This window comes from Amblyomma mixtum, chromosome 10 (genome assembly GCF_055824585.1).
Source record: "Amblyomma mixtum isolate Tamu chromosome 10, ASM5582458v1, whole genome shotgun sequence".
NCBI lineage: Eukaryota > Metazoa > Arthropoda > Arachnida > Ixodida > Ixodidae > Amblyomma > Amblyomma mixtum.
Window position 1 is genome coordinate 79,498,825 of NC_143021.1, and position 117,410 is coordinate 79,616,234.

Here is a 117,410-nt window from a genome sequence, read left to right on the forward strand (position 1 = left end):
CCATGTTCTGCTTCGGCTGGGGGTTACAGCAAAATTGCAACTACAAAAAGATCATTGCAGTAGAAGATTCACTCGCAGCGTCTTGACGACCAAATATTCTTGCCTGTAAATACAGATCGCCCGAGAGAAGAGGTAAATTATCTCGAATGCTGCCTCCGTCCAAAAAACCTACTACTTGTTATTCTGTAGAAGTTGCGATTCTTCTCTTTAAAGCTTCCTGAGCCAGGGAGCCTCGGTCAGTCCCAGTTCACGTTCATGGAAACGGCAAGGAGGAAAAAAGTTCTGATGCCAACTTTTACGCACAGGTTTTTGCAAATTTACAGTCGTTAAAAAAACAAGCTACATCTGGCTAAGAAAAAAGGACAACTTCTCTTAACGCCCTGGCCTTGAGTACCGGACCAAGCACTCTGGCTAGGCTTTAAAGGCCCAAATGTTCGACCTAAAATCTAGAATCCAAGTCACAGTAAACTTCAAAATTATTTGTTTACACACTTGGACGTCTAATTCTTCAACTTGGACAGGACTTATAATTCCCTCCCCAAGAAAGCAACATCTTAAAGGGAGCCCCTAATTTTCGGCAGAAAAAGGAGGATTATGCATCCTAATTTCCGCCTGCCAAACCTCGGATTCAATAAGCTGTCGCAATAAAATAATTCCATATCGAAATGCAACCACCACCAGGCGTCTTGCCTCTGAATTACGTGCCCTGTCCAAACACGTTTCTTCCTCTTGATATCGACCAGGATATCATTAACCCGCGTTTTTTCCTTTACCCACTCTGCCCGCTTCCGGTCTCTTAATGTTACACCTATCATTTTTGTTTCCGTAGCTCGTTTCGTTCTCCTTAAGTTAAGTTGAACGATTTTCGTTAGTCTGTACATTTCTGCCTCATAGGTAAGTACCGGTAAGATACATCTCTTTTATACTTTTCTCTTGAGGTACGTTGGTAAACTGCCAATCATAATCTCAGAGAGCCTGCCACATGCACTCCACCCCATTCTTATTCTTCTGAAAATCCAATGAACTTTCTGGTTGTGAACATTGTTTAATTTCTCCTTCAATTCCAAACATCAATTGACAGCGACTTCACTTGCACTCTCACTTCTCTTCGTCATCAGGATTACCTTTTTTCGTATTCACAGTCCTCAACGCTGAGAAACTTACGCCGCGGGGCTGATATCTCCATCCCTCGGGGTGTGCTATTTGATATGTACCACTACCGACTGTTCATTACCGGTGCAGGTACCACGTGAAACAGCTGTAACATCTTTGGGTTATAATATATGGACGAGCTTACAGGAATCACTGTCTTCTTACGGCTCTTGTTGTCCACATCAAGGCGACGAGGCTAAGAAAAGATTCAAGGAGGGCTAGAGAGAGAGAAAGAGGAAAGGAAGGGATACTGCGTTGCTCCAATTTAGCTAATCGATCCGTGCAGGGCGGGTGAGTTAAGTAATTCCGCGTCCATATCACCACACCGAGTTCGGTAGGACACCACTTAAGTTAGATAAAAATAAAGTAAAATAAAAGCAAACACCACAGAAAATGCCCTTATTTCAAGAAAACGCTCCTACTTGTAGATTGGACTTCACTAAAAGTAACTCGGAAGGTGACTGCTTATGATGCTGAAAGTAGAACTGTATAAGTGTTGCATATACTCATCCGCAAAAAGCATGTAAGCAACCAATGCACCTTTCGTTACTGCTTCAGTCAAACGTGGAACCGTCTTCATCTTAAAAGTACTTCCGTTTTGCCTATAGAGCACAGTCCACGAGACGATTTGGCTTAATGAGGTAGAGTTAGTCTGCCCATGTATTTTACTGCGACAGCAGTAGTAGTGGCACAGTCTGGAAATCTTGGCGATGTCATTGTGAAGCCTCCATGTGTGAAGCCCCAACCTTCAGAAGCAGCACCCACCAGACACTTCCCCATCACATCCCTCGCTAGGCGGCTCACGCCCACCCAACGCCACCCATGATTCATCTCCTGATCCCCCATCCACCCACCTTCAACTTCTAGAAGCAAAAACCAGCTATACTCACCCAACTCTATCCTCCAGATGCGCCACCGGCCACCAAACCACCTACCTATACCCTCCACAAGGCCTCCACCCAATAGAAGACCACGCAGGAGCGGAACGAAAAAGCGACGGCGAAATCGAATTCAAGCAGGTAGCCGGAAGGCCAAATACCTTCCTGTCCTGAAGCTTTACCGATATGCGGCCACCCCACCGCTCTCAGCACCACCCTCGACCCACTTCCTCAATCGACCTTCACCCATCCCCACCCTCCAGAAGCGGCATACAAAGCGCATCCGGCTCTGGCCAACTTCACCCCCCCCCCCCCCCCCCAGAAAAATGCTGTCCAGTGTGGGCAGCCTCGGCTAAGAGTAAAGATAAATCAACAGTCGAGGTTAAATCCAGTTGCTAGTGCACCTTTCTCGCATCAGGTTTTGTGACTGCCCTGTAAATTTTTGCATTAATGTTATTTGTTCATTTGGCATTCTAAGGCACAAACAGACGCAGGAAATGCGAGAAGGAATTACTTCGTGACATCTAACGTGTCAGAGTTCTTTTTAGCAAACATAAAGGAAGAGGCAGAGGGGACGAGACACTTAATGGCTCCCTCGTCGTTAACTGTGAGGTCTTTGTGTGCGCTAAAAAAACTCTGAGAATGGACCCAGTAGCCCCGCAACGCATATTATAGAAAGATAATTACTTTGAGGCACAACGCCATTTTCCAGAATAAAGGATGTAGGAGGCGCATGGATGTCTTTGTGAAACAATCCTCTTACTACCACGTGCCTGCCACTTCTGAATGAACCCCAAGTAACAAAGATGCACAAAAAGGCAGGCCAACTTGTAATATGCTGCAGCAGTTAATATCACCCGGCAGCGGAATTGAACAACTCCAACTTGAGCTCTGTTTTCGGTTTCTGTCATTGTGTATCAGTCCTTTTCTCATAGCGCGGTCCTTTTCCCACACCAGTACGCGGAGAACTTCAACGCGGCTAAATAATCAGAAGATCACGATGTCAGGCCTGTAAGCAAAAAACCCGAAGATAGCGGCGATGAGCACGCTATAGAGAATTCTCACGATAATTATCTAGGATTTTGTGGTTAGTTCTACTTGCAACATACTGTTTCAATCAGTAGGTGAATACGTGTGTGCAAGAAAACGTGAAGTCGTCGAAAGCATTTCCAATTTCAGTATGTCAATTTCAAAACTCATTCCGAATCGCGAAATGCCTTCACCGCATTCACACAGCCGACGACACGAGTCCAAGGTTTGCTACGGTATATTCAGGCAAACAAAGACATCTGGCCTTCCGCCGTCGTCGGTGGTACATTAACTGTCCTGCAATGGCCGTCGGCGTTCGACATTCCGGACATTGTGGCGCCAGGAAATGACGCCTTGGTCGTCCACTCGACTACACAGATAGTCGCACTTCAGTGCTAAAAATTCGAAGGTAGCAGCAATAAGCATGCTATAGAGAAGCCCCGCGAGGAATCTTCTCGATTTCGGAGTGAGCTTGACTACTGATATACTGTTCTTTTAAGTGAGTTACTGTATGTGCGAAAGAAAACGTGAAGTCGTCGATAGCGTATCGCATTTCACTATGTAAATTTCTAAATTCATTGCAAATCGCGAAATGATTTCGACAAATTCACTCACTTGACGACGCAAGTTCTAGATTGCTGCAGTATACTATGGAAGAGCAAGACATCCGGCCAATGCTTCTTCTGCCGTTGTATGTGGTAAGATAACTTCCTTGCACTTTCCGACGGCGTTCGACGTGCCGGAAATTTAGGGACGACGATGTATTGTCTTCTTCTTCGACTCGGCGCCGCAAATATTCGCACTTCAGAGCTGAAAATGCGAAGAAGGCAGCGATGATCGTGCTCAGTAGAAGCCCTGCGACAAATCTCGATTTCGCGGCTTGATCCACTGCAATCATACTGTTTTATTTGGTATGTAGCTATATGTGCGCAAGAAAACGTGGCGTCTTCGAATGCATTTCGGGCTTCAAAATGTGTATTTCGAAATTAATTCTGAACCTCGAAATGCTTTCAACGCATTCCGTCCCTCGGCGACGCAAGGCCAAGATTGCTGCAGCATACTACACGAGAGAAAGATGTCAAGCTAACGCTTCTTCAACCACCGTCTATGGTGCCATAAATGTCCTGCACTTTCCCTCGGGGTTCGACATGCCGGAAATTGTAGGCCGATAACCTGGTGCCTTGGTCGTCCACTCAACGACGGAGATAGTCGCACTTACAGAACTAAAAACGTGAACATGGCAGCGATGAGCGTGCTATGGAGAAACTCTGTGACAATTCTCGATTTCGTGGTTAGTTTCCCTTCAATCGTACTGTATTCAGTGCATGAGTATATGTGTGCAAGAAAACATGCAGTCGTCGAATGCGTTCCTGGTTTCAGAATGTCAATTTCAAAATTCATTCTGAACCGCGAAACGTTTTCAACCATCGATCTACACTAGGTGGCTGGATGCCGCATTCCCGCTTTCCGAGACGAGCGCGAGTGAACCCACCGGAAGTTTGACGGCTTGTCCTGAATGTCGGGTGTCTGCTGTGTATTTCCATGCAAAAGTCCCGCTTTTCGCCTTTTCGCTCTCAGTTCTTTGCATACTCGTATAATGTCTGCTGTTGTATGAAAGTAGCAAGCGAGCTGAACGCGAGAAATGTGAGCATTGTGTGCAGAGACATGTGATTTCTGAGAAACCGAAGAAAACGGGCGCACAGGACTCACCCTGCCACGGCAAATGAGTACGTGCATTTAAACACTTTGTTCTTGTTGGGTTCTTGTCTTCTGAGCATAAATAGGAAGTACTGGAATGGCAACGAGGCTAGGTCATCTGAAAACCGAATTTTCATGTACCACAGAAAAGGCAAAGGATGGCGAGGAAATCCTTACTCTCGAAAAGCCACTCGTGCTGAAGCTGGTGCAGTTTCAGTTTAGAGTCTGTGGCGGACGACGACTCTTTTCATCGATGGCAGATGATGTTTATAACTTCAGGGTGTCATGTACCTCCCAGACGTACTTTTAACCTAACTCCTAACCACAGCCACGTTTCAGCTGCCAGTGCGAGAGAAACCACTGACAAGAAAAACGAATGCTGCAGCGCCCGTGTGAAGCGCTGTTAAAAGTTAACTGCGCCAGGTATCACGGATAAAATCCCATTCAGACTTAACTTGCTACAGTAGGAAACAGTACACGACACGCTCCGTTAAAATGCAGTACCATACCATTTGGAGGCGCTGTTGTGAGCCAACCGAAAACCATAGACACTGATAAAATAGTAGCCTTGCCCTCGCTCCGGTTCGATGTAAATATAATTCGGTAAAATGGTCGCTGCAAACTCAGCTTCCTGGTGAACGTTTCCACCTATACTGTCAAAAATTTATGCCCCATTGAAAGCATAACTTGGGCTTGAGCGCGGGAACAAGCATCGCAGTAAATAGCAGAGTTGCCGACGGTAGTGCAACGGGACGATACAGAGCAGAGAAGACGAGGCGTCATACTAGCTCGGTGTAGCGACGTCCTGTCGTCTGCTAGAGTCGTCCCACTGTGATACAATGGACCCTTATTTTTGAACCGTCCTTCCCGAAACTTTGCTTGTCTCCTTGTGCAGTTGACGGCGCAACACCTAGGCACTGTAGTGGAAAAAGACGAGAACGGCGAAAAGACGAAACGCTAAGTCAAAAACGAAAACTGAAACTGAAAAACCGTGGTGAGGTCCGAATTCATGCACCGCGAAAGACTGACTTCCAGGACAAGGCCGCTTACGTCCGGTGGCTTCACTTTCGGGCGCTCGATGCACCATTCAGCCTCCTAGAGGAGATTAGAGGTTTCAACGCATTTATTCACTCGACGACGCAACTCCAAGATTGCCACAGTATATTAAGGCTGAGAAAGACATCCGTCCAATGCTCCTGCTGCCGTCTGTTTTGTTGCGATAACTGTTTTTCGCTTTCCGTCGGCGTTCGACATGCCAAATATTATGGGTCGAAGACGTGGCGCTTTCATCGCCTACTCAACGACGCAGATAGTCGCACTTAAGAGCTGAAAACTCGAAGCAGGCAGCAATGATCGTGCTACGGAGCAGCCCCGTGCTTAGTCTTCCCAATTTCGGGGTTAGGTCTACTTCGACTATACTATTTTATTCAATGAGTGACTACATCGCAAGAAAACGTGAAGTCATAGAAAGCGAATCAGATTTCAGGTTGTAAACTTGAAAAGTAATGTTGAATCGCGAAAAACTTTCAATGGATTCATTCACTCGACGACTCAAGCCCAGGATTGCTGCAGTATAGTAGGGCAGACAAAGACATCCGGCCAATGCTTCTTCAACCGTCGTCGTTTGGGCTGCGGTAACTGCCCTGAACTTTATGTGGGCGTACGACATGTCGGACACAGTGGGCCTACGTTGTGGTGCTTTGGTCTTCCACTCGACGACACACATAGACGCAGCAGAGCAAAAAACGCGAAAGTGGCAGCAATGAGCAGGGTAGGTAGAAGCCCTGCGACAGTTCTCTAATTCGTGGTTAGATCCACTTCAGTCATGCCGTTTTACTTAGTTGGTGACTATATGTGAGCAACAAAACGTGAAGTCGTCGAAAGCTTTTCGGATTTCGCTGTGTCAGGTTAAAAATTCATGGCCATCTGCGAAATGCTTTCGACGCATTGGCTCATTCGACGACACAAGTTCAATACTGCTATATTTAATTAAGGCAGAGAAATACATCCGGCAAATGCTTTTTCTGGCGTTGTATGTGGTCCGATAACTTCCCTGCACTTTCTGCCGACGTTTCCGTCGGCGTTCGAGCTGCGCAAATTCAGGGACGAGAATTTACTGCCTTGGCCTTTCACTCGACGTAACAGATAATCGCACTTCAGAGCTAAAGACGCGAAGGTGGCAGCGATGATCGTGTTACGGAGATGCCCCTTGACAAATCTTCTCGATTTGGTGGTTAGTTCTCCTTCAATTGTACTGTTTTATTCAGTGGGTAAGTGTAGGTGCGCAAGAAAACGTGGAATCGTCGAACGCGTTTCAGGTTTCAGAATGTCAGTTTTAAAATTCATTCTGAACCGCGAAACGCTTCCAACGCATTCACTCACTCGACGACGAAAGTCCAAGTTTGCTACAGTATAATAAGGGTGAGAAAGGCATCCGGCCAATGCTTCTTCTGCCCTTTTTTTTTGTTGCGATAACTGTCCTGCACAATCCGCCGGCGTACGACATGCCGGACATTGTGGGCGCAGGATGTTGTGCTTTTGTATTCCACTCGACGACGCACATAGTCTCGCTAGCGCTAAAAACGAGAAAGTGGCAGCAATGAGCGTGTAAAGTTGAAGCCCCGCGACAAATCTCGATTTCGTGGTTAGTTCCACTTCGATCATACTGCTTGATTGAATGGGTGACTATGTGTGCGCAAGAAAACCTAAAGTCCTCGAAAGCGTTTCGGATTTCAGTACGTCAATTTCAAAATCAATTCCGAATCGCGAAATGCCTTCAGTGCTTTAACTCACTCGACGACACAAACCCAATAATGCTGCAGTACACTTCGGCAGCGAAATGCATCTGGTCAATGCTTCTGCTGCCGTCGTTTGTGGAGCCCTCACAATCCTGCACTTTCCGTCGGTGTTCGAAATGCCAGACATCGTGGGCGAGGATGTGGTGCCCTGGATGTCCACTCGGCGACACAGATAGCAACTGTACAAGATAAAAACGCGAAGATGAGAGTTATGAGCATATTATAGAGAATCCCTGCAATAATTCTCGATTTCATGGTTAGTTCCACTTAAATAATACCGTTCTACTCAATGGGTGATTATATGCGCCCTAGAAAATGTGAGGTCGTGGAAAGCGTATCGGATTTCAGTATGTCAATTTCGAAACTCTTTGTGAATCGCGAAATGCTTTTAACGCTTTCCCTGAGTCGACGAAGCAAGTCCAAGAGTGCTGAAGCATGCTACGGCAGCGAAATGCATCCGGTGAATGCACGTTGGCCGTCGTTCTTGGAGCGATAACTGTCCTGCACTTTCCGCCAGCTATCGACCTGCCGGACGTTGTGGGACGACGATGTGGTGCATTGGTCGTCCACTCGACGTGACTGATAATCGCACTTCAGAGCTAAAAACGCGAAGGTGGCAGCGATCATTGTGCTAGGGTGACACCCCGACACATTTCTTCTCAAATTGTTGGCTAGTTCCTCTTTAATCATGCTGTTTTATTCATGAGTGACTATATCTGCGCAAGAAAACGTGGAGCCGTCGAAAGCGCTTTGGATTTCAGTATGTCAAGTAAAAAATTCAGTCTAGATCGCGAAATGCTTTACACGCATTCGTTCATTCGAAGACGCCAGTACAAAATTTTACACTACAATACAGACGAGAAATATATCTGACGAACTTTTCTGGTGCCGTCGTTTGTGCGGCCTTAACAGTCCAGCACTTTCCGTCGGCGTTCGACCTACAGGACATTGTGGGACGAGGATATGGCGCCTCGGTCATCCACTCGACGACGAAGATATTCGCCCTTTAGAGCTAAAAACGTGAAGAAGGAAGCGATGAGCGTACTGTGGAGAGGACCCGCGACAATTCTCTATTTCTTGGATAGTTCCTCTTAAATAATACGTTTACATTCTGGGGCTGACTATTTGTGCGCAAGAAAACGTGCAGTCATCGAAAGCGTTTGTGATTTCAGTATGTCAATTTAAATATTCATTCTGAATCTCGAAATGATTTCAACGCATTCACTCACACGACGGCTGATATGTGGGATTGCCGCAGTACACCACGGCAGAGAAAGACATCTGGCCAGTGCTTCTTCTGCCGTCCTTGGTGCTGCGATAATTGCCCTGCAATTTCCCTTCGGCGTTCGAAATGCAGAGCATCGTGGGACGAGGATGTGGTAGCTTGGATGTCCACTCAGCGACGCAGATAGTCACAGTTCAGAACTAAAAACGCGAAAGTGAGAGCGAAAAGCGTGCTACGGAGAAGCCCCACGAGAAATGTTCTCGATTTCGGTGTTACATTTTACTTCGACGACACTGCTTTATTCAGTGAGTGAATATACGTGCACAAGAGAACGTGTGGTCGTCGAGAGCGTTTCGGATTTCTGGTTTTTAATTTTGAAAATTCGTTCTCAACCCCGAGATGAGAACCACGCATTCACTCATTCGAAGACTCAAGTCCAAGACTGCTACAGTATATTAAGGCTGAGAAAGACATGAGGCCAATGCTTTTTATGCCGTCCTTTGTGGAGCCCTACCTCCCCGGAACTTTCCGTCGGCGTTCGAAATACCGGACTTCGTGGGCAGAGGAAGTGGTGCCCTGGATGTCCACTCGACGACGCAGCTAGTCACACAGCAGAACTAAAAACGCGAGGATGGCAGCGATGAGCGGGCTATGGAGAAGGCCCGCGATAGATCTCTAATTCGCGGCTGGTTCCACTTCAGCCATACTGCTTTATTTAGTGGGTTAATAAATGTGAGCACCAAAACGTGAAGTCGTCGAAAGCGTTTCGGATTTCGCTATGTCAGATTGAAAATTCATCGCGATCTCCGAAATGCTTTCGACGCTTTGGCTCATTCGACAACACAAGTCCAATACTGCTATAGTTAATTAGGGCAGAGAACGACGTCCGGCAAATACTGTTTCTGGCGTTGTATGTGGTGCGATAACTTCCCTGCACTTTCTGTCGGCGTTCGAAGTGCCGGAATTTGAGGGACCAGGACGGATTGCCTTGGTCTTCCACTCGGCGTCGTAATAATCGCACTTCAGAGCTAAAAACGTGAAAGTGGCAGCGATGATCGTATTATAGAGAAGCCCCGCAACAAATATTCTCGATTTCATGGTTGGTTCTCTTCAATCGTGCTGTTTTATTGAGAGGGTGAGTTTGTGTGCGCAAGAAAACGTGGAGTCGTCGAATGCATTTTGGACTTTCGAATGTCAATGCTGATATTCATTCGGAACCTCGAAATGCTTTCAACGCATTCACTCATTCGACGACGCAAGTCCAAGATTGCTGCAGTATGCTACGCCAGCGAAATGCATAAGGTGAATTCTTCTTCGGACGTCTTTTTTTGAGCGGTAACAGCCCTGCACTTTCCGCAAGCTTTCGACCTACCGGACATTGTGCGACGAGGATATGGTGCCTTGTTCGTCCACTTCACATCGCATTTACTCGCAGTTGAGAGCTAAAAACGCAAAGATATCAGCGATCAATGTGCTTGAGCGACACCCCGACACAATTCTTCTCGAAATCGTGGTCAGTTCCACTTTAGTCATCCTTCTTTTTCAGTGGGTGACGATATTTGGGCATGAAAACGTTGAGTCGTCGAAAGCGTTTCGGATTTCAGTATGTGAACTTCAAAATTCGTTCTGAGTCGTGAAATGCTTTCACGCATTCATTCACTAGAAGACGCTAGTCCATATTTTTATAGTACCTTACTCTAGAGAAAGAAGTCTTGCCAATGCGTTTTGTGATTCGCTTTGTAGTGCCATAACTGTCCTGCACTTTCGTTCGGCGTTCAACTTGCGGGTCACTGTAGGACGATATGTGGTGCCTTGGTTGTCCACGCAGCAGTGCATATAGTCGTCTTTCAGAAGTAAAAACGCGAAGGTGACAGCGATCGGCGTGCTATGAAGGAGCCCCATGGTAATTTTCGATTTCGTGGCTAGATACACTTCAGTCACGTTGTTTTATTTAGTTAGTGACTGGATCGACTCGAGAAAAGGTGGTGTCATCGAGAGCGTTCTGGATTCAGGTATGCCAATTTCGAAATTCATTCTGAATCCTGAATTGCTTTAAACGCATTCCCTCTCTCGACGACGCGGGTTGAAGATTGCTGCAGTATATTACGGCAGAGAAAGACTTCCAGCCAATGCACTTTCTCTCGGCGCTCGAAATTCAGGTCGTTATGGGTTGAGGATATGGCGCCTTCCTCTTCCACTCGACGCCGCAGATAATCGCACTTCAGAGCTAAAAACGCTAAGATAACAGCGATGAGCGTGCTACAAAGAAGCCCCCGAAAAATCTCGATTTGGTTGCGAGTTGCACATCAATCATACTGCTTTATTGAGTGCATGACTATATGTGCGGAAGAAAACGTGGCGTTGTCGAAAAGTTTTGGATTTCCGTATGTCAATTTCAAAATTTATTCTGAATCTCAAAACGCTTTCAGCGCATGCACTCACTGGAAGACGCAATTCCAAGATTTTTCAGTATATTGCGGCAGAGAAAGACATTTCACCAATGGTTTTCCTCCAATCGCTTTTGCTGCCATAACTATGCCGCACTTTCCGTCGCCTTTCGAATTGTGGGAAATTGCGGAACGAGGAAGTGTTGTCTTGGTCGTCCGCTCAGCGACGCAGATAGTCGCAATTTGCAACTAAAAACGTGAAGGTGGCGGTGATTCGCGTGCTATGGGGAAGCCCCGCGACAATTATTCTTCATTTCTTAGTTTCACACAATAATTATTTCTTATTCTGTCGGTGATAATATGTGCTGAAGAAAACGTGCAGTCATCTAAGCGTTTCGGATCTCAGTATGTCGATTTCGAAATTCATTCTGAGTCGCGCACTGGTTGCAACGCATTCACTAACTTGAAGACGCAAGTCAAAGATTTGCTACAGTATATTAAGACAGAAAAAGACATACAACCAATGCTTTTTCTGCAGTCCTTTCTGGTGCCATAACTGTTCTGTAGATTCTGTCGGCGTTCAACTTTGCGGACGTTCTGGGACGAGGATATGGTGCCTTGGACGCCCACGCGTCGACATCTGTATTAACTCTTCTGAGCTAAAAACGCGAAAGAGCAGCGATGAGGATGGTACGGAGAATCCCCGGGACAATTCTCTATTTATTGGTTACTTCCATTGATTAATACTTTTTTTTTCCAGTGGGTGACCATATGTGCGCAAGAAAACGTGCAGTCGTCGATTGCTTGTCTGGTTTCAGAATGCCAAATTCGAAATTCATTCTGAGCCGCAAAACACTTTCAACCACTGCATTTCCACTAAGTGCCTGGATGCCGCATTCCCGCTTTCCGAGACGAGCGTGAGTGAAATCATCGGAAGTTGGACGGCTTGTCCTAGACGTCGGGTATCTGCTGTGTATTTCGCTCTTTCCTGCTCAGTTTTTTCACTCTTCTCGTATAATGTCTGCTGTTTTATGAAAGTAACAAGCAAGCTGAACGCCAGAATTGTGAGCATTGTGTGCAGAACCTTGTAATTTCTGAGAAACCGAAAACAACAGGCGTGCAGGACTCACCCTGCCGTGGCAAAAGAGCACGTGCATTTAAACACTTTGTTGTTGTCTGGTTCTTGTCTTCCAAGCGTAAGCGAGAAGTTCTGGAATGACGATGCGGCTAGGGCATCTAAAACCGGATTTTTCTGTAATAAAGAGAATGCGAACGATCTCGCGGAAATCGTTACTCTCGAAGAGCCACTCGTGCTGAAGCTGGCGCAGTTTCAGTTGAGAGCCTTTGGGGGACGATGACTCTTCTCATCGATGGCGGATGGTGTTTATCACTTCAGGGTGTCATATACCTTCCAGACGTGCTTTTAACCTAACTCCTAACCACAGCCACGTTTCAGCTGCGAGTGCGAGAGAAACCACTGACGAGGCGAATGGTAAAGCGCGCGTGAGAAGCGTTGTTAGAAGTCTACTGCGCCAAGCATCACGGATAAAACATCATTAAGGCTTAACATGCTACAATACGAAACAGTATTTGACAGGCTCCGTCGAAAAAGCAGTGCCATACCACTTGGAGGCGCTAATGTGACCCAACCGAACACCGTCGACCCTGATCAGATAGTAGCCTATCTCTCGCTCTGGTTCGGGCTAAACATAATTCGGCAAAATGGTCGCTGTGAACTCAGCTTCTTTGTGAACGTCTCCACCTATTTCTTAAATTTATCCGCCATTGGCAGCATAACTTCGGCTTGAGCGTGAGAACAAGCATCACAGTAAAGAGCAGAGTTTATGAAGCTAACGCAACGGGACGACACAGAGATGAGGACACGAGGCGCCATACTTGCTGCGTGTAGCGATGTCCTGTCGTCTGCTAGTGTCGCCCCATTGTGATGCAATGGACCCTTATTTTTGAACAGTCTTTCCCGAAGACTTTACTGCTCTCCTCGTGCAATTGGCGGCGCAACACGTAGGCACTGTAGTGGAAGAAGACGAGAACAGGAAAAAGACGAAACGGTAAGTGAAGAACCCGACCTGAAATTGAAAAACCGTGCTGGGGTCCGAGTTTTTGCACTGCGAAAGGCTGACTTCCGGGGCAAGACTGCTTGCAAAGCATTCACTCACTCCACTCACTCAGGGCGCTTTCAAAGCATTCACTCACTCATCAACGCAAGTCCAAGATTGCTACAGTATATAAAGGCAGTGAAAGATATCCGCCCAATGCTTCTTCTGGAGTCTTGTTTGGTGCGATAACTGTGCGCGCTTTCGGTCGGCGTTCGACACGCCAAACATTATGGGACGAAGATGTGGCGCCTTGGTCGTCCGCTCAACGACGCAGACAGTCGCACTTCAGAGCTAAGAACGCGAAGCTGGCAGCAATGAGTGTGCTACGGAAAAGCCCCGCGGCTAGTCTTCTCGATTTCGGTGTTAGGTCTACTTCGACCATACTATTTTATTCAATTACTGACTATATGGGCACAAAAAGATGTGAAGTCGTCGGTATTGTTTTGGGATTTCACGTTGTCTATTTGAAAAGTCATTCTGAATCGCGAAATGGTTTTAACGCATTAACTCATTCAACGACGCAGGTCCAAGATTGCTGCAGTATGCCGTGGCAGCGAAATGCATCCCGTAAATGCTTCTCCGGGCGTCATTTTTGGAGCGATAACTGTCCTGCACTCTCCGTCAGCTTTCGACCTACCGGACATAGTGGGACCAGGATGTGGTGCTTTGGTCTTCCACTCGACGGCGCACATAGTCGCACTAGAGCTAAGAACGCGAAATTGGCAGCAATGAGCAGGGTAAGTAGAAGCTCAGCGACATTCCTCGAATTCGTGGTTAGTTCCATTTCAGTCATACCGCTTTATTCAGTGGGTGACTATATGTGAGCAACAAATCGTGAAGTCAGCGAAAGCGTTCCGAACTTCACTATGTGAGATTCAAAATTCATTGTGAACCGCGAAATGCTTTCGGCGCTTTGTTTCATTCGACGACACAAGCACAATGTTGCTATAGAAAGACATCCGACAAATGCATTTTCTGCCTTGTATGTGGTGCGCTAACTTCCCTGTACTTTCCGTCTTCATTCTACCTGCGGAAATTGCGAGACGAGAATGTATTGCATTGGTCTTCCATTCGACTTCGCAGATAATCGCACTTCGGAGCTAACAACGCGAACGTAGCAGCGATGATCGTGTTATGGAGAAACCCCGCGAAAAACTGAATTGCGTGGTTAGTTACCCTTCAATCATACCGTTTTATTCAGTTGGTATCTGTGCGCAAGAAAACCTGCAGTCGTCGAACACGTGTCTGCGTTCAGAATGTCAATTTTAAACTTCGCTCTGAACCACAAAACGCTTTCAACGCATTCACTCACTCGAAGACGCAAGTCCAAGTTTGCTGCAGTACATTAAGGCTGAGAAAGACATCCGGACAATGCTTCTCCTAAGGTAATATGTGTTGCAATAACTGCCCTGCACTTTCCTTCGGCTTAAGACATGCCGGACATTGTGGAGCCAGGATGTTGTGGTGTGGTCTTCCACTCGACGAGGCACATAGAGCTAAAAACTAAAGAGGAAGCAATGAACGTTGTATGTAGAAGCCCCTCGACAAATCCCTATTTCATGTTTAGTTCCACTTCGAACATGCTACTTTATTGAGTGGGTGACTATGTGTGCGCAATAAAACCTGAAGTCGTCGAAAGCGTTTCGGATTTCAGTATGTCAATTTAAAAAGTTACTACGAAACGCGAAATGCCTTCAGCGCTATAACTCACTCGACAACGCAAATCCACTATTGCTGCAGTACACTATGGCAACGAAGTGCAGCTGGTCAATGCTTCTTCTGCTTTCGTTTGCGGCGCCCTAACAATCCTGCACTTTCCGTCAGTGTTCCAAATGCCGGACATCGTGAGGGAGGTTTCGGTGCCTTGGTCGTCAACTCGACGACACAGATAGCAACTCTTAAAGCTAAGAACGCGAATCTATCAGTGAAGGGCACACTACAGAGAAGCCCTGCGATAATTCTCAATTTCATGGCTAGTTCCACTTGAATAATGCCGTTTTATTAAGTGGGTGATTATATGTGCACAAGAAAATGTGAGGTCGTCGAATGCGTTTCGGATTTCAGTATGTCAATTTCGAAATTCTTTCTGAATCGCGAAATGCTTTTAACGCATTCACTCATTCGACGACGCAAGTCCAAGATTGGTGCAGTATGCTGCGGCAGCGAAATGCATCCCGTAAATGCTTCTTCGGGCATCGTTTTTGGAGCGATAACTGTCGTGCACTTTCCGCCAGCTATCGACCTACCGGACATTGTGGGACGAGGATGTGGTGCATTGGTCGTCTACTCGTTGTCGCTCATAATCGCAATTCCGAGCTAAAAACACGAAGGTGGCAGCGGTCATTGTGCTAGGGCGACACCCCGACACAATTCTTCTCAAGTTCTTGGTCAGTTCCACTTGAATTATACTGTTTTATTCCGTGGGTGACTATATCTGCACAAGAAGACGTGGAGTCGTTGAAAGCGTTTCGCATTTCGGTAAGTCAACTTCAAAATTTATTCTGAATCGCGAAATGCTTTTCATGCATTCATTCACTCCAAGACGCTATTCCAAAATTTTCAGTACATTACAGTAGGGAAAGACATGTGGCCAACATTTCTGTAGCCGTCACTTGTGCGGCCATAACAGTCCAGTAATTTTCGTCGGTGTTCGACCTACAGGACATTGTGGGACGAGGGTATGGTGCTTGGTCGTCCACTCGCAGACATTTGTCCTTTAGAGCTAAAAACGTGAAGGTGGCAGCGATGAGCGTACTGTGGAGAAGACCCCGGTCAATTCTTCTCTATTTCTTGGATAGTTCTTCTTGAATATTACGTTTATATTCTGTGACTGACTATGTGTGTGCAAGAAAACGTGCAGTCATCGAAAGCGTTTCTCATTTCAGTATGTAAATTTAAAAATTCATTCCGAATCGCGAAACGGTTTCAACGCATTCACTCACATGATGGCTCAAATCTAGGATTGCCGCAGTACACCACGGCAGAGAAAGACATCTGGCCAGTGCTTCTTCTGCCGTCCTTGGTGCTGCGATATTTGCCCTTCAATTTCCCTTCGGCGTTCGAAATGCAGAGCATCGTGGGACGAGGATGTGGTGACTTGGATGTCCACTCAACGCCGTAGATAGCCACACTTCAGAACTAAAAACACGAAGGTGACAGCGATGATCGTGCAATAGAGAAGCCGCGCGACAACTCTTTTCGATTTCGGTGTTACGTCTACTTCGACGATACTTTTTTATTCAGTTAGTGACCAAATGCGCGCAAGATAACGTGAAGTCGTCTCGAGAGCGTTTCGAATCTCTGGTTATCAATTTCAAAATTTATTTTGAATCGCGAAGTGCTTTCAACGTATTCACTCACTCGACTACGCAAGTCCAAGATTGCTGCAATATATTTAGGCCGAGAAAGTCACCCGGACAATCCTCATTCTGCCGTCACATATGGTGCGATAACTCTCGTGCACTTTCCGTCGGGGTTCGAAATTCCGGCCATTATGGGTTGAAGATGTGGTGCCTTGGTCGTCAACTCGACGACGCAGATAGTCGCACTTCCCAACTTGAAACGTGAAGGTGGCGGCGATGAGCGTCCCATGGGGAAGCCCCGCGACAATCCTTCTCCATTTGGTGGTTAGTTTCACTTGAATAATTCTTTTTTATTTAGTGGGCGATTATATTTGCTGAAAAAAATGCGGAGTCATCGAAAGCGTTTCGGATTTCGCTATGTCAATTTCAAATTCATTCTGAATTTCGCACTGGTTGCAATGCGTTCCCTCATTTGAACACTCAAGTCCAAGGTTGTCTGTAGTATATTAAGGCATAGAAAGACATACAACCAATGCTTTTTGTGCCGTCCTTTGTGGTGCCATAAGTGTTCTGTATCTTCCGTCGGCGTTCAACATGGCGGACATTGTAGGGCTGGAATCTGGCGCTTTGGTCGTCCACTCGACCTTGTCATTTCCCGACCGGCGCTCCTTATTTGAAGAGAAAAGGGTAGAAAACCTGGCGTTCGTCTGGTTGTTACTCACGCCCCCAGCCTTAAAGAAGAGGTTTTGTTGTCAGTCTAGCGTGAGGCTAGCCGCTGGCTGCCATGCAAACATTATGTTCGGTCCAGCATCTGGCAACAACGTTTCTCTTTTTGCCGCTTGCTCGGCAACTCGATGCTGCCACTCACTGCGTGCATAACGACAGCCAGCTCAGGCACGCTGCGCCCAAGTTCGACCAGACGGCATTAAAGCTCATCCTCAAGTGGTCGCCGAATCGAAGTCGAAGTGGTCACGATGGAGGTGTTCGGGCTCGATGCCTACTAAACTGGTTCAGAAGACCATCCCCTGTTGTACCTTTCAATCATTAATGGCTCGAGCAGAGGTCGCAAGATGCAGTGTTCTCTACTAATCGAAGGGGTATAACGGCGCTAAGACGGGACAAAATATATTTTGAGGCATAAAAAATGAATGAGAAAATAAGACTGGTCAAAGGAAACAAAACTAACACTTGCGCTTCTTGTTTGTGTTTATTTCGCTCCATTTTTCTCGTCCTAGCGCTGGTACACCCTTTCCACCGATATGTACCAACCAGCCCGTATCAGACCTCTTCTAGAGTTCCTTCCTCTACTGTCTGGTCTCCAATTAAATGAATTACCGTAATAATGGCAAATGCTGTGTCATATAGAGAACTGATCATTTTTGCTACTGGGAGTCTTGATAATCATAGGGAACTTAATAAACTGTCTCGAAATGATCGCATCTATACGGGTGTAATCAAAAGGCCCCTCAGAGTTTTGCTATCACTGTAAAATCCAGGTATCAAGCATCCCCTTTCGCCAGTCTTCGTGTGGTGTGTCGGAGGTCTAGTTACGGGAAAAGTATTTTAAGTCCCGTCATAAGTATGTACGAAGGCTAATGGCGCTTTTCCCACCGAATGAAGGCCCGAAGGTTGCTTGCAACCAACCTGAAACATCACAGTGCGGCTACCTACCGCTCGTCCAGGCGAAGTGCCTTTGGCGTCCGGCTGCTGATCCTAAGGGTTCCACAACCGAGTGGCATCAAGCATCCAGATAGAATCCAGGTATCGAACATGCACCTGCGCCAGCCTTCGTGTGGAGTGTCGGAGGACTAGTTAAGGAAAAAATAATATTTTACCTCTCGTCATAAGTTGTTGCTTTTCCCACCTATTAAAGATCGAAGATTGCTTGCAATCTAACTCAAACCTCAGAGTGTGCTTACCTACCCATCGAGTCTGCAAAGTGGCTTGGGAGTCCGTCTCCTGATTCTAAGGTAGTGGGGTGGATTCTCGCCCGGGCAGCCACATTTCGATGGAGTTAAAATGCAAAAACAAATTTGCTCTCTTTGATGTAAGCACAGAATAAACAAAACCAGATGGCTTAAATAAATCTCCACTGCGGCCTCCCTCATAGCCCCTTGTCACTTTGGGAAGTTAAAGCCCACACTCCGACCAGCCAACTACACGGTTAACAATATTAGCCAGGGAGCATAGGGCTGTTTTCAGACCCAAAAAGCAATAAAAAAGGAAAGCTAGGCAGGGAAATATTGTCACGAATATTACACGGCACACCGTTAGATACGCACACCGTTAGATGGAGATGGGATCAGGCCCGAAGGTGTTGACGTCGCGATTGTATTGGCGGGCTCGCTGTTCTAGCGTCCTCTCCATAGTTGCCGCCTCGGTGAGGAACTCTGCCACAGTGCTTGGTGGGCTGCGCACGAGTCCTGCGAAGAGGTCTTGCTTGACACCCCGCATGAGGTGGCGAAGCTTCTTGTCTTCTGTCATGTTGGGATCCGCGCGCTTAAAAAGGCGGGTCATGTCCTCGTAGTACATGCGTACACTTTCGTTGTGGCGCTGGTTGCGCGAGTGTAACGCAGCTTCTGCTCGCTCTCGACGGTCTGCATTCGGAAAAGTGGCTTGAAGATTGCAGCAGAAAGCTTCCCAGGACGTAAACGAAGTTCATGGGTTTCGAACCATGTCCGAGCCGACTCTTCAAGTGCAAAATAGACATTGTGGAGCTTACGGTTGTCACTCCAGCAGTTGTAACGGGCAACACGTTCGAAGATCTCGAGCCAATCCTCGGCGTCCTCGAACATGTCGCCATGAAACGACGGGGGTGTTCGTGGCTGATGACAGAGGATGTGCGCCGGGAGCGTGGTCTCAGTTGCCATGGCAGCTGGTGCCTCCGAAGACCGGGGTTGCGGCACCCTGGTTGCAGCCGGAAGGAGTCCGAATTCAGGGGACGCTCCACGGAGGCGGCCGCCGCGGCGCTGGTGAACTGGGGTGAATCCGCATTGGTCGGTAGCCTACGCGGGTCTGGAAGCGTACCCCGCACCTCCACCAGATTTGTCACGAATATTACACGGCACACCGTTAGATACGCAAGAACTGTTCCAGTCTGCCGAGCGCTCACCAGCAAGCAGGCGAAGCACTTCTTCCTCGTCACAAGCGAGATGGCGGAGCACCTCTTCTTCGTCCACTTCTAAGCTGTATCAATAATTTTTGTTTCACAATATTTTTGAACTAGGGGAGCTTGCATGTGTCTGCATTTGTCGCCACTTACGCCAGGATGCACGAATTCTGCGGGGTGACCGGTTATGCTTGTGGGGCGTGCAGCGAACATGCTTATTAGGGCCCATGTCTGTTCAAAACCACGAACGATTGCGGACGCAATCTCGCCCCACCTTCGAAATTTTTAAGCGCTGGAATTACTGTTCATCCCATGCCTCGTCCAGAATTGGTGGCACACAGATTAAGACATCTGGCCCAATCGCACTGCAGCCCACCATTTTGCACCAAAGGCAGGTAACTGGAGGTATTTGTAGCATGATTGTGCCACATACCCGAATCTTTCCCTCTATCTTTGTGATCTGAATTTAATACCGACTTTCAGTGATTTCTACAAACAACCTCGAAACACTTGTCTTTACTTTTAATACATATTATTAAATTGACGATGCTCGTGTTTCTTGTTAAGAGGTTCTCAGTTAGATTTCAAGCTTGCACAGTAAAATTACCTGCGTACCCGAAGAGGTACGCTACTGTTCTCTTTACAATAAGCTATTTCGACGAGTAGATCCATAACTGCTATTTTTATAAAATCTCAATCAACCGACACAGTTCTTCGCCATGAAACCTAGCGAAAACGTTCCTCCTCTGGAGACAAAACGGTAGCTTGTAGATATTGTCACAGCTTGTAGATATTGTCATCACAGTATATGTATGTTTGTATTGTACTAGATCATCAGTCATTGATGTTTAATCAGGCTTAGCCGTTCTTCAGGATTCCTTTCTGGGCCCATTTCTTTTCTTATACATCAGTGATGTACTGCTTTATGTATCAGTTAACATATGGCTGCAGACTAACGATTGTGCAGTTTATTATACAATTATATCACGCATGGATTATGACCTTAACAATCATTTCTCAAATTTATGTAAGTGGTAAGCCAAATGGCAAATGAAGATCAATTTCTCCAAAATGCTTTCTTGTCATCCTGCAGGCTGGTTTGGTTCGATATATGGTTTTTTTAATCTAGCTCCCAAAGGGACTCAGATTATGAGGGACGCCGTAGTGAAGGGCTTCGGAAATTTTGTAAACTTGAGGTTCTTTAACGTGCACTGACACGGCACAGTTCACGGGCCTCTAGAATTTGGGTCTGCATTGAAATTCCACCGCCTCGGCAGGGGCCAGACCCGCGTACTTTGGGTCAGCAGCCGAGCGCCATGACCACTGAGCCACCGCGGCGGCCCATCCTGCAGGCGCACATCTAATTACTTCTTGATATATTGGTGCAAAGAAAATTACTTAAAAAGAGTTTTGGCACACAAATACCGCGGCGTTATCCCTGCGCAAAGGGTATTTCATGGTATAAACACATCGTTGAGATTTTTTATCAAGCTCTCCAAAGTGTGATACTTTCGCCGCACTTCTGTGTGTTGCTCCACTAGGCGTCAAGTAATGCAAAGACCTGATCCGCCCAATTTTGGCAGCTTGTGCCGTCCTTTAGAAGCTTGTGGATGAAATAAATAAGAATCAGTTAACTAAAAAGGAAGTTTGTTTTATACTACACAGAATAAACTAGGCCTCTTGCCTTCCTCTGATCCGTCTGACTTTTGGGTCAAGACCTTCCTAATAATATTAAATCTTTAGTTAAACGTGCAGAGAAACTTCAACTTAACAGTCAGATAATGCGTACATCTGAAGCTTCGACGAGCTGCGCTCATATTGTGTCTAACGTTCAAGTTAAAATTGATGATCTGGAAAACCATTCCCGCCTGTCCAACGTTCTCTTTTATTGCATTCCTGATAAGGATAAGGCTGAAAATTGGGAAGACTCCGAGCGTCTTGTTAATGAATTTTGTTCTGTAAAACTTCGCCTTACAGTGCCTTCATTATCCCCGGGCTCACCGCATAGGCCGTTTTTCAGACGATAAAATTCGGCTTATTATTGCTGAGTTGTTCAAAGAAAAAAAAAGTTGAATCTGTCATGAGCAAGGGCTATAAGCTTAAGACTAGGGACTTCAGTATTTCAATTGATTAGGCTAAAATTGTTCGCGACAAAGCCGCCAACTACTCAAGTATGCAACATCAGTAAAATCTGAAGGGGAAAAAGTGCGTTTGGGTTTGATGAACTGTATATAAATAGTGAGTCTTATTTCTCGGATATCTAAGCTAATCGCACAGTGCGGGTGTTCCAAGAGTGACACAGATTTTCCGCTCTTCATAAATTGGCAGTTAAACCAATCTCGAGGTCACTCGCATGGTGATGTGTGCCGGGGTGTGATCAAGGTGTGGGCTGATGAGACGACGGCTACCCTCAAGAATAAGGTGGAGTGGCGCGCAAACTGCGAAACAGCAATGTAGCGGTGCTCACCTATGCAGGCCGCAAGGTGCCCCGCTACGTGCATTTCAATTGGGAATTGCACACTTGTGCGAGAATATAAACCGACGATCCTTGCATCCTACCGCTGCGGGAACATCGGCCACTGGGTCGGCAGCTCCCACACCCGGACATCGGAAGGTGTGGATTTTTACAGGCGCCTCCGAGCAGGGTCTGAAAAAACATGACTGTACCCCATGATGCATGGTCTGCGGGCAGGCCCACTTGGCGGGCTCCGCGGACTGCAGGGGCAAATTTCGGTCTCCAACGATCGACAGCGCTAGCCTAGCAGCATCAAGGGGTGCAACCAAGCAAGCCGAGCAAGTCCCCTGGGAACAAAACGCCAAAGTCCGACCAAGCTGCCGGGCAACAAGGAAGCAGGAAAGAACCACCTCCGGCTTCCAAAAAGGCGAACTCCGGGACCGGTGCCCGGCCGGGAAGTTCCCCCTCTTGGCAACAACCCTCCTTCAACATCAAAGGTAAGCAACTGGCCGGGCGTCGCCTTTATTTCCTCTCCCTTCCCTTCCCCTCTCGAACTTGAGCTCAGAAAAGAGCTAGCGTTTCTCAAAAACCAGAACGCGCTGGAACCCAAACTGAACGCATTACAGAACGCTAGGGCAGAGCTACCTCTCTTGGAAACGATGAATGACGCTAATGAATCAACGTCTGTGTGCTCGAGCGTCGCCCCGTTGTGAAGTTATCCGCTCACTGCAAATCTGGAAAGTTGCATGATGCATATTGAGCACAATGTGGTCGATTGCATGGCCCAAGCACCAGCGATTATTACCCAAATCATCCAAACACAAATGCAGCAGCTGGCGACAGCCATAACTCACCAACTGTGTCCTTAACTCAGCAAGTCACCCAAAACATTAAAGCCTGGATACAGGCTAGCCCAAAATTATTTAGGCGAGCAGGACCCGTAAAGGAAGTAGGCCGTCCAATCAAAATTTGCCGCGGCGCTGTTGTGAAAGAAAATGAGGATAACCCCCTCGCTACCGTGCAGGGCACCAGCGCAGTGGGTGGGGTGAGCCAGCCAGCCTCTAGCCTTCATCATGGCTCAGGACGGATACCTCGTTAAAAAAGACAGGAACCTTTGGGCATAATGCAATGGAATTGTAGAGGCTTTCGCGCCCACGCGAAACGAGCACACCTACGTATTTGCCCCGAAACATTGCGATTTCATGGCATCATTGTCGCGCTTCAAGAACCTGGGGCTTCGGCCAAACTTTCTGGCTACAACACATTTCAGCGGCTCCCATCCAGCTGTATTCTTGTGCGTAAGTCGTACACAGCACAGGATGTAAATCTCGACATAGAGATAACATACTCGTACGCTATGGTCACCGTGTTACCCCTGCGGCTCTGTGACCCCCGTGTACATATATTGAGCATACACTGCCCGCCAAAGCTCAAACATTACTTTCTCAGATATCTTCAGCCGGGCACTGAAGATAGCGGGTTGGGAATCATTATTGAGTGTGGGCGATTTCAATGCCCCCGCTCAATTATGGGGCCACAAGAAGTGGAAGGTGCAAGGTAGAAAGCTAGCGGAGCTTATGTCTACGCTAGGCATCATGTTCCAGACCGACCCAGTCATCTCAGCCTTGAAGAAACGCGCTGATCTTCAGGATCTTTGTCTCCGTCGTAAAGTTGCACGTTTGTCACTTTTTCGTTAATTGTCGCATCAATGAACGCTTCATAATTACTTTTTTGGCTTCTGCAATTCGTGACCTCCGTGACCGTCCACTTAAAGTTAAGCGCTTGTACTGTCGTACGTCTAACTATGCACATTCATTGATACCACGTACTATAACAGACTGGAACGCTCTGCCTTCACACGTTGCTACCGTCACTAATGCGGATAAATTTTATAACCTATTGGCTGCCTCTACCTCTGCTTAACTTTCTTGGGTACGTTGTTAAATTACTAGTGCATTAGATTTCTGTTTTGTATTTCTGTTATTGACGATTCTCGTTTTATTTTCATGCCATTGTTTGTGAGACGTTGCTGTTGCTGTGTTAACGTTGCTCTCTGCTGCTCTGTACATGTTTTTGTTTTTTGCCTTTACGCTTCGATGTTTAATTTTGTGTTTTGTAATTTTCTTGCAACTACTCCTAAGCTTTTATCTGTTTTTTTGTAGTTTCTTGAAATTGTGGTTCATTTGTTTACTGTTGCTTACATGCCTGTACCCCCCTACATAATAACCTCGAACTTATTTTATAACGAAATGTTTTATAAAGAAACTAAATAAATCTGCTTTCTTCACGTCGACGCTCTTAATGTTTCAGCTTATTGCACAGTTTATTTAACTGTCCACTTCTTTAATTAGTTAGCAACTATTTATGTTTGCTAAGCCATCATGCCTAAGAAACTCTCACGAACTTTATATTGCACCTTTCAGTCGTTGGGTTGCTTTGTTCGGATGCTGTTTTTTTTCGCGCACTGTAGAAATTTGGAGCTACCTTCGTGGCCCGACTCGTGCTCTGTTTTTGAGAGAATTTTTAGATTCTGCGATTTCTAGCTGTCATGTATTTACTCTGCGGTGTCCTTGTGCTTTCATAGTATTGCGTATGTTCCCGACTGTTAAGATTTGTTTCGGCATATTCTGGGTTTGGGCGCAAACACGGTGCGCCACACGAAATGTGCGGCTGGGCAAACTCCATTCTGAAAGGAGCTCCAGGTCGGTTCCGAACGTGGGTCGCCTCAGTTTTAAGGCGGAAGCCTTTAATGCCTCATCGTTGTAAGCGAGAGTTGCAGAGAGAAATGTCAAGCTTTTCAATTGGTCGAAATGGTCGTGACGTCACAGTGCGCGAATATCAGACGGGGCCAATTGTGCTTTGGCTAGTAACCATGCAACCAATTCGAGGAATGGTATAGTGATGCTTCAACTAAAATAAATAAATAAATAAAACCGAGTAGGAAATTGGTCAAGTTGGGGATTGGAACAAGGGACTCCGGAGTGTGAGATGAGCACGCTAACCACTCCGCCATGCCAGTTCTTTTTATTTTTGTCTTTATTGCCTGTTTTCGCAGATTACAACAGATCGCAAACATGTTCTGCGCGGAACTCTCAAACATCAAGAGCGTACATCTGTTTCACTCACGTGAGAAAATGAAACCTGTTTCCAGGAATACAACTCTCCCATCAACTCGATAACTTCATCTCCAAAACATAGCTCCTTGTACACTTCACGCAGCTTGGATATTGTTTCGGAATTAATGCCGGGTCGCTACGCAACTTACGCCGGGCCGCGCTGTGGAGCAAGTGAAGAAGGAAGACGAAGGGCGCAGCGGAAGAGAAGAGGATGACGAAGGGGCGCGTACTCGAGACTGGGACTCCTAATTGCTATTATTATCATAATTATTTTATTGTTTTCCGACCATTATTTTCTTGTTTAACATTTTGTGCACTTATCAGTTGCCGCCTGTGTCTTGGCCAATCCCCCGCAGTGGGTACGTGCCATTATCTAGAGGACAACAACAACAACAACAACGACTGGCTCGACGTTGGCCGTTCACTGTTTCGCTGTTTACTCCCATATCCCCGTTCTTCCTGTAAATAAACCCATTCCTTTCGTCACAATATGTTTTCTCTGAAGCAATCTCGTACAGACCACGCATCTTCATCGCAGTGTCGTGCACCCATCATGCTTCGCCAAACACTGTGCACGCCAAGAAGGAAAATTGCATTGTATTTATAAACACCCGGCTTAACCTCCAGGAATCGTATCCCATACGGCGTCAAGGGTAAATCTTTCTTTAGCGTAGGCTGGAGCACTTCCCGAATGAGCAGCGCATCACAGCAATCACTAAAGGCGTTCTTCGAAAACAAAGCGCAAAAAAGGACACGGACGACTCAGAAGTAGACAGGACAGGCGGTAACTTGCAACTTTATTTCTGAAATGCCACCGCGTCTAATATATAGGAGCTGATCACCACCACCAAGCGATGAGCATGCGCAAAGAACACAATCGAGATCAAGAACACAGTCTAAAGCAAAAATTACGATCATATAAGGGAAAGAAAAACAATAAAACAAGGAAAAGAAAAACACGGTGCTGGGGAAACAGAAAATAGGCATCACGTATTAAAACTTACATACTGCAAAAATGCGCTTTTCAAGCTTGTCAAGGTTAAGAGCCAAACAAATAAAGCGGCAAAAATGAGGAGACAAAAATAGATCGACTGAAAGATGAAGGGAGTGTTCAAGGCTACACACTAAGACAAACACGTGGTGATGAAGGACAGAATGGCAATGGGGAAATTACCTTTATGACCATGGCAAGGGAAGTAAAAGATAACAGAAAATTACGCCGGAAAGAGACAAAGGCTGTGAAACTACACATAGTAAAATGAAAAAATCAAAACTACGAAACTATAAAATATGGATATGAAAAGAGGACAGAAAGAACGAAACAGAAAAGGATAAAACGAAAAGTATAAAACATGAGTGTAGAGGGCTCCACGTTAAAACAACGAGGGGGGGGGGGAATGGGCTATGCAAATATGAGAAATGCAAATAACAAATGAAGTCAAAGATAATAAAACGCCAAGGAATAGAAGCAAGAAAACGCAAAGGAAAAGTGGGAGCATTCCCGTTCACAACAAAAAGAAAGGGTGCTTACGGAAAGTTGTCTTAAGACATGATACACACCTACAGGTAGCCATCCAAGAATTCAACCTCACTATCAAGTACATGAATAGAAGGTGCGATGACTCACTTTTTCCCAGCTTTTCTTATAAAATACGCCTCCATGACTTCACACTCTGTTTTTCCTTTAGGTGATGTTAAGAATTCTGCGTCATCTATTTTGGATAGCATCCGTTCTCTTCATCTGTTTCACATGCTTTGCAATGGTCGGCAAGGTTACCTCCTGATTTGTTTCGTACGCAAAATCTATGTTCTATCGCCCTCTCATTCTTCCTCATTCATTCTTCTCTCATTCATTCAATCTTCCTGTCTGCCCAATGTAATGACGCCCGCAGCTGATAGGAATTCTGTACACAACGTTCGCCTTGCATTCCGCAAACTTCCTTTGATGTTGCGGTCATCTCGTTTTTCCATTTTCTTAGTGGAGACCTTGGAAAGTTTACATGGGGCAGATAAAACTACTTGTACATCATAACGCGCTCTCAGCTTCTTGAAATTATGTGAGAACATATGATAATATGGCATTACCTGGACAAGAGTCTTGCTTTTGTTCTCTTCACTTACCTGCTCGCTACAGCAAACCTTGAAGGCTTTCAGCTTTTGCAAAAGGCTTTCACACACTGCCAGCACAAGGTCTATCGGGAATCCAGCCTCTTGCAGGCGCCTGGATTGCTCATGGCTGCTAGCGGCCATGCGGTGCGTGCAGGATTTTGTAGCTGCTCCGCAGAGACAGGAAGACACGATACCCCGCTTAACAACTTTAGAGTGCGCTTTGTCAAAGCCTAACAGACATTTTTTAGTTCGTGGATGGTACATCCAGCAGATATTAAGGTTGGTGAAATTCAATTCAATACCTAAGAACTGAATTCGGTCATCTGTAGGTGATTCCCAAGTGAAATTTAACCCGGCACCGAGCTCCGAAAATATGCTCAACACTTCCTTGACAACGTCGCATATTCTTGCATGACGCCTGCTAAAAATAAAAAGAAAATCGTCAACGTGTCTAAACACTTTCAAATCAGGAATGTCAGAAAGATTGGCTTGAATGCATTTGTCAATCGCGCATAAAAATAGGTCGCATAACACACGTGCAACAGAAGAACCGATACAAATGCCTCTTTATTGAATATAGAAATATCCTTCTCAAAAGATGCCTGTGGACGCAAGGTAGAATTCCAGCAAAAACAGGGAGGAATCGTTGCTGGTTTCCGCACCGTTCTGGAAGGCTATTTTCTCGCTTTCACATATTGTTTCTCGGAGCACCAAGAGTAACTCTCCATGAGGCACTGAATAATAAATGTCTTCTATGTCTACTGAAAAACCATTCACGTCACAAAAAGGACCCTGCTTGAGGTTGACTACCAATTTTTTACAACTTCGGATGAGGAACGGATCCTCAGTCTTTAAGGTGCTAAGGTGCTGTTCAAGGTAGGAGCTAACAAGCTTTTGCCAGGTGCCGTTCTCGGACACTATGACCCTGAACGGACATACAGGCTTGCGTGTTTGGGCAGTGTAAAATACATCTAAACGTCCATTTTTGGTCTTCTCACTGCTTGACGCAGAGTTTCTGCACCTAGTTTTTCCAGTAGATGAATTGCAGAACGACGGCACCACTTCGGGTCAAACTTGGCTTGGTTAAAGTTTTTTTGGATGGCGGAGAGCGCTTTTTCATGAAAGATGTGTAAGCGCCAGCTCATCCCCGCCGACGGAGATCCTTCGCCGGAGGGCGAGCAGCCCGAACTTTGAGTCCGAGCAACCCGAGCCGCCCGTGGGAGGAGAGAGTGATGTGAGGAGAGGATGAGGAGGACGAGCGCTCGCGCGGCGCGTAAAGAACAGACTCAGGTGTTGGACACGAAAGAAGCAACACGGCCTCTTGTTAACCCAGTGATCATTTGTAAAGGAAAGACGAATAAACGTCTTTTGAATTGTTCATTCATCCTAACAATTCAGAAGTGGGATAGAGTCAATGTTCGCCCGAACTTACGAAGTTAAGCGGCAAGCCCCACCATGCCTGTCACCCGCACCGGAGCATCTTCAACGGATATGGCAAACGAAGATGGCGGACGACCGAGCAGCGATGGCGGGAGCGACGACGCCGACGACGACTCAAGCCAAGGCGGATCCGACAACGTGGTGACAGGTGGAAGCTTACCTCCGATACCTCAGTCAACGATTAACGTGGCGGAAATCCTGCAGGCCAGCGTTCAGGCAGCAGTGAGAAAAGCCATCAACGGAATTACCTTGCTTCAGATGCAGCAAGCAGCGGCCACACCCATCTTTGGAGCGGGAGAGACAGCTCGATTAGTGCCATTGTTTGATCCGGTGTCATCCAGCTCTCCGACAGTAGACGCTTGGATAAGACGCGTGGACGACTTGGCACAAGTCTACCATTGGTCCGACCGGCTGACATCTGGAAACGCACTCTAGAGGTTGGAAGGGCCTGCGAAGACATGGTATGACTCCCTCTCTTCCGTCAACAAAACTTGGCCGGAATGGAAAGAAGAAATTAAGCGCGCCTTCCCCACGACAGCGGGATTCCAACGACTCCATCGAGAAATGCAGGAGCGACGACAAAAGCGCGGTGAGCCCATCGAGTGTTATTGCTACGACAAGCTCTCGAAAGCTCGCCGTTGCAACCTCACAGATGAAGCTTGCATTGAATACCTCATCACGGGGCTATACGATGACGACGTGATTAGAGCAGTGAGCGTACGCACGTACGAGTCGCCGGAAGACCTTCTTCACTGCCTGAAACGCCTCGAAGAAAGATTGGGAAACACTGCCTCCAAAAGTTCAAAATCAAGTGGTCCCCCGAACTATTCTCGTTTCCCCGCATATGCCAACGCCCATGGCAACAAAAGTGAAGCAATGGCGTCGGCCTTGAACACTACCGACCACAAGAACCTTTCTCCGAAGGCGAGGAGGAAGCCGGCATGGAATGAAAGAGGAGAGCCCCTCTGCTTCAACTGCAGCGAGTACGGTCACGTGTCCCTCAATTGCCCGGCCCCACAGCGAAAGGCGAGATGCAACGCTTGCGGACGAGTGGGCCACGGAGAAAAAGACTGCAGGGCAAAAACGGAGAGAGGAGCGCGCGTCGCCCAGAACGTGTTGGGCTTTGACCTCCGAGCCGCTGAAGAGGCGAACGAAAAGTACTTTATGATGGTGAAAGGGAACGGCTGCGACATACGAGCATACGTCGATCTCGGTAGCCAATGCGTAACTCTGCGGAAGGAGGATGCCAACCGAATCGGAGTCGCTTACACGAAGTTGACAAAGCCGTTCACTATCGGGAGCTACGGGACCGGACATGTGACACCGTGTGGGGAAACGAACATCACCCTCACGGTCGACCAAGCTACAGCGGACGTTCCCGTGCTGGTCGTGCCGGACGCGTCACAGTCCATACCCCTACTTGTGGGCCAACCTTTCACCGAGCAACCACACATCACGATTGTGAGGCGGAAGAACACAGTGCGGATTTTTGAGGCGCACAGGAACGAGGACAATAGAGACGACACGCTTCAGTCCATTGAAATTCCAGAGCTCCCAGAACGGCCTGTGTGCCTATGGGCGAAGGAAACAACGGTTGTGCCCCCAAAATACGTGGGTTTCGTTAAGCTCTACGCCACTGGTAGCGCACCACGCTCAGATGTCTTCGTGGACATGCAGCTCAGGTGCCAAGAAGGTCGAGAGCATTGCATACCACGCTGTGTCCTCAGAGTTGACGGGACCAACGAAACAGTAGTCCCTATAATGAACATTTCCAATCATGAACTGACCATCAAAGAGAACGAACGGGCCGCACGAGCGGAAATTTGCTACCCAGACGATGCATCGCCACGAGAGGGTGAGTCGGACATTAGCACTGACCAGCCCTTATTGATACCGAGCGAAGAGATTCAAGTAGGTCCTGGTGTTGCTCCTGAGGAACGTGCAAAGCTCGAACAGCTTATTTTTGAGTATCGGGACTGCTTCGCAACCACCGTTTCAGAGATTGGCTGCACAAATGCCGCTGAAATGAGCATTGAGCTAACAACGCTGGAGCCAGTGAAATTTCGTCCCTACCGACTCTCTTACGCCGAACGGGCACACACAAAAGAAATGATTAAAGAACTAAAGCAAGCTGGCATTGTTGTCGACTCCAAATCGGATTATGCAAGTCCTATCCTACTGGTGCAAAAAAAGACAGGGGAGCAACGAATTTGCGTGGACTACCGTGCCCTCAACCGTGTCACAAAAAAGGACCGGTATCCACTGCCTTTAATTGAGGATCAACTGGACCGTCTGAGAGGGAAATGCTTCTTCACGAGCCTAGATCTTGCGTCAGGCTACTATCAAATTCCTATGACCGAGGAATCGAGACACAGGACTGCGTTCGTTACTCCAGACGGCCATTATGAACTCGTTCGAATGTCATTTGGCTTGGCCAGCGCACCGGCAGTGTTCCAGAGAATGATCAACGCTGTACTGGGTCCCCTACGGTACACCGTGGCTCTCGCCTACATGGATGACATCCTGCTGCCCACAACGACCGTGGAAGAGGGGCTTGGCCACCTGAGAATGCTTTTGATTGTCCTCCGTGGAGCGGGATTAACGCTGCGATTAAGCAAGTGCCGTTTCTTCTTCGAGAAAGTCGATTACCTTGGCTACGACATTTCTGCCAGAGGAGTGCGACCCGGAAATTTAAAGATCCAGAGCGTCGCTGACTTTCCCGAACCAAGGAATGTACACCAGTTGTGTCAGTTTTTGGGTCTGGCAAGCTATTTTCGAAGATTTGTAAAAGGGTTCGCCAGCACTGCTAAACCTCTAACGCTACTGACGTCTAAGGACGCAGTTTGGAAGTGGACTTCAGTGCACGAAGCCGCGTTCACTGAACTGAAGATGAAGTTGACTGAAAGGCCAGTTTTGGCGCATTTCGCGTTCGACGGAAGAACAGAGGTTCACACGGATGCCAGCAAAGACGGCCTAGGAGCAATACTTCTGCAAGAGCAAGCAGATGGGCAGCTTCATCCTGTCATCTACGCAAGCCGGCGGACAACTGACTACGAAGAGAGATACCACTCATAAGAACCAGAAGCGCTTGCGGTTGTTTGGGCGTTAGAAAAGTTTCGAGTGTACCTAATCGGGATGAAATTCAAGGTGGTCACTGACTGCAACGCAGTACGGGCAACGATGAGCAAAAGGAATCTGCTTCCCCGTATTGGCAGATGGTGGCTGCGACTGCAAGAGTTCACCTTCGACATGGAATATCGTAAGGGGGCGGCAATGGCTCATGTTGATGCACTAAGCCGCTCTGCATACGACCCTCCAGAAGAGACGGATATTGTTCCTGGCCTTCACATCCTTGCAACATGCATAGCGACAGAAGACGTGCTAACCGTTGCCCAGCTGAATGATCCAAAGGTTCAAGCTTTGAAGGAAAGGCTAGAAAAAAAAAGAAGACCTATCCAAAGAAGACAGGCGCGTCAAAAACGAATACCGGTTGCGTAATGGCATAGTATTCAAGAAGAACCAAGAAACCGACATGAACGAAGGACTGCTGTGGGTAGTTCCAGACCAGACTCGCTGGAGAATCGTCAGGACATGTCATGATGACATTGGCCATTTTGGAGTGGAGAAAACCTTGAAGAAACTTAGGGAAAGGTATTGGTTTCCCAGCATGAAGCGTTACGTTCGAAGATACATAGCTTCTTGCATCGAATGTCTTTTCCACAAGACGCCATCTGGAAAGAGACCGGGCAAACTTCACAGCATTGACAAGGGCAACAAGCCATTTCGATCAATACACATAGGTCATCTAGGCCCACTTGTAAGAAGCAAGTCCGGAAATGCCTACATAATTGTAGTCGTCGACTCTTTCACAAAGTTCGTACTGTTGCGTGCAGTCCGCAATACATCAGCTGCACCAGCGGCGCAGTTTCTACACGATGTGGCAGGAATCTTTGGCCCACCGGCTATGGTGATCACGGACCGCGGAACTGCTTATACAAGTGCCAAATTCAAAGCAACGTGCCAAACTTACAACATCGTGCACGTCAAAAACGCTACTGCCACTCCGCGAGCTAACGGGCAAGTCGAAAGATATAGTCGCATGATAACCCCGGCAGTGGCAAGCTTGACGAAAGATGCAAACGGCAAAGACTGGGACTCTGCGTTGCCTCAGGTGATGTGGGGCATAAACAATACGCTCCAGAAAGCCACTAAAACTACTCCGTTCGGACTGCTCTTCAACTTCAGGCCGCGAGGCATCAAGGGCGGCACCGTGGAAGACGCCCTCGCCGAGGAATTTGACCATGAAGTTGAAACCAGGCGAGCCGCAGCGGCGGAGAATATCCGAGAAGACCAACGCAAGCAACAGGAGCGGTACAACAGGAAGCGGGTGGAAGCGCCGACATACAATCCCGGAGATGTTGTACTAGTTGAGCGAGAACCGGCAGCAAGTGGGGAGTCAAGGAAACTGAAAGAAAAATACAAAGGACCGTATATCATCCGAGAAAGGCTTCCCAACGACCGCTACCGCATCGAAAACGTGCCTCCGGGGCGGCAAAGGCGAATAGCTTACAGCAGTATTGCATCGGTTGACAAGCTGAAGCTTTGCGACCGGGAATTCCACGGGACAAGTTCGGAAGAATCGGGCCGCGAGGACGATTCCGACCGGGGCGGTCGGTGGCACAGGATGGCCGAATGTGAGCGCCAGCTCATCCCCGCCGACGGAGATCCTTCGCCGGAGGGCGAGCAACCCGAACTTTGAGTCCGAGCAACCCGAGCCGCCCGTGGGAGGAGAGAGTGATGTGAGGAGAGGATGAGGAGGACGAGCGCTCGCGCGGCGCGTAAAGAACAGACTCAGGTGTTGGACACGAAAGAAGCAACACGGCCTCTTGTTAACCCAGTGATTCTTTGTAATGGAAAGACGAATAAACGTCTTTTGAAATGTTCATTCATCCTAACACATGCCAGCTGGTAAGACGGCAAAGCCGCCTTCTTTGTCGCAATGCAGCGCAACCAGATTCTGTTGGTGCAGATAAGCGGTCATTTTTTGAAACGGGGGTTTTCTATTGATCAGGGGCCTTTCATTACTCTTCAGGCAGGCTATCCCATCTTCAATTAGACCCTCTCTCTCCTTTTCCTTTGCTCTTGCCCCCGTTTGACGAACACACGCCATTAATGCTTGCCTTTGCACAGGCGGCTGGTGCACAAACTTCAGTCCTTTCTCTAAAATATTCCTTATTTCAAGAGAAATGACAGCGCGTCTCAGAACGTTAACGTCCTCACCTGTTCCTTCCTATGATTTCCTTGTTTGTGGCAGGCCAAGATGCGCTCATAGCCACAAGAACTCAGTCGTCTGCTCCGCTAGCTTCTTAAATTCCGCTAGTGTTCTAGGATTTTCCGTAGCCTGTTCCAAAACGAGGACTCAAAGCCAATCATGGTATAGCCTAACTTGTCTCCAATACTCACTTTTCATATTCTTGCAGATTATTCGTGCATTTCCCCATGATGTGGGCACGGCTCATAATAAGGCTTGCACCTCCCAAGGGATGAGCCGACGTTTCAAGCAAAACGCCACTACCCTTGACTGACTTGCAGTTGTGGCGATGAGGTTGACACAGGTGATCACAGGAAGAACGGTGGCAAATGAGGATAGAAAAGAGCCCAATGTAGGAGAACTTCGATGCAACAGTAGCGTGGTTTGGGCTAGTTGGTAACAGTTCTCCGAAAACATAGCGCAAAAAGGACACGGACGACTTACAACAACAAGAAATGGTGCTTACCGAAAGTAGTCCTAGGATATAGTTCACACCTACAGGTATCCATCCAGAAATTCAACCTCATTGCCAAGTAAATGAATAGCAGGTGCGCCGACTCACTTTTTCCCAGCTTTTCTTATAAAATACGCCTCCATGACTTAAGGCTCTGTTTTCCCTTTAGCTGATCTTAAGAATTCTGTGTTATACTTCTTATCTAAGAATATATAAACAGATTTAACCTCTGTTGGGAGCCGGAATATTGATAGTTATATGGTTGAAATGAACACTGCCTCCAACTATTTTTTTGCGCAAGGCTTTGGACACCGGCTCTGCACTGATACCTGGGACAGCGTTTAGTCGAACAGGACCCCCGATGCACTGACTGGCACAAATTTTTTGTACCGTCCAGCAGACGGCGTATGGAAGTTGGACCGCTGGATTCAGAAGAACCCGTTCTTCATGTTCTTCTCTCGGCGAATACTTCGGATGTATGAATATATAAACAGGTTTAAACTGTGTTGAGAGTAATACTTGTTGGGGGGCTAGTAGGTGCATGTTTCCAGAAAATTGTTGTAGGGCAGAAACAGACAACACACAGAAAGCTAGACGGGACAGGCGCACTGTCCCGTCTAGCTTTCTGTGTGTTGTCTGTTTCTGCCCTACAACCATTTTCTGTGTTGAGAGCCGGAATATTATTGCTTATATGGTTGAAATAAACACTGCTTTGAACTATTCTGTTGCGCAAGGCGTTCGGCACCACCAGCGCACCGACAGTATTGGTAGCGTTTCGTCGGACAGGGCCACTATGCACTTACTGGTACAAAATTCCTTTTACAGTCCAGCAGCCGCTTATAAGGAGTTGGACCGCTGGATTCAGAACAACCCGTTCTTCATGTTCTTCTCGCGTCGAATACTTCGTATCTGTGAATATATAAACAGAATTAAACTGAATTGGGAGCCGCAATGTTATCAGTTATATGGTTGAAATGAGCACTGCTTCGAACTATTTTGTTTTGGAAGGCTTTCGGCACCACTGGCGCACCGTTAGATGGGGATAGCGTTTCGTTCAACAGGGCCCCCGATGCACTGACTGGCACAAACATTTTTGTACAGTCCATCCGCCGCGTATCGGAGTTGGAACGCTGGATTCAGAACAACCCGTTCTTCATGTTCTTCTCGCGTCGAATACTTCGTATCTGTGAATATATAAACAGAATTAAGCTGAATTGGGAGCCGCAATATTATCAGTTATATGGTTGAAATGAGCACTGCTTCGAACTATTTTGTTGTGGAAGGCTTTCGGCACCACCGGCGCACCGTTAGATGGGGATAGCGTTTCGTTGAACAGGGCCCCCGATGCACTGACTGGCACAAACATTTTTGTACAGTCCATCCGCCGCGTATCGGAGTTGGACCGCTGGATTCGGAACAACCCGTTCTTCATGTTCTTCTCACGGTGAATGCTTCTGATCTATGAACATATATATCGACTTAAACTGCATTGGGAGGCAGTTCATTATTAGTTGTATGGTTGAAATGAACACTGCTTCGAGCTATTTTGTTGCGCAAAGATTTCTGCACCGCCGGCGCATTGATACCTGGGGATAGCGCTTCGTCGAACAGGGCCCCCGATGCACTGACTGGCACAAAATTTCAAGTACAGTCCAACAGCCGCTACCGGAGTTGGACCTTATTACCTCTGGGTTCAGAATAACCCGTTCTTCGTGTTCTCTCGGCGAATACTTCCGTTGTATGAATATATAAACACATTCAAACTGTGTTCGGAGCCGGAATATTATTAGTTATATGGTTCAAATGAACACTACTTCGAACTATTCTCTTGCGCAAGGTTTTCGGCACCGCCGGCGCACCGATTGCTGCGAATAGCTTTTCGTCGAACAGAGCACCCGATGCACTGACTGCCACAAATATCTTTGTACAGTCCATCAGCCGCGTATCGGAGTTGGAACGCTGGATTCAGAACAACCCGTTCTTCATGTTCTTCTACAACCCTACACTGCGACACTGAAATAAGAATGTCACCAGATGGAAATTTTTTTTCTTCGTACTTTTTTCCTATAACTTTCTCAAGGATTGTAGCGATGACAAAAACGGACATTACAGAAATTGGGCCGCTACCTACCAGAGAGGGAATAACGCACCAATTGTTAAATTTTGAGTTTTACTCATCCTCATGTATTTGCTATATTATTGTTGCCTGCATTTTATTTCTTTCTGTCGGACCTCTCACTAGGCTGTGGCTATTGGTCCGGAAAGTCTTTTGTAATTTGGAATGCTGCAATAAGAATAAAATGCGATGATGATGATGTTGATAACCAGGAAATGAGGAAAGTGATCCCAGTCAGGTCGGGTATTGGTGGAGCTTTCATGGGTGTAGCTTTTTTTCAGGAACCGCTCAGGCTTTTTGGAACAAGAAGTACTCATGCGATATTGGTACACTAATGGTTCTTAATATGTCGCCTGTGGTTCACCGTCATATTCACCGGAAGGTCCCGGAGCCAGCCGACTAGGCCATGGCCCTAACCGCTACAGTTTATGGCCACGATACGGATGACGGCTTCGGTATAGGAGCTAAAGGTACATGGTGGCGCCAAGGACCATCACCTTGAGACACAAAGTGATGTTGCTTGGCGCCACCACTCAAGGTGCCCTTGCGGAGAAGACGAAATGGATCGTTGAGATTAAGGCGCATAAGGATTCGCGGCAGAAGGCAGCCTAACCCTAACCAGGCAGGAAGATGCCGGCGCCGGCAGGCTTTTTCTTCACAACAAGTTTGTATATCTCAAGGATATTACTTGCCTCGTGGGTGGAACGCTTTTTTCCTGCTAAAAGGAATATAACCGCACTCACTCACGCGCAGCACGCCGCTGCCTTCACTAGATTTGAAATAGGCCTAATGCCTCATCTCTTCGTTCACTTCCTGTGAGGAATTCAGGGCGCAATATACGAAACAGGTGCAACCAAAGCTGCACAAGACACTTCTACGTTGTCGCGAACAAGCGCAGTGTCGGTAGACCGAGCTTTCCGTCGTGAAAACACTGAATAAGAGAGCGTAAGCGTAGTACACAAACGGAATGAGACGGCCTGACATTGATAACCACTGCCAAGCTATGCCGCCGCGGTGGCTGAGTGGTTATGGCGTTCGGATGCTCACCCGAAAAACGCGGGTTCGATCCCAGCCGTGGCGGTCGAATTTCGATGGAGGCAAAGTTCCAGAGTCCCGTGTGCTGTGCGATGTCAGTGCACGTTAAAGAACCCCAGGTGGTAGAACTTTCCGGGGCACTTCACTACGGCGTCCATCATAGCCTGAGTCGCTTTGGGACGTTCGACGCCATAAACCAAACCATTGTCAAGCTGCATCATTCCATGCAGCTCGAACTTACCACCGGGGCCACGCCACTGCATCAGAGTTCCGTCACATTGTGGTCAATTTATAAAGAAAAAAATCATAGGGCGTTATTGTTCAAGCCACGGAGTGGTTCAGGACCTGTTCATACGGGTGGATGTCATCCGGCACCGCAGTTTGATACACCTTGTCCTCACTCTGGTGGCATACCAATTCCCAGGAAGAAAAAATTGCGGTAACTGTCGGTCTGCGCAAAACCTGATGACACTATAGACACACCTGGGCTTAACATGCTGCACATAGGAGTGCCTATACTGTGTTGTTAAAGTTGCAACTAAAATGTCTGCAGCGCCCAATCACGCAGAACTTATGTCGGTGGCGTTGAATCTACAAGCCCGAAGCTCTGACTTCCAAGCACCCATTTTTTCCTATCGTCTTTTCATCCTCTCTCACCATCACCCATTTTTCTTCACTCTACACTCTACTCTCTGTTCCGAACCTGTCGCTTCTTCTCTCCATCTCCTTTCTTAATGGCCGGCCGATCTTCTCTCGCGGGGACTATAGAGCGCATTAAGACAGTGGAGGAATGGGAGGCCCTGCTGCGCTTCGAGGACCCGGTCATTCAGACTATGGCTACCAAACGGTCTGCCAGCGTTATGGACACTAGGAACATAAGCGCTTGAGTGCAGTGGGGCGGCAGTGAGGCTCTGGAGCCAGCATGTTCCAAAACTTCTCTCTTTGATAATAAAGTTTTTGATGATGATGGTGATGATACGAGCTATATTCTCACGCGTTTGGGGGCCAATGACAAGCGACTGAAACGCGCTGCCTCGAGCTCGTTGCTTCCACCTCATTGAAAATTAAAATTGGTTATGAGAAAACAAGAGGTATGGCAGCTGTCTCCCTCTCGGTGAATGCCTCCCACGCCCGAAAATTGGTAGAAATGAAGGCTGGAGTAAAAAAAGAAAGATAAAGAGTTGAGGTGTCCACAGGGTCTGAACCAGTTACTACGCCTTTCCATTCCTCATTACCACTTTTCGAGTTCAAATTTTCTTTTTTTTTTCTTGCATCTTCGGGACAGAATGAATGGACCGCTTGATGTTTTTGGAGCACTCTGGCCTGTTATACTTCTCCTTAGTGCTTGGGGCCTGTTCACAATTCCAAAATTATTTAGGAAGAAATGAAGAAGGGAAAGAAGGGTAAAAAATTTTGTGGAGTGAAAAACTAGAATATAGTTTGAATCGCTCACTAGAAGTAACGCGTCCAACTTTGCTGTTTCATGCCAAAAACCCTTATAGTCGGATACAAAACAAGTCTGCAGTGAAACTTCGCCCGCATTCAGCCTCAGCGCACAGAATTCCTACCCGATGAAAAGTACTCCGCTGCTTAAACGGTTCTTGTTACCTAAACAAAGCAACTTTTCACAAGAAAACGATTATAAACTCTAGAACTTGTATCCGTCAATTCTTTGATATAGTGAAACATTAAAAGGCTGATATCGTTTACTGTTGCGATTGGCCAGCGTAGTAAAACAGGACGCCGCGGAGGGCGGCCCAGTGTTAGCAACTGTTGTTTTTTTAAGTTGTATCCTACTATAGCTAGCGGGCAGCCGCTTTGGGTAACAGTATGTCGTTTCATAAAAAAAAACGCCAAATGCAATAAATATACGAAGACCGAAATATTTGAAAATGATCACTATAAACCAACAGGGAATCTGTATGCAGTACACTCTGAACACAGTAACCTATAACGTAACTTTTGGACGTGACTTTTGTCACAAAGGTTGCAAGTGATGTGTTTTTTATGTGTTCATTAGGTGTTGTTTATTTTTGGGGAGCTTAAAGGCTACAACGCCAAAAGTCAACCGTTTCAAAGGTTACGATGAAAAAATTGCCAAGTAACCTTTGCGCATTAACCTTTTGGCAGCACGGTAACCTATATGCGTCGTCAAGCCAGGAGATATGGACATATACAGGACGTATGCTGCTTTATGTGCGGGAATGGGCTTTTCGGATGCAATGGTGCTGCTGTTTCGACCGCAAGGGAGATGCTTTAATAAGCCGGAGACATCGACGTAAGCTATCGCATGAGCCCGATACTGCTGTTTTGGGTCGCAGCCACAATGAATCGCGCGTTATCAGATATCTGCCTTCACATTTGCCAAAGGAGGCTGCGAATGAAATGCAAATGCAGTATTTTGTGGCTGAATATATTTGACAACACATCTTGAATGTTCGATTCCTATCCATGAGTTTTGCAAAGAAACCCAACGTGCTACTTCTCTAAGCATGTTCTGTACCGATTTTATTGCGCGAATAAACGTTACTAAACAAATATTTCAAATTGCATGTAATTTCTCGATGACTCGGATAGAGCCTATTTCTCATCTTTCTGGAACCGATACGCGATAACAACTGTCGCAATTAATTGTAAAAAAAGCAGATATATGGAAGGGCAGCGGAAGGCGTCAGAGGACGTAACCACATTTGCACGCCGCCGAGTGCGCGATTCGACTTCCCTTCATGTGGCTCTCTACATACGCTTCCAATGTATCATTTCAGGTGGCAAATATATATCACAAATCAAAACGTAATTCGCCCACGGTACAAACGGCGGCGTCTATAAGAAACGAGTGATTGGCAAGGAACTACTCAAAATATACCATGACGGCCGCTCCAGTATGCGTGAGACGCGCATGCGCAGAAGGCCGGCGCTTCACCCAATGAAAAGCGGCGCTTCTGTTTCAAAACGCTTGGCAACGTTTCACGCCGGCAGGCATGCCGGCAAGTCTGGACGGCGGGAAGGCTCGCACGTTGCAGCGTTGCGGAGGCTGCTTTGTTCTTGGAACCGAGAGTTGGAACCGTTCGTGAACCACGCCGTCTTTTGGTGGCGTTTCTGCAGTGATTTGTTTGGGGTAATGTCGCTAAGCAGCAGGGACCTGTGGGGAACGCTGCGCGGCAGCTGCAACGAACCTCAATGTGACTGTAGACGCTACGTGGTCGTATGCGCGGCTGACAGCTCCGCGCCAAACGCTATTCGTTACGACTACTGCAATCATGTTCCAGGGGTTCATGGAAGAATAACGGCCTTGGGTGAGCGTCCTTTTTTTTTGCCACATGCACAGTAACTACTTGCGAAGTCATTTATTTCGTGCTTGTCAAAGTGTCTTTGTTTGCCAAAGCAGCTTCATTTCTAAGCCTCGTTGAGTGCACTTCGAAGCGAAATCTGGTTCAGTAGTTTGAGTGCCTCATTCACCTATTTCCCGGGGTTTGGTTATCCAGAATATTGGTTTTAGACTATTGTTGTCGTATGTCATTTGGGGTCATTAGGTGCGATAATTTGGGGGTAATCCAGCGCTAATTCTTGATCGTTTGCATGCGTGTGCGCGCGTTTTTTTTTGCATACGTACTAAAGAGCGCGCTTAAAACGCATGGCAGTACTTTTTTAATTAAGGATGCGATTTGGGCGAGTTGGTATTGTAAGCTGTCTTATGACGCAATTCCACATCGGCGCTATACTCCCGCCCAGTCGGCGGCAGTCGTCTCCTCGACTCAAGTGGCGTTCACGTGAATCTGGCTCGGTGCGCCGGTCGGTCCTGAGTGCCTACCGCATTGCCTGCCTATCCTCTTTCCTCTCTTCCCGGCGCCGTCTGGATGCCGTTTGTATTTGTGATGGTTGTTTTTCGCGAGTGCGGCGCATGGACTCATCGGCGTTGGCGGCGGGAAGCGCAGCGCAGGGTGTGTGGTGCACGAGCGATCTAAGCGCACCTGTGTAAGACAGTGCGAGCCGTATTGAAGTGCGCTAACACGAATTAAGTTGTAACTGCAATATATCCGTTGTTTATTCTCATAAATCTGTGTGTGCGTCGAGTGTCCTTACTCGCTCCCCTCCCGTTTTGGTCATTTTTAACAGTATTGATTCATAGTGAAAACAGCGCGGGAAAACGAGACGATGTGTTGTGTCTTTCTTCGCTCGTCTCGTTTTCCCGCGCTGTTTTCACTACGGAGTGGTACTTTTGTTTGGAATCTGAATTCTGGAACTTCGCACGTCGTTTCAATGATTATCATTTGATTGGTGCGCCATGCGATTTTGGCAATACAACTCGGCCCAGTAAAAAAAAATTGGCTGTGGTTTGACCCATCACCATGCTGAGTAGAATTGCGGAAGCAACAGCGCAGCAATCGCAGCAGCGGCGCTGCGATGCGGTAGGCACTGCGACTTTCTTTGTATACCATGTTTCACTCTGGTGAGAATATCAGCCATGCTTTAAGTATGAATGGTTGCTCACTGGCTCTAATTTAACATTACACAGATCCCACTGCCTGAAGAGTTGCAAGTGACTGCACCCCATGTATACGTATACCTGTGCTGAACACACTTGTGTTTACGTTGGAAGTAGTAAAGAACTGATCTCGATCAGCAACGGCAACCTAGAGCGTGCCCTCATCTTCTGCCTGGTGACATATTACATAAAGAACCTCAAGTATCCACCGGCATTTTCCGCCATACTCATCCTGCTGCAGAAGATTGCCCTGCCATACACTTGAGTGCCACGTGGACTAATGACGATCCGACTTAAGATCTTGTTCATGCTCTTGAAAAAGAATAATTTGTTCTAATTTTCTGCAAAGAAACGTGTTTCAATTGTTCACTTTCTAATATGTTCAAGTATATTTTCTACAGCTAAATCGAGCATGTTTTTTTAACTGCAGTACACAAGTTGATGTACTTACTTATGAGAGTGTTGTCAGGCTTATAGCACTGTTAATGTTACAAGTTATTGGTCACGTCATTGTGCATCTTTGTTAATGAAGTGACTGGAGGAGTCACAAAGGGCTTTTGTTTATATAATCTAGGCAAGTTGTTCTGAATTTGCTGATGTTGTGTACCTCTGAAAGCTGTTAGGTACAATTATATCTCTGGTTGCTGTTTAGCCAAGATGTTTAGATCGATTGATAGTTGTTTACGTTTGTATGTGGCCGCAAGCTTTAAAAGAACTAATGTTATCTGCACTGCTTGGAACACCTTTCTTGATCTCTAATTGTATAGTCATTTTAATCTTTCTTTTAAGAAGTGTGATAAAATATGTGAAGAAAACATTGCCTTCTCTTATATTTTTGCCGCTTATATTTTGTGTCTGTTGTATCCCTTACACAATGTCAAGTGGACTTGGCACTAGGTCTTGAATAATAGAGCTTTTATTTTGTTCTTTTTGGTACTACAATTGCAGTGCCTATTTTTTATTTACATAGCAATAAGAGTGATATGCTGTAGTCAAGCTCTACTCGAAGCGAGACTTCATCTGAGCATGCTTAATTGAGTTGCTTGTTCAACGTGGTTCTCTTTGCCATGCCAACAGTAATACTGTAATATGGTCCCATATTTCAGTGCCTTGCATGCCCATTTATTGTGATATATTTTTTTGAAAAAAGTTTGCAAAAATGGTGCCTTGAACATACCTGCATTCCTTAGTTTTTCTTTAATGTAGACAATATTTGGCAAGATTTGTTTTTTTGTGTTTCCTCTAGTCTTGAAGATGTTGGAGTCAATGAAAAATTTGCCTATCATATTCCGGTGTTTGTCATTTTTCTCCTTTTTTAAACCATTCTCTTCTTCGGCCAATTTTTGTTCCATTCAAATTGAAATCCAGCAGAGCTCTGTATTTCATCACCTTCAGCCAGTTGCAACAACATTTTTGCCATTTTTAAGCCAGCCATTGTGGCGTACAAAGGTTACATATTTTCGAGCACGTAACCTATGGCTAACTGAATGAAGTATACCTTTGTAAAGGTTACAGCGTTAAAAAAGTTTCTTAACCTATGCGTAAAAAAAGTAACCTTTACCATTTGTAACTTTTACAAAGGTTACATTGTGTAACCTTTAAATAATAGGTATACTTCAATGTGAAAATGCGCACATTTACAAAGGTTACCTAAAGGTTACCGTTTTTAGAGTGTACGTCTAGCCCTGATTTATAGCTTTTTCCTATAGAAAAATTGCTTCTACGTCTTCGTAATATCAGTGTTGATGAACGTGTTGATAGAAGATTGGGGAGGGCAAAGTGCAGGCCTAGAGCAGCCTACTGATAGCCCTATCTAGTTTTCTGAGCTAGGCCCTAGTGTTCTAACACCGGGTCTGATGATCCGGAGCCTTCGTGCGCAACTGGGTTAGCGTAAGGTCGGGCGATAACTTGAGCGCTGTTTTCGCGGAGAGACTACTGACCAGGTGTCCTGATAAGAACAACAACCGCTATCACTTGGTGTTTCCTGTTTTTGAGGATTTCATATGCGGGGCGGATTTTCCTTTACCTGACATATTCGCGGCAGGGTGACTGGCTGTCGGTGAGGATATAGGTTTGTTTCTTCCCAGGGGCTGGAGAGTAATGCGGGTGCGATGGCTGCCTCTTCTGCCTCCAGAGTGCTGGTAGTGCATATGGTGGCGGTGGTCACTGCCTGCAGTGTACGGTCAACTGCGCCGGCCGCGGCTGCCGACCACGATGCATAGTGTGGCGCGTCGACATGTCTGATGATGGGTAGGTTTCCATACCGTTGCGTTTGAGGCGTTGTTCGCGTACGTACACGGCTCTCATGGTGTTCTGGGCGCACGTCCCCTGATACTGGGCTGACTGTTATGTTTGGTTCATTTGCCTATGTTGCGACAGATTAAGAAGAATAAAAAATAATGTGTTCCCGACCGTGTCGAACAAACTGGCTTCTTATGCCTCAGATTTTTTTTCCAGCGCCTAACTTATCCAGAACATCTGACTCAGTGTTTCCACGGGGAAATCGAGCACGGCATGTAAACAGACTTCGCCCAAATCACCATGCTGCGGGTAGACGGCTGCACGAAGATTATGGAAAGGAAACAAAGGCAGGTTCCTGCCTGTACGTCCGTGGCCACCTCTCAATAGAGAGAGAATAAGTTGAGGCACCTGCATGTGCTCAAGAAAGTGGCCTCGCGACTGCGTGCGCACGTGGATCGAGTTTCGCATGACGGATTGTTGCCGGTACACTATTATGGGGAACGACTACAAAAAAAAGCGTCAGTACACTTCTACATCTAGAATAAAAATTGGCTGTGGTTTAGCTTTGGTTAAACCTGGAGTGACGCGATAGCTACAGCTGGCCGAGTGGAACGCGGTGAGTCGAATTGCAAAGTCAGTCTTTCGCCACTGCGTTTCACTGGGCGTTCCTTCATCACCTTCTTCCCTAGACGTGGATTCAAACTTACTGCGTAATTTATTTTCCTCAAATTCATTTTCTTCATTGCGGCCCCTCTTTCAGTTCCTTGTTTCACTCCCACTTGCTCCCTTCCTCTACAAACGTATGACGGGTGTCCCCCGAGATATGCGAAACAGTTACTGGTACTTTGCTTTCCTCAAATACAATTTTGATTTTCTTCACTACGGCCCTCTTTCTATTCCTTCTTTCACTCCCACTTCTTCCCTTCCTGTGCGGCCTAGCTCGTGTGTCCACCGCGGTGGTTGCTAGGCAACAGCTCAAGGTCGGTGCGACCACGGCCGAGGTGCAACCACGGCCAAAGTAGGACCATGCTGAAGAGCCGAAGCGGCTGGCGTAGCTACAGTAGTGTAGCTGTCGCTACAAAAAAGAAGTCATGAGTTGCAAAAACAATGTACCATATTTGCATGCTTCGGCAGAGCTATTTCGTCAGAATCATGTCATCAACATCGAGTCTCTTTATAGTTATCGCCTCCTCTACCACTTTTATTTTGCTAATGAAATGTATAAAGAATTCCTAATGACACTCTCAGGTGGAACGTTGCGCTGTAATATTTCTAAAACACACGCCTCTGAAGAATGGTTAATTCCACACCACCGAACTAATTACCTTCTGCAGTCATTAAGATATACAGTGGCAGTGTTACTAAATAATATCAGTCTATGTAGTTTTAATAAGGCCTGAATAACATGTAAAATTTATCATTCAGTGTTTTTGTAGTGACCTATGTTTGCTGTTTCTGGCGTAAAATGGTAACGTGTGCAATAAAACATACGAATGGTAGTTTAACCTCTCGTATGTGTAATTATCGGTTTTGTTCCAGTGTCGTGTGCATGTTAACCATAGTCTTTGTATAACATCTCACCATCCCCTTTGATTCATTTACCACACCTCTTATTTTTGTAAATTTATGGTAAAATGTGACTTTTTCTTTCAGTATAGAAATTGAAATCTTGGAGAAAATTTTTTTTCGTACCGCTGTCAGTGTTGCCTGCCGCCGGCACCCAGGCCTCGTCAAACTGTTGCTACAGGTTTTTGCCTGGGAGACCGTCAACACTATGAATAGTTGAAAATGAAGGTGAATTAGAATTTGTAACGCTTTCCTTTCTAATAATAAAGTTTTTCACTCTCTCGCACCTTATAGGACACCAGGTGTTTCATGGAAGACCACCACTATTCTTCAAAAATACCGTTTTCGAGATAAACAGATAGGGGATTTGGGGCTAAATGGAGTAAATTTTTTTCATAACGAAATCGATGAGAACGAAATAATGGCTATAAAAAATCGATGGGTCGCATCCTTGCAAGCTCTCGTAGAAGACCATGTACCTGCTATCTCACTTTTAGGAAGTAAAATTTTCGTGTGAAACGATATAACGAACTACAAAGAAACTTCAGTGGCCATTTCAAACTGAGTATATAGATTTGCAGCGGTACATGACATTTCCATTGCCATTCCATGTGGCATAATATAATTGCCACGCATAACGGTTGTGCCAGCTGATTTCAGCTGCAGGCTAAAGGACGGTTGTGTTGATTCAGTGTGCGCGGTGGTAGTCTAGAACGTTTCCGTACAAAAGTTAAGGTCAGGGTCACCAACGGATAAAACAGAGTGATGGCTATAAAGAACAAATGCCTATTCTGAGCTGAGTTGGTTGTAGTGATTTACAACTCAAAAAGTGATGCCGTACGTCAGAGAATAGGTGAATCACGTGAATACTAAGGTGATGAGCTGAACTACAGTAGTAAAATTTTTATTTATTATTGTATTCGCATTATTGTAAGTAGTGATTTGTTAATGGTAATTAGTAACAACCGTAAAAGTTTTCAGAATTTAAAAACGCGATTTTCCTCGGCGCTGTGGGTCAGCGAATTTGGCCATTACTCGTGGAATCCAGGTAACACGTGCCTGCTATGCGCGCGTGCAGCAAGGCCCATTAAATCGCGTTACTCCGTGGTCCGTGTGCCACATGTCGTTCTCTGTCTCCGCCACCCACGACGCGGTGCTGCTCGCTGCAGAGGTCACGTGGCAGCTGCGCATTCAGATGCGCTCGCCGCTGGCGCGTGATATCCTGACTGTGCGAGAAATGACCAAATTTCGTTCAGCCGCGCAGCGCAGAGAGCAACAGTAAAGTTTCGAAGCCGCTTCGCAGCTCTTAACCGCCGTAGTCGTCTCAAGAGGCGACTGTCTTTTGAGCTGCAGGCCTTCCAAGAGGTCCTTCTCTCACCCGCCGTGCTGGAACTCGCTGGCCGGCGGTCTCTTGGGTTGTGCCTGCCGGGCACCTTGGAGGACTGCCACGACTCTCGACCAGCAGTTCTCACTCGTTTATTGTATTCCCATCTCCCCTCAAAACACCTAGACCACTCATTAAATAACCTCGCCAGACAAAGAACTTCCAACCTCGACAATCAGGAGCGAGGTTGATGCATCTGGGTGGAACCAAACGTTTCGCCACAGTTTCTGCTCCCATTTGCACGCACTGCACCAATCACGATTCTCTTCGCACCCTCCCGCGGTTGCCATGCACTACGCAGTGTTCGGAGTCCGCTGCTTGCACCCCGCCCACCACTGCCGAAGAAAGGCGATTCTTGCATCCCAAGGAACGGCGTTCTTGTTACCCGCCACTCATCTCACGCGCGAAGTTGCGCCGCCGGAAGCTGTTGTTTATTGCTTTACGTCCGGGTGGCATAGGTTGCGTCGAGGAGCGTAATCAGCCGCAGAGAGATGCGCTTCAGCTTTCGGAGTCCGCGGCTTGCATCCCGTGCGCCAGTGCCAGAGACGCGGGGACTCGCATTCCGGGCAACGAGGTCCTCACACGCCGCTCATCTCACGTGGGAGGTCCCGCCGCCGGAAGCTATTGTTGATCGCACTCGCCGCAGCGCAGAGAGTGCGGCGTCGCCGTACGCCCGGGCAGCACACGTTGCGTCGAGGAGCGTGAACGGCTGTCGCAAGATGCACTTGAACCACTTGAGCTCTGCGTGCCGACGCCGCCGACGCTCCAAGGTTCGCGGGAAGCACTACCGGCCCAGACGAACTGCACGGCGCGCACCGCAGCAACCGCTCTCGAGTAAACCGAGTCGCAGCGACGTTCGCTGGACAGTGCGGCTGGCCCAGCTGTTTGCGCCTACCCTTGGCCGCCGCCGGCGGATTCGAAGGGTAACTCGCGGTATTCTCAGGTTCCGATGACGCACGTCGCGTTGAGGAGCGCAACAGCAACGGCGTTTCGATATTCTAGTGAATGATAGGTTTGTTTCTCAAGCTAAAAGATTGGCGGCCTCGTTTCCGGGATTCCCGAAGTGCGCAGGCACCCATATCAGCTCCACTTGGCGGGGCGGGGGTGCATCGGGCGAGTCCAGTATGTCAAAAGCAGGGACATGAACTCGGCCTTGAGCAAAATTTTGTATCGCAGTTTTAGAGTCACTTAAAATATACCGGGCTTCCGTGCGAGTGATAGCAAGTGCAATGGCGGCTTCCTCTGCAGCCTCTGGGGATGTGTCTGTAGGTAGACGTAGTGTAAGGAGGGTGGATGAAGAGGAGTCCACCACAGCTGCTGACGCTTCATCACCCGTGCAGGCAGCATCCACACATACGGCGTACGGCTCGGAGCCGTACGCTCGATGGAGTGCCTTCGCTCGGGCTCTGCGACGCTGCTCATGGTGGGACGGGTGCATATTCCTCGGGAGCGGCCTTATGAGAAGCTCCCAGTGAAGGGGTCGTGGGATGGCGAGGAGGGTTGGGTCGTTGCCCGTATTCTGATTCCGAGGGAGTCCAGGATATACCGACCTGTGGAAGTTTGTGTGAGCCTGATGTATTGGACCAGTCGGTGGGCGTCCACCAGTTCCCCGATCGTGTTGTGGAGGCCCAGGCCTAGTAATCTGTCTGTGGGTGTGTTGAGGGGAAGATGAAGTGCTACCTTGAATGCCTTGCGAATCAAAGCATCCAAAGCGTTTATGTCATGTTTGGATAGTTGCAATTATGGGTAGCGTACAACACACGGCTGAGGACAAAGGCATGAATGAGGCGACATAGGTCGCGCTCCTTCATGCCTCTATGATGCCCCGAAACCCTGCGGATGAGGTGCGATATCGCGCCTACAACCTGGTTGAGTTTCTTGAGGGTAGTGGTGTTTTTGCCATCGTTCTGGATGTGCAGGCCCAATACACGGAGGGTGCCAACCTCAGGTACCCGGTCACCATTCAGTTCTATGGCAGTGGGGGAGCGGGGGCAGCGGTGGTTCTTAGGCCGGATGAGGAGCAGTTCGGACTTCCCTGGGGAGCAGGACAGTCCGATGGTCCGTGCGTAATTTTGGGTGAGGGTGGCTGCTTCCTGTAAGGTGTTCTCTATGTCTCCGTCACTGCCGTGGGTGGACCACAGGGTGATATCGTCGGCATAAAGAGTGTGCTTCAGGTGGGGAATAGTTGCCAATTTTTGGGGCGAGGGGGATGAGGGTAATGTTAAAGAGAAAGGGGGAAAGGACGGACCCTTGAGGGGTGCCGATACTCTGAAGTGTATAGGAGGGGGAAGACAGAGGGCCGAAGTGTATCTCAGCTGGGCGGTCAGTGAGGAATGCTTGAATGTAGGCATACGTCCGCGCACCTACATTCAACGCGGATAGAGCAGTCATGGCCGCCTGATGTTCAGTGCGATCAAAAGCTTTGGAGAGATCCAAAGCAAATATTGCCTTGGTGTGACCTGGAAGAAGCGGGTCGAAAATGTCGTGTGTGAGTTGCAGCATGGCGTCCTGTGCGGATAGATGGGGGCGAAATCCTACCATGCTATGCGGGTAAAGATTGTTGTCCGCCATGTGACTTATGAGTCTCGCTGACACAACATGCTCTAGGAGCTTCCCGAGGCATGAGGTTAGTGAAATCGGGCGAAGGTTTTGAAGTGTAAGTGGTTTGTTGGGTTTAGGTATGAATATTACCTTCGCGTGGCGCCAAAACTGCGGGAGGTTACCCTCCGTCTACCTCCAGCACTGGTTGAAGTATTTCGTAATGTGGGTGATTGTTTTGTCATCCAGATTGCGGAGCATGGAGTTTGTGATTTGGTCTGCACCAGGTGCGGAGTTGGCGCGGAGAGTCAGGAGGCCGCTCTGGCTTCCGTCTCCGTGATGTCGGTGTCGAATGTTGGATTTGCTTGTCCTGTGCAGTACGGTATAGGTATGGGGACGCCTGGAGAGGTGTACACGGTTTGAAGTGTGTCTAGAACGGTGTCGGGATCGTCAATGTGTTCATGTGTGAGGCGTGTCACGTGGTGCTGTGTTCCTGACTTGGTGCGTGTTGGGTCAATGAGGTGTCGGAGGAGTTGCCATGCGCGTTTGCTGGACAGGTTTCCGGCGATGCCGTCACATCGTTGTGCGAGAAACGCGGAACTGAATGAATAAATAAATAAAACATTTATTGATCCTTCGGGAAGGAACCGCCAGGTCCGCGGTCCGGGCATGCTGGCCTGGGACGCGGGTAGGGATGCGCCGCAGACTAAGGACGAGTGAAGTTTGGGGAAATTTGGGGGGTCGCGTTCCGCCCCCGCACACCCGCACTGCGGATGCAGCGTTCCCTCTCGCCAACGGCGTAGGGGTTCGTGCTCGAGGGACAAAGGGAGGGAGGGACGACAAAGCGTGAACACTCATATCGCCTCGTATCATTGTAGTGTCTGTTCGTTCGCGCTCAAGGCCGCAGGAAAGGGGTGCATCATTTTCATTCCTGACGCGATAAGCGACCGAAGTAATCTCCACTGATCACAGCCATGAAGAGCTGCATCTACGTTTTCCCAGATTAGTGTAGACGATCTTGACCTGTTATTTCGAAGTTTCCTTGCCGGCTTTAAATTGAGCGATGCCGCGAGCGGCGAGCATTCGTAGTTCGATGACTGAGGAGCAAATTTTTGCTTGCGCCCCTGCCGTGCTGTATGTTCTTTTGCGGGCGCAAGTCAGCCCAAATAAAGAGCTTCGTTTGCAAGCCTTGCTGCTGCCTTCCTGACCGCTGGACTGCCGTCACTACAACGAGAGAATGTCCTATTCATTACATTTGAGATTAATATACAGAGCGGGCCCGCTAGCTACATAACGTCAACAAGGCATTCCTCGGAAATAGAAGGCTACGTAAAGAGGCTTTGTGACATACCGGGTGTAGCAGGGGCGCGACTTTGGGGGTATCGGCGGCAAACGTTTGTACGCGCCGACAATGGCCGCTGGGTTTTCCCAAGCGCGCTGCATTTTTTGGGGCAAGGCCATCCCAGAGCGTTTGCTGGGGGAGGTAAGGAGAGCGCGCGTTTCCTTCGCTCGCTTCGCTGCCTGGAACCAGAAGTCCAGCGGCAATCCGAGACGGGTCCCCGTGCGCCTGCCGCGGAAAGTGACGAGAGCGTGCGGCTGCAACCGCACACGACGCTGGCCGGATCTCGAAGAGACTATCAACGGCTCTGTGGAGCTCTGCGTGGCCATCGAGGTGGCGCTCCTGACGCTACTTCCGCTTACCTTAAGAGGGACACTTCCCTCCTCGCCCAGCCGGGACTGTCCTGACGTACGAGGGTCATACCAAAATTAAGGTCTCCAGTTCTTTTATAAATTGAAATAAATGTTTATTTTAAGCAATTTAGAAATCACATAAAAGGCAGACCATTCTTCTACTTTTCCATGTAATCGCCGCTGCGGTCTATGCATTTTTGAAGTCTCTGGGGCAGTTTTTGTGTGCCCGTGTAATACCAGCTCGCCGCCATGCCATTGAGGAATCGTTTGACGTGTGACCGGCAGACTGTGTTCGCTTGAATTTTCGCGGCTTGGGCGAAGACGAGTGCCGCCACTCGCGTGATTCTTGTTTGGTCTCAGGTGTGAAGTGGTATGCCCAGGTTTCATCATCGGTAGCAATTGAATCCAAAAAAAGTCTCCTTTTCATCTCTATAAGCCCGAAGAAATCAGCGGGAGGAGTCAATGCGTTGCCGTTGATGGTCGTCTGTGAGCATTCGCGGAACCCATCTTGCGCACGCCTTCCGATATTTCAACTTTGTTGTCAAAATCCTATGAATAGTGCTTCTAGAAACGCCAGGAACCAAAATTGAGAGTTCATGGAGTGGGATCCTTCGATCTTACCGCATCATTTCTTCGATATCCCCGACTGTATCTTCAGAAATTGACGGTCTCCCGCTTTTTCTTCCTCGTGAATTTCAGTATGACCAACTGCGAACTCCCTACACCACTTGCGTACGTTTTTAGCATCCATGCACGACTCTCCATACACTTTCGTCAGCTGGCGATGATTTTCGATAGGTGGAACGCCTTTTGCGTTCAAAAATCGAATAACTGCGCGAACTTCGGACCTGGCGGTAGCGACCAACGGTAGGTTCATTTCAAATGGCTGCCGTGCTAAGACTGACAGTCCCTTTCGTGCTAAGTCATGGCTTTTTTGGAAGACGGGGAACAATGAACACAGCAGTATGGCTAGCAGCCACGCAAATAGTTTCCCTTCGCCCGCAGTCCTTTGGACACCTTACTTATGGGATTACCCTCGTAAAATGAAGGTTGTCGCCAGCGTCGAAACGAAGGGGGAGAACAGCCACAAGTTACAATGCCGCTTCTCGGCATTGGCGGGGTCGGTGTCCTCGTTCTGGAGCAAAACTTCCCGGGCTTCTCTACTGTTAATATTGATGCATGTCCGGAGAATCGGCGCATTCCCAAATTATGCCATAAAGAGTGCCCCTTTTACCGCAATTTTTGCATTTCGCGTCGTTTTCTTCCCCGGTGTGTGTCAAGTAGACCCAGACTGGGCAGATACAATTTCTAGCTTGTAACTTCCTCCAGATACGCGACTCATTGTTTGGGTGAGAACGATCTGGGGTTGGAAATGTCCTTCTTTGTGATTTATAATGTTCAGTAAACTCGTTACACATGGCTATGCTATCTTTTAATCCTCTGCATTCGGGTTGCTCTACGGCCGCTCGGTACTCGAGATCTCGAGCGAGCTCGTGCGCAGCCTCGTTCCCAGGAATAGATTCGTGCTCAGGTGTCCATATTCTGGATATTATTCTATTAATCCTGTTTGTTTTCAGGATCCGCTTGGCTTCCTCTGAAATTCTACCTTTGGCAAAACTTGGTACGGCTCTTTTGCTGCCGATAATAATTATATGGGCTCGGGTGCCGACGCAAGCGAGCGCCATTGCAACTTCTTCGGCCGTTGTTACGTCTCGGGCGCGCGACGAGGTCGTGATATTGGGTGTGTCTTCTCTATCTAACACTGACGATACTGCCGCTCCATGCTCTGCGCTTGTTGCGTCCACGTAGGCTACATCCTCGGCTTTCTTTTTTTTATAATTTAGCTATGACCTTGGCGCTGTGTTCTTGTGCGTTCTTTGTTGTGTATTTAGTGCATGTTTCCCGGTAGTAGTGTGATCAGTAAATTCCTTCTCACGTCTGGCGAGGTCTGCCTGATCGGAGGCCTATCCATCCTAGAATTGTTCTTCCCGTCCTCGTTTGACTCAACGCGGCACTGAAGCAACAGGCCGTCTGCGCTCATTTTGTTATTGCCGTTGGTGCTCGCAACGTTTTAGACTTATGATTTTAAGGAAATGAAGTGCGCAAAGGAAGTGCTCCCGAGGTCAGTGGACGCCGGACTCGCGCTTATAGCAACGGGGCGTGATGAGATAGAGATGTGGACTATTCGTATGCGTTAGTGCTGAAAACGGTGAGCGAACTTTCGCCAACAACCATTATCTGCCACGTGCCAAGGTGGCAGGGGGGGGGGGGGACTTTAATGTAGATATCAAGACAAACAAACAGGAATTTCGTACCACTCCTCTGGGAGAACATCTTGTTCCTCTCACTCGTAACGCCTCCCATGGCTGTGAAAACCTCGCGAAATATTTGCATAGACCTCTTCTTTGACAACGAGGCATTGGTGCAGGAAGTCAAACATATAGTTATCTATTTTTTCGACCACAAAGCTTCCTTCATGGCAATGAATAGCGGCTAGCGTAGTGCTTCTCGAGGAAGGAATATGTGGGAAAAACAACAAGTAGTCTTCAACTGTACACACGCGCCTTACCCGAATTCTTTGCCTCAATCCATCGAAAAGCTGAAACAGCTGAGTGAGTTGCTGCGCACGAATTTCACTTTAGGAAGTGCGTAATAGTCGCCAATTTTTTTTTTACACGACACCGCAACGCGGTCATTGGGCGGAGGGCGCCACGCACCACGCCGCAATGCGATCAGCCATAGGGATAATCCGCCAGCCCCGCAGGCTTCCAAAGTAGCGCATGTTCGGTATAAGGGATGATGACTTCAGATCTGCCGCCCTGTCGACTTAGTTTCAGTTGTTCTTATGTTTCTTCCTTTACTGCAAGGCGCTGGCTTATACGGGAAGTGGGTGCCCACGGATTCCCCCATGAATCACGCGCCAAAATACACGCGGTACCACGCAGGTGACTGTAGCGTGGCGATTAGATTCCGGCAGCGGGTAATTCGGACAGTTTGTGCAGCGTAACACAACCCACCGCTCTAACCAATCACATGTAGGGAACACTGCAGAGCCAAGTTTCCAGACAAAGTCGCGTGGATGGTCTGGGAGAGGTGCCGACGCTAAGCGCGCCCACTGAACGCGGCGCTTAGGTGAGCGGCGAGCCGCCGGCACGACAAGCAACAATAGTGAGCCCATAATGTGCACCACACGGTCTGCGACGATGTTGACATGCCTGTAAAAGGCCACTGACGAAGCATAGAAAGCGGTAGGTTGCTCTGAATGAGGTCCATGACTAACAGGGGCCACGGGATCCAAGAAGTGTAAAGAAGGGCCTAAAAAGCACCTAGTAAAGGTTCGCGCCGGAAAAGCGTTTCATAGCAGGATACGCAAATACCCTTCAAAGCTAACATCGAAGACGTGACGGACAAATCTGGAAAGGCAAAATCGTGGTTATCCAAGAACAGCACGAGCCACAAGCTCGGTTCCGCCTGACCAAAAAAAAAAGAAGGAACTGTAGTCTGCACCCACCTTATGACACGGAGGGGGGAGTTAACAATTTAGCAGAGGTATCAAAAGGTTTGCTTAAAACATAGCGACTGGCTAGTTGGTTCTGCATACTGGAAAACTGCAGCGCAGCAGTGACAAGACGGAGACAAGAAGGACGCAAACACAAGCGCTGACTAACAACTGTGGTTTATTGCTCTGAGCCAGCCTATATAAGAACTAGGTACAAAACAACAAAACAGAAACCAACACATCACCTCACGCATTCGTGGCATGATTATCGGAATTGTCTCCCGTTCCTCCAATCTTTTGTTCTATCATTGGCGTTCAGAAATGACATTTCTTTTTCACTAAGGCACACAGAGGGGTTGCTGACACACTTATCTGCGCATTTTGATATCGCCAGAGCTTCTGCTATACACCTCGTGGTGGTGTCCCGACACTTGCGAAGAATAACTGTGCTTTCAAGGGCAGGGGTGCAGCCTTCGCACTGGCTACAGTGTAAGGCGAGTTCCCCTGAGTTTGGGTCCCTTAGGTTCCTTTTGTGCTCTTGTAGCCTTGAGTTCAGGCATCTCCCTGTTTGGCCTATATAGATGTTGCCGCACGACAGGGGAATTGAATATACAACATCTTTTTCGCAATCGACGAGACGGGGACGGTGCCTCGTCACGCAGTCGGGCTCACGTTCGGTGGCAGAATTTACTCCTCTGCACAACTGATGCAGTTTCTTCGGGGCCGAGAAGAAAATATCAATTCCCGCTCTGTTTCCTATCCTTTTTAGTTTGTGTGATACTGCATGTCGGTATGGTATCACAGGTGCCTTTGCTCGACGTTCATTTGTGGTGGGCCCATTTCGTGATTGTTTCAGCATGCCCTCTGCAACAGCAATTAGGAGATGCGCTGGATATCCGGCTTGCTCAAGACGACGCACTTGGCTTCGAAAGGCTTCCTCTTTACGGTGCCCACATGTTTTCTCAAGAGCGCTCACAAAGCACGACTTCACAATGGCCCTCTTCACAAGCTTTGAGTGCGCTGAGGCATACGGGAGGACTGGTTTGTTACCCCTCGGTTCACAGGCCCAGCAAACGTGTTCAGAGCCAAAGTAAAGTCCTAAATAAGCTCTGTTTAGATATATTTTTTAGCGCAAAAACGCACAAGCCTGACTGTCCCCTCCGTGTTATTGTTTCGGAGAACGGGGCATCGCAGAAAAGTCTAGGAAAGTTTCTTCAGACTCATCTAAACGTGCTCGATATTGACGACCCTTTTCAGGTGAAAGGCTCGGAGCAGGTGATTGACTACTTAAAAGATAGGCGCGGAGGTAGTTTTACTGCCATATCTGTGGACATAAAAGACTTGTACTATTCCCTCCCGCATGACGGCCTGTTAAGCGATGACAGAGATTGTATCGAGGCCCATGGTGCCGTCAAATTTCAAAATGCTTCAGGCGTGGCAGTCAGTAGCTTCTTGGAGCTGCTGGACACTTACCTGAACTCCACCTTTGCACAGTTCGAAGACCACATTGTCTCTCAAAGAAACGGGATTTGCATTGGTTCTTGTATCGCGCCCGTACTAAGCGATATATGCCTTGCTGTCCGGGACCGCAAGATACGGGACCGATGCGCTGAGTTTGGAATAGACGAAGTGTTTAGGTTTGTAGACGATTTTCTCGTAATCTTGAACGACGAAAACGGTTGTGCGAATACGCGAGTGCCCGAAGTTTTGACAATGTTTGCAGAGTGTCTTAGACCGTTGGAGGTGACTCATGAGCGGCCAGCCAACGGCCACATTAGGTTCTTAGATTTAGGACGGTACTTTGGCTCTGAACACGTTTGCTGGGCCTGTGAGCCGAGGGGTAACAAACCAGTCCTCCCGTATGCCTCAGCGCACTCAAAGCTTGTGAAGAGGGCCATTGTGAAGTCGTGCTTTGTGAGCGCTCTTGAGAAAACATGTGGGCACCGTAAAGAGGAAGCCTTTCGAAGCCAAGTGCGTCGTCTTGAGCAAGCCGGATATCCAGCGCATCTCCTAATTCCTGTTGCAGAGGGCATACTGCAATAATCGCGAAATGGGCCCACCACAAATGAACGTCGAGCAAAGGCAACTGTGATACCATACCTACATGCAGTATCACACAAACTAAAAAGGATAGGGAACAGAGCGGGAATTGATATTTTCTTCTCGGCCCCGAAGAAACTGCATCAGTTTTGCAGAGGAGTAAATTCTGACACCGAACGTGAGCCCGACTGCGTGACGAGGCACCGTCCCCGTCTCGTCGATTGCGAAAAAGATGTTGTATATTCAATTCCCCTGTCGTGCGGCAATATCTATATAGGCCAAACAGGGAGATGCCTGAAAACAAGGCTACAAGAGCACAAAAGGAACCTAAGGGATCCAAACTCAGGGGAACTCGCCTTACACTGTAGCCAGTGCGAAGGCTGCACCCCTGCCCTTGAAAGCACAGTTATTCTTGGCAAGTGTCGAGACACCAACACGAGGTTGATAGCAGAAGCTCTGGCGATATCAAAATGCGCAGATAAGTGTGTCAGCAACCCCTCTGTGTGCCTTAGTGAAAAAGAAATGTCATTTCTGAACGCCAATGATAGAACGAAAGATTGTAGGAACGGGAGACAATTCCGATAATCGTGCCACGAATGGGTAAGGTGATGTGTTGGTTTCTGTTTTGTTGTTTTGTACCTAGTTTTTATATAGGCTGGCTCAGAGCAATAAAACACAGTTGTTAGTCAGCGCTTGTGTTTGCGTCCTTCTTGTCTCGTCCTTGTCACTGCTGCGCTGCAATTTTCCAGTATCAAAAGGCATCGATCATGACGGACTGAATCCGATAGCGCCTCTCAAGCAGAGGCAGGTCGAATGTTTGCGCCCATCGTCCACGAGCTGTAATGCTTGGTTTAGGTTTGGTTTATAGGGTTTAACGTCCCAAAGCGACTGAGGCTATGAGAGACGCCGTAGTGGAGGGCTCCGGAAATTTCGACCACCTGGGGTTCTTTAACGTGCACTGACATCGCACAGTACACGGGCCTCTAGAATTTCTCCTCCAAAGAAATTCTAGCCGCCGCGGCCGGGATCGAACCCGCGTCTTTCGGGTCAGCAGCCGAGCACCATAGCCACTGAGCCACCGCGGCGGCGAGCTGTAATGCCTCCGACGACCGCAGACCACACACCGTTCCATATTCCAGCACAGTTGAGGTCGCACCAAAATGCGCTTCTGCGCGTACCACTGCAAAGGTATTGCAGATGTATTACCAGTCTGGGGAGAACCCACATAAAAGTAACGACTCTTCGAGTAATTAAGAGCAGTCCCAGACAAGGAGGCGTACTCAGAAAAAAAAAACATTTAAAATTTCAAGCAGGCTGCGTTCATCAGTTAAATACAGAATGATGTCATCTACATAAGCAGTGACGCGTACCGCTTCGCTGGCTGGCAAAGCCAGACCTCTAATAAGGGAGCGGTGATTGACTGAGAAGAGGAAAGGCTTTAATGCTAAGACAAACAAAAGGGGGTAGAGCGGACAGCCACGACGAACGCCGCGGCAAACATCAAATGCGGTACTTTTCCGGCCATGGAGGAACAGAGTGTATGAAATATTGTTACGGGACGGAGGCGCCGAGAGACGCAGGAGACCCAGACACAACCGGCCGCGGCGGTTCTCTTTCGTTCTCTACCTCTCGCGCTAGCGCCGCGCGCTCTCCCCTCGCGCTCGCCCCGCGCCTCTTCTTTATTTGTATAGCGCAGCGCGCTCTTGGTTAGCGTAGGTCGTATGCTGTTACATCTTTCCACCGGGGGGGGGGGGAGATAGAACGCAGTTGGAACACCGCTGGTGTCCCTAGCGCGTGCTTCGCTTTGCAGGCGGCATCGAACTCGTCCCGATGAGCCCGGGCTGAGGTTCTTCGCACTGGCGCAGCTTGATGTGCACGAGACATCGTCACGTTGTGCTGACATAGTGTCGTCTGACACCAAACGGTCCCGGTAGATCCCGCGGCTGCTTGTAGGCGACACCTCGCCGTACGAAAACTGCGAGGGCGTCTGCCCGCCTTCGGAAAGTGGTTCCAGTAAGCCGTTAAACTCAAGCTTAGTACGACGTTCAGTTCCTACGGCACAGTCGGGCGACGGCATTTGTATTAGCGTTTGTGGCTTCGTGTCAGCCCGCGGAAGAGCAGCGCCGCGCTTGCCCTCGTCTAGTCGTCCTGTAGGCGATGGGGTGGCTTCGATGTGCCCAGTCGGGATGGGCACACCGCGGAACTTGGGATTGCGTTCACGGCACAGCGCTCCACTTATGGGGCGGCATTCCGGTAGGGAGGCCTGGTGCTGGTACGGGAGGGTGGCACTAGGGAGGACGTGGGAGCCAAGTCGGGATCACGGTGGGTGCCGGAGACATAGCACTTCATGTTGGAGACATGTTCGGGAAAAATGTGGTGCACACCGCGTGGTCGAAGCTCGGGGAGGTCTTCTAGGCGGTACGTAACGGGGCCGAGCCGTGCAACGACACGGTAAGGGCCGCGGTATCGGGGCAAGAGCTTCGCGGCACGGCCAGTCGCGCGGATGGTGCGGCGAACGAGGACCAAGTCACCGGACCGGAATGAGGGAAGTGGTGGTGCTGCAGCATTGGCCACTTGCGCACGCGCATGGGCCGTGAGAAGGTTGCGCTGAGCGTCGAGGCGGGCGGAACGAAGTCGTTGGGCGCAGTCAGTCGGTGACGCAGTAGGATGGCGAAGGCCCAACTGCGCGTCGAGAGGGATGGAGGGCGTTCTGCCATAGACGACTGAGAACGGCGTGACATGCGTTCTTTCTTGAGCCGCAGTGTTGAGTGCAAAAGCTGCAGTAGAAACAAAACGATCCCAGTTTGTGTGGGACGGAGCGACGTAGGAGGCGAGTATATCCGTAAGGGTGCGGATGACACGCTCCACGAGGCCATTGCACACGGGATGATTGACGGATGTAGTGGAATGCGCAATGCCGAAAGAGCAGAGGGCACACTCAAATTCTTGGGACATAAAGCAGCTCCCGCGGTCAGTGATGAGGCGTTGTGGCACACCATGCCGAAGAACAAGATGTTGTTCCACAAACAAGACGGCATGAGCGGACGACGTGTCGGGAACGGGCAGTGCTTCGACCCACTTGGAGTAGTAGTCGACCGCAACCAGAATATACCGGTTGCCGGCGCGTGTCTTCGGGAACGGGCCCAAATGATCCAGTCCAACCAGTTCGAAAGGTGAACTCGGCGGCGAAAACGCCTGCGGGGGTGGCTTGGTTACTCGTGTGGATGACTTCCTGAACTGGCATGTCTGGCAGGACGTCACGTGTTCATTGACGTCTCTGGACATATTAGGCCACAAAAAGCGCTCCGACACCCGTGCGTAGGTTTTGCTGCGACCAAGGTGACCAGCCGTGGGAGCGTCGTGTAGGCCGCGCAAGGTTTGCGACCACAGTGTTGCCGGCACCCCTGGCAACCACACAGGTGGTCGACCACGGAACCACTTCACATGACACAAGAGGTTATCCTTCATTTGATAGACCCGGCGCAGTTTCCGGAGACCTGCGCCAACGGCGGTGCCAAGGGAGTTAATTATGGCAGCAACGTCGGGATCTTGCGCTTGCGCAGTCCTGAGATCCGTCAAAGCCGTCACGGAACAAGGGTGGCGAGAAATGAAATCGGCATCCTGATGTGCAGAGCCACGCCGATGCGCTATGGTGAAATCATACTCTTGAAGTTGCAAGGACCAGCGTGCAATCTTGGCATTTAAGTGTTTGGCAGACTGCAGCCAAGTCAGAGCGCTATTGTCCCTGACGATGGTAAAGTGACGGCCGTACAAGTAGGGACGGAACTTCTCGACGCCCCAGACAACGGCGAGGCACTCGAGTTCTGAAGAGTGGCGGCGGCGCTCAACGTCGGAAAGCTGGCGGCTGGCATAAGCTAGGACTTTATGTTCACCAGACTCGTCTTCCTGCAGAAGGACAGCGCTGAGCCCATCTTGGCTGGCATCCGTGTGGAGGACGATGGGGGCCGATTCGTTGTAATGGGCCAACGTAGGAGGCTCGAGGAGGGCGTGCTTGACGTCAAGGAACGCGAGCTGTTGGGCCGGTGTCCAACTGCACGCTGCATTCTTCTTCGGTAGGGCGGTCAACGGAGCGCTTCGCTTGGCAAAGTTGGGTATAAAACGACGGAAGTATGAAGCAAATCCGAGGAAGCTTTTGAGCTCCTTGTCAGTGGTGGGAGCTTCGTAAGCCGTAAGCGCTTTTAGCTTCTCCGGGTCGGGACGGATGCCATGCCGGCTCACAACGTGACCCAAGTACGTGACCTCTGCGAAACCGAAGAAACATTTCTTTGGTTTTAAGCGAAGCCCAGCAGAGGTAAGGGCTTCGAGGACGAGTTTGAGTCGCCTTTGGTGTTCATCAAACGTGGCCGCATAGACAATGACGTCATCCAGGTAGACCAGCGCCGTAGTCCACTTCATATGGCCTAAGACGCGGTCCATGAGGCGCTGAAAGGTGGCTGGAGCATTTTAGAGACCGAAAGGCATACGGTTGAATTGGTAGAGGCCGTCGGGAGTCACGAATGCCGTCTTTTCCACATCATCGGGATGAACAGGCACCTGCCAGTAGCCCGAGAGCAGATCTAGGGTGGAAAAATAACGTGCCCCCTTCAGGCGGTCAAGTGCATTGTCGAGGCGGGGCAACGGGTACACGTCGAGACGAGTGATAGCGTTCAACTTGCGGTAATCAACGCAGAAGCGGAGTGTTCCATCCTTCTTGCGCACAAGGACGACAGGGGAGGACCAAGGGCTACAAGAAGGGGCGATGATTCCCTGGTCAAGCATGTCGCATACGTGCTGCTGGATGACTCTCCGTTCAGCTGGCGCGACACGGCGAGGTTGGTGATGAATAGGCCCACGGTTTTCGGTGTTGATCCGGTGTTGGGCCCAGGAAGTGCACCCGAGTTCACCGGCGCTTAGAGCAAGGCAACTGCGATGCTCGAGCAGCAAGGCCTTCAGAGAGGCGAGCTCCGCGCAGGTCAGGGTGGGCCCAAAGTTAAATGCGTCCCATGATAGGACCGCCGGCGCTGGAGTGTGGTGAGATGGTTTTTCAGGCTGCAAAGACGCAACCGGTGATTCTGAGTCCAAGTCTACGCTGCACCCAATTGCGTGCCGGGAGTCAGCACGAGCGGTGCGCGGCCGATATTAAGCATTAATACGTGGGCCTCTCCATTGAGCACAGACAGAAGGCTTCGAGGGGAGGTAATCTCTCGGGCTGGAGCCGTACACCGGGTAGGTTCGAAAAGCACATCCGCTGTGATCGGACTGTCAGACTTGGCATGCACCCAAGTTGCCGCACCTTGTGGCAGAGTCACGGCGGTCGCCACAGTCACGGTAGTGACGTCGACTGGCTTGACTGGACGTGGCCACTTCGTTCCGAGGTAACGCACAGATCCTGAAGCACGCTGGGTCGCCGACACCAGGTACTGCCACAGGGTGACACCGAGGCTGGAAATATAGCTAAGCCAACCGGGCCCACACAGAGTTTGGCTCGCACGTGGTTCTGTGGTGGTAAAATTGAGAACGATTTCGGCTTGCTGGCACCACCCGCACCCGAGGACCACTGGCCAAATAGGGCTGTCCGCGACAACAAACTCGGTGGAGATGGTCTTTCCGAGTGCTGTCAGGTTGACGGTAACACGTCCGACTTGCTCCACCGGGGCGCCGTTGAAAGCTACGAGCCGGGTTTTGGCGGCTGGAAGAAGCAGGTGGGGCGCGTTGACAATAAGCGATTTGTCGAGCACATTGACAGCCGCTCCGGTGTCGACCAAGGCCGCTACGTGCCTGATCAAGCAGGGCGACGTCAACGAGCACGTAGGGAGCTTCAGTTGTCATCGAAGCCGACGAAAGAAGGGGACGCGGCGAACTAAGGAGTGCGGGGACGGACTTTATCCGGGGGCACCGTTCCACCGAATCGTTTTCCGACGTCGGAGGGCCAGCACAGTCCCTCGCGTAGTGTCCCCTCAGGCCGCAGCGGAAGCAGGTCGTGCGGGTGTCATTACGCCTGCGTCGGGTAGAGGCCGCTGTGGGGACTCAGAACCGAGGAGCCGGCACCGGGACGCTGTGCTCGGAAGACGGTGGCGACCCCCGCGTGGCCAGCAAAGTCAATTCCGCCTCGACGGCGAGCGCCATGGCGGCGCGGACGGACTCAGGACGCCCAGAGCGGACCAAGCGCTGCACCTCAGGGAGTCGGATGGCGTCGACGAATTCCTCGGTGCCGACCAGGGCCACGGCGTTCTGAGGCGCCCCCGGCAACGACTGCAGTGTCAGGCGCTCAATGGCGGCGGCGAGGTCGAGCTCTTGACGGCGGGTTCGCAGGCGACGGTACTGCACACGGGGGTGACCTGAGGCACTGTAGTGGTCGGCGAGGAGGCCCGCCAGGACAGAGAAGGGAGTGACATGAGAACCTCGGTAGACGTGTTAAAACTTTTTAAGGAAAAGGGACAAGGCTTGAAATTCACCTTTGAGTTGCCAGATAGTCGACATATACAGTTTCTAGATATCAATATGTTCTTTACGGAAGATCACGTGTGTTGGAAATATGCACCACGATCTCAGAAACCCCTTCTCAGCCACGAGTCTGGTCATTCGAGGCTTGTTAAAGATGGCATAGCAATGTCATGCCTTGGGTCATCGTTGAAGAAGTCCTGCCCACACTTGGTAGAGGAAAGCTTCTACGCACAGGTTTCTAGGCTCAAAGAGGCTGGCTTTCCGGTACAGAGCCTCGCGCGTCTGGCGGAGAGGCTCTTGGTGAAGGTCAAAGGGGGTTGCCAAAAAGCCCAGGAAAGTTCCGACCACAGAAAGGTTGTTCCCATTCCATATCTGCATGGGGTCTCCCATCGTCTGAAGAAAGTCGCAGGCAGGTTTGGCATACAAGTGGTTTTTACTGCTGAAAATAAGGTTGGCAAGATTTGTGCCGCGGTCAGGAGAAGGATGGAAGAGTCGAGGCCCATTGCAGGAGCATGCGCTGTCAGACACGCCAACAGATACGTGCCGTGCAACATGGGCGTTGTGTACAGAATACCCGTATCATGTGGGAAAATTTATTATGGGCAGACTGGAAGGTGCCTCAACGTTCGCCTGAGAGAACACGAGAGGTCGCTGGGGACGTCTGCCGCTTCTTCTAATCTCGCTCTGCACTGCCGTGACTGCAGTAAGGAAAATGACAGCGTGTGTACTCCTGACTTGGGGGCGTGCTGACGTTGTGTTCAGGCACAGGGATCAGAAGTGCCGGGAAATAGTAGAGGCGTATCTGATCGCCACATCGCGCATTCCATGCGTTGCAAAACCTTCGGTGGCGTTACACCAGGTAGAACTGGAATATATTGATAGTACTGCGGCAGTGAAATGAGGCTAATGCACACGTGTGGTTTGGTTTGCTGTTTCGGTTTTGCTGTTTTTGTTGTTTTGTTGTTTCAGGCTTTGTGCGCCTGCGCGTGCAGGGTTGAAGCCTTTATAACCCCGAGTTTCCTAATAAAATTTCAGTTGATAGTCAGCGCTTGTTTGTTTGCGTGTTTCTTCCCCTGTCTTAGTTTTTCGCGCTGTACATAATGTTGAACCTTCACCAACTCGCCCAGTTTTCTGTTCTACTACAGTATAAGAGCCCAGCTGGTCGGGCGGCACGTTCTGCAGCAGCTCAGTCGCGCGGCCTCTGAGTTTGGCGACGAGCATCCGTGCCTTCATCTGCTCGTCCCAGCCTCTCGCCGCCGCAATACTGTCCAGCTGGATTCAGTAAGCATCCCACGAAATGGTGCCGTCGAACGTGGGCAACTCCACGACGTCCAATGATGCGCCCGCACCGAGCACGCCATTGACGGCTACGACCGCAGGTACAGCGACGGCAGAGCCAGGTAGAGCGGTGGCGGGGACGTCCAGAGGCATCGGACCCGTGTTCGGCTCGACTGGCAGAAGGCGACGGAAGTCGCGCGGATCGCCTCCATCTCCCCAGCCTGGGCAGTCAGACGGGCCTCCCATGCGTCCATCCGCTGAGTAGCAATATCGAGGAGGCGCTCAATACCGGCGTCCAGCCGCTGCGGGGAACCGAGCCCCTCCGGGCGCCCAAGTCTAGCGGTGCCGGCCGCTGCGTCGTCGGCGCCGTCGGCTGGTGGCGGAGTCCTGTCGACTGGCACGTCGGGTACTTGATTCTGGGAGCGGGTGAGCGGCATGTCCCACCGCTGCCACCAAATGTTACGGGACGGCGGTCCCGCGCAGGGAAAGGCGCAGAGAGACGCAGGAGACCTAGACACAACCGGCCGCGGCGGTTCTCTTTCGTTCTCTACCTCTCGCGCTAGCGCCGCGCGCTCTCCCCTCGCGCTCGCTCCGCGCCTCTTCTTTATTTGTATAGCGCAGCGCGCTCTTGGTTAGCGTAGGTCGTATGCCGTTACAATATCCCTGTACATCTCTTTAACGAGAAGCACGAAAAAAGATGGGAAACCGAAAGTATCCGGCGTCCCGTAAATCTACTCATGCACTAAAAAGTCGAAGGTCTGATCTTGATCAAGGGAAACAAGACCCTGTGCGCGGTCGTAAAGGAAACGCTAGGATGTCTCTCGTTACAGAAGATATACCATCTTCAAATGAACTTTGAAATGAGCATGCCGTTCTCAGCTGTGCAGGCTTCATGCTTTTCTTACGGACAAGCTTACCAAGACGACTTCTACCCTGATTCCGCAATGCCTGCATGACTGCTGAGGTTTCCATTGAGTCGAATGCTTTCTCGTAATCAAAGGCAGCTATGTATAGGGGCTAGTTACATTATGCACATTTCTCTATCACCTGACTGATAGCGTGAATATGGTCTATTGTAGAGTATCCTTTACGAAAGCCTGCCTGATCATTTGGTTGATAGAAGTCTAAGGATGTCCTGACCCTATTAGCGCTTACCTTAGTAAAAACCTTGTAGGCAATAGACAATGGGCGGATCGATCAGCAATTCTTCAAGTCCTTGACGTATTCTTTCTTATGAATCAAGATAACGTTAGCGTTTTCCCAAGCTCTAGGTACGCTCGAAGTCACAAGGCATTGCGTATACAGGATGGCTGGTTTTTCGAGCACAATCTCTCTTCCATCCTTCAACAAATCTGCTGTTATCTGATCCTCACCAGCTGCTTTCCCGTTCTGCATTGCTCCTAAGGATTTCTTTACTTCCTCCTTCTTTGATGGCGGGATGTCCCATTGCTGTGCTCTACTGCCTCTCTCAGTAACATTCTGATTGTGATCGCTACTGTATAGATTTCTGTAAAACTCTTCGGATCCTTGAACTATCTTATCCATATTGTTAATAATATTGCTTTCTTTGCCTCTTATCGCATACATCTGGTGTTTACCTATGCCAAAATTTTTCTTCTCTGCTTTTAGGCTACCTCCGCTCTTTAGAACATGCTCAATTTTCTCCGTGTTTTCCTGATGTCGGCTATCTTGCGCTTATTTATTAACTTCGACAGCTCTACTAGTTCTATTCTGTCTATGGAGTTAAACGTTCTCGTGCTTTGCCGTTTCTTAATCAGATCTTTAGTCTTCTGAGATCGCTTCCTACTGTCCTGTCGAACCATCCTACCCACTACTTCTACGGCGCACTCCGTAATGATATCTTTGAGACGATCGTTAATTGTTTCAACATTATGGTCATCGTCTTCGGTTAAAGCGGAAAATCTGTTCTGCAGCAAAATTCTGAGTTCCTATACTTTCCCTCTTAATGCTAACTCGTTAACAGACTTCCGCTTCACTGATTTCCTCCGTTCCCTTATCAAATCTAAGCTAATACGAGACCTTACCATTCTGTGCTCACTACAACGAACCTTTCCGAGGACCTCCACATCCTCTACGATGCCAGGGTGAGCGCACAGTGTGAAGTGTATTCCATTTTTAGTCTCACCATTGGGGCTCTTCCACGTCCTTTTATTGTTGGCTCGTTTGCGAAAGAAGGTATTCATGACCAGTAAATTATTTCCATCTTCGAGCTGTACTAATAACTCTTCCCTGCTATTCCTTTATCCTATTCCCTTAGTCACCTACCGCCTAGTCTCCAGCTTGCCTCTTGCCTGCCTCCGCATTGAAGTCGCCCATCAGTACAGTGTACTGTGATTTTACTTTGGTGAACGCCGATTCCACGTCTGCAAGAAACAGACCAGGTTCTAAGTAGACGTGGTGGGCGTGCCAGCCAGCAGGCAGCTCGAGCGAGGAAGAAGACGTTCGTCGAGCACCTCGAGTGCCCAAGCCTTGGTAAATTCCAGCTTAAACAGTTAGGCCGCGGTAGGCGCCACTGAATGGTTCGTACGGTGGCATTGCTCCCCCTCTCTGAAGGGCACCGACTCGGTGCCGCAGCAGTGGGCAGCACGAAGAGAACGGACGCCGCATGTGTCCGGCGGCAGCTGTAGACACGCCTGAAGCGCTAGCGGGCGTGGTACGGCTTCATCAGGGCGACATGGATGACTTCGGAGGTCGGCCGTCTGGAGGAGCGAACTGTTCCTTGGGGAAGAACATCGTAGTTCACCTCACTAACTTTGCGGAGGACCTCGTAGGGGCTGAAATATCTGCGTAGAAGCTTTTAGGAGCGTCCACGCATGCGGATTGGGCTCCAAACCCAGACTTGTTCGCCGGGCTGGTAACTAACAGCTCTGAGTCGGAGGTTATAGCGGCGAGCGTCGTGGGTTTGCTGGTGCCGGATGCGCTGTCGAGCGAGTTGGCGGGCGGCCTCGGCGTGACGAACGAAGTGGTCAGCACCCACAACAGTTGAGGGAGTACTGCTCGGAAGCAACATTGCGTCCAGCATGGTGGTGGCTTCGCGACCATGCACTAAACGAAATGGAGTGAAGCGCGTCGTTTCTTGCAGAGCAGTATTATAGGCGAATGTTACGTAAGGAAGTATGGCGTCCCAGTTCCGGTGGTCTGCGTCAACATACATGGAGATCATGTCGGCGATCGTCTTGTTGAGCCGTTCGGTGAGTCCGTTCGTTTTAGGGTAGTAAGCGGTTGTTTTGCGGTGACAGGTGCCGCTAAGGCGCATAACCTCCTGCGTAAGGGCCGAGGTGAACGCCGTTCCCCTGTCAGTTACAACGATGGTCGGTGCACCGTGACGAAGCACAATGTTGTGAACAAAAAGTTAGCAATTTCGTCAGCGGTACCACGAGGGAGAGCTTTAGTTTCACAGTACCGGGTGAGGTAGTCGGTGGCGACCACAATGTAGCGGTTACCCAGCGAGGACTGTGGAAATGGGCCGAGTAAGTCCATGCCAACTTGGTGGAAGGGGGCTTGTGGCGGATCAATAGGCTGCAGTAGTCCGGCTGGCTTAGTCGGTGGCGCCTTGCGACGTTGGCACTCGCGACAAGCTTTGACGTATAGCTGTACAACTGCAGCAAGCCTGGGCCAGAAGTACTTCCGGCGCATCCGCGCCAAAGTGCGGGAAAAAACCCAGGTGACCAGAAGATGGGTCATCACGGCACGCCTGGAGGACTTCGTCGCGAAAGGCCGCGAGTACGACGAGCAGATAGACAGCTTCCGTCGGGTGGTAGTTTTTCTTATGCAGAACGCCATCGCGCAAACAGAACGACGAAAGTCCACGTGAGAAGATTCGCGGTGGAGACTCAGCGCTTCCTTCAAGATACTCAATGAGAGGCCGTAGTTCAATGTCGTCTCTTTGGTGTTGAGCGAGGACGGACGTGGAGATGGCGCCGAAAAAAACAAAATCGGTGTCAGGATCAGCTCCGTTGTCCTCAACAGGAGCACGAGACAGACAGTCGGCATCACTGTGTTTCCTGGCGGACTTATAGACGATGGTGATATCGAATTCTTGAAGGCGAAGGCTCCAGCGTGCAAGCCGCCCCGAGGGATCTTTGAGGTTCGCCAGCCAGCACAGCGAATGCTGATCACTGACGACCCTCGAAAGGTGGCCGTATAAGTACGGGCGAAATTTGGTCACTGCCCACACAACTGCCAGGCATTCCTTTTCAGTGGTGCAATAGTTCGCCTCCGAGCGGGACAAGGTGCGGCTTGCGTATGCGATTACGCGTTCGAGACCCTCCTGCCACTGCACAAGGACTCCACCGAGGCCGATGTTGCAGGCGTCTGTGTGCAGTTCAGTGTCGGCTGACTCGTCGAAGTGGCCAAGGATGGGCGTACTTTGCAGACGAGTGCGGAGGTCTTCGAAGGCCTGTTGTTGCTCCTGCCCCAGATGAACGGTTCGGTATCTTTCGTGAGGCGGATGAGGGGCTCAGCAATCTGGGACAACTTCCGCACAAAACACCGATAATAGGCGCAGAGGCCCAGAAAGCGGCGCACACTTCGCTTATCGGTTGGCATGGGAAAAGCAGCGACGGCGGCTGTCTTATCGGGATCAGGGCTTACTCCCTTAGCACTCACGATGTGGCCCAGAAACTTCAACTCCTGGAAAGCGAAGTGACACTTTTCGGGCTTGAGGGAAAGACCGGCCGAACGAATTGCGGCGAACACGGCACGCAGGCGCCTCAGGTGCTCTTCGAACGTAGCGGAGAAGATGACAACGTCATCCAGGTAGACGAGGCAGGACTGCCATTTTAGGTCGGCAAGCACGGTGTCCATCATCCGCTGGAAGGTGGCAGGAGCCGAGCACAGTCCGAAAGGGAGCACCCGGAATTCGTACAGACCATCCGGTGTAATAAAGGCGGTCTTTTCCCGGTCGCGCTCATCCACCTCGATCTGCCAATGGCCACTACGTAAATCTAGTGACGAGAAATACGTGGCTTGGCGTAGCCGGTCCAGGGAGCCATCAATCCGCGGCAGGGGATAAACGTCCTTTTTGGTGACTTTGTTTAGACGCCTGTAATCAACACAGATCCGTAGGGTTCCATCCTTCTTCGCCACAAGAACAACAGGCGATGCCCACGGGCTCGTCGACGGCTGTATCACGTCGTCCCGGAGCATTTCTTGAACTTGTCGGCGAATAGCGTCACGTTCCTTCGAAGAGACCCGATAAGGCGGCTGGGATAACGGTCGCTGGTTTGCGTCAACAATAATGCGATGCTTTGTGAGCGGAGTCTGCCTAACTTTAGAGGTCGATGCAAAACAGTCGCTTAAAGATTCGATAATGCTCTCCAGGCACCGTTTCTGATGAGACGGGAGGTTCGGGTTCACGTCGGTCTTGATGGGAGTGGCCGGTGCCTCCACTGATGCCGGGATTTCTGACAACGCGTGCTGTCTCGCGAATTCACAAAGTTTTTCGAAATACGCAATAGCTGTTTTGCCAGGCAAACACTGAGGTTTAGAACCCAAATTGGTCACCAGAAGTTCGGTTCGCCCACTGTTCAATTCAATAATTTAGCGAGCTACACAGACTTGCCGACTAAGGAGCAGCGAGATGTTGGTTTCAGCGATGCCACGAGTGCTGGGGCTGTTATCGCACTCTACGGTAACAAACATGCTGGCTTTTGACGGGATTAGTACCTGGTCGTCACAGACGCATAGCTTAGCCCTGCGTGGCTCGGTATCGTCGTCGACAGGGCCTTGGGTGGAAAACGACACGGTTAGCTCCTGCAGATTGATAACGGCACCGTACTCCTGAAGAAAATCCAAACCGAGTATGAGGTCCTTGGAGCCCTCGGGTAACACAGCAAAGCAACCAGGGAAAGTAACTCCGCGGATCTGGAATCGTGAAGTGCAGACACCGATCGGAGTTACCACGTGGCCACCAGCTGTCCGGATCTGCGGCCCGTACCAAGGGGTCAGAACCTTCCTCAGGGCCGTGGCTAACCGACTGCTCATTACAGAAAAATCGGCGCCGGTATCCACTAGGGCGGTAACGTCGTGGTTGTCGGCGGATACCGGAATTTCGGCAAAAACCAGTCGGTCGCAGCGCGTCGTTGAGGTCGTCTGGTCAGGTCTTCGTTGGTCGGAGCGTCGCGGCGAATCTTCGGATGGAGGCTCTTGACACGGCTCAGTAGCGGCGGCCCTACCCCCGGAGGACGCCGTCTTCAGTTTTCCCGACGCGGGGACGCACCTCTGAACTTGCCAGATGACGACGGGCGGCCGGGCGAAGAGAACCGCCTTGGGGATGGCGATCGGGACTGACGCCGCTGCGGGGTCGAGGACTGCACGTTATCAGCCAGGTACAGCTCGATATCCCGTGGTCTTTCACCGTAGCGCGGTCGAGGTGCGTCAGGTGAAAACCCCCTTAAACCCATTCTCCGGTAGGGGTAGTGACGGAGGATGTGGCCGGGCTCCCCGCAGTGGTAACAGAGCAGCCGATTATTTGGCGTTCGCCACACGTGGGCTTTGCTCATGGGGGGCCTGTGCTCCTGCGGCACATATGGTACTGCTGCGCTTGGGTACTGCAGAGATGGCACTGGCATGGGAACGACGTGGGAAAAGGCTTGCCTCGCTGGCCCAGGATTTCGTAGTACCTCGCTCTACGTCATAACAGAGGGCGCCGGGTGGGGAGCTGGGGGCGGCTGCACAGCTCGTCGGATTTCGTCACAGACCACGTCGGTTACGGCAGCGACATTGGCCTGTGGAGCTTCAAAACGAATGCGTTGCAGAAGAACTTGCTTTGGGGCTAGTTGGTTCATGATTGTAGTTCTAAATGTGTGTGTGTCTTTTGCGCCATTTAGAACTACATTCAAAACGAAGTTTCGCCAATTCCTCACGCACAACGCTTCTTAAAAGCTCCCGAAGCTCCTCGGCGGGCAGCGACGTAGGCGTGTACTGGGAAGCGGCTGCTACAGTAGCTTCACGTCCGTAGTGCGTGCCCCGCTCCTGCAGAGAGCGCTCGATACTCGTTGCCTCCCTTGTGAAGTCGGCCACTGTTCTAGGCGGGTCACGGACCAGTCCGGCAAATATCTGTTCTTTTACGCCGTGTATTAAGTGGAGCACCTTCTTCGCCTCTGGCATAGCAGTCGGCCCGATTGAACAGTCGCGTCATGTCCTCGATGAACATCGCGACGCTCTCGTTGGACTGCTGGGACCTCGAGTGCAGAGCGATTTCAGCCTTTTCTTTTCTTTCGCTGGTGGTAAACGTCGCTAGGAGTTCTCGGCGAAAAGCCTCCCAGGTGGTAAAGGTAGCTTCGTGGTTCTCGAACCATGTTTTGGCCGAGTCCTGCAGCGCAAAGTATACGTTGTGCAATTTGCGCTCGCTCGCCGTCCCATTCATTGAAACGTGCCACTCGGTCAAAGCTGGCCAACCAGTCTTCTACGTCCTCGAACCTGTCCCCGTGGAACGGTAGCGGCGACCGAGGTGTGTGAAGGACGAATGGCGGGGCATTCCCGGAACGCTGTGCTGTCTGGCTAGCCACGGTTGATGTCATTGCTCTTACCGCTCTTACCGGCGCTGCCAGTTGGCTGAACTCTGGTTGTAGGCCTCGCAGGCGGCGGCTCGCTTTGTGGACGGGTGTTGTGTCCACGCGTGGAGAACAGGTGTCGAGAGAGTCCTCGCAGTCAGAGTACATGGGACGCTACCCAGCACCTCCACCAAATATGTCACCGACAAACGGTTGAAGAAACAGACCAGGTTCTAAGTAGACGAGGTGGGCGTGCCAGCCAGCAGGCAGCTCGAGCGAGGAAGAAGACGTTCGTCGAGCACCTCGAGTGCCCAAGGCTTGGCAAATCCCAGCTTAAACAGTTCGGCCGCGCCACGGTAGCACAGTATGTGCCCGCCCTCTAGTACTGTATACACCTCATCTGTCGTCCTAACCTCACTAAGCCCTATGACATCCTGATTAATCCCCGCTAATTCCTCCAACAGCACTGCTAAACTAGCCTCACTGGAGAAGGTTCGTGCGTTAAACGTTGCTATGACCAGCAGGTGCTCTCCAGCAGTTTCCAGTTTCGGCCAGTCTGGAGCCAATGTTTCTTAGTACCCTCCGCTGCGTCACAGGTCCGACTTCCGCCCCGGTCAGCTGCTCCGCAGCCACTGGGGACTGAGGGCCGATGGTTAATTGGGCTGTTCATAGGAGGTTGTGGTAAAATACTACACCAGGGTGGCCAGATCGTGCTGTGGTGAGGAAGTGCGTTGTGGGTTCTATTCAGCGAGATCAGGCTGCACGCCAGACCTGTTCGTACAGTTCCATCAACACATATGGGCCAAAAGTGAATGTACCACTAGCCATGCTGAAAGCAGCGTCGATTGCTTAAAAGGGGTTGTATACACAATCCCCCTGTCTTGCGGCGTATTGTTCGTGGGACAGACAGGACGTTGCTGAAACGACCGCGTGAGGGAACATTTTAATTCGTTAGACAAAGCAAACGGATAAAATTTAGCTCTACATTGCAGATAACGTGAACACGCCTGCACCTCTTTGCTTCAAGAGACGTCTGTAGTTTTAAAACACAAAGATCGGACGGTAAGATAATTCGTAGAGGCGTATCACATTGATAAGGGTCGTTCCGCGTGTGTCGCAAAACCGTCGTTGTCATTGGTTAACTGTGCATTTGCCTTTCTTGGAAAGTCGTTGCGGGAAGTTTAAGATAGAATAAATAGGTGTTTTTGTGTGTCTTTTGGCGGAATTCTGTATAAATGACTTTTGTGATGATGAATTTTTAGTTGAAAGTCAGCGCACGTGTTTTTGTGTTTGTAAACGTCGTCGTCTTTTTCGCGCTGCTAAAAAATGGATAACAACGAACTCGCCCAGCTTTCTCTTCTTCTTAATGCATACTCTGCAAGCATTGGATGAAGCACCACTATCTGTATACAAAGTCGAGGTTTGTGATTTGCTGAAGCAAAAAATTCAGGGGCACTTTTACTGTCTAGAGTGGCTAGAGGCGAAAGCGTTTTCCGCACTACTTTGCCTATGTGACACTAGTGACGTCACCATTGAATGGCGCCACACGTAATTGATTATGAAGTAATGCAAATCACTAATTAGTGGCTAATTACTGATTAATGACTAAATCGTAATTAACTGGTAATTCATCACGCTTGAGCTTCGCCTTTAGGAGTGGAACGCCACAGCGTGTTGTAGCGATGCCAGGGAGTCGACGGAACGCCACCACCCGTTCGGCGCGATGCCTTGCCCTTTGAACGCAACGCTTTTTTAGGAAAGGAAATGGCGCACTAATTCGCTGTCATCTCGGTGGACACCAGAACTGCACCGTACAGGAAGGGATGAAGTGGGAGCGAAAGAAGAAAGAGGGGCTGTAATGAAGAAACTGAAAATTGTATTTGAGGAAAGGAAATTACGCAGTAGCTGTCTCGCATATCTCGGTGGACACCCTTCAAAACGCGGACACATCTGCCGACACGGCTGCTAACGACAGTATGAGGCATTAAAGGCTTTCGCCTTAAAAAAATAGTGCTTTAGAATAAGATTATTTAATGCTGCTTGTGTGGTTAATGTGGTCTTTCAGTGAAGGCTGGTCCAGTAACCAAAGCTTTTTCACAGGCATAATATAGAGGTGCAGCATGAAAGAGGCTATCAACCTGAATAAAAAGCACCTTTAATATAATGATTCACATAATTTTGGGTGTATGACACCACCTCATTATCATATGAGGAGAGACAACACTTTTGATGTGTAAGTTGGCCTTGCGATTATTTCACGTTTAGCCCAAAGCTTTTCTTTGTTTTCCAGAAGCGGTACACTAAAATTTATAGTGCATAGCCTTCGTGTCATGTCCAAGTCTTTCTCCAGGAATTTAAACTCTATCAAAAGGCGGCGACAATTGGATGCACCGAGAAATGCGATCAGAGGCACAATGCCTCCTGCTGATTGTTAATAGGAAGTGAACTCACAGCTAATATAAGCAGGGAAAGCAGAACATACGGAAAAATACTGCTGGCGATATCACTCACTGATGCTCAGGTGATCACCTATATTTCCCTTTTAGAAATATAATTCACAGTATTACCGACAAAGCATATAGTGGCATCAAAGACCAGAGGCATATGTTAGCAGAGGCTGCATCAAAACATAACCACTCTAAATATAAGGAACTAAACGCATGAGAATGGAGGGAGGTGTGTGTTAAATTACATTTCATTCTCTCACATTTTGATAGCTTCCGTTTCATGCACATAATTTCCTGTTTTTTGACACACCCTCTGAGTAGTCTATGATACCTACAGTTTTACCTGCAGCTGGGATATATTCTTAATTTTTCTTATTCCTTAATGCTTTTTTTTATGGCCACGTATCCCTCTAGCAAGGGAGATCGTCTTCTCACGACAGCCTCCGATCTCGACTTCACGCTGATCACAGACCCGGAAATTCCAACGAGATGTGGCACTTCCACATGCCGAGACACCACACCGGACCTCACTTTCGTCCGGGGCCTTGAGAAATGCGCTTGGCACAACTCGGGCATCGACCTTGGCAGTGACCACTATATTATCCGAATTGATGCAGAGATACCAGGAAAGAGGCAAAGGGAGTACAAGCTAATCGATTGGGACAAATTTCATGCAGTACGGACGCAGCGATCCAACTCATCCGGAGAAACCACAAAGCAAACGATAACGAGCTGGACCAAGCAGCTCAAAGACGACATCGTAGCCTCAGAACGAACGATTACCACGGACGTTAAGGTAGAGAGAATGGACAGTCGATTAGCGAATCTTCTCGAAGCCAAACATTCCATTCTAGCCAGGTGGAAGGGGCAACGTTTCAACAGAAGACTACGAAGGAAACTTGCCGAACTCAACAAGACCATTGAAGAATACTGCGTGGATCTCTCCCGACAACAATGGGACGAAGTCTGTAACTCCTTCAACGGCCAAATACGCAGAGGGAGTGGGTGGGGGCTCATAAAACACCTCCTCGACGAACACGGAACAAAGTCCAAAACTATGCAACGCACCAGGCTCAGTAAATTAGTACACTGCGCGAAGCAAACCACTACTCCCGAATTCCTTGTGGATGCCAAACGGTACTTACCGCTTAAATCGGGGCTACCCAGTACCTTAGAAAGGAAGAACTATGACGGTGCCCCAAACTCGCAGCTAGATACGGACTTCACAGAAAGCGATGTACACTTTGCAATTCACGAACTCAACAGTAACTCTGCAGCAGGCCCTGATGGTATCACAAATCGGGCTCTCCGAAATTTAGAGGACAGCTCGGTCACGTTCCTAACGCAACAAATCAACGAAGCGTGGAAAACTGGCCATCTTCCTGCCGAATGGAAACATGCAAACACGGTCCTCATCCCAAAACCAGGCAAGCCGCTGGGCCTACAAAACCTAAGGCCCATCTCACTAACGTCCTGCCTAGGAAAGCTAGCCGGACACGTCATACTTAATAGACTATCGGAATACGTAGAAGAAAAGGAGTACTTCCCCTACAATATGATAGGCTACAGGGCGGGTCTCTCAACGCAAGACGCTATGCTACGAATCAAGAAAGGTCTGCTGGATCGCCCCACACGAGACACCAAGGCGCTGCTGGGACTCGACGTGGAACAAGCTTTTGACAACATCCAACATCAAGCCATTCTCAAAGCCATATCTGACCACAATCTCGGAACACGCTTCTACCGCTACGTCAAGGCATTTCTGGAGGATCGAACGGCCACTCTCCGGATAGGCGAGCACGTCTCGGAGAGCTTTGAACTGGGCGACAAGGGAACACCACAAGGCTCAGTACTTTCACCATTCTTATTTAACTTGGCGATGACAAAGCTTTCTCGCGCACTGGGTGAAATTGCTGGTGTGGAGCACACCATATACGCAGACGATGTCACCATCTGGAGCACCGGTGGGAGCGATGCGGAATTGGAAGCTCGCATGCAAGAAGTCATCACTGTTACCGAGGCCCATCTCGCCCCAATGGGACTTCACTGCTCTTCCAGAAAATCGGAGCTGCTCATTTACCACCCCCCAAGACCAGGGCGTCCGTCCAACTACTGGCGCAGACACCCCACTCCATGCATAGAGTTACACGACAGGGATGGAAATCGCATACCTGCGGTTGACAAAATACGAATTCTAGGACTAATCATCGAAAGCAGCGGGTCCAACTCGGCAATGTTGGACAGCATCACGATCAAAATTGCAAACGCGATCCGGATGTCTCGGCGCATCATGAATAGGCACAGGGGATTGAGCGAGGACAACGCCATTAGAATGGTCCACGCTTTTCTACTCTGTCACATCACATACGTGGCTGCGATGCTCAACTGGAAAAAAGTACATCGGAAAAGGCTCGAAGTACACATACGTCGAGCTTTCAAGACAGCGTTGGGGCTTCCCGATAATGCCTCCACTGATCTTCTCTTACAGCTAGGGGTGCACAATACCCTTGCCGAAATCATCGAGGCACAGCACACGGCACAGATCGCACGCCTATCAAGCACTAAAGTGGGCAGGGAGATTCTCGTCAAGCTCGGCCTGAACACCATAGCAGAAAGGGACAACGTCCTGCAGTTACCTAAAGTCGTGCGAGACGCAATTAAAGTGTTCCCCTTCCCAAGAAACGTACACCCGATCCACAATCAAGGAAGAAGGCTCGCCCGCGCCAAAGCCCTCGCTGCGGACGCGGCAAGGTTTCCAGACCAGACAGCTTTCTTGGATGCAGTGTACACCGGGAAAGCATGCCTACTCGGAAGCAGTAGTCGACGGACACGGGCGAACGCGTAACTCACTCACACTTTTCACGAAGAAACCAGAGGTAGCTGAACAAGCAGCGATAGCACTGGCTCTCAGAGACTCGAGCTTCACAACTGTGTACAGCGACTCTAGAGCAGCCACTCGAGCTTTCGCCAACGGCGGAATAGACAAGACGACGCTACGAATCTTAGGCGGAAGTAACATCACCGATCACTCCATCGTATGGTTCCCGGCACACATTGGCAGCTTAGGGGGTGGCCTGCGGAATCTCAACGAGATCGCACACGAGGCGGCGCGAGGGCTCATCGGCCGCGTCCCTCCGGTTTCCCCCCCTACTCCACATATCGAGTTCAGGGATCAATTATTCACGTACAACGAGCTCACTAAACACTTTTATCTAGGCAGACGAGCGTTTCCCCTCCCGGATAAGAAATTAACCCGCAGCCAGTCGGTCACGTTGCGCTTGCTCCAAACGAACGCATACCCCAACCCCTGGCGCATGAAGCACATCGACCCAGACTACGACGGACAACATGTGTGTGACCAGTGCAGTGAACGTGTAGACTTGACCCATATGCTGTGTGGTTGTGCATCAAGTGACGCCTACGCCCAGAACAAGGAACATTGGGACAAAGTACTAAAGAGTGCTTCACTTCACGACCAGCTTCGGGCTGTCCAGGAGGTCCGCACGGCGACGGAGAGCTTCGGGCTCTCTGTGCCTACGTGGGAGCTGCCCTCTACACCTGGCGCATAGCCGAGTGTCCTTCAGGACCCCTACTGTGGGAAATAAAGTTTCACCACCACCACCACAGCATAAATTTTTCCTTAGAAGGAAGTGTTCTTGTGATTATGATGGCATATGCGAGTGATCGAGTAGGTGTAATTTAGGACGTATTTTTATTGCGAAGCAGTACTACTGTCAGTTTCAGCTCCTCGCGTGGCGAGGTCGCGGTAGCTACCATTGACCTTGAGCAGCGAGCCTAGCGGTGTGACGTCGCAGCTGCAAGAGCAGGGCTCCAACTTGTGCCGTCGCGAGGCGAGGCCGCGCGTGGAGCTACGTAACACGTGGATAGAAATAGTGGAGGCGGTGCCAGCGTCTCAAATTGAGAGGCTCAGCACAACGAATACAAGCAGAGTAATCCTAGCAAATGTTGGAAAAAATGCCGAAAGAAGGATCAAAATGAAGGTGGAAATCGACAGAGAACGAAGGAACGCTCTGGTGGTCCCCCCCTTCCCGAGAAATACGCACCCTGAGTTCAACGTGGAACGCAGGGACAAGAGAGCCGAGGCTCTAGACCTGAGGTTCGGTAATATATGAAGAGGACGTAGCGTGTATTGATGCGGCGGGTGGCCGGAGGGAGCGGCAGTATGCAGCTTCGGTCGTCAGTGGCCGAGGTGCGCCAGAATTCGAGGACGCCATCCGGAGGGGCATATGGTTGGAGTCCTTGCTCTAGAAACCGTGCGTGTATAAGATTCAAGCTAGCTTTAATAATCAATTGGACAGGCTTGATGAAGCCGGCTTCCCTGAGTCGGTCTGGCTCCCTGTGGCGAAAACGCTCCTGAAGAAGATGAAGGCTGGCGCTTGCAGTGGGTTGACGACACGCCGGCAGCAGCGGAATTCCATTTTGACCACATCGTCCTTTCTTATGCCAAACACATTCCCGCAAACATTTTAAAGGGTATCCTTTCTGGTCATATAGTGGAATTCCCCCATCATGTGGTGCTTTCTACCGATGCCTCCATCAGCTGCCAAAAAGCTGCAGTTGGCATCTTTTCGCAGGATTTGGCATGGCGCTATTCTGCCCGCATCCCAGATTACATCCCTATATTGTTTTTGGAATTTTTGGCTCTTGGAATGGCCCTGCACAAAATTGCGTGTCATGTATCTAACGTTATCATCCTGGATGATTTTTTGTCAATTTTAGTCTCCTTTGAAACTTCCCAAAAATATTTTTTCTGCCGTTTCCTGCGATTTTTTGTCCCGTCCAATATAAAGGAGGTCCGTTTTGTCTGGGTTCCTGGTCATGCAGGCATTCATTCAAACGAGGTGGCTTATTATTTAGCAGGGTCAGCTCTTGACGGGTCAGTAACGCATCCCGTCCCGAATTTCAGTGTGCTGACGATCTCCAGGTTTCAGCGGTTCGAACACATATCAGCCAGGTTACGCGATCCCTTAGTCAATACTACTGATTATCAGCGCTTAACGTATAAATGGAACGTCCGTTCGTGTAAGACCGAGCAGTGTGAAGTATCAATGACGCGACTGCGGTGCAGGATTCCCAGTTTAAATTTATACCTATGCAGATGTGGGTGGTCACTGACAAACCTATGTGACTCATGCGGGGACGTTGAATCTGTGGACCATTTCCTTCTCTACTGTCCAAAGTTCGCACTTCAGAGAAAGATTTACCTGAAGGTCCTTCTCTCCAGGTTAGGGCTCCCGCTATCTCTGCCAGTGTTGTTATCGTTCGGTGCGAGCGTCAAAGGATTTGCATTGGGTTCAATTTGTGGGAATCTCCATGATTACATAATTGCAACTGGTAGGTTGATTTGCTAACTCCTTTAAAAGTCTTGGAGTTTTATTTTTCATTTTCGCCAAAATGTTCTTTGTTATTCTGCTTCAAATATTCTCCTGTCGTTTTTCATGAACACATTTTTCAAAGTTCACGTGTGGCTCCGATATTTTGTCGTAATCCTATGGAAATTTCCTTATTTGTACCACTACACCTTGGCCAATAACCCATGTGGGTATGTGCCATTACAAAGAGGAGGAAGAAGAAGAAGAAGAAATGAACTGGTGGGAAATGAGAGACCTTACATCCACAAAGTCACTCACGGCCTGAAGAAAGTGGCAAACCGGTTTAAAGTGGCGGTGGCATTCCCTGCCCCCTCACGCTTGCGTAGCTGAGCCGTCGCATAACTTGCGAAAGCAAAAAGATCGGCAGCCAGAAGAGGCATGGCCAGCGTTTCGTGAAGTGTGCCACCAACGTTGTGTAAGAAATTCCGTTGTCCTGCGGAAAATCCTATATTGGACAGACGGGACGATGGGTGAATGACCGACAAGAGAACACGCAAGAGATATTGAAAATAATGAAGTCCAGCGACTTGTTGAGCACTGTAGGGCTTGTAGGAATTGTAAACCACGGTTCTGCGAGGTGATGATTTTGGGCAGAGGTATACATCAGACGGCTCGTGAAATTCTGGAAGCCTTTTATATCAAAAATGCGGGTCAGAGCTTTGATAGTGACACTTCTGTTTTTCTATATGAAGCTGAGCAAAAATTTTTGTCGCGCCTACTGTGATAAGATGAATGGATGGTGTATCTGGGTGCCTTGTACGCGTGCGCATACGCTGGGAGGGCTATATATTTCGTATGCTGTCTCCTGAATAAACAGTTGGAGTAAGCGCCCGTGCTGTCGTCTTTCTTGTGTTGTGTCCCCGTTGCGCTAAAATCATTTATTGTGTCACACTTTAGAATTTCCAAACGGTCTGCAGTATTTTTCGGAGGAAAGGAAATGCGCAGTACCTGTCTCATACATCTCGGTGGACACCTGAACCAGAGGGAAGGCTACGAGGTGGTAGTGGCAGATGTGCACAGCATGATTTGGCATTGACAACGTTGAACCAGAAACGCTGCCACCTGCCAGGGTGGCAGTATGGGTGGGGACTTTAGTGCAGATATAAAGACAAGCGGGAATTTCTTACCACTTATGCGGGAGAACATCCCGTTCCTCTCGCTCGTAACGGCTCCCACAGCTGTGACAACCTCGCAAAATACTTGCGCAGACCTCGTCTTGAGAACCAGGCATTAGTGCAGCAAGTCGAGCATATATCCATCTATTTCTCCGTCCACAAAGCGTCCTTTATGACAATTAAGAACTGTTAGTGGAGTGTTTTGTCAAGAAGGAATAAGTGTGAAAAATAAGAAGTTGTCTGTAATTGTGCATACATGTCTTGCTCGAATTCTTTGTCTCAGTCTATCGTAAAGCTGAAATAGCTCACGAGCTGCGCTCAGATTTTCTTTATTCTTTATTCTTTATTCAGAGGTTACCCCGCAGCGCCCATAGGCGTTACAGCAGGGGGGTTACAGCCATGAAAAAAATTCATCCTCGTGAGTACAGCACACCTGCATTTCACTGAGTCGATTCCATTCGCCAATTGTTTAAAAAAAAAAGAGTTTGCTTAAGTGCCAGTCCTTGAGTGATACTAGCGATTTTCGAGACTATGGTCTGTGCGCCTGGAAACATAGTGAGGCTCTTTCAGATAGGTTTCTCTATAAATACTGGTTTTATTATGAAATATTCTGTATAAGAGTTTAAGTCTTAGTTTCCTTCGGCGAGAGGCAAGTAGTTCCCAGTTGAGCTCATTCTTCATGGCACTTACGCCATCCCGCCTTCGGAATCGTCCTAAGACAAACCTGGCTGCACGGTTTTGGATTCGTTCAATGTGCTCAGTGAGCGTCTTGTTCGAAGGGTCCCAAACCGCACAGCCGTACTCCAAAAAAGGTCTGACGCAACTCAGATAAGCTGTGTTTTTTAAACTGACATGTGAACATCGCAAATTGCGTTGTATAAAATTCAGTGCTCTACTTGCCCTCCGCACCAAGTCATCAATGTGCGCGTTCCAGGAACAATCAGATACCAGCGTTATGCCTAAATACTTATTCACTGCCTCTTTACATATTAGTTCGTTGTTAATCATGTATCGAGAATCAGTTGCTTTTTTTCTTTCTAGTAACACAAACATGAATGCACTTTTTGACATTTAAATTCATTTTCCAAGTGGAACACCCTGATTCAATTCTTGTTAGGTCTTTTTGTAAGCATGAAATATCGCTGTCAGTAACAATTTCTCTGTACACAACGCAGTCATCAGCAAATAACCGCACAGAAGATGAAATTCCATCAGAAATGTCGTTTACATAAACCAAGAACAAGAGTGGTCCCAAAACCGAGCCTTGCGGAACGCCCGATGTAACGATAACAACACTGGCAGAGATAACGGGAGCCCTAACCTGGAGAGAAGGACCTCCAGGTAAATCTTTCTCTGAAGTGCGAACTTTGGACAGTAGAGAAGGAAATGATCCACAGATTCAACGTCCCCGCATGAGTCACATAGGTTTGTCGGTGACCACCCACATCTGCATAGGTATAAATTTAAACTGGGAATCCTGCACCACAGTCGCGTCATTGATACTTCACACTGCTCGGTCTTACACGAACGGACGTTCCATTTATACGCTAAGTGCTGATAATCAGTAGTATTGATTAAGGGATCGCGTAACCTGGCTGATATGTGTTGGAACCGCTGAAACCTGGACATCGTCAGCAGACTGAAATTCGAGACGGGATGCGTTACTGACCCGTCAAGAGCTGACCCTGCTAAATAATAAGCCACCTCGTTTGAATGAATGCCTGCATGACCAGGAACCTAGACAAAACGGACCTCCTTTAAAGTGGACGGGACAAAAAATCACAGGAAACGGCACAAAAAATGTTTTGGCAAGTTTCAGTGGAGACTAAAACTGACAAAAAATCAGCCAGGATGATAACGTGAGATACATGACACGCAATTTTGTGCAGGGCCATTCCAAGAGCCAAAAATTGCGCAAAGAATATAGGGATGTAATCTGGGATGCGGGCAGAATAGCGCCATGCCAAATCCTGCGAAAAGATGCCAACTGCAGCTTTTTGGCAGCTGACGGAGGCATCGGTAGAAAGCACCACATGATGGGGGAATTCCACTATATGACCAGAAAGGATACCGTTTAAAATGTTTGTGTTAATGTGTTTCGCATGAGAAAGGAAGATGTGGTCAAAATGGAATTCCGCTGCTGCCGGCGTGTCGTCAACCCACTGCAAGCGCCAGCCTTCATGTTCTTCAGGAGCGTTTCCGCCACAGGGAGCCAGACTGACTCAGGGAAGCCGGCTTAATCAAGCCTGTCCAATTGATTATTTAAGCTAGCTTGAATCTCATGCACGCACGGTTTCTAGAGCAAGGACTCCAAGCATATGCCCCTCCGGATGGCGTCCTCGAATTCTGGCGCACCTCGGCCACTGACGACCGAAGCTGTATACTGCCGCTCCCTCCGGCCACCCGCCGCATCAATACACGCTACGTTCTCTTCATATATTACCGAACCTCAGGTGTAGAGCCTCGGCTCTCTTGTCCCTGCGTTCTACGTTGAACTCAAGGTGTGTATTTCTCGGGAAGGGGGGGACCACAAGAGCGTTCCTTCGTTCCCTGTCGATTTCCACTTTCATTTTGATCCTTCTTTCGGCATTTTTTCCAACATTTGCTAGGATTACTCTGCTTGTATTCGTTGTGCTGAGCCTCTCAATTTGAGGCGCTGGTACCGCCTCCACTATTTCTATCCACGTGTTACGTAGCTCTAACCCAGGCAGTCGCTCCCTTGAGGCACCCATAGGTGGACCTAGTCCCTTTTTAAGATGTTTCCAAATGAGGGCATCAATTTTCTTCCTCTCTCTGGCTTTTATATCTAAATAGGGCATCGAGTAAATAATTGTACTAATTACGTATGCCTGTGTTAGCCTCAGCAACTTCCTTCCTTTCATTTCCCTATCTTTAACCGCGATTCGTCTTATGAGGCCTACAGATTGCATCGCGCCATGCTCCAACTTGGTAAGGACATCCCGTGGTATCTTTGGGAATGGATGCTTAATCTCAATAGCCTTATTTTACCAACCGTTGGCACCTACATATCCGGCGTCTTAAATTTAATATCCCTGCATTATTTCCTCCTGAGGTCTTTCGGGTTATATACAAAAAGTTCTGACTTCTGCGGCGAACACGGCCGGCCCTTTACGGCTGCGTACTCGACTGTGATGTCGGTTGTGGCCTGTAAGCGCTCTTGCGTGTGTGCATCACTCCCTCGGATGACCCAGAGATTGATATCGTCCGCGTACATCCTGATATGTGTCCCCTCTAGCTCATTTCGGGAGGCCTGTCATTGCCACGTGGACGAGATGCGGCCCCAAGACCGAGCCCTGCGTCGTGCCCCATGCTTCCCCTGCTCAATCGTGGATGATTCTGAACATTGGAATCGCATACAGGCTTTCCTTCTGGACAGAAAGTCCATGAAATATTCGTAAGTTCTCTTCCTCACTCCGACCTCGCTCAGCCCGTTAAGGATCACCTCATTTTTGACATGTGTGAAACGCTTTGGTGAGCTCTAGGCAAAAATTACCTTCGAGACTTAGGAGCTCGTGGCTATGCTGACGTGTTTAAGTCGGATCGTCACGTCCTCCGTGCAAAAGTGTTGCCGGACTTCGACAATCTTATGCGGTCACAGTTTTTTTTTACTCCACGAATCTCGTCAGCCTTGGTTGCACGACGTGCTCCATTAATTTCCCTACGCAAGACGTAAGGGAAACTGGTCTTAGGTTGTCCAGCTGCGGGGGTTTGCCCGGCTTAAGTATGAGTATGATGCTGGCTGTCTTCCACTGCTCGGGTAGCTTCCCTTTATTCATCTCCGATATATTGCGGTAAAGAGTCTAAGGGATTCATCGTCAAAATTACCTAACATCTTATTCGTCACTCCATCAGGGCCCGGAGCCGATTTCATCTTTAGTCTACACTAGTTTCTGCCCCTATCTGCACTTCTGTGATGGGGGCGTTTGAGCGCTGCATTCGGCGCCCCACCAGCTGCGTGGCGGCAGTGACAGAGCGATGTGCGTAGCATGCGTTTTCGTTGAAAATGTTGTGCCGGAAACACAGTGTTGGAGCTATGGGCTACAGCCTCCGTTCACTGGGTCCCCTGGCGATGGAGTTGACAACGTTGTAGACTCCGTTGGTTTTGTGGAAAGAAAAGGTTTTCTGTCTCGGCGGACGCCTTAATCTGGATTTGAGGTACAGTGCAGTGATTTCCAACCGCAAAGAAACCAAGCTTTCGCACATTACTCATTTCTTAGCAATACTAAACCCTCTGCTTTTTTTCACGTTTATTTTCTTTTGATTTTGCTTGCTTGTTTTCTTTTTGTTAAATTGTGAGACCTACCGGAGTGGTCCAGTGGTTAAGGCGCTCGGCTATCGAGCCGGGGAACACTCGCTTTCTGTCCCGGCCGCGGTGGCCGCGGTTTGTAGGCAGCGGAACGGATCAGGCATCCAGATGGTCGAATTATTCAAGAGACCTCCACTGCGGCACCTCTTCCTCCCTAATTCTTCTTTCACTCCCACCCACCTCCCTTCCGTCAAGGCGCGGTTAAGGTGTCCGCCAAGAAGTGAAACGGTTATTGCGCATTTCTTTCCTCAAAAACCATTAATACCGACGAGAGTGAGAGATTTACGGCACCATTCCTTTTGCCGCTATCAGTTTTCAAGGTGTTCATTCAAAGTGACACAGTTAACGTACCATTCCTTTCTCCATAATCAAGCCTTCTGTTTTCGCGGCAGTGAAGGCCGCTTGCACGTTTCGGTACTATGCCCAGTTTAATCCAAGTGCCACAAACACTAAATCAGGCGCTGCAGACATCAATCCGTGAATAAGTATATTAAATGTTCAGCGTTTGTTTACAGTCCACGTTTAGCACCTTCTTACTGTCCATGCAAGTAGATTCGATCGAAGTCCATATCTGGCATGAGACGAGCCGCTCCTGTCAAGGAGATAAACTTGCTGACGAGGTAACCCAGCGGACGTAGGTGTGTTCGCTTTAAAATATCCGGGACACCGCAGATGCTTTTAGATAAAAAAAATTAGCGGCGGTTTAAGTGCTGTTGAACCTCAGCCCCAGCACCGGACGGTTTAGCTGTCAGTTTTTACGGGGACTTCTGTTCTTGTCGGCTTGCCGACGAGTCTCGTAAATGCCCACCTGGAGGAGGGCCTGAGGCCTCCCTCTTTTAACAGGGGCAGAATTGTGCTGGACAAAGAAGGGGGGTGCGGTGCCGTCGCGTCCCGAGTCGTGGCGCCTAATAACATTGCTGAACAGCGACTACAAACTTGCTGCATCCCTGCTTGTCCGGCGCCTGCGTCCGACCTGGGGGAACCTCGTCAGCCCCTTCCAGTCGTGCGCCGTGCTGGGGCATTCCGTCATCGCGTCGCTGACGTCGACGTGCGACGTCTTCGCGTACGCGCATGCGAAGGGACTGGGCGGGTTTTCGTTTCCTTGGATCAGGCAAAGGCCTTATGCCGCTCTCTTTCTCAATCTCAGTCCTGGCGAAGTGGTCAAGTTCAACATAATGATCAGAACGTCATTCAAAAAGACTTTAGGCATCCCCCCCAACTCCTCGACCGAGAAGCTTCTAGCTACGGGAATGCATAATACCTGGGAAGAGATTGCCAAAGCGGTTAGGGAGGCGCAGATCTGGCGGCTCAACTCCACTGTAGCGGGCCGAAAAATACCACAAGATCTACAGCTTTCGTCAGGAGAGCAACCTTATGTCTCTGAAACCCTGGTGCTTGAAACACGGAAACTATTCAAATTGCACCAATTCCTGAGAATATGCACCCGATCGATGACAAGGAACGAAGGGAGCATAGAGAAAATTTATTTAAAAAAAACTAATCAAAGAGCCTCCTCAAGAATCAGCACATTGCGATGCTGCCTGTGGGCTAGAAGAGGACGCAGTCATATCGGGGGTAGATGAGAACCACTCCCAGAAGCTAATTGGATCCATTAATACGCGCAACTTTTTAATAGCTGAAGAGGTTACGATAGCGCTAGCATGTACAGGTACCAGAGTACTATACAGGCCTGAATGGTTGAGGGTAAATTGTTTTCCAGCAGCCTGGGATGCAGCCATTTCTCTTTTATTTAGTCGCGCTCTTGCACAGGCGTTCTGTTCACACCACTGGGCGCTTGCCCAAATATGCGTGTGCAACGACCGAATTTTTTGCTTCTACTGAAGCCTATGTAACTAGATGTTCCAAGAAAAAAAAAGACAGACATCATTTTCTATATGTTGTTAATGATGCAAAAAACGAGGAAATATAGCAGCTATCATGACATATCCCTGCAGCCGAAAAAAGGTTACACAATATTAAGGCGGAAGCCTTTAATGCCTCATCGTTGTAAGCAGGAGCTGTCGACAGAAATGTCACGCTTTTCAATTGGTCGAAATGGTCGTGACGTCACAAAGCGCGAATTTTAAACGGGGCCAATTCTACTTTGGCTAGTAACCATAAAACCAATTAAAGGGATCGTGTAGTGATGCTCCAGGTAAGTTTGACTGAGTGTAGTTAATTGCTTACTTGACCAATTAGTCTAATTGACCTTCCGTGTCAGACCAGATAAATAAAAACCAAATGGAAATTCGCCGAGCTTGGGAACCGAACCCCGGTTTCCGCAGTGCGAGTCGAGCACGCTACCACTCCGCCATACCAGCTCGATGGTTTGGAATGAACAAAGGTGCGTCTAGTGATTACGGTGTCTTCGTTCACTCCCATCTTCCTCCCTTCCCGTTACGGCGATATATGAGATATGAGATATGGTGTCCACCGAGATATGAGAAACAGATACATTTCCTTTCCTCAAAAACCAATTTACCGACGAGCAAGGCGTATTTGTCCGTGTTTCAGATTGGTCCAAATTGTCGTGACGTCACCGCGCGCGAATTTTGACGGGTGTCCACCGATATATGTGAGCCAGTTACTGCGCAACCTCCTTTCCTCAAATAGAATTTTCGACTAGTGTCTACTGAAATATGTGTTCCTTTCCTCAAATACAATTTTCATTTTCTTCATTACGGCCCCTCTTTCTTCTTTCACTCACACTTCCTCCCTTCCTGTACGGTGCGGTTCAGGTGTCCACCGAGATGACACAGAATTACAGCCCCATTTGCTTTGCTCAAAAAGCGTTGCGTTCAAAGGGCAACGCATCGCGCCGAACGGGTGGTGGCGTTCCTTGGACTCCGTGGCAGCGCTACAAAACGCTATCTCGTTCCACTCCTAAAGGCGAAGCTTAAGCGTCATTAATTGGCAGTTAATTAATGCACCAACAAAATGTGCAGTGAACAATCGCGTAGCAGAATGCAGCACTCAGGCTTTCGCCTTTCACCACTTTAGCCGCTAAAGTTCCTCGTATTTTTTTTGAAACGCTGCAACGCAGGTGAGCAATGAAAAGGAGAACGACGTGTGTTGCAGAATGGCGTCTACGCAGGGGGCAATGGATTCTCCGGAAAGCAGGATTGAAACTCTGCAGGCTCGTTCGGCTGCCATTCGTAAGAAGATCGATAACGCCTACCGACAGATTGAGTGCCTTGATCGGCAAATCAGCGACCTGGAACGGCTCCGTGGGCGCGCCCTGGAGTGCCAAAAACCACAATCTGCCGAAAACGTAGAACTCAGACGCACTGTGATAGAGAACATCAAGAAAAGGTTCTACCACTATGTGAACCTCAGGCAAGTTGAGCTGGACGTCATCACGAGGCAGCTGGAAGAAGCCGAAGAAATGCGCCCAGTGCCCGGCGACTTCCCGAGCGACGATGAAGACTGGTATTGTAGCTGGTAGTGCGTCGAGTGGGGGTATGGGAAGCTGATCTCCAGGCCTCTGCGTGTACACCCTTGGCTACCACGCACACTGAGAGCTGCTGCACTCGGCTTCCTTACGGCCTGAAGAGCTTCTAGTGGTTGTGCTGCAACAAAGTGAAGTTAACAACCTTTGCGTGTGTGTGTTGTCGACTCCTGTAGAGTGTGCTCGCCAGCCAGCAGAAATGACTCCTGCCCCACGAACAGTGACCACCGTCAACCAGGAACCTTGCTGTGTGTCTTGTACATTGCTGTGTGTCTTGTACATTTCTTAGAATTAATAATTTCTCTGGCAAACCATGTCGCCGCTCTCTTGCATGTGCACCACAGCGAGTTCATGCTTCTTTTTGACAAGGTAGCGTTAAAGGTCTTGTTCAGCGTAGAAGCCACCGTACTGCCCAAGACTGGAACAGCCTGCCAATCGACTCCATGCACCACTCCGATTCACTGCACTTCAAGGCTGCCATCCAATCTCTCATTAGTGAAACATTCAGCCCATCCCTCATGTAATACCCCATTCCTGGGGCATTTGAGGTATCGGAAATAAATTAATAAGTTGTTGGCGTTGGCATGCTGAGAAAATGTAGATTGGCCTAGTCGTCACAACCACATGACCTCGAACGGGGAATTCAAGCACGTCGCCAAGATCACAGAGCAGAAAAGTGATTACGTCATTACACAAATCTTCGTTGGTCTATAGGGTGGTGATGTCATCTCACCACTATTCCCTGTTGCCTATGAAGAAAATAAAGCAACTGAGGTAAGAAGAAAAGCGCTGGAGCCGGGAATCGAACCGCTACCCCTCGGGACGTGAGCGCGGCGCGCCAGCCCTACCTGTGAGGAACTTTTGTTTTTTCTTTATTGCATGAAGAAATTGCAGAAAGAAAAATCTGAATGTGCGCGTGCCGCAAAACACTAGGCTGCATGCGTAATACGAGCTAACCACACCCCCGCTCGTCCCCACCTTCTCAAACATCAAAACCCTGGGAGGCACACACATGCGTCTAGATAGGGGAGCCAGCTAGTCGGCTATTCCAGGGCAGCATATACTCCCCCCCTCAAAGCGCACTGCTCTGGCAGCAAAAAGTTCGCTGACCGTGGTGATACGGCGTGGCTGTGCATCATAAGACTGTTACAGAGACTATAGCTCCATCAGCATAAAGAGATCACATGACACAACACTGTTTTTCTTAATAGGCAAGAAACGGAAACTGTAGGGTGATTTCAATGCTTTTCTTAAGCGTTCGCTATAGTAATGTCCTGTTCGTCCCACTTGGTTGACGGGAGGTGTTCCTTTTCCTCCGGTGAATAAAAATAAAATTAAATTAACAGCAAGAAAAAAAAAGTTTAAAACAAAACAAACAAAATAAAGTAAAATAAAGGCGGCCCCTCTGTGAAGTGATGTGCAAAGAGTTTTGTTAATTGGTTTATTGTGGTTTAATGTCCCAAAGCAACTCAGGCTGTGAGGGACGCTGCAGTGAAGGGCTCCGGAAATTTCAACCACCTGGGGTTCTTTAACGTGCACTGTCATCGCACAACACACGAGCCACTAGAATTTCGCCTTCATTGAAATTCAGCCGCCGCGGCCGGGATCGAACCCGCGACTTTCGGGTCAGCAGCCGAGCGCCGTGACCACTCAGCCGCCGCGGCGGGGCTATGTGCAAAGAGGACCCATGCCTGCTGAAAGGACTCGTTATATGGCTACGGAGTACAACGCTATCAATTTTTTTTTTTGGTAGTAAAATCCCATTGTTCGGCATTTTCTGGCTTTGTTGCCACTTGTCCGGCAGCAAAAGGTGCATTTATTGCTGAGAAATTTGCATTCGTAGTTGACCAGTTTTTCTCGCCGCTACAATTCAAACGCGGGACTCTCTGATATCGAAATAGGAGAAGAGGGACGTAAAGCGGCGGAAACGGAAACGAGGGCCACCTGCTGGCGGCGAGCGCTGACCTCGGGCCTAGCAGCCGCCGAAATGAAAACTACGGCCGCCCGGACGTTGAAGGCCTCTTTCTGCCGCCGTCGCTTCGTTTTCGTTCGCACCAGTGTTACGATGGATCCCATTCTCGATTCTGGCAACGAAGTTCTGGCAAGGAAATGTGGTCTGCATTCAGTGGCCTCAACCCCACACAGCGTGCGCTGCTTTTGAGGGCTGAGTCGGCGCGGGCCTGGCAAGAAAATCTCATCGCCGACGAGTCGGCAGCGTCGCTGTCACCGCCGAGCCACCGTCACAACTGACGTGTAGCGACTGGTATCTGCGGTCATATTTATACTCTGTAATAACAGTCCTAGTAGGGCTGGTTGTGCAGCCCAGTGTCTTGGTATGTTGACGAGGCTAAAACGCCACGCGGTGCGTTTGCTAACGTGGACCGCGCGTTGAACACTGGCTATACACAGCCCCTTTTCCTTGTCGCTGTTGCGTGCCGGTGCACAAACTTCGTCCGAGGAGCACTTACAGAGGCACATGGAGGTCCTCTGCTGCTCCGCCTTTGTAAATAGAGGCGCTTAAGGAAACCATGCCGGCACGCAGAACGCATAGCCGTGAAGCCCCCCAAAACACACAAAACTCAGCTGACTCTGTGTTGCGCCTCCAATCCGCCTTTTTCACGACGCGACTGCGCATGCGCCCATCTCCTGGCGGCGGTGTCGCGAAACATACTGGAAGTGTTAACAAACCGGCTTCGGACTGCAGCCGTCGGGCGTCCAGCATGACGCATTTGGCGATGACTACGACATGTGTTCCATACGGCTGCAATGCCCAATATGTAAAGGGAAGCAAAGTCGGATTTTTTCGCTCTCCGAACGCTTCCCGGGACCGCCTTCGACGCGAAGCGTGGATAAAAGCAGTTCGCCGGCTCGACGATTGTGGCCGCCCTTGGGCACCGTGAAGAACGTCAAGACTGTGCGGGAGTCACTTTGTAACAGGTACGGACGAGGTACTGCGGTTAAATGCGTGCGCAGCCTATCACGAAATCTTTTATTCATCGGCAGGAAGGCCTTGGATGTCACCGTGGCACCCAGACTTCCGGTCGCTGATCTCAAGATCGTGGTTTCGATGCAGACCACGACAGCCGTATTTCAGTGGAGGCGAAATACAAAAGCAGTAGTGTGCTGTGTATTTCAATGCACGTGAAATAAGTCCAAGTCGCATATATTAATACGGAGCACTCCACTGAAACGTTCCACGCAGCCCATGTGTCTGACGTTTAAGTCCACGTATGAATACCATGGCGTGCGCTCATCGCAGGCAACTGTTTTTCAAGAAACAAGCAAAGGTGCACTACGGCGGTTGCCTCACACGCTTCCAGTTCGTCACCAAAAATGCTTTAAGTTTGTATCCCGGTAGGGCAAAAAGTGAATCGGATATATTTAAGTTATCTTCAAAAGTTTTACAGCACGCACATCCGTACGGATCCCTATATACGGACGGGCGGATGGTGTAACTGAAGAAAATATAGAGGACACTCGAGGCAAAAAATGTGACCATTTCATCTGTTACTACATTAAAACACTGCAAACTGGAATCGCATACCAGCAAGCACATACGAATTGGCACATTCAATATCGCGACTGTATGCAGATCGGTCTCCATGCAACTAAGCTGCGGCACGTTTTGATAAAGCTAAACAGCAGTACCCCCAAGAAATGGAAAGTGATCGGGGGTATTTCATTGAACATTATGTTCCGAATGTAGCCTTCATCTTTGAAGCGGTGGCCCTTGCTTAGCTGGCGATCGTATCGCATGCCGGATGATCGGAGATACTGAAGAATTTGCTCTTCGGTGGGCACCGCAGCCTGCCTCGGACTCGCACCCAGCCATCAGTCAGCCCTAGAAATTCTCCAGATACCAGGTGCTGCCCAGGACACGCCATCGTCGACAGATTCTAACAAAACGTGCTCCGCAGAGGCACTCAGTCCGGCCGGATTGGGCGAGCAGTACCCTTTCAGTGAGCTTCCAGCGTTGTACGCGAGGTGGCAGCACAGGAAAATGAAAAAGGCCGATTGCAGGTTTTGTTTGACTTCCAAAATTCAGGTTGTCTTTTTCCGTCCTCCTCGTGTGATAAAAGTGCACTGGTGGTTTCAAAGCGAAACTTATATACCTCAATATACAAAAAAAAAAACGGAACCTTGATGTGCCATTGTCAGCCCCTGACGTCTGCGGTGTCCTTTCTCCTATTTCATTATCACGCTTGCACTCGCGAAATTAGCCTGTGGCGGCGACATCTGTACTTCAAATCTTGCTCTATTCTACCTTACAAGAGCTTTGTTTTAAGATAGAGCGGTGTTTTTGTGTTTTCGAGCTGGTATCCTATCGACACAAGACAACTTCAATTTCTTCTCAGTGTCCCTTTAACGCTAAAGCCTCAGACCCCGAAGGCGAAGCTCAAACGTTCCCCGATTATGTTTATGGTTTTTTGTTCGTGTTTTTTTTATGAATAGCCTGCGTATTCATATATGTGCAGGCTTTGTCAAAAGTTTAGAGCCAAAGGTATGTATGCTTCTGGGCCACTTTGTGTGGTTCGTTATGCACCCCCCGTGTTCGAAGTTTATTGAAAGTAAGACTTCTGGCGTTGCCTCATGAGCGCCACTACACATCTGAGAAGCAAATCGTCTTTGCTGTAAACTTGTGACAACGGCTGTTTAATGGTTGAAAAAGCATGCAAGTGACGGTTCTTCGAATAAATAATCCTCTCTCGAGTCAGGGCTTGTACTGAGTGCTCTTTGTCTTATTTGGCCTTTTTGCGCTGAAAAATTATGAATCAATGCCAACTTGTTCACATCACAACTGTAACAAGCAAATGAACCAGGCAGGATCGGTTTTAACCGAAATGCACTAATGCCTTGACCTGAAACAGCCATAACCAGGTAGGTGTGTTCCCGAACCGATCCGAACCCGAGAAAATTTCGGTTCGTCCGTCGGTTGGACACAGACGCACACTACCCGACAGGGCGCGGCCTGTACCAGCATATTTTCTCCCTCGCCCCCTTTTCAGCCCACTCATAAATTAACCCTCGCTCCTGGATCCGTATTTATCAATGAATCTATTGGGGAAAGTGCCTATGCCTGCGAGGTTGTCGAAATTCTGTCAGGCCAGAAGCCTGCTTTTGTCAATGGGAACATAGCTCACAACAGGAAAAGGCCCACCTATAAAGCTGTTTACAATTTCAGTCGAGCTGAGGACAACTGCATCACGGTTCTGGCCAACTTTCGATAATTTCCAGGCTTGCTGTGAACATTATAATGCTGTTATGATATATCGCATTATGTACGGCCGTATAGAAACCCGTATTTCTAGCTTTTTTCCCCCAGTGAAGGGCATACAAAGAAGTCCAAAGCGTCCTTGGTTCAACAGGGAAGACAGCCAACTCAGTAAACGTTGCCAACGAGTTTGGAAACTCCACAAGTAACGAGAGAACAGTCGAGAGTCCCTGTTCGGTTCCCTCAATTCCGCGTTAAAAAGTCCAATCCAGGCGAGTGGACACTTCTACTGCAACAGTAAATTCATGAAAAAAAAACGTCGAAGTTTTGCCATATTAATCTTGCTAGCGCATTGTTATGAGCCCTCATGGTTAGTGAACAGCGTTGCATTATTCCTTATGTCATATTTGAACTACATTCAAAATTTCCTTCAAATCCGTTTCCAGTCACGACGAAGGCGCCTTCCCTCAGTTTAATGCGCAAGAGGTGCAGCCTGATATGCCTGATTTTTCGGCACCATTTCTTTGCGTTAATAGTTTAATAGCAAACATTGACTTTAATAAGAGAAACAAGAGAACAGGACCAGCATTTAGAGTGGCGACCGTTCTGGGCTCATCAAAAACTGTTAGTATTGCACCAATATTCAAATCGGGAAACAAGGACCTCATCTCCAGCTACCAGCTGACTGTTAAGCAATTGCTGTAAGCTTTGAGAGCACTCTATTTGCATACGTATTATTAACTACATATGCGAAAACAATACAACGCGGCACTGGCATGTTTATCGATACATTAGAAAGTGTCCACGAAAAGCTTTCAGATTTACCTTCAATAAATGCAGCAGTCATGAATCACCCAGTCTGCTTCTGAAAAAAAGCCTGCTTCCCTACGATCCACACACGAGCTATGTTGCCGTTCTTGAATGTAAGCACGAAACTTGATAAAATTAGATACTTGCATGAGCTGAAAATACGCGTCACAAGAACGAAACATAAAAAACATCTAACCGAATACAGATTCCATGGTGATGCAATAAAATTTACCTTTTTTCCGCATGTGATCCGACTGTTTAATTTGTTGCTTTTTGAAATTGTTAACCAGATGTCGCTTGAAACATTTGTGCCACATTTGACAGGATACTGGCCACATTTGACAGGATTTTGGCAGCAGCGGCAGCGCAGTACGGACGCAATTGAGCTTTGCTCTCAATTTTGCAGAACGTACTCCTGGGCAAGGAACCCTTCCGCCTCAACTGGAGAAAATCTGGACCACCATTCTCTGGACTGCAACTGTTGTGCCAATCCGCTCCTGTCTCAACCAGTTACATGTGAAGGCCACATCCAAATTGGGAGCGACATCACCTTCTTACAAGTGACGCCACCGCCAACAGATAATCAACGAGGGGCGTAGCCCGTCATTTGGCAGCAGCGGCAGCGCAGTACGGACGCAACTGAGCTTTACTCTCAATTTAGCAGGTTGGTCGCTTTTTTTTGCCTTTAAGTACCTTGCTCTCTGCCACTGCTGCCACAAGTTGACCCAATGTTAAACAGTGTCTCTTGTAGATAGCCATGACCCAGTTGCGTTGTTGTGGGTGCAGACGAGAATTTGACGAGGATGACATTCAACTATGATGCTGTGACTGCAAATTTCTCTTTCATTTGGATGAATGCTCCAGTGTAACTGAAGAAACATACAACGCGGGAAAAAGCTAAAGAAGGCATGGACATGGAAATGTTGCACTTGTAAAGGTGATAAGGCTAAACATGAGACCTCAGAGTTAGCTGCTGAAGGGCAAAAAATTGAAAAAACCATAGCGGAACACCTAATCTCACTGGAATGAAAAATGGATGCAATCCTAGCATTGCCTAGCAAAGTAGAAGGTTTTGAAAGTTCAGTGCAGATGCTGTCAGATAAGTTTGACGAATTCCAGACAAGGCTACTTACTCAAGAAAATTTTACGAAAGATCTGACGAAAAGAGTGCAGGAACTCGAGAAAGAGTGCCCTAGTAAATACTTGACTCAAATCAAACAAGACCTAGATACTCTCGAACTCCGCAGCCGGCGCCTAAACCTTGAAATACATTGCATCCCCGCTAGCGAAAACGAAGATCTTTGGAAGAAAGTGAACGAAGTAGCACTGAAACTTAAAGTGCCGCCGGTGACCCGAAATGACATCACAAATGCACACAGACTACGTGCGAAAGCAGGCAAGACGCCCGGCGTAATTGTCCAGTTTCAGTCCAAAGAAATGCGCGATAACTGGCTGTCAAACAGGAAGGAGTTGAATGACGTAGCTGATAACTCATATATATGCGAGACCATGACCAGCCACTCCCGCAACCTCCTTACCACAGCAAAGGAATGGACAGCCGTTTCAGGCTATAAGTTTGTATGGCACGTCAACGGCAAAGTCCTAGTGAGGCGCGCAAGAGGTGAAAGCGTGATTGTTATCCGCAGAGAAGGAAGACCTTGACCGCCTCACATGATGTAATAGCTGGATGCTGTGCAAGAAATCCTTGGCTGTTCTAATTTGAAATGTCGCTTTCAGTTTCTGATTTTCTCAAGTTGTTCCGCAGTTAAATAAGAACTGTAAACTGTCAGCGTTTCACCTAAATGCGAGAAGTTTACGTAACAAGTTTGATGAAATTCAGATGCTCCTGTCTGCCATGAAACATTCTTTTGATTTCATTTGTTTTACCGAAACATGGCTCTCATCCGAGGAGGAATACCTGCCACTTGATGGATACGACTGTGTCTTAGCATCTCGTTCAGAAAAACGGGGCGGAGGTGTGTGTATATATGTCCGCTCTGATTTGCAGTATAAAATAGTTCCTGAATTCAAGGTAATAGATGATAGTCATGAATCTATAGCCATAGAGTGCTCAAATATATTGTTTTCTGTTGTATACAGACCCCCATGTACTTATTTCAAAGATTTTTTATCGTTTACAGAAAGGTTGCTAGAAAAAGGCTGTCAACTAAATCTTCAAACTGTTATGGTTGGTGATTTCAACATCAATGTAACCGCTGACAACCCAATTTACAAATATTTAAAATATATTTTAGACGCATATATGTGCAGAAATGTAATCAGTGTACCAACAAGAGTAACACTGACCACGGAAACGACACTTGACCTCTGTATCACGAGTTTTAATTCTGAGGATGTCAAAGCGGGTGCTTTAAAATCAGACATAAGTGACCATTTCCCAATATTTTGTTTTCTAGCTGGGAATCCGCCAACTCGATCAAATGAAGAGCTCTTGAAGAGAATATACTCTGAGTGGAACGGCGAAAAGTTTGTACACGTTGTGTCAAAATTTGATTGGAATGACGTATTAGTTGAAACTGAATCTAATAAGTCTTACAATGTGTTCATATCATCATTTATGTCCTTTTACGAGCAGTCTTTCCCCCTCAAGCTTAAAAAAAAGCGCAGGAAACTGCGGAAACCATGGATAACCATGGAACTGTACGAAAGGATGAAATCTCGTGACAACCTCTTCCAAAGATTTTTAAACACAAGTGGTGCAAATGATCTCCGTGATTATAAAAAATCACGCAATAACCTGAATAAGGACATGAAAAAAGCTGAATATGAATACTATATAAACAAATTTTTTAGTACTGCCAGCAATTCCAGACTTATGAGGGAGACATTGAGAGAAGTAGTAAATAGTAAACAAAACACCAAGAAGATGAATTTTCATAAGCTTGGTGCCTCTGAAAAAGAGATCTCAAACTTGTTTAACAAACATTTTCTCACAGTAGGCGCCTCTTCTGATGTCCGTCTTGCCATACCCTGTGAACATTATATTGGTAATAACTGCTCACGACTCTTTTCTTGGCCCCAACAGACCAATATGAAGTGCAGGGAATAATTACGTCCAGGAAAGACAATTCAGCTTCTGGCCCAGACAACATAAAGCCAAACCCATTAAAAGCAGTGAGTGGTATTGTAGCAGTCCCATTAGCCCACATCTGTAACCTTATCATGACAACAGGCGAGTTTCCAAGCAAAATCAAGTGAGCAAGAGTCACAGCCATTCATAAAGCGGGATCTTTTGATGATTTAAATAACTACAGCCCTATATCAATCCTCTCTGTCTTCTCTAAGATAGCAGAACATATCATTAAAGGTGCACTGAAGAGGAATCTGAACTCGTCTTTTTGCCGCGGGAACTCGATCTACACGTTCCGAGCATTCTTAGAAACTTCGATTTACTGCCCTGTGTTGCCGGTTTCCCTAATTAAATCGAATTAACGCCCGGCGCCCGCCTTTTTTTTTAATTCTGCCTCGTACGGTGGGCGGAGTCGACCAACGCGGGGAGTGACTTTCATCCACTCCCGTGGCGGCTTGCCGCTCTGCCATCGGCGGAGTAATACGTAGTAGTCCGTAGAAGCAAATAGTCCGCGCGTATTTTTATTTCTGCGGGCTTATTTTGCGGTTATATTATCTGCAGATGAAACTATTTATTCACGGAAACCTAAAAAACAAAATGAAGCGAAAGCAAAGCCTCTACGGAGCTGGCTGAAAGGCACTCCCCGCGTTGGTCGACTCCGCCCACCGTACGAGGCAGAATTAAAAAAAAAAGGCGGGAGCCGGGCGTTAATTCGATTTAATTAGGGAAATCGGCCACACAGGGCATATAAGTCGCAGTTTCTGAGATTGCTAGGAACGTGTAGATCGAGTTCCCGCGGCAAAAAGACGAGTTCAGATTCCTCTTCAGTGCACGTTTAACAATAGGATAACCAGTTTTCTAAGTACACACCACATAATAACGAAGGAGCAGTATGGGTTCTGCAAAAATAGCTCGGTGGAAACAGCCCTTCTTGGAATTAAAGAAGAAATTCTTGATAGCATAGAAAAGAAACTGTTCACACTAGGTATCTTTTTAGACTTCCGAAAGGCGTTTGATTGCATACAGCATGAACTTCTTTTGTGTAAACTCCCCTATTACGGCATCCGAGGTGTAGCACTTGCTCTAATAAAGAGCTATTTAACTTCCAGATCACAATTCACAATAGTAAATAAAGTCGAATCGGAGATGGAAACTATTCAATATGGAGTACCCCAGGGGTCTATCATTGGACCTGTATTATTTCTACTATACATCAATGATATTGTTAATATTCAAGGGCACAAAAATATGGTTCTGTACGCAGATGACAGAAACGTCTTTTTCTCAGGAAATAACATACATGAAATATGCGCGGAAGCTAAGAGTTGGCTTAGAAATTTAAATACACGGTTAAACTCAAATAGGATGCAACTGAATACGACAAAAACAAAATATCTATTGTTCAGGTCGAAAGGACCAACAAATTTTCCACCCTTACCAATAGAATTTCAGGGAGTATCCATTCAACGCACATCAACGATCCGATTCCTAGGAATCGTGTTCCATGAAAACCTGTCATGGTCACCTCATGTCGACGCCTTAAGAGCAGATATAGCTAGAGCAGTTGGCTTACTGAATAAAATAAGATCATTTCTCCCGTTTGGGGTTAAACGTAAAATATACTATGCACTTGTCCACTCGCGTCTCGTTTATTGTTCTCTGGTATGGTCAACGACAACCGAGACAAATATGAAATACCTATTATCATTACAAAAACGAGCTATGCGGGCCATTGGAAACGTTCCCTACATGGAAAGCACTGCCCCATATTTTACCAGATATAGCATTCTTCAGGTAAAACAACTGTTTCAGCAAAAACTATCTCTGGAAGCGCTACGCCAATACCGTACAGATATACCGAAATTTCAAGAAAACTATCAAGCTAAACAGTCCCCGTATGAACTAAGACAGAGCGAAATAGTTAGGGCCAGATCACGTACAAACTATATGGCTTACAGAGGTTATCGTCGCAGATGCCAGAACTCTTCAACAAATACCCTGACATATTAAACTTAATAAGTTCTGTTGTGTCTCCTGTTCAATTGAAAAAGCAAGTTAAAGCAATATTTTTATCTGAGCAGGAGGTGCATGGGTTAAACTCCTGAGCCAACTCTTGGTGCTATCAATCTGTATTATGTTGTACTACCATCGTGCACTATAGATCATATTCCACTACTTATGTACACTGGATTGCATTTCACATTATCAATTTTTTTTTTGGTGAAACATTTTTGTTTACTGATAAGCTTGATGCAGTACGTAAGAAATTGTTTTTGTATTACTACAGTTCAAAAAAGTTACTTTCCTTTTCGTTCTAAAGAGAGATTAGAGTGTAACCTAAGACGGTGTATATCTTTCTGTATTCTGCATTGATGTGTTGCACTTCGGTCTGCTTATGATGTATAATCATATGTACACTTGTGCTGCCTGTGCTGTCAGGGGGGCATAGCCTAGTCAGGCCCCATCCGGGCCTTTTGCTAATGCCTCCTGAGTCAATTTGTAGCAAATTGTCTCAAATAAAGAAAGAAAATTCGTAACATTGTAACTATGTGGCATTAACCGTGCTACTTGTTTTTCCTATGCTGTATCAAATTTATCTGCACCCGCACCTGTTACGGGATCAAGGTGAGGTCAACAGTATGTAATAGATAAATAAATAAATCTGATTTTACTAAGGTAACCATTTCGTCATATTGTCATGCGGTGGTGACAATGCCATGGACAACAGACAAGGAGACGGAGGTGGCCTCGAAACGGTCCCTTTATTGAGCTGACTTGCGGCCACGAGGAACTGGCAACTTGGAGGCGGCGATAGCAACATGGGCGCTCGGCAGTCGTCCAAGAACAGAATTACCTCCGCTTTCAGCTGAATTGAATTTTAAAGCAGCATTGGACATTCCTGATAAAGGGCAACAGCGGTGCTTAACTATGACTAGTCGAAGCGCTTTGGTCCCTTCTTGTCGTGCGGAGAAAGCGATAAACCCATGCTTCACCGGCAATAAACAAAGCGGGGAAGAAAAGATGTGAGATGGCAACAAACAGGACTATCCGGCAATATTTACTCACAACACTCAAACTAAACAAACGTCGTCATGCAAGTGTCCTCTTCACTGCCACTTTAAGCGCATTAGATACTATTGAATATAACACTACTTCTCCTTAACCTTCCATAGGTATGCACCATTTTACCGTGACTGTCTGGCCAGAGCCATTTTGTAAGGGGCGGGGAGCGGGCGTACTGAGGCACCTCAACATTTGCTGAACGCTCGCGCCACCTATCGCCAAGCACCATAAGCTTAAAGTCGGCGCAGTGCTGGGCTGTTAACTGCTGCGGTTACGAGATATCCACTGCAGTGCAACTTGTGCTGAAACTACGAATCTCTCCGCTCAATGGGTCTCTGCTACTAGGGTCGTTTTATAAGTGTGGTAAAAATACGAGAGATGGCGCTACAATTGTGTTTTCTTCTAGGTGGCGCGCGAAAAGCACACTTCATGTGACGTCAGAACGTGTTTAGGCTCGTACCGATAGTTAGTAAGCTTCGGGCAGCCATTGGCGCCGAGCTGTGTGGTGATTCCCGCCAAAATGAAAAATTTTGAATTTCGAGCAGTGATCGAACATTTTTATTGAAAACATGAACGGCTGCCCAAATTGAAACAGAGCTGAGCGAAGTTCACGGACACTCTACGCCATCACTAAAGACCATTTACTGCTCGATAAATGAATTCAAACATGGCTGAACATCAACGCAAGATGAAGCATGTCCTGGGCAACCAGTGGAGGTCACCACGCCAGAAATGGTATCGAAAATTCGTGGAATATTCATGGAAGACCGCCGAGTGAAGGTACCTGAGATAGCTGGAATTGTAGGCATCCCAAATGATAGTTTACAATATTCTTCATGAAAAATTGGAGCTGAAGGAGGTCTGCGCACGTTGGATGCCGAGACAGGTGACGATCGACCAAAGCCGCATGAGGACAGACATCTCGAAGGAGTGTTTGGAGTGTTTATCAATGGTTGATCGCAATCCTCAGGGCTTCTGGCGTCGATTTGTGACAGCTGACGACACTTGGGTGCATAATTACTCTGCAGAGTCTAAACAGCAGTCGAAGCAATGGACTGGGCCTCATGACGGTGCACCAAAAAAGGCAAACACTATTTGTTCAGCCGCAAAGGTGATGGCGGCCGTCTTTTGGGATTTGCATGAAATAATCTTTGTAGACTACTGACAAAAAAGCAAAACCATAACAGGAGCATACTATGCGACACTCCCAGAGCAATTGAAAAAATAATTGTGCAATAAACAATATGGGTTAGTGTGGAAAAAAGTCCTTTTTCACCAAGACGATGCTCCATCCCACAGGTCCCTTGTTGCAATGGCCGAATTGCACGAGTTAGGCTCCGAGGTAGTGCCTCATTCAACCTATTCTCCGGATTTGGCCCGATGCGACTTTTTCCGCTTTCCAAACCTAAAGAATTCGTTGGGTGGAAAGAAAGTTTCATCAGATGAAGAGATAATCTCAGTGGTAATTGACTACTTCAAGGGCCTCGCCCTTTCCTTGTTTTTCTGAGAAAAAAAAAATTGGAGCACCGCTGGAAGAAGTGCGTGGAACTGGGAGGGGACAGTGTTGAAAAATAAAATGTTTTCAGCAAAGTTGCTATCTTTCATTAATTTTTACCACACTTATCAAACGATCCTCGTACTGCACACGCAGATGTAAAGCTGTGTCGGCTGCCGGGAAATGGCGAGTGCTGCTGCAACGAACAGCGATACACAGGCTGGTTCCAGCGGCGTGCTATATAGGCTGACGATACCATCTATGCTGGTGAGTGTCAGCGCTCGAGATACCTTCTCTGCAGTTCTTCGAAAAGGCAGATACAGAATTGTGTTTCTTTGTAACTACTGGTTGTGTAACTGATCTGTCGATGGCAGGCTCCACAGCAAAGCGGCCTCACTAGGACTTTGCCGTTGACGTGCCATACAAACTTATAGCCTGAAACGGCTGCCCATTCGTTTCCTGTGGTAAGGAGGTTGCGGGAGTGCCTGGTCATGTTCTTGCAGATATATGCGTTATCAGCTACGTCATTCAACTCCTTCCAGTTTGACAGCAAGTTATCGCGCATTTCTTGGGACTGAAACCGGACAATTACGCCAGGCGTCTCGCCTGCTTTCGCACGTAGTCTGTGCATATTTGTGATGTCATTTCGGATCACCGGCGGCACTTTAAGTTTCAGTGCTTTTTCGTTTACTTTCTTCAAAAGATCTTCGTTTTCGCTAGCGGGGATGCAATGTATTTCAAGGTTTAGGCGCCGGCTGCGGAATTCGAGATTATCTAGGTCTTGTTTGATTTGAGTCAAGTCTTTACTAAGGCACTCTTTCTCGAGTTCCTTCACTCTTTTCGTCAGATCTTTTGTCAAATTTTCTTGAGTAAGTAGCCTTGTCTGGAATTCGTCAAACCTATCTGACAGCATCTGCACTGAACTTTCCAAACCTTCTACTTTGCTAGGCAAAGCTAGGATTGCATCCATTTTTCGTTCCAGTGAGATTAGGTGTTCCGCTATGGTTTTTTCAATTTTTTGCCCTTCAGCAGCTAACTCTGAGGTCTCATGTTTAGCCTTATCACCTTTACAAGTGCAACATTTCTATTGCCATGCCTTCTTTAGCTTTATTTTTCGCGTTGTATGTTTCTTCAGTTAGACAGGAGCATTCATCCAAATGAAAGAGAAATTTGCAGTCGCAGCATCATAGTTGAATGTCATCCTCGTCAAATTCTCGTCTGCACGCACAACAACGCAACCGGGTCATGGCTATCTACAACAGGCACTGTTTAACATAGGGTCAACTTGTGGCAGCAGTGGAAGAGAGCTAGGTACTTAAAGGCAAAGAAAGCCACCAACCTGCAAAATTGAGAGCAAAGCTCAGTTGCGTCCGTACTGCGCTGCCGCTGCTGCCAAATGACGGGCTACACACCTCGTTGATTAGATTATCAGTTGGTGGTGGCGTCGCTTGTAAGAAGGTGATGTCGCTCCCAATTTGGATGTGGCCTTCACTTGTAACTGGTTGAGACAGGAGCGGATTGGCACAACAGTTGCAGTCCAGAGAATGGTGGTCCAGATTTTCTCCAGTTGAGGCGGAAGGGTTCCTTGCACAGGAGTACGTTCTGTAAAATTGAGAGCAAAGCTCAGTTGCGTCCGTACTGCGCTCCCGCTGCTGCCAAATGACGGGCTAAACCCCTCTTTGATTATCAGTTGGCGGTGGCGTCGCTTGTATGAAGGTGATGTCGCTCCCAATTTGGATGTGGCATTCACTTGTAACTGGTTGAGACAGGAGCGGATTGGCACAACAGTTACAGTCCAGAGAATGGTGGTCCAGATTTTCTCCAGTTGAGGAGGAAGGGTTCCTTGCACAGGAGTACGTTCTGCAAAATTGAGAGCAAAGCTCAGTTGCGTCCGTACTGCGCTGCCGCTGCTGCCAAAATCCTGTCAAATGTGGCCAGCATCCTGTCAAATGTGGCACAAATGTTTCAAGCGACATCTGGTTAACAATTTCAAAAAGCAACAAATTCAACAGTCGGATCACATGCGGAAAAAAAGTAAATTTTAATGTATCACCTTGGAATCTGTATTCGGTTAGATATTTTTTTATCTTTCGTTCTTGTGACGAGTATTTTCAGCTCAAGCAAGTATCTAATCTTATCAAGTTTCGTGCTTGCATTCAAGAACAGCAACATGGCTCGTGTGGGGATCGTAGGGAAGCAGGCTTTCTTTCAGAAGCAGACTGGGTGATTCATGACTGCTGCATTTATTGAAGGTAAATCTGAAAGCTTTTCGTGGACACTTTCTAATGTATCGACAAACATGCCAGTGCCGCGTTGTATTGTTTTCGCATATGTAGTTAATAATATGTATGCAAATAGAGTGCTCTCAAAGCTTACAGCAATTGCTTAACAGTCAGCTGGTAGCTGGAGATGAGGTCCTTGTTTCCCGATTTGAATATTGGTGCAATACTAACAGTTTTTGATGTGCGCAGAACGGTCGCCACTCTAAAAGCTGGTCCTGTTCTCTTGTTTCTCTGATTAAAGTCAATGTTTACTATTAAACTATTAACGCAAAGAAATTGTGCCGAAAAATCAGGCATATCAGGCTGCACCTCTTGCGCATTAAACTGAGGGAAGGCGCCTTCGTCGTGACTGGAAACGGATTTGAAGGAATTTTTGAATAGTTCAAATCTGACATAAGGAATAATGCAACGCTGTTCACTAACGATGAGTGCTCATAAGAATGCGCAAGCAAGATTAATGATACGGCAAAACTTCGACGTTTTTTTTCATGAATTTACATTTCCAGTAGAAGTGTCCACTCGGGTGGATTCGACTTTTTAACGCGGAATTGTGGGAACCGAAAAGGGACTCTCGACTGTTCTCTCGTTACTTGTGGAGTTTCCAAACTCGTTGACAACGTTTACTGAGTTGGCTTTCTTCCCTGTTGAACCAAGGACGCTTTGGACTTCTTTGTATGCCCTTCACTGGGGGAAAAAAGCTAGAAATACGGGTTTCTATACGGCCGTACATAATGCGATATATCATAACAGCATTATAATGTTCACAGCAAGCCTGGAAATTATCGAAAGTTGGCTAGAACCGTGATGTAGTTGTTCTCAGCTCGACTGAAATTGTAAACAGCTTTATAGGTCGGCCTTTTCCTGTTGTGAGCTATGTTCCCATTGACAAAAGCAGGCTTCTGGCCTGACAGAATTTCCACAACCTCGCAGGCATAGGCACTTTCCCCAATAGATTCACTGATGAATATGGATCCAGATGCGAGGGTTAATTTATGAGTGGGCTGAAAAGGGGGCGAGGGAGAAAATGTGCTGGTACAGGCCGCGCCCTGTACCAGGCACCCCCTTTCTTTGTCGACCACAATTCTGCCCCTGTTAAAAGAGGGAGGCCTCAGGCCCTCCTCCAGGTGGGCATTTACGAGACTCGTCTTCAAGCCGCCAAGAACGGAAGTCCGGGTAAAAACTGACAGCTAAACCATCCGGTGCTGGGGCTGAGGTTGAACAGCACTTAAACCGCCGCTAATTTTTTTTATCTAAAAGCATCTGCGGTGTCCCGGATGGTTTAAAGCGAACACGCCTACGTCCGCTGGGTTACCTCGTCAGCAAAGTTTATCTCCTTGGGAGGAGCGGCTCGTCTCATGCCAGATATGGACTTGGATCGAATCTACATGCATGGACAGTAAGAAGGTGCTAAACGTGGACTGTAAACAAACGCTGAACATTTAATATACTTATTCACGGATTGATGTCTGTAGCGCCTGATTTAGTGTTTATGGCACTTGGATTAAACTGGGGCATAGTACCGAAACGTGCAAGCGGCCTTCACTCCCGCGAAAACAGAAGGCTTGATTATGCAGAAAGGAATGGTACGCTAACTGTGTCACTTTAAATGAACACCTTGAAAACTGATAGCGGCAAAAGGAATGGTGCCGTAAATCTCTCACTCTCGTCGGTATTAATGGTTTTTGAGGAAAGAAATGCGCAATAACCATTTCACTTCTTGGTGGACACCTTAACCGCGCCTTGACGGAAGGGAGGTGGATGGGAGTGAAAGAAGAATTAGGGAGGAAGAGGTGCCGTAGTGGAGGTCTCTTGAATAATTCGACCATCTGGATGCCTGATCCGTTCCGCTGCCTACAAAACGCGGCCACCGCGGCCGGGACAGAAAGCGAGTGTACCCCGGCTCGATAGCCGAGCGCCTTAACCACTGGACCACTGCGGTAGGTCTCACAATTTGACAAAAAGAAAACACGCAAGCAAAATCAAAAGAAAATAAACGTGAAAAAAAAGCAGAGGGTTTAGTATTGCTAAGAAATGAGTAATGTGCGAAAGTTGGAAATCACTGCGCTGTACCTCAAATCTCGATTAAGGCGTCCGCCGACACAGAAAACCTTTTCTTTCCGCAAAACCAGCGGAGTCTACAACGTTGTCAACTCCATCGCCAGGGGACCCAGTGAACGCAGGCTGTAGCCTATAGCTCCAACGCTGTGTTTCCGGCACAACATTTTCAACGAAAACGCATGCTACGCACATCGCTCTGTCACTGCCGCCACGCAGCTGGTGGGGCGCCGAATGAAGCGCTCAAACGCCCCCATCACAGAAGTGCAGATAGGGGCAGAAACTAGTGTAGACTAAAGATGAAATCGGCTCCGGGCCCTGATGGAGTGACGAATAAGATGTTAGGTAATTTTGACGATGAATCCCTTAGACTCTCGAACGCAATATATCGGAGATGAATAAAGGGAAGCTACCCGAGCAATGGAAGACAGCCAGCATTATACTCATACTTAAGCCGGGCAAACCCCCGCAGCTGGACAACCGAAGACCAGTTTCCCTTACGTCTTGCGTAGGGAAATTAATGGAGCACGTCGTGTAAACAAGGCTGACGAGATTCGTGGAGTAAAAAAAGACTGTGACCCCATAAGATTGAAGATTTCCGGCAACACTTTTGCGCGGAGGACGTGACGATCCGACTTAAACACGTCAGCATAGACACGAGCTCCAAAGTCTCGAAGGTAATTTTTGCCTAGACCTCACCAAAGCGTTTCACACATGTCAAAAATGAGGTGATCCTTAACGGGCTGAGTGAGGTCGGAATGAGGAAGAGAACTCACGAATATTTCATGGACTTTCTGTCCAGAAGGAAAGCCTGTATGCGAATCCAAAGTTTAGAATCATCCGCGATTGAGCAGGGGAAGCATGGGGCACGCCGCAGGGCTCGGTCTTGTGGCCGCATCTCGTCAACGTGGCAATGAGAGGCCTCCCGAAATGAGCTAGAGGGGACACACATCAGGATGTACGCGGACGATATCAATCTCTGGGTCATCCGAGGGAGTGATGCACACACGGAAGAGCGCTTACTGGCCACAACCGACGTCACAGTCGAGTACGCAGACGTAAAGGGGCGGCCGTGTTCGCCGCAGAAGTCAAACTTTTTGTATATTACTCGAAACACCTCAGGAGGAAATAATGCAGGGATATTGAAATTAAGACGCCGGATATGTAGGTGCCAACGGTTGGTAAAATAAGGCTCTTGAAATTAAGCATCCATTCCCATGGATACCACGGGATGTATTTACCAAGTTGGAGCTTTGCACGATGCAATCTGTAGGCCTCATAAGACGAATCGCGGTTAAAGATAGGGAAATGAAAGGAAGGACGCAAGGGTGGAAGAGCGGGCTAGTTGGTAGTTCATCTTGAGGAAAAACACAGCGCACTCCGAAGACACGGACAAAGAAAGGCAAGACGATACAGCGCTGACTTCAACTGAATATTTTATTGTGGAGCGACATATATATACTTTCTAAAAGTGGGCGGGACGACATGAGTAACATCTGCTGTGTTTGCAGCCGCCCACATTCTAAAGCTAGCTGAAGATTGTGTTAGCACACCCTCGATAGCGCTAACGAAACGCGAGTTAGATTATTTAGCCAGGCATAGAGCAATTTTAATGTGTAGGATTCCGAAATTTGTCCTTTAGCTTTTTTACCTTTTGGACAAGGTTGTTTTCTGTCTTCTGCTTTTAACGTCCCTTTTGGTTCTTTTATCGGTTTTAAAAATCTTTTAATGGTATTTTTGGCCTTTTAGTGCATTTTGTTCACTTGTCATCTCCTAGTGTTTTTGTCTCTTGTACTACCTGCGTGCGTCATCCTTTTGAGCGTCATCCTTTTAAGCGTGATCCCTTTAATTGCACCTCCACTTGCCTCTTTATCTTGTATAGTTTTCATTTTTTGTCGCCTCCAAGGGTCACCCTTGCCCTCATGTTATTTTAAATTGCAGTTGTTATCTTTCGGTCGCGTGCAAACACAGCAGATGTTACTCATGTCGTCCCGCCCACTTTTCGAAAGTATATATATGTCGCTCCACAATAAAATAATCAGTTGAAGTCAGCGCTGTATCGTCTTGCCTTTCCTTGTCCGTGTCTTAGGAGTGCGCTGTGTTTTTCCTCAAGAAAGGAAGGACGTTGCTGAGGCTAACACAGGCATATGTAATTATTAGAATTATTTACGGGATGCCCTATTTAGATATAAAAGCCGGAGAGAGGAAGACAATAGATGCCGTCACTTGGAAACATTTTAAAAAGGGACTAGGTCCACCTATGGGTGCCTCAAGGGAGCGACTGCCTGGGTTAGAGCTACGTAACACGTGGATAGAAATAGTGGAGGCGGTGCCAGCGTCTCAAATTGAGAGGCTCAGCACAACGAATACAAGCAAAGTAATCCTAGCAAATGTTGGAAAAAATGCCGAAAGAAGGATCAAAATGAAAGTGGAAATCGACAGGGAACGAAGGAACGCTCTGGTGGTCCCCCCCTTCGCGAGAAATACGCACCCTGAGTTCAACGTAGAACGCAGGGACAAAAGAGAGCCGAGGCTCTAGACCTGAGGTTCGGTAATATATGAAGAGGACGTAGCGTGTATTGATGCGGCGGGTGGCCGGAGGGAGCGGCAGTATACAGCTTCGGTCGTCAGTGGCCGAGGTGCGCCAGAATTCGAGGACGCCATCCGGAGGGGCATATGCTTGGAGCTCTTGCTCTAGAAATCGTGCGTGCATAAGATTCAAGCTAGCTTTAATAATCAATTGGACAGGCTTGATGAAGCCGGCTTCCCTGAGTCGGTCTGGCTCCCTGGGGCGGAAACGCTCCTGAAGAAGATGAAGGCTGGCGCTTGAAGTGGGTTGCCGACACGCCGGCAGCAGCGGAATTCCATTTTGACCACATCGTCCTTTCTCATGCGAAACACATTCCCACAAACATTTTAAAGGGTATCCTTTCTGGTCATATAGTGGAATTCCCCCATCATGTGGTGCTTTCTACCGATGCCTCCGTCAGCTGCCAAAAAGCTGCAGTTGGCATCTTTTCGCAGGATTTGGCATGGCGCTATTCTGCCCGCATCCCAGATTACATCCCTATATTGTTTTTGGAATTTTTGGCTCTTGGAATGGCCCTGCACAAAATTGCGTGTCATGTATCTCACGTTATCATCCTGACTGATTTTTTGTCAGTTTTAGTCTCCCTTGAAACTTCCCAAAAAGATTTTTTGTGCCGTTTCCTGCGATTTTTGGTACCGCCCAATTTAAAGGAGGTCCGTTTTGTCTGGGTTCCTGGTCATGCAGGCATTCATTCAAACGAGGTGGCTTATTATTTAGCAAGGTCAGCTCTTGACGGGTCAGTAACGCATCCCGTCCCGAATTTCAGTCTGCTGACGATCTCCAGATTTCAGCGGTTCCAACACATATCAGCCAGGTTACGCGATCCCTTAATGAATACTACTGATGATCAGCAGTTAGCGTATAAATGCAACGTCCGTTCGTGTAAAACCAAGCAGTGTGAAGTATCAATGACGCGACTGCGGTGCAGGATTCCCAGTTTAAATTTATACCTATGCAGATGTGGGTGGTCACCGACAAACCTATGTGACTCATGCGGGGACGTTGAATCTGTGGACCATTTCCTTCTCTACTGTCCAAAGTTCGCACTTCAGAGAAAGATTTATCTGGAGGTCCTTTTCTCCAGGTTAGGGCTCCCGTTATCTCTGCCAGTGTTTTTATTGTTCGGTGCGAGCGTCAAAGGATTTGCATTGGGTTCAATTTGTGGGAATCTCCATGATTACATAATTGCAACTGTTAGGTTGATTTGCCAACTCCTTTAAAAGTGTTGGAGTTTTATTTTTTATTTTCGCCAAAATGTTCTTTGTTATTCTGCTTCAAATATTCTGCTGTCGTTTTTCATGAATACATTTTTCAAAATTCACGTTTGGCTCCTTTATTTTGTCGTAATCCTATGGAAATTTTTTATTTGTACCACTACACCTTGGCCAATAACCCATGTGGGTATGTGCCATTACAAAGAGGAGGAAGAAGAAGAAGAAGAAATGAACCGGTGGGAAATGAGAGACCTTACATCCACAAAATCACTCACGGCCTGAAGAAAGTGGCAAACCGGTTTAAAGTGGCGGTGGCATTCCCTGCCCCCTCACGCTTGCGTAGCTCAGCCGTCGCATAACTTGCGAAAGCAAAAAGATCGGCTGCCAGAAGAGGCATGGCCAGCGTTTCGTGAAGTGTGCCACCAATGTTGTGTAACAAATTCCGTTGTCCTGCGGAAAATCCTACATTGGACAGACGGGACGATGGGTGAATGACCGACAAGAGAACACGCAAGAGATATTGAAAATAATGAAGGCCAGAGACTTGTTGAGCACTGTAGGGCTTGCAGGAATTTAAACCACGGTTCTGCGAGGTGATGATTTTGGGCAGAGGTATACATCAGACGGCTCGTGAAATTCTGGAAGCCTTTCATATCAAAAATGCGGGGCTCAGCTGTGTTAGTGACACTTCTGTTTTTCTATATGAAGCTGAGCAAAAATTTTTGTCGCGCCTACTGTGATGAGATCGATGCATGGGGTGTCTGGGTGCCTTGTACGCGTGCGCATACGCTGGGAGGGCTATATATTTCGTATGCTGTCTCCTGAATAAACAGTTGGAGTAAGCGCCCGTGCTGTCGTCTTTCTTGTGTTGAGTCCCCATTGCGCTAAAAGCATTTATTGTGTCACACTTTAGAATTTCCAAACGGTCTTCAGTAATTTTTGAGGAAAGGAAATGCGCAGTACCTGTCTGATACATCTCGGTAGACACCTGAACCGGAGGGAAGGCTACGAGGTGGTAGTGGCAGATGTGCACTGCATGATTTGGCATTGACAACGTTGAACCAGAAACGCTGCCACCTGCCAGGGTGGCAGTATGGGTGGGGACTTTAGTCCAGATATAAAGACAAGCGGGAATTTCTTACCACTTATGCGGGAGAACATCCCGTTCCTCTCGCTCGTAACGGCTCCCACAGCTGTGACAACCTCGCAAAATACTTGCGCAGACCTCGTCTTGAGAACCAGGCATTAGTGCAGCAAGTCGAGCATATATCCATCTATTTCTCCGTCCACAAAGCATCCTTTATGACAATTAAGAACTGTTAGTGGAGTGTTTTGTCAAGAAGGAATAAGTGTGAAAAATAAGAATTTGTCTGTAATTGTACATACATGTCTTGCTCGAATTCTTTGTCTCAGTCTATCGAAAAGCTGAAATAGCTGACGAGCTGCGGTCAGATTTTCTTTATTTTTTATTCTTTATTCAGAGTTTACCCCGCAGCGCCCATAGGCGTTACAGCAGGGGGGTTAGAGCATTGAAAAAAATTCATCCTCGTTAGTACAGCACACCTGCATTTCACTGAGTCGATTCCATTCGCCAATTGTTTTAACAAAAAAGGAGGTTGCGTAAGAGCCAGTCCTTGAGTGATACTAGCGAATTTTGAGACTATGATCTGTGCGCCTGGAAACATAGTTAGGCTCTTTCAGATAGGTTTATCTATTAATACCGGTTTTATTGTGAAATATTCTGTATAAGAGTTTAAGTCTTAGTTTCCTTCGGCGAGAGGCAAGTAGTTCCCAGTTGAGCTCATTCTTCATGGCACTTACGCTATCCCGCCTTCGGAATCGTCCTAAGACAAACCTGGCTGCACGGTTTTGGACTCGTTCAACGTGCTCAATGAGCGTCTTGTTCGAAGGGTCCCAAACCGCACAGCCATACTCGAAAATAGGTCTGACGCAACTCAGATAAGCTGTGTTTTTTAAATTGACATGCGAACATCGCAAATTGCGTTGTATAAAATTCAGTGCTCTACTTGCCCTGCGCAGCAAGACATCAATGTGCGCGTTCCAGGAACAATCAGATGCCAGCGTTATGCTTAAACACTTATTCACTGCTTCTTTACGTATTAGTTCGTTGTTAATCATGTATCGAGAATCAGTTGGTTTTTTCTTTCTAGTAAAACAAACATGAATGCACTTTTTGACATTTAAATTCATTTTCCAAGTGGAACACCCTGATTCAGTTCTTGTTAGGTCTGTTTGTAAGCATGAAATATCGCTGTCAGTAACAATTTTTCTGTACACAACGCAGTCATCAGCAAATAACCGCACAGAAGATGAAATTCCACCAGAAATGTCGTTTACATAAACCAAGGACAAGAGTGGTCCCAGAACCGAGCCTTGCGGAACGCCCGATGTAACATTTACGTAGCCTGAAAGTTTCCCATTTAAAACAACACATTGTCGCCGCTGAAACAAATAATCTTGAATCTAGTTAAGTACAGAAGAGTGAACATTTAATAAATGAAGCTTGTTAACAAGGAGTGAGTGTGACACAGTTTCAAAAGCCTTGTGAAAATCTAAAAAAACACAGTCAATTGTGCCCCCGCGTCAACACCTGATGCTAAGTCATGATAAAACTCGACCAACTGGGTCGTGCAAGACAACCCCTTGCGAAACCCATGCTGTTCTTCAATTAACAGTTTATTTTGAGGTATGTGTCTCATTACCTCTGTATATAGTATGTGTTCAATAATCTTACATGCTATTGATGTTAGTGATATGGGTCTATAATTACCAACTTCTTTTTTGGGACCACCCTTGTGAACAGGAACCACGTGAGCAATTTTCCTGTCATCAGGTAAATTGCCTGTTGCCACAGATTTGTTGTAAATCAAATAGAGATAACGTGAAATCGATACCGAGCACCTTTTAAGAATACGTGGTGAAATACCATCAGGCCCAATAGCTTTAATTTCGTCAACATTTTCTAACAGCCTCTGAATACCACCTACACTAATTTCTACTGACTGCATTGGACGGACATTGCTCACAGGCGGTACAGTGTTTAAGTCGTGTATCGGTAAATATACAGATTGAAAGTAGTCATTAAGACACTTTGCCTTGTCTTCATCGTCGGAGAGGACCTGACCATTATAAACTAATTGACTGATTCCTAGTTATTGAGACCCGCATTCCCTAATATACTTCCAAAATAATTTGGGGTTTTCTTTCATGTTTTCGCTGAGTCTGGAAAAGTAATCGTCCTTTGCCTGTTTTATACTCACTTTTTATTTATTTATTTATTTATTTGTGATACCCTCAGGGTACAGAGTACATTTCAGAGGGGAAGGGCAGTTGATAACAAGAAAAATAAAAAAAGCACAATTCATACAAAACTATAGAACAACTGAGGCAGGATAAAAAGAAGCGAGCAAAATTAACACGGAACAGATTAATAAAATTGTTTAAGAAAAATACTAGTACGTGGAGAACACAACACTACAATAAAATACAAAAGCGATCATTATGTAATCAGAGCGGTAAGTATTCTTCTAAATTGAGTTGAATCAGTGATGCTAGTTAATGATGCGGGTAGGGAATTCCATTCTTTAGAGGTTAGCGGAAAATATGATTGCGCACATGTCACTGTGTTACAATGAGGCACTGTGACCTTGTGTTGATGATCACGACGGTAAGAAATGAACGGTGTTGGTTGAATCCATCGGGAGCGAAGTTGAAAATTGGAGTAGGAAATCTTATGGAATAGGCAGATGCGGAAGTGCTTACGGCGGGTAGCTAGAGGCAGGAGGTTTAAAGACCTTTTCATTTGGGTGACGCTAGAGGTACGATAACCAAGCGTTATCCAAGAGGATAACCAAGCGTTTTGTTTGCTTTAGATGCTATATGTTCAATATGAAGTTTCCAGGACAGGGTGTTAGTTATATGTATGCCAAGATACCGGTACGATCTTACGCTTTCAAGGGGATGACTGTGAAGAAAATAAGGAGGACAAGTAGTATTTGAACGTGAAACTCTCATAGATTTACATTTTTTAATATTTAGTTCCATTTTCCAATTATGACACCAGTCTAGTATGTTATTAAGATCGACCTGGAGAGAGCGAATATCGGAATCGTTAGTTATTTTACGGTAAATCACGCAGTCGTCGGCAAACAAACAAATCCAAGAGTTAACAGTAGCAGGCAGATCATTAATATAAATCAGGAACAGTAAAGGGCCAAGGACAGATCCTTGAGGAACCCGAGAACCAACTGTCACGGTAGAAGAATTAGTGTCATTAGCATGCACAAACTGAAAGCGAGAAAAAGAAACGCGCAAATCCGGTTCAGAACAGAAGGGTCATTATTTAGAATGCTGAGTTTATATAGAAGTAATGAATGGTTAACTTTATCGAATGCCTTAGCGAAGTAGAGAAACCCAGGCAGCACAAAATGTCGGGCCCTTGCGGGTCCCTTATGGGCAAAAGGGGCAGGGCCAGCCGGTCTAAAACCCCTATTGAACCCCTGTGGAGAGGATGTGGGCAAGCCCAAATTGGGCTAGCCCCTGTTCATTCTGCATGGGTCCCACGTAGGTATTGCAGGGGTTAACCAAGTCCACATACCCGCATCAGGTCTGCATCGGTCCCTTGCAGGCTTCTTGAGGGCATATAAGAAAGCAGATGTGGGCTCCATGCTGAAAAGCCCAAGTAAGGTAGCCCGCACAAAAGCCCCGTTTGTCCCTAACCGGCTGTGATGGGGCTGGCAAGCATGCGAGCCTGCATGCTACCCACATCGGTCCTTTGTCACGTACTTGAGGGCAGATTGAACCGAAATGTGGGCATTTTGCCGGTACTGTTTGGGCAAGCCGAAATGGGGCTGCCTACCCAAAACTGCTCTTAGACCTACCTCAGGTATGCTGGCATGCAGCCCATCTTGGGCAATGTAAATGTGGGCTCCATGTAGAAAATATGTTGGCAAGCCCAAATGAGGCTGCCCACACAAAGCTGCTGTTGGACCAACAAAGGGCGTAGAGGGGCTGGAAAGCTGTATGCCTGCATGCTTCCCACATTGGTCCCTAGTTGGGTGCTTGAGGGCAAAACGCCTGTCGAGCCCAAGTGAGGCTGCCCACACAAAATTGCTGTTGGACTTACATCGGGTGTAGTGGGGCTGAAAAGCTGTATATGCCTGCATTCTTCCCACGCCGGTCCCTAGTCAAGTATTTGAGGGCAGATACAAACAAAATACGGGCTCTGTTTGGGAGAATTCTTACCAAGCCCACATAGGGCTGACCAAAAAGACATTTCTTTTTACATCAGGCATAAGGGCAAACAAGTGGGTAAGCTGCATGCATTATGAGTATCTTCAGCCCGCACTAAACAATAAACGACAACAAATGCAAATAGGGCTGTCTGCACAAACTCTTACTTCTGCTGGTTTGGAGTGGCAGGAAGGTGGGATGTCTGCGTGGATAATTTTACTGCAAGCAGCAGTAACACAGAACAAACTCAATGTCACTCTTTCTTGCTATGCATGGTGTCCGTGGTTTTTAGCTGTCAGTATAAAACTAAATTCAGATTACGCTTTATCATGCCTATTCTTTCTATATATATACACATTGAGCACTCTTGATTCAAATTTTGTTTTACCCAGTGCATCTTATATCTCAATCAATTAAGAGGACAAGTGGTTCCAGTAAATGTGCTGAAAAATGTGAGATATATATGTAAACTATATATTTTGTAGGTGGCGCTGCAATACAGTACAGGGCTAAGCAAGTACAGGGCTAAGCTGGAGGTTTGGCAGTGATAGTGGCATTAAATGACGGCTAAAAGAAGCTTCCTAGAAGTGAGATCACATAAGTTTATGAAATGTATGTAGGTAAGACACACAGCACATGTAAACCACATGGCAGGAAATGTGGCCGATGCGTAAGTAGTGGTAGCAGATGGGCCGTCCGTCCGAGGTACACCGTTCTGAAGGATTACAGAAGGGGCAGCACACAGGGAAGGGCTGAATGGCAGCAGCAGCAGCAATAATTGGTGTGGCGTGTGGGGAACGGGGTTGTTCAGGCCCGCGTTTGTGAACTCCTGGTGAACAACTGCTTTAATAGGGCAATAGTGGATTCAGTGGGCTCAGGAGAGAAGGAAACGGGGGTCATAGCCTCTAGTTTCCTTCGAACTATCCAGGTCACATTGGCTAGGCGCAAAGACTGGTCAGTATAGGTGTCCTTGCACAAAGATGTAGCAGCTGTGGTGGAAAGTTCGTCAAAACGAGGATCAGTTCGGCGGTGTTTGGTTTGTTCAATCTGTCTTCGCACCTGGAGAACGGAGTCAACAGTGATGCAATCTTTGCAGAGCAGAAGATTAAATGCGTCTCCGCGATCCCCTTCAGGATATGGCGCACCTTGGCGGTCTCTGACATGGCACTGTCCCCGATACGTACGCCTCGGTGGTTGAC

At 48.1% G+C, this 117,410-nt stretch overlaps 1 protein-coding gene across 1 annotated transcript; it reads left to right on the plus strand.

The window, feature by feature from the left end:
* The first annotated feature begins 29,036 nt into the window (after nt 1–29,036).
* LOC149326250 (uncharacterized) lies at nt 29,037–89,143 on the plus strand. Its single transcript, XM_089564518.1, has 3 exons — nt 29,037–30,377; nt 33,061–33,235; nt 88,742–89,143. Exons 1-3 carry the CDS (start codon nt 29,380–29,382, stop codon nt 89,141–89,143), a joined length of 1,575 nt encoding a protein of 524 aa, XP_089420644.1. The 5' UTR covers nt 29,037–29,379.
* Nucleotides 89,144–117,410: the final 28,267 nt, after the last annotated feature.

Bases quoted from the DNA above. Each gene is read 5' to 3' on its own strand.
- LOC149326250 (XM_089564518.1), top strand. From the start codon at position 29,380: ATGCAGGAGCGACGACAAAAGCGCGGTGAGCCCATCGAGTGTTATTGC. The intron at 30,378-33,060 runs GCCTGTGTGCCT...CTTCAACTTCAG, and splicing joins ATTCCAGAGCTCCCAGAACG to GCCGCGAGGCATCAAGGGCG. The intron at 33,236-88,741 runs GTACTAGTTGAG...GCTGCAACGCAG, and splicing joins CATACAATCCCGGAGATGTT to GTGAGCAATGAAAAGGAGAA.